Genomic DNA, 144179 nt, shown 5'->3' on the forward strand with positions numbered 1-144179 from the left:
AGGTATGTATTTGCACTCTACAAATTTGCATTTGTACTCCTTCCAAATTGAGCATAATGCACAATGGTAGTGTGTTGTGGGTGATGTGTGTAAGGTTTCGGAGTCAAATATGATATATCTAAAATTCAAATAATTAATATGAAAAATTTCTCACGTGCAATGCATGTGCTTAATTATTAGTACCTTAAAAAGAGGTATTGGTACCCCAAATATACAAATGGGCAAATAGGCAAGAATAAAGCATGAAAAATAAAGTAAACTATTTCCTTACACCTTCTATATGTATTTTTGTTGGGGCCGTTCACAGGTCGGGTTGGGTCGGTTTACTAATGTTTTTTCAACCGACCCGACCTGGTCGGGTTACCTGGAATTGAAATTGAAACCGACCATGTGTTAAGCAAAACCGACCTGATCGGTTTGAGTCGGTTTGGGTCAGTTTCAGCTCTACTTAGTGGTGACTTAGTTGCTGTTCAAGTGTTCATTTTTGGCTCTACATTCTCAAAGGAAACCAACATTTCCTTAATGTCTTGTGGCCCATCCATGAATCCAATTGTGGAGGGAGTAGAGTTTGAGAGACAACTTAGTTAAGTAGGTTGTAACTAGGATAGAGACAACTTATTAAGTAGGAACTAAGGAGGTTGTAACTACTAACTAGGAACTAACTACTAAGTCGGTTCGGTTCGAGTCATTTTTGGTTTTCACACATGAAAACCGAAACCGAATGAATCATCGATTTATGATGTTTTCAACCCGAAATTGATCGGTGCTGAAGAAAACCTAGCCAACTCGGGTTGGGTCGGTCTGGGTTGGTCGGTTTGGTCAAGTTGGATCTTCTTATGAACAACCCTAATTTTTGTGTTATTTGTATGTTTATTTATTTGCTCATTACACCAATACATACAAAACAAGGCTTTTTTTTTGTCTTAAATTTATGTTTGCCCCTATATAAACCTTTATATTCCACATTAGCAAGTTGAATAGTTGAGGCCTAAGCCTTGCACATTTTGAGAACAAAGGCCCAAAGGTGTAAGCCTCAAATAACTCAAGGCCTAAGCCTTGTTGATAGGGTCTAAGACTATTGAGGCTAGGCCTTTTTCTCAACTTCAAGAGCCTTTTAAAACAATGCTTTGAGTTGCATTAACCGAGCCTTCTTAGATAAGGATTGTTACCATTATACAAACAAGAAGAAAGAAAAAAATTGAACATACTTGTGACATTTCAAAATCATTATAAAGTTGGGATATCTTTATAACATTCATTTGTACCAAACATCATTTGTTTAGATTCTCTCTCATCCTTGTTATGTGCCTTGTATAATTTTTATGACTTTTCTCTTTCGAACATTTTCCCTAATAAAGACCAACTCTCTCTCTCTCTCTCTCTCTCTCTCTGTGTCTCTCTCTATCTCTCTCTTATAGTGTTTCTCTTTCCTCTCTCCACTCTATCCTTTAGACACTTTCCTATTGGCTATGTGGCTTCTTGATCCTTTATGTCATTTTCTCTCTATTCTTTCTAATAATAAAGCCCAATTCCCGATTTGTATGTTCCTTTCTCCTCTCATCTCCTCTAATCTTTGCTATGTTATTATCTTCTTTGTGTCATTTCTTTCTCTAACTCTTTATAATGAAGTCTATTTTTTATGTGTCCTTTTCATCTTGCCACAAATCTCCTTTAGATTATCTCTTGTTTTAACTATCTTTTCTCTCTATTTTTTTTCTAATGATGCTCAATCTTTATGTTTCTCTCTCCTCTCTCTTTACTTGTTTATCTACTCTCTCTTTTAGATATTGTTTCCTCTTCATTATGTAGCTTCTCTATATTTTATGACTTTCTCTTTAACTTTTTTCCTATTAAAGCCTAATGTTTATTGGCACTTAAATCATTTCTTACTACTTATTTCCATGTCATTTTTTGGTCTACCCCTAACTCTTCTAGCCCCTTGCAACTTAACAAAATCACTTATTCTTGTAAGTGTTGTTTATGGTCTTCTATGCACATGATTAAACCATTTGAATCTATTTTTTATTACATACTGGAATTATTACTATGTTCCCAGAAATGATTTCTGTAATGATCCTATCTTTTCTACTTTCTTCCATTCATCCATCTCATCATAGGCATTTCTATCACACTCATTTTTTGGGCATGTTGTTTCTTGACTACCCAATGCTTTACTCTGCAGAGCATAATTGGCCTCACAACTATTTTATAAAACTTTCCTTTAATTTAAGTGGCATTTGCGTTACAACTTAATGTCATAATTAAATAATCATCATCATTATCATCCAAGCCTTATCCTAACCATATGGGGTTGGCAATGTGAATCTTGTTTTGCAGTTCCATTCTCTTTAATGTTACATTTATTGCCAAATTATGAGCACTTGAGTCATTTCAAACTACTTCAGTCCATGTCCTTTTAGGTGTACCCCAAGACCTTTCGGCCCTTTCAAATTGCAGTTACCACTTCTTCTTATGAATACTATTAGTTGTCTTATATGCACATGACCGAACCATCTTAATTTGTGTTCTCTCATTTTATCACCTATTGGAGTTACTCTTTGGTTCTTTTAAATGACTCAATATCCAAGTCTTTGACACTATACCTTCTAACAACTCATCCATCTCAAAGTGTGCACATTTGTCATGCTCTTTTTTTTTTGTCGTGTTTCTTTGACAACCTAACATTACGCTTCATATAACCATGGATCAGTAAATTGATATGATACATCTAGATCCAATGTCATGGAATCTTATGGATACACTAATACACACAAGTGGGGGTTTTGAAAGATTGGGATGATAGAAGGCATCCCCCTTAGGCTGATAAAATAAAAAATTAAAAAAGAAGAGTATTGGTCTTATTGATATGCATTGATACCCAATTTTTTGTATTGGATGTCTTGATGTTTTGATCCTTCCATTCACCATAATTGACCTTATAAATGTTTTACAAAATTTTCCTTTCAATCTAAGTGGTATTTGTCTATCATATAAGACTTGGGATGCATTGGTGGAGCTTGCTCATAAAATCATAGAATGTCTCATTTTAAGAAGACCGAGTCAACTTGGAACAAATGTTTACTAAATACAAAAAGGAACCCATGGATAATATTGATGTGAATACTATTTTCTCTAAATGATACTTTATTGTTTTTTGCATGCGTAAAGAAAACTAGGATAATCATGATTATCATCACCACCCATACCTTATCCCAACTATATGGGGTCAACTACATGAATCTTGTGCCACCAATCCGTTCTATTTAAAGCCATATCCACTATTAAATTATTAGTGCTTAAATCATTTCTTGCTACTTCTACCCCTAGCCCTAGCCCTTAAACTTATAACAAATCACTTCTTCTAAATGGTGCATAAAAAACTAGAATAATGCAAAATAGAAATTAAGTAAGAAATAAATTAACCTAATTAATATAAGGAGAGATATATTAAACTACCCCTAAGTTTTATCAAATTGACTAATCCTACCCCTTACTATTTAAAAAATCCCTTAAAGCACCCCTAGGTTTATGACAATTGACAATCATTGGTTACTATTAAAAAAAAGACAAAAAAAAAACTATTTTATCCTTCACTCTTCTTTAAATTTTCAAAATGTAAACATTTGAGTAAACATTGTTTTATCTTGTAATTTGGGATTGTCAAAGATAGTCTCTCTTGCTCCAATCCTAGAGTTCTTAAGGTTAATGAATGATGATATCGGGTTTACTCCTACTCTTATCAATATTAGGTTTGGATAGACTTGGCAATTGAGTTGGGTGGGTTGAGTTCAAGTTGGGTCAAGATACTTCGGGTTGATTTTGGGTAGGTTTGAATTTCGGGTTGTGTAAGAAAATGCTATACCCTAACCCTAAGTGTTCGGGTTAGGGTTGACATGGGTCACTTTGGGTCAACCCTAACAATAACTAGAATTAAAAAAAAATACATAAAATGCCAAAAGTAAATGAATTGACCTTAAAATTATAAACATAAAATAGAAAACTTGAAAATTCAAAGAGTAAACGATAAATTAAAGAGTGAAAACTCCTAACAATACATAAATAGTCCTAATTAGACCTGACAATTGGGTCAACCCAACCCAATTTTTTTTTTGGGTTGGGCCGGGCCACTCAAATTCATGTAACTATATATGAGACCCTAACCCTGCTTTTTTTGAGTTCGGTCAGGTCGAGTTTGTGGGTTGGATCAACATTTTTCTAGGTCTAGGTTTGGATGAAGAATTTTTTCAACAATGGTTTGAATCAAAAAATGAATAAATGTTGACAATGGTTTGGGAAGAAGAAAGTTAAACGTGAAAAAAGAAATTGAAGGGGTTATGTGCAATTGAGGGAAATTTGAATGAGATCAAAAAGAATTTTAGCGATATAAATCTCTCTCTCTCTCTCTCTCTCACTACATAGCTCGTGCGTGCCTCCTCCTCATCTCCCTTTCTCACACATGTGCATATTTATTTTTTAAATGAAACCATTAAAAATATAACAAGGCAAAATTAAAGTTAACCCTCATGGGTCTTCATTGTCTCTCGTAAAATCCATATTTACTCTCTAATAAGACCACTCTCTCTCTCTCTCTCTCTCTCACACACACACACACAAACACACCCTTAATAGTCAATGTTTGTAGCATCTTCCCTCCCCATTATATCCTTCATTTCCTCTTAAAGCAAATATATAAAAACTATGATAGATCACTCTTCCTTAATCTATTCCCTTAAAAATGCATTTTAAATAAGTGGCTCAGTGCATCGCATAGTTCAATGCTAGTCAAATCTTACGTCGACAAGTTCTGCCATCTATTTTCTTACTTCCCCTTTTTGCTTTTGTTTTTATAAAGCTTTGATGATTCTTGTTATCATTAATTTCCAAGTGAGTTTCCTTCAAAACTCAAAAGATGTCATTAAGGCTCAACTTGGTTTATGGGATGGGGATGAGAAAAAAGAGAATATTCCAAGAATATTTTTTTTCTCTCATTTGTTTCAAGGGAAATAGGGGATGGGATAAGAAAAAAGCGGGATGCGAGATCCCAAAATTGTGGAATTGGGGTCACACCAAAACCGTATGACCTCGATGGAAAAACTCAAGAAAACTCGAGTTTCTTCATCTTCATCCTCTGCCCAGCCACTACTACAGCACCGCTGCTACTACACCACCTCCGCTACTAGTAACCACCGCCACTGCTGCTGCACCACCACCGTTGTTGCACCATCACCGTTGCTAGTAACCATTGTCGTTGCTAGTAACCACCGCTGCTACTGGTAACCATCGTTGAAGATGTTTCTGCCATGGTAGAACTCAGATCAACTCAAACACAGATCGAAGGTTTCCTGCCATGGTAGAACTTATATCTGGGTTCACAGACACAGATCGGAGCTTCAATTATGGAGTTCTCTGTCTCTCCCTCCATCTTCCTCTTCTCTCCTCTCCCTCATAACAGTGTTTTCCTATTATTTTCCCATATATAAAACCAAACAATGAAAATGTAATTTTTTACACTTTCCCATCCCATCTTTTCCCATTCCACCCAAATCTCCCACAAACCAAACGGAGCTTAAAAGGTAGTGATTGATTTGTGGACAGTTAAAGTAGGTAATTTGCAATGGAAAAGCAAGCAAATAATATTAATTGTTGTTTTGGGACTACGAAAGGAGTTAAAAAGAGAAGCCTTGGAAGCAAGTTTGGCTTCGATGAGTGCAACGCCTATTAGAACAGCCTTTACAACCTTGCATTGGGAATACCCTTCATAAGGTTGTCATCGGCATTCGAAAATCCCATCTCGAATTTGATATTTGACATAATCAAATCGAATTCGGATAATTCGAATATCTAATTGGTTGATTTTGGATATTACCTTATTTGATTCGATAAATATCAGAATTCAATCAATTATTTAATTCTTATATATAATATATAAAATATTTAAATGTTTTATATAATTTATATATATAATAATTAAATTATATAAATAAAATATCATTTTATATATTTATTAATTAATTAAAATAATTAATTAGTTGAATTCGAATTCGAGTCGAATTGAATATTTAATCAAATTCAAACTCAAATGTTAATTTTCAATATCTATCAGATATCGAATTGTCTAATCGGATTCGAATTCGAACATTGCTAGATCTTATTTTAATTCGATCCATTTACACCCCTGCACGGATCAAAGCCGCTCCCCTTGGAAGCTTGGCCAATAAGTTGAGGCTTCAACTTACAAAAGCTCACCAACTTGGAACTTCCCTTTTTTGATCAATCATTCTAGAGATTGGGATTTACAACATTACCCTACACTATTAGTGTGAGAAAAAGCAAAAAATAGAGTAGCCGGGAGAACAAAGATTGCTATAGTAGTTAAATGAGGAGAAATTGGGAAATTTGTGTAAAAAGGTGTTTTGAAATTTTGAAAAATATTAAAGGGTAAAGCAGCTTTCCTTTCTCTTCTTCTAAACTTCCAAGTGTGTACCTCAGTTTATTATTTTTTACCAAAAAAAGGATAAATTAGGTTTAAAAAAATTATACATCAATTAGTGTCGCATGCAAATGGAGGTGATGGCACACTAATATTAGGGGAATATCAGAACACTTAGGGATACTTTAGGAAAGTTTTAGTTCATTTCCAAAAACTTAGGGGTAGTTTAAGAGATTTTCCCATAATATAAAACTAGAATGTTCTTTTTTTTTTTGTACAGGGAATTGTGGGTGGGAAGAGTAATGAGGCCCATTCTTGTTTTTTTTTTTTTTTTTTTTTTTTTTTTTTTTTTGGGGGGGGGGGGGGGGTTGGGGTTATAACAATAAAGCATCTTAGGCTATGTTTCATTCACTGTTTTGGGTGTCATTCTTTCAATTCTTACTCATTTTGTTCAAGAATGGAAAAGAATGAATAACAATAAAGCATTTGATTACAAAATTCTTACCATGGGTAGTATAACAATAAAGCATTTGATTAAAAAATTCTTACCATGGGTAGTATAACAATTATTACCTCAATTTTTGGGTGTCATTCTTTCCAAAAACTTAGGGGTAGTATAACAATAAAGCATCTTAGGCTATGTTTGATTCACTGTTTTTGGTGTCATTCTTTCAATTCTTACTCATTTTGTTCAAGAATGGAAAAGAATGAATAACAATAAAGCATTTGATTACAAAATTCTTACCATGGGTAGTATAACAATAAAGCATTTGATTAAAAAATTCTTACCATGGGTAGTATAACAATTATTACCTCAATTTTTGGGTGTCATTCTTTCCAAAAACTTAGGGGTAGTATAACAATAAAGCATCTTAGGGGTAGTATAAGAATTTGATTACAAAATTCTTACCATGGGTCTCATTCTTTTTACAATAAAAAATCAGCATTGGCGCAAAATTTGAGGTAATACATAGCATAAAAATTACCATGCCCCATGTTGCTAATTTTCAATCTTCAAAGAATCATTGTGCCCGCAGTCATGAACTACAAGCATCCATTTGCATTTAACTAAGATTGGCAGATTGTCATAAGAATTAGATCTGTTCATGGGCCAAATCCATTAAAATTTTGGCAAAAGTCAAGCCCGAACCTCACCCACGATCAGGACTAGTGAAAATTGATTGTTAACCATCCATTGATAAACATCTATGCCAACGGTTTTACAGACCTGACTGTTGGCATAGAGATTTTTTGAATAATGAAAATAAGCAACATGAAACACAATTATATGATGTTTTATATTGTAACTTATGGCTTTCTTACACTATGTTTATTGAATATGCCAACTTAATGAAGTTGTTAGAGCTAGACATTTATTGCTTCTCCATGTTATTATTTTAATTTAAAAATTTTACAGTTTTTAAATTCCATTTATATTTAGAATCTCCAAGCTCCTTTCTTCGTTTGTACAGTTGCCTACTCAATTCGGCAAATTGTTTCTTTTACCTCCAGTTGTTAATTTAAGTAACTAATTAGATCTGCTCTTAAGTTCAGCTCCTCTTGTCTAGAAACCAAATCATATAATTCCCAATTAAGTTGCACTTGTTTTAACTTCTCTTCAATTATTTTAAATTTTCCTTTTCGATTTGCCCCAACTAGCAGCAACTTGTGATTTGCATTGAAAACACCGTTGCAACGAAGATCCACGCACCTGTTTGCCTCCAAAGATATAATTTCCTACCTGATTAAAACCTTCCTCCAAAGACCTGATTAAAACCTTCCTCCAGGGACTATTGTCTGCCATTGTACGTATTTTTTCACAAGGAAGCAGAATTCTCGCCGCATCTCCTGCCCAATCTGAATTGTGGGTTCTGATCGAGGGATTCAAGCTCATTGACGTTCTTCTAATCAGTTGTCGCTGGTGATCTTTCCCGTCACTGTTGTTGCTCTGCTAACCGCCATTGCTGCTATCCCACATACGAACGATAAGAACGTTTTTGTTTGGTATTCGGGTGTTATGCATCATTAATAACTTCCCCCTGACCTCTTTTTCTTCATTGCGGGATTTGATTCCTCGCAACGCTGGAACAAACCTATTAATTAATACACCAACGAACCAGCCTTCGGTTGGTTAACGGTAAGAACTTAAACCTTAACATTTTTGCTTGGATTTAACATGATAACAAAAAAAAAAAAAATGATGTTTCAAATAGAATACAAAATCTGTGATGAAAATAAGAACTTCTAATGTTCCAAACCCTAGAAATCGAAAATAAAAGTTACGATAGAACCAAAGGAAAGAACCGAAAGAAAAAACCATTTAGACAACAAGAATAGGAGAAGAATTAGTTTATTAGCAAAACAAGGTAAAACCTTGAGAAAATGTGAAAAATAGAACAACTGAAATAAGAACCGCTAGAAAGCATGAGTGGCCCATTATTATTCCTATCGGCCTTCTAGCAAATTGGTTGTTGTTCTTTGATGTCAAAATATTGGCTGGTAATGATAAGTCCTAATTAGAAAACCATTTCTTCTCTGAAAACCACCTTGGATTCAGACATGGGTGTATGTAATTCCTTTTTTAGTTTACATGAATGGATAGGAATTGTTGCTCTGCTCATGGAAGTGTCGTTATACGAAACCATTGTTTTCTAATTTGGAATCCATGGCTGATAACAACCCAACAAAAACAAGACTCCCTCTCACCGAATAAAAAACCAACTAGGGAAGTCGTGAACAGAGGTTTAAACAACTGTTCTCCTTGCCTTCCCTACTCAAAACATTGATTGGTGATTATTCTGGCGTAAACACGTTTGTTTCCTCATTCTATATTAGTTTTGATGGAATCATACAAGTTGTCATTCAAAAACAGCACCACGTAAGTAAACTTCATGAGCGCCTCAGACACCTCGCATCCACCTTGATGACCTCGGCAGACTGAACTACTAGCGACCCGGCAAGACATTAAATCAGCGCAAGAGGCGACCTGCTTCCGACCTGACCTGAGTTTAGTTAAAAACCTGCCTGATGTGCCGAACGACCTCCTCCACAAGTGGGTTATCATCTCTGACTTCCCCGGGATCACGACGCCACGTCAGAAGAGACGGTTATCACCCCGCCCATTTCGGGCGCGGTTGGATATACACTACCCACTTATGCAGAGTCCATCTCTGGGCGTGAAACCATCTCCAAACTAAACGGGCCAAAGATCTCAAATGTGCTTCGTGAGCCTCATGGCAACTAACCTATATAAAGGCATCCCAATTCATAGAAAAGGTACTTGCGATTTAGGTCTTGCAATTCACTATCTCTCTTGTTTTCTTGCAATCAAATACTAGTTCGTTATCTTAAGCATCAGAGTGCCCATCACGGGTAAAGCAACCCGAACACTTTGGTTACTTCTCTCTTGCAGCTCGACTAGCTGACCTACTCAGTCCAACGTCCGAGTTGTCCGCCAGTAGGGAGCACTAGATCACGCTACATCAATTGGCATTGTATGTGGGAACCGCTACACAAAAATCTTGTTCTCATACTTTTTCTCTCTCTAACTACATTTTCGATGGCATCTTCTAGTAACACCCCCGTCAACAACGTCAACAACAACGCACATGTTGACGGAGCAACCACAGGAGCTAGGACCAACATGCCATGTGCACTGAGGCCCCCCTTTGTCATTATCGGGCAATTCATTGTGCCCCTAAACTTACTAGGCATCCCTATTATGCAGAACCCTAACCGCCCTCTACCCATCATGAATGCGCCTCTTCCACCGATCGAGCCCTCCATGGTTCCCGCTGGAATTGATGGTCGCCAATTCAACGAGCTGGTGTAGTTTGCCTGCGGGATTGACCTATAGATGAGAATGTGGGAAGGACATTTTGCCGCATTGGCAGGGATACAACAACAATGACAACACCAACAATAGTAGGCCTCCAACCAAAACGTCTCAAAACATTGATTGGTGATTATTCTGGCGTAAACACGTTTGTTTCCTCCCTATGTTAGCTTTGATGGGATCATACAAGTTTTCATCCAAAAACAACTACCACATCTGCAACTTGAGCTTCGAAATCAGCAATCACACTTTAAGTCATTACATTCTCAGCCAAAACCTCCACGGGCTTTGGAATCATCTCATAGAAACATGGCATGAGATGAGATGCTTAAATTTGTATTTGGGTACTACCAAATTGATTAAAATTGGGTAACAATTGCAAAATCAAGAATGTGTGAAGCATAAAACTACAATAGAGAGAGAAGTGAAGCATAAAACTACATTAGAGAGAAAATGCGTGAAACTCTAGAACTTCTTGTAGAGATAAAAGAATACAAAGTGATGAGGGGCGATTTGGCTCTCTAGTAACGTGATGACACATGGTACCTCAAAACAGCCAAACGACATCTCAGCACCATATAAGTAAACTTCAAGAGCGCCTTGGACACCTTGCATCTACCTTGCTAACCTTGGTACCACCTCAATAGACCGAACTATGAATGGCCCGACAAGACATTAAGTCGGCACAAGAGGCGACCTGCTTCTACCGACATAACCTGAGTTTAGTTAATGACCTGCTTAATGTGCCAAGCGGCCTCCTCCACGAGAGGGTTGTCATCTCTGACTTCCTCGAGATCACGATGCCACGTCGGAAGAACCGGTTATCACCCCGCCCATCTTTGGGCGTGAAACCACCTCTGAACTAGACGGATCAAAGATCTTGGACGTGCTTCATGAGCCTCATGGAAGCTAACCTATATAAAGGCATCCTCATTCACAGAAAAGGTACACACAATTTAGCTCTTGCAATTCTCTAGTTCTCTTGCTTTCTTGCAATCAAATACCAGTTCACTAACTTAAGCTTCAGAGTGCCCACCATGGGTAAAGCAACCTAGGCACTCTGATTACTCCTCTCTTGCAGCTCGACCAATCGACCTACTCAGTCCGGTGTCCAAGCTGTCTGCCAGAAGGGGGCACCAGATCATGTTACATCAATTGGCGTCATCTATGGGAACCACTACTCAAAAGCCTTGTTCTCATACTCTCTCTCTAACTACATCTTCGATGGCATCTTCCAGCAACACCCCAATCAACAACATCAACAACAATGCACATGTTGACAAAGCACCCACATGGGCCAGGACCAACACGCCATGTGCACCGAGGTCCCCTCTGTCATTATCGAGTAGTTCATTGTGCCCCTAACTTTACCAAGTATCCCTGTCACGTAGAACCCTAACTGCCCTGTGCCCACCGTGAATGCACCTCTTCCACTGGTCGAGCCCTCCGTGGTTCCCATCGCCAATTCAATGAGCTGGCCCAGTTCGTCCGCAGGATTGACCTATAGATGAGCCCACAATGAAGGTGAACACAATGGAGTTAGTTCGAAAGTGTGACAAGTGTCATCGGTACGCTAACATACCACATCAATTCGTCGCTGACTTGAGGTACCTTCCCAACCCATGGCTACATCAGTCCATTGCCTAAGTGGGTAGAAGTCGAGCTGCTGGTATCCATCACAACTTGCAATGTCTAGAGTTTCTTTTGAAGGAAAATCATTTGTAGATTCGAACTCCCCAAGGTGATGATATTGGACAATGGGAAGCAATTCAAAGACAAAAATCCAGAAGCGGTGTGCTGAAATGGGAATCCAGCAAAACTTCACCTCGGTGGCCCACCCCCAAGTGAACAGTTAGGCCAAAGTGACAAATAGGGTGATCCTCTGCAAACTAAAAGCTTATCTTTCCCGAGCTAAGTGTTTGTGGGTGGACGAGTTGCCTAGTGTTTTCTAGGCCTACTAAACTACCATCAAGATGACATCCGATAAGACTCCTTTCAACCTAGCATATAGGATGAAGGTTGTCATCCCAGCTGAGATGAAAGTGCCAAGCTTGCAACTTGAGACATACGACGAGGGGGCTAATGAGGACAAGATGCGGACTAACCTTGACCTAGTGGAGGAAGTTTGCAACTTAGCCTACATTCAGACCACCACATACCAACAATGAGTAGCTCGATACTATAACGCCTGAGTTAAGAGATGTCAATTTCGATTTGGCGACCTGGTACTCAGGAAGGTTTTGGTACCTAAGCTCTGCATGATAAAGTTAGGTCCAAACTAGGAAGACCCCAACAAAGTACTCAAGGTGATCGACAAAGGCACATACAAGCTTGAAACATTGAAGGGGAGGCAGATACCCCTTGCGTGGAATATTGATATCTTAAGGAGATACTACTTATGAAGAGTTCATAAATTTTTTAAGTTGCATCTGCAAAAGCAAACATATAAACCACTCACTACGGTGGCCTGGTCAAACCGCTAAATGAAGGGGGAAGCCAAACCACTTTTAGTTCTAAGGCCCCCAATGTCAACCTGAAAGATGCCAATAGTTCAATAATGCTTTGACTTAGCTGAGAAGATATATTGTTCAGCAGCATTGTGACTGAACCAAAATTATAAGACTAGTCACTTTGAGATCTAGGCATAGGTGCACCTTGGAAACCTCGGATCGTGTTTTAACACTTAGCCTATTTTCTAGTGATAGAAAATAAATGGCGAGAAAGTGGACACAATATATGCAAAAAGTCATTTCTATTAAGCAATGAAAAAAGTACATCGCTACTAAAAAAAAAAGGAAAAATGGTAGTTCACTCAATAGAAAACCGAGCTTGGAGGCTCATAGTACAATATATAAAAGGGGGGGGGTCCAAGAAAAGAGGCAATTTAGTCATCAGTTTCTCCCATGCCCTCCTCGATCTCGTCCTTGCCTTCCTCCATGTCGTCCAAAGTGCCCAGCTTAAGATCCATGCGGATGCTTACGTCATTTGGGACCGATCTAAACAAGACATGCCCAAAGTTGAAGTTCAGATGCAGCTATCAAAGGTAGCAACGACATAAGTGAAATCCCCTCTTGAGATAAGGCACAACAGCCTCTATCTTTATCTGCTCAAACTCGAACGACCTGTGAAACTCCTCGGCATTGAGCTGCTTTTCCCACTAGATGTCCTCGGCGTACTTAGTCTACCTCTCTTCGAGCTCCTGAGCTTGCTCAGCGATGTTGCTCTTCACCTCCTTTAGTTGGCGAATCAGCTGTCATTTGCGTGTTGTCGCACTCCATAGTGATGGCATGGTCATATAAAGCCTGAGTTATATAGCTCACCTGCAAAAAAGAAAGAGTTAGCGAGGTGAACCTACACGAAGGCCAAGTGTTGAAGGACCAATAGTACCAACAATGCATCCTAGAATATCGAATTGCCGGGGTTGGTGACACTCCGTTGACTAAAGTCCCCCCCATCCTCTGGAAGAAGTATATTGGTGCCCACCTCGAAGGCAATGCAAGGGTCTCAAATCCTATCCATGACGGTGACATCCTAGTTCAGGAGGTAGACCTGGCCGCACAAATTCATGCAAATTGGATCCCTCTTAGGCAATGTCAGGAAACGTGTATGTCGGTGGTGGAGCGAACTAATTAGGCATGCTTGCAGGGTCAATGGAGGTCAAACCAATGTGATCCTCGTCGATGTTCACCAAGTCGGTCTCCCTAGCTGGCAACCTCTCCACGGATTCTTGCTTCATATCCAAAGCATGAACAAACTCAGTTGCCCCCCTCTTCTTCCGGGGAGCCCTCTTCATCGCAACCAAAATAGAAGTTGTGTTTGAAATACCTGCTAAAAAGAGAAAGTGATCTGGTTAGATTAGGGTATCAAAAGAGTAGCCTAATAAAGTAACATTCTAGCGACCTACCCACGGGACTCAGTCTGGCCCCAATGAGCATCAATTCAGCTAAGAACTCATCAGCCAAGAAGTGTCGCTCTACGAGGAACAAAACTTGGTCTGCTACCTCGGCGGCAAAATTCAAAATTTGAACTCACGCGCCCAAAAAAATAATTCGGACGTGGCGCATGTTGCAACTAGCTCTCTAGGTCGGGTAGGCAAGTCAGGCCAAGCTTATGAGGAACCAACCAAACCCGTCACTCTCGGCCAAAGGCTTTGCAATGAGTTACTCCCTTCACCGAACTGGCCTCGACTCAAGAGTAGGGGGCAATTGATGAGGGGCCATTTGGCCCTCTAGTGACGTGATGACACGTGACATTTCAAAACAGCAGACGACATCTCAACACTATGTAAGTAAATCTTAGGAGTGCCTCGAAGACCTCGCACCTGCCTTGATGACCTCGGCAAATCGAACTTTGACAAGCCCAACAAGACATCAGGTTGATGTAGCATAAGAGGCGACCTGCTTCTGCCGACCTGACTCGAGTTCAATTAACGACTTGCCTAACGTGTTAAGCAACCTCCTCTACGAGTGGATTATCATCTTCGATTTCCTCAGGATCATGACACCACATTGGAAGAGCCAATTATCACCTAGCCCACTTCAGATGAGAGTAAATAGACATTGCCCGCTTATGTGGAGTCCATCTTTGGGCGTGAAACCACCTCTGAACCAAACAAGCTGGAGTTCTCGGATGTGCTTCGTGAGCCTCATGGCAGCTAGCCTATATAAAGGCATCCCCACTCACAGAAAAGGTACACACGATTTAGCTCTCGCAATTCTCTAGCTTTCTTGCTTTTTTGCAATCAAATACTATTTTGCTAACTTAAACGTCGGAGTGCCCAACCCGGATACTCTAATTACTTCTGTCTTGCAGCTCAACCAATCAACCTAATCAGTTTGGCACCCGAACTGTTTGCCAACAGGGAGCACCAGATCGCACTACATCACAAAGGATTAAACAAGCCCTTTGTCAAGTTTTATTTAAAATAGGCCCATATTCTTTTATAAAATAATATAGTCGAAAAAACAATGACTTGGGCCCAAGGGTAAAACTGGCAAAAGATAAAAAAATTAACCACTTACCTCAAAAAGTGAGTGAGGCAAAAGAACATAAAAAGGTTGAGAGGCCACATTTACCTAAACAAATTTAACAAAAAAGAACATGAACAAATGCACTTAGCTAGTTAAATGGCTTGTTGATAAACGAACAAGGATACTACGAGTCTTCTCAATTCTTTTGATTATATATGTATTAATTATATTAACAAAATGACAAACTCAGCTGCCCATAACCTAGTGTACAATCCCTGTAAATATAACCTAATATCTACAACTACCGAAGGAACCTGAAACTGAAGGCGACTAGAAACTCTTTGTAATCCTGCTTTTACTACTTGATATATACTGCTTTATTTATTTATTTATTTTTAAATCGCCCATCCCTTTTCCAATTAGGTTAAGTGGGCCAATGATCAGTATTGGACGAGTAGGTTAGACTGGTAATGTTATCAAAGGCCATTGGATTGGTATAGTTTTTGCTATGGCTTGGACCTTTTGAGAACGGAAAATCTGTGATGCCCAAAGACATGCTATTGAAAAGGATTCGATCAATCAAAACTTCATTGAATTTTGATAAAAATTCATCCATTGGTCATGCGGGTTGGTTGATGATAAGTTTTTCTAGTCATAAATCAAACCCGATGACATAAAAGTCAAATTTATATTTCTTATTTTATTTTTTCGGACTCCATACCACTAACAAGAGAATAACCTATAACTCAAGCCTAGTGCAAGCTTTCATTACAACCAAGCGGAAAATTTTACCACCTACCGATTAGCGAGAAATTGAAGATCAAACCGATCCCAGTATTGCTCCGTAAATAGGGATAGTCTGATTCACAGTCGAAAAGATGGACTAAAATGCAAATACACGTGGCCAATTTAGACGAGATGGGGTCAATATCAATCGGGTGGGAATTGATAAGAAATACAATACAGACTACAGAAAAAGAGGAAGAATCAAAAATTGATTTGAACAAGGATATCCGAGTTCACATCCGCGCCCCACAGCACATCCCCATCTTATATCGAAAACATCTTAACATTTTAACAATTACAATAGATGATGAAACAATACGGGAATACGCTGACCGGGCCATGGGTGGGCCGGGTTTTTAGGGATACATGATTTAAACAAGACGAATGATGTACCAGAAAACGGGTTTACGCCACTAAAGATATTTTTGTCTTGAAAGGAACCAGCGGAGCAGGGAGGGCCTAGTGCGTTGGTTTTGGCGTGTCGGGCGCGGCTGATTCACTCTTTCTCCGATGCAGGTTTATTTATGCTTTCATAACATGGTTAGGTGGGGGAGACGGGGAAAGCTGGCACCGGAGGTAGTTGAATTTTCACGGCATTTCCTCATCTACCATACTGCGCTCTTTCTTCACATTTATTTTCATATATGACTATAAATAGTTGTAGCCCTAAATTCTCTCATATTCTTCTCGTGCATCTCTGTTATTTATGAATTATGATGGTAGTTCGGATCTCCTGCCCACGTCTACCCACAATATACTACCTCTAATGAATTGGGAACATCTCCTATTTGGGAATATCTCCTCCTATGTGGATGACGAGATGTTCTTTATGTATGGCTGCCATAAACGTGAACAAATTCTCATGTATAGGAAATCCGACCTCTATGATGGATGTGTGGTCCAACCCACACAAAATACAAAATTACTCCAGCGGTCCAACCCCAACTTTAAAACTTCAACTTAAAAGGACAATCAAGCTTTTCTCTCCATCACGGTCACGGCCCACTTCATTTGGTTTGGACGGAGTACAAAAACAAATAGGTAAACTACAAAACCTTGTATTTTATATTATTTTATGTATATTTGTAATATTCATATTTATATCTATACTCTTTCTAATTTTTTTCGGTGAACCTTCAATTCTTTTAAACCACCAAACAAGACCACTAAGAAGAGAACACAAAAATTAAAGAAGACGAAAAGAAGAAAAGAAGGATAAATTTCTTATACTACTCTTATGGTTTAGTTAATTGAATAACTCTATGCTTATTGTTTGCATATTGTCTTAAAATATTCCTAAGTTTTTTGACAATTGACATTGCCAATTTTGCATTAAGTACTAATAGAAAATACGAAAGATCAATTTTGCCCTTTACTATTTGATGGTGCACAATCTGGTTGCTTCTAGCTAGATGGTAGTTGAGATGTCAGTTTGCTTAGTTGTCCGGTCAAATTGCAAGGAAAATATGCTCAGAAAACCCAGGGTGGCTTACCCGTTGTGGGCACTCCAATGCTTTAGTTAGCAATTGTTGTTTGTGAGCTGAAAAGTTTTTGTAAACAAGAGAGCTAATGAGCAATAATTGCACGTACCTTGTAGTGCTGGGGTTGGAGCCCTTATATAGGCGAGTTGCCATAGGTCTCACGAAACACTTCTGAGATCCCCGACCCACATTACTAGGAGTCCGTTTCACACCCGGAGATGGATTTCGCGTGAGCTGATAAGCCTTATCAAGTCCGTCCGATCCGGGTGGGATGAGGATGAGGCTTTGTAGACGTGCGTCGTGATCTCAAAAAGGTCAGAGACAACTGGCTAGCTTCTAGAAGTGGGCTATGTGTCACATCGGCAGGTCGGGCCATAACAAGCTGCTGGGACCTCAATCTTGGCCAAGGTGCCTAAGGTAACCGAACTGACTTGGCTGGCTGAGGTGGCAGGAAATGCCAAGTCATCATCTAATCAGCAGGTCATTCCACGTGCCCGCATGCTAACAGGCCGGGCCAAATTACCCCTCGTCACTATTTTTTAAATTTTCAAAATAAAATCCAAGTGATAAAAATTTTCAATAACGGTAAGATAACCTGGGTCCAAAGAGAAACTACCGAAAATGGATTACAAGTGAAACACAGAGCTTCATTCATCGTCTGCAAGAAACCTAGGTCAGAAAATGGGTTATTAGAGCTAGAAGCAAGGAACCCAGATCTGAGCTTCATTCATCATGTGTAGTCTTTTATGATCGTTCAGCCAAACCCCTCTGCAACTCAATACCATCGTTTTCAATTGGTGACGGTGTCGTGAGAGTCAACAAAAAAACCCCTAGATCTGCAACTTAATACCATGAGGCATGAGCAACTCAATACCATCGTTTTCATCAGTTGGTCACTGTGTTTTGAGACTCATGAAAGAAACCCGTCTGCAACTCAATACCATCGTTTTCAGTTGATCACTGTGTCGTGAGAGTCAACAAAGAAACCCATCTGCAACTCAATACCATCATTTTCAGTTGGTCACCATGTCGTGAGATTCAACAAATAAAAAAAACCCTCTGCAACTCAATACCATGAATAGGTAAGAAAACTCATAAAATTTCCTGCACTGAAATCACACAAAAACCACTCAAACTTGCCAAATTCGATGGGAGACTTACACCATATCTCCATATATGTAAGGGGAGAAGAGTTAATATATACGATGAACATAAATTAAAGCTATAGCTCTCTACTTAGTTATTTCCCTTTTTACACTCAGAGAAATGACGAGAGGGGTCCTGTTAAAGGCCCAAGCCAACCTCGGCCACCGATCATGTCTTGGCTTTGGTGAGAAAGGGTGCGGCTTTCTGCGTCTGAGAGGTTGCATGACCAGCCAACTCTTCCTGATATATATTGGCACCATGGGGTCCTTAGCACTCTATGTTTTTGCTCTAACCTACATGTCAAATGTGATAAATACTGTTGCTGTCTTGGATGGATTGAGGGCAATAAGATAATTTCACTTTCGAGTCAAGGGTTGATTGATGAATCCGAGGTCTGCTGTGGCCAGGGCCTTTAGGTTGGTCCTGTAAAGAGAGAGAAGACATTAGAAACCTTCTTGCTAATTCGAGACAGATACTCCGACAGTCAAATTCGTAAAGGGATGATGAGAGGTGGACAAAGCCTGAGTTGAGACAGTTCAGAGGCGAAATCACAATGGAGGTAACTGAGTATCTGGTAGTAGAGAGTCTACATTCCTCATCTGTAGGGGGGTGTATACTTAAAGATTGCCTAGGAATAGGTGGGCGCAGACAGCAAGGATGCGATCCGGCCTTATCGTACAATCATCTGACATCGCCGCATGCAATCGTGCCATTGGGCCTGCACTGCATGCCAGCTTCTGACATCTCTAATGGGCCCGTGCTGTACGCCGCCCTCTACCACGTGCTGACTTGCCATTTGCTTGAGGGATGGGAATAATGGGATGACTAGGGTGACCCAACCAAGCAGATCTGATATATCTCATATGATGCCACAAGCCCATCAACCCAAATAATTTTATTAATCGGATGATAAGAAAATTTACAGTCTTAACAAAGTTTCTTGTTTGGTATGTCAGCAGTGCCTGTATTATGGGCAATACAAGTGCTATGGGCAGTTCCCCTATTTTTAACTTCTCATTCAGTGTTGAATGGTGGGTGGCAATTGTTCTTGTCAACTAAACAAAACCAACAAAAATCTTCTGCACAGCACCGACTGCGCACGTTAGCGACAATACTACGAGAAAGAATTTCATTCCTAATCCTTTGTGTATGCCTGTGCAGCTGTGCGGGTGTATGGGTGGTGAACTGCTCTCAACTCTCCACCATTTTTCTTCTTCATCATCTCCTTCTCCACGAAAAGAAGAGAATTAGGAGCTTTTCTTTGATTTTTGATCTTGAAAGGGGCAATTCTGTCATATTCTCCAATTAGTTCTCCTTTTCCAACATTTTCAATCATCTGCTTTTCTCTTCCGGTCGTATTTCGATACACATTGTCTATTCTGCTCTCGCCTCTGAGCTGTAGCCTGTAGGTTCCATGGATGAAACGAACCGAACCTTCCAAATGTGAAAGAAAAATTAATAAAAAAACTCAAATTCAAAGGTGTCATCTTTTCCTTCAGTCCTTACTGTAGAGCAAAAAAATCGACGAAGAAAAGAATATTCAAATTATTAACTAGAAAAAAAGAACAAGAAGAAAAAATGGAAAACAATCAAACAAAAGGAATAACCACTATTTAAACTCTACATTTTCGGATCCATCCCCTTTGCATCTTATAATTTGATTCCATACCAACAATTTATTTTCTTTTTTTCCTCGGTTTCCCTTCACCAAAACTTTCTGTGCAATTTCTTCATATTATTACAAACCATATCTAGAAAAAGAAAACACAACATATAATAAGTTGGAATTGCAGTTATTATAGATTTCATGAGGACTTATTTTCTAGATCAAGAGAGAATAGAATCCCTCTACCCCCAAGATTTTGAAGCCACTCTTTAAAGATGGCATTTCTTTCTACCTATAAACGGGAAAGTCCCTAAGGCTGCGTTTGAAAATGATGCAAATGTAGCGTAAATCTCGGTTCAGGGTAAATTTGCACTCTGATTCACTTTTGCCTCTATTTGACAACATTACATTTATGCATTGACAAATGACAGATCAATATATATTTACATTAATAATAAGATGTAAGAGTATATCAATAAAAAATAAGTAAATTTGCATTCAAGTGGGCTTTTGATTAAAAAAAAAAAAGCATATGCTTTACTAGAATTCATGTTTGCATCCATTACAACTAAAAGTCTGTTTGATAAGAAGGTAAATTTGTCAATGCAAAACTAACCAATTTTGCAATTTGGGCTGCATTTGGAAATGATAATATGTAGGGTGTAAAGCGCGGTTCATATAAATTGCAAGTTGGGTTAGTTTTGCATTGACAAATGTACCTTCTTACCATGTAAATATGCATTGGTTTGTCATTTGTCAATGCAAAAATGTAATGTTTTCAAATACAGGCAAAAATGAATCCGAGTGCAAATTTACCCTGAACCGGGATTTACACTCCATTTGCATCATTTCCAAACACAACCTTAGATGAACCGTTTTACACTCTACATATTTGCATTCACACTTATTTGCATCTTTTCCAAACATAGCCTAAATAAATAGAAGGATTATCCACCTTTCTAATATGAAGTTTATTTGCTAGAATTTTCTTCAAATTTAGGTGTAAATTCTTATTGAACCATACCTATGGTTTTCTATAGTTAACTTGCTGCCCCAAAGCCTTCTCATAAATGGATATTGCCTCATACAGAGCTCCTACCACTTTGAAGTTTTCTAAGGTGAATAGGAAGCTACCATCTCCATAAAACAAATAAGAGATCGCTGGCACTTATTTATAGATTTTTACATTGAACAAAGCTTGGTTGTTCACAAAACTCTTTAAGATGGAATATAAAATATCAGAGCAAATAAGAAAGAAGTAGGGGATAGAGGATCTCCTTGCCTAAGACCCCTTTTGGGATATATCCTTTTGGGTGGGGAGCCATTAATATGAATCTCATAAGAAACTGATATGACACACTTCATGACCCAACCAATCAATTTTTCTCTGAAACCTAATTTTTTCATGGTTTCCTCCTAAAATCTCCAATCAACTCTATTATAGGCTTTGTTTATGTCTAATTTGACTACCGTGACCCTTCATCTAGCCTTTATGTGTTGTACGAAATGCATTACTTCACGAATCCGGGGGATATTATCGGTAATAGTCCTATTAGAGACGAAAGCACTCTGGTTAACTAAAATAATTCTTTGAAGAAGGTGCTTAATCCTATTTGCTAGAATCTTGCTAATAATATTATAAACTGTTGCAAAGACTAATTGGTTGAACTGAGAAGGGCTTTTGGGATACTTGGTTTTTAAGATTAGAGCAATGAAGGTCTAATTCAATTTCCATGACAAATATCCTTCATTAAAGAAATTGAAAACCACCGAGCAAATAACACCCTTGACTATCTCCCAATATTCTTGGAAGAAAAAAAAAGGAAGTCCATCATGAACAGGAGTTTTTCTAGACTCTATTTGAAATAAAGTTTCTTTAATTTCAACCTCCAAACAGACCTTTGCAAATCAACACTACCATCCTCACTAGCCATCTTTTAAACAAACTCCGAAGCTTTATTCACCTCTACCTGATTGGATGAGAAGAAAATGCCCTCAAAGCGCTGGACAATAGCCTCTTCAACATGATCCTTACCCTCAACCCACTCTCCATTCTCTTCTCTAATCTTCAGAATTCCAAACGGAGCCTTGGTATTTAGACTTCAACGATTAAAAAAAAATGGTATAACCTATTAAAGATGAAAGGTACAAAACAGATCCATTTGAGAAAGTCACTTTTTAAACTTCTTCAAAAAACCATGCATTTGAGTAGCTATCTGACATTATGAGAATGGCAATGTTTGGCTTTCAGGAACCCTACTAGCTTGACTCTACTACCTACGGGATGAAACCCTAGCCTCCTTTTGTGGGCAGAAACAACTTGTATGACCTTCTAAAACTATAGGAGTTGTGTGAAATCACATCGACCGGCTGTATGTGTACTGCATGTAGGAGTGAGCAAACGGTTTATTGGGTTAAAAACCGAACCGAATAAACTGAAATTTTAAATAAAAAATCAAAACCAAAACCAAAATAACTGAAATAAAATTTTTTTGTTATTTCAGTTAAAACCGAATTTCAACATTATATATATTTTAATATATATTGTAGTGTATATTTTAATATATATTATATATTAAATATATATATATTATACAATGTATATAATACATTATATATTTTAATACATAATATAATATAATATATTTTATACATATTATATATGCATTATATGTTAATTTAATTTATATATATAATAGATAATAAAGTTTGGCTAATTCAGTTTTTTCAATTAATCTAATTTCTAAACCTAAAAACCGAAACCAAAATTTTACAAAATCAAAATAACCAAAAACCAAAAAAAACTGAAACTAAAATTTTTTATTCGGTTTTTCGGTTTTAACCAAATAATGATCACCCCTACTGACATGTCTTTTTTTTAATTTTTTATAATTGAGGAAAACAATTAAAAACCACGAGGGGGGAATCTCCCCCATTCTTCAGTAAAACAAATATAGCCAAAACTCCTACTCACAAGAGGAGATATTCCACCTCTATTAGCTAACCAGACCGCAACATGTTTATCCTCCATGGGACATGGTTGTAGTCTATAGTGTTCTTTACTCTGGCACACTTCATAACAGTCTTCCATTGGCACTTTGATGTTCTATATAGGTTCCATTTCTCCTTGTAACTATTTATGATGATATTGTAATCACCTTCAATTGTGCATTTCTAATTCCTAAACTTTGTAGCCATTGTATGAACTTCAATTGCTGCCCACAGTTCTATTTCATTAATAGTAGAAACACCTTGTATCAATAAACACAATCCTGCTTAAAACGATTGTTTAATGCTTAATCATCATAAATACCAATCAAACAAATTTCATTTAGTGTTTTGACAAAATGTCATTGCCTATTTTAAACATTTAGGCTGCATTTGGTTGCAGTGCAAATCTGAATCAGATTTGTAACTATGATTTTGAATCCAGTTCAATTTTGCATCTATTTGTTTGTAATTATGATTTACATTTCTACCTGATGAAAAATTTATGCTTTTATCACATTTGCACTCACTAGCAGTATAAATTTTGCATCTCAAAAATTCGTACAAAAATTTCACCACCTTCCTCCTACCTTAATTCTCTCTAATATTATTTTTTGTGACCACATATCTTTTCCTACGAGTTCAGCTTCAGTCAGTGCAAGACCCCTTCAAACACCTTTTACAGTCTTGCATTGGGAATATCTCTGTACTTATGTGCTTTTTTTCATGGGGAGATATTCCCAATGCAAAGTTGGGAGAGACTGTTTGAACGGTGTGAGCACTGACTTGCACTGACTGAAATCGAGTTCACATCTAAGCCCAATGATGACATCATCAATTCCGGTACTATTATTAGGAGATATTTACACTCTCATACATTTATATCAACGCAAATAAAATTTACACCGCAACCAAATACAGCATTAACATCTAAGAATACAACCTTGGAATTTTTATTTTTTATAGACTATCATAACATGCCGTTTAATTTGGATCATTGTGATTTGTGACTATTTTTATTCCATATTTATCCATAATTAAGTGTTGATTGCCAACTGATGGTGGCTCAGTTGGTAGGTTCTTTGACTCATCGAAATAAAGACCTGGGATCAAATCCCGCTGCCACCAGGAGTTGGAGAGGGGGTTAAGGGAAAGGAGATGGGCTACCCTCTGTTGTGTAGCCCATGAAGCGAAAAATAATAATTAAGTGTTGATTTACCCAAAAATAATTAAGGGGAAAGAGGACACTGTTTCTAGGTCAAGGCTGACGCATTCAACTATCTCTAGTCCCTGTTGGATTATATATTTTATCCCAGAATTCTTGTAGACAGATCAGTTGCATATGCAATGTCCAACGTTCCATTATTAGGCTGTGTTTGGTTTGATAAAAAATAAATTAAATGAGAGACCTCAAGGGTCCTTAAGAATTTCTACCTAAAAATAAGGTTGTGTTTGGAAACGGTGCAAGTAGAGTGTAAATGCCTGTTTAGTTGTTAGTATTTGACAAAATCACATTTATAAATTGGCAATGACAGAAAACAAAGTGGGCTTTTGTTAAAAAAGGTATATTATTTTATCGGGATTCATGTTTGCATTCATTACAATTAAAATGCATTTGGTAAGAAAGTAAATTTGTTAATGTAAAATTAACCCAACTTTGCATTTGCATGGACCGAAATGCACTCTATTTGAATCGTTTCCAAACCCAGCCTAAGGTTCAATTTAAAAAGGGTACAAATACAAATATGTACAATATAAATACATACAAAATATAAGATTTTGTATTTTACATATTTGTATTTGTACCCCTTCAAAACTGGGCCTTAGTCTTTATTTTAAAAGAGCATAAATGCTGGTTTAGTGCATATATGTGCTTTGGTTCAATTTTACTAGTGTTTGGCAAGAATTCTAGTGTTTGGAATGTCTTTATTCCAATATATGTTTGCATTCAAAATAAGAGCCAAAAAAAAGGTAAATCAGGATTTACTCTTCACATAGCACCTCACACAAGCTCACATCACATCCCACTTCGTATTGGGAACATCTCCCAAGAATAAAAAACAGACGTGGATTTATGTTAGTATCTATAACAACTAAAAATCATTTGGTAAGGATACAAAATTATCATTACAAAACTCAATTAACTTGCATTTTCGGTTCAATTTGAAAAGAGTATAAATACCAATATTTTAAAAACCGACCCAGAGGTCAAACTGTTTTCACCTTTAGGTCGTGGGTCACCAATTCGACCATCTGGACCAAGTGGGTCAAACTATGAATTATGTTTTAGATAGGTTATATGTATTGTTTTATATTTAATTTATGTTTTTTATTTTTTTTATTTATAAAAATATTAAAAATTACAATTTTGACGCCAAAAGGGTTTTTTTTTTTGCAAAAATAGTGGGATAAATGCCTTGGGTCGCATATATACCAAAAAGTTACCCAAAATATTTTGTGCAAAGTTATAGCCTCCAAAAGTTTGCATGCGTTGAATGTGATTAGGTTGAACGAGTCAATTGTTGAACCAGTTGTGTCAAATGATTTTTGACCAAATCAACATTTTTGATTGACTGATTGACGGATTTTAATAGAACTGGACCTGGATCCCTAATCGAATGACGATTCAAATGGTTTAACCGATTGGATCAACAACAGGTTGAAAACACCTAATAAATACAAATATGTAGGGGTGAGCATTCAATTTATTTGATTCAAAAACTGAAATTTTAAAAATCGAATTGAAAAAATAAAAAGCAAACCGAAACGAAATTTTAGAAAAACCGAAATAACCTAAACCAAATTTTTTGGTTGAGTTTTTTGTTATTTTAGTCAAAACCAAATTTTAATAATATATTCTATATTATAAAATATATATCATGAAATCAAATTTCATTATATTAATATATAAATATATAATATATTATATATTATATGTGACATATTATATAGTGTATATTATATACTAAAGTTTGATTTATTCAATTAATCGAACAAACGGAATAGAAATTTTCCGTTAGATTTTTCGATTTTAACCAAATAATGCTCACCCTTACGGATAATGCAAATACATCTAAAATAATACAAACCCAAAGTGGAGCCGAAAGAGTTTTTTGGCGGAGCACGAGAGCAGCAGATCCCGAGTAAGGCCTCTATGACTGCAGCTAAAGACAATTTAGGGCATTTTGGTGCTTCTTTCTGCGCGATCTTTTTAGTTATTTACAAGTCGGACAGACTGATTTTCGGTCTATTTCCATTTGGCTTGTGGAAGATCTAATCGGCAAAAATTGAAGTACCGAAAAGACGCAAAAAGCCCATTTTGAAAAGCTCCAAATGAAGCTTTTCATATTTTTCGCATTTTATTCTCATGCAAAAAGACATGAAAAAATGCACGAAAAGACGTACTTCAAAGTGCTTAGATCTTCATCTAAAAGCTCAATGTATATTTTGACTATCGGAAGATATTCCCAAAAAGACACTTCAAAACGGGGCTATTCTTTTGAGGCTGCTAAATACAATTTAGTGTTTTTTTTTTTTCTTCTAGAAAACAATTTAGTTGTTTTTAATAAATTCAGATGAAAAATTATTCAAAAATGTTTAAATGGTCCAGCGTTCCGTGGTCTTTTAGTAAATTCAGATGAAAAGTAGGGCTAATTTAACTTCCAAGTCGAAAAATCCATCAAATAGTCAAGAAGCCAGTCAACAACCGGCACCTGCCCGTCGCTTTTGCACTCGTAACAGTCCGTCAATTTCTATAAGAAGGACATTTTTCTTTCTTGCTAGCGGATTTCGGACCAACCTCTTTCTTCCTTCCTTTCTCCGACTGCTATCAGATCAATCTATCGGCGGAGGAACGACAGTGTCAGATCTCCGGCTCTCCACCTCCCGGGTCTCTTAAAGTTCCCCTAGATCGACCGTTCACGGAGAAATGGCGTTCGAGAAGATCAAGGTCGCCAATCCCATCGTTGAGATGGATGGTGAGCTCCTTTTCCTTTTGTTCTTTCATTTTTTCCTTCTGTTCTTTACCATTTTAGTTTCATTTTACACGGATCTGTTCCCTGTTCACTCCTCAAGAGTATACATAGGGGATGAAACAAAAAAATAAAAGAGAATCTCCTTGAGTTTTGCTCTGGTTATGATTCAGTAACGAAAGATCCAACAGCGGAATCAAATGAGACTAACGAGTGGCTGATGCTTGTAAATGTTGTCTATTTATAGACAAATTTATTTTATTTTTTCGATCACATGATTTTGTTGTCTTTCTTATACAGTGTTTAGTCCAATGATGTATAACGTGTCTGATTACCAGAGTGATTCTCACTACGCCTTTGATTCATTCCACTTCGGAAAGGAAAATGATAAAGAAATAATTGTTCCGCAAGTAGTTGAACGTTAAATCCTGTAGTTTAAAATATAACTATCTGTTAGGACGTCGAACTTGCGGATCAAGGCTGCCTATGTGTCTTCTAGCTCATGCCTGGACCTCGGATTGTCGAAGTTGCTTCTTTCACGTGTAAATACCTTAGCTTAAATATCAGTTTTATTGTAACTTGCTTTGCCTAGTTGTCAGACATTTAGCAGTGTTGAGATTATACAATATATGAACACGTCTTCCCACCTTTTTTTGGTGAGGAAGATGCATCATTCTGTTATTATTCAGTACAGAGACTCCAATTGGTTATGGGGATGAGCAAATTTTAAGATAAGACCATGTGAAATATTTTGGTTTGTCAGATGATCACCTGTCTTTGGTGGAGTGGGATGATATTATGAGAAAAACGACCGTCTTAGAAACCACAAGGAAGTTTGGCAGAATCTGTTTGTATCTATTTCAAATAATTAGGCTTTTGATTAGATGTTGCACTATGTCAACCACTTGCCACTTTACCTCCTTGCTTTTATCTTATTTTGTGCTGCCCCAATTTCTATGATGCAGGGGATGAAATGACTCGCGTCTTTTGGAAGTCTATTAAGGAAAAGGTAATTGAGTTCCATTTAACTCAATTATGATGTTCATTTCATCCTAAGTTCCAGTGCATTAGTTCTTATTTATATATTGTTCTTATTTGAGTGAATTTGCATTGAATTATTGCAGCTTATTTTCCCCTTCCTGGAGTTGGATATAAAGTACTTTGACCTTGGACTCCCTAATCGTGATGCTACAGATGATAAAGTTACAATTGAGAGTGCAGAAGCTACACTTAAGTATGCATCATCTTTTTCATTTCTCTTTTTCCTTATGAGTTAGATTCTCTAGAAAAGAAAGTGGCCCCTTTCCGTGGGTGTTGGTGGGTTTATTTAGGAGAAATGCCTTTTAACTTCTTATTATCATTCTTTTTATGTTTCTTTTGCTCAATATTTTGAGTTTAGTATGTCTGTATGACTACATACCAACCAAAGTTTCCATTTATTGTTGGATGTGTTTTCTGTTCACTCTTTTTACTGAATGGCTAAGCTTTATCACCCTTTCCCTTTGATGCTAGTTCCTTCTTGGAGGATGCATCAAGACTAGTCATTGCATTATCATACATGGATCCATTGTTGCTGGACGCTCAGATGTCTAATGTCGTTAATTAGGTCCATATAACAATGTTACTTCTCTCATTATCATGCTAATATGATATTATTGTAGGTACAACGTAGCAATCAAGTGTGCAACCATAACTCCAGGTATACTTATCTAAACTTCTGAAACATATACTTCCATTTGGCCATATTTGTATTTGTTTTTATATAGGTTGCAAATGGATCTAGTTTGACAAATTTGGTCGTATGATTCACAGATGAAGCTCGTGTCAAAGAATTCAACTTAAAATATATGTGGAAGAGCCCAAATGGGACAATTAGGAACATATTGAATGGTTAGTGAAATTTAATAATATTTTGGTGCTCCAAATGCTACTTGGTTGGTAATGATGTCTAATTCCTTCCTGGCTATCTCTAATCTCCACTTATTTCAGGTACGGTGTTTAGAGAACCAATTATTTGCAAAAACATCCCAAGACTTGTCCCAGGTATAAATACTCTTCAATTATGACATCCACTTCTCAGTTGTAGCAAATAAGAAAATTTCCTTTGTTGGTTCATTCTTTCATTCTTTGGTAATAACTTAACCACATTAACTTTTGTTATTAGGTTGGACCAAGGCCATATGCATCGGAAGGCATGCATTTGGTGACCAATACCGTGCTACTGATACTGTTGTTAAGGGACCTGGCAAACTTAAATTGGTCTTTGGTATGAGGTTTTCTTTAGCAAAGAGTTTCCTAGGCCTTCTTCTATATGCTTCTGCTGTTTGGTTAAAATATATTTTGCACAAAAATTTACTTTAGTGTGAATGGCTCAATGCACCTGTTATGTCTTTATTACTTACAGGAAAATTTTGATACTGTTGACAGTTCCAGAAGGACAGGATGAGAAGACAGAATTAGAGGTTTATGATTTTAAGGGTGCAGGAGTAGCTCTATCCATGTACAACACTGATGAGGTTTGTGTTCTGTAGCATCATAGTTTCTTTATTGAGTGGGTAACAATACAGACCCAGTTAACCTTTTTAATAAATCTGTAAAACCCTTATTTTTTTCTTTCCTGCATTTGTATGCAGTCAATTGATGCCTTCGCTGAGGCTTCAATGGCCACAGCTTACCAGAAAAAGTGGCCACTTTATCTTAGCACAAAAAATACAATTCTTAAGAAATACGATGGACGGTATGCCACTTGCTTTGACATGCCTCTGTATTTTCCTTTTCCATTTTGCATCTAGTTTTCCATTCCAACGAAATTGTCTTTATTTGCTGAAGGTTCAAGGACATATTCCAAGAAGTTTATGAAAGTAAATGGGAATCAAAGTTTAAGGCTGCTGGAATATGGTGAGATCATGCCCCATGCTGCTGTTTTTTGTGGTTCTGAATTCTTGCCATAGCTAATGGGTTTATTCAATTGCACCGTCAGGTATGAGCATCGACTTATTGATGATATGGTTGCTTATGCACTTAAGAGTGAAGGTGGTTATGTCTGGGCATGCAAGAATTATGATGGAGATGTGCAGAGTGACTTTTTAGCTCAAGGTTGGTATAGATTCTAGTTGTTACCTTTCTAGAGCTTCTTGTAAGTTTATGTAGTTGGTGCTTCTGTTATTATGATCAGTAAACTGGAAGCTTTGCTACTGGAGTTATTTTAGTAAGATTATAACTAAGGCATTTGTTGCTCTATTTAATGTAAAACTTTATTTCTTTGGTTTCAGGTTTTGGGTCTCTTGGGTTAATGACATCAGTATTGGTAGGTCTGCTGTTCACAGTTTGCATGAATATGTACATATTTTATATTTACGAGTTTGTTCATGTGCATTTTTGTGAGAAAGTCTTTGGCTTACTTAATATGTTGAGAACTCTTGATTATGAGAATGTAGATTACAATATCCTGAATCTCTGACTTTCTATTAATTTGTCTATTTTGTTTTTTTATTCTGTTTGCTTGTTTTGGGGAGGGTCATTTTTTTTTTTTGTATCAACTTCCAAAGCTTATAGAATTATTACAAATCATGGTTTTTGAACCGTCGTTGACCTGGGCAGTCAGATTGTTTGGCCCAGAAATCATCCAGTCAACCGGTTCTGTTTCACCCCTGAACCGGAATCTTGCCAAAAAACTGTTGACTTGGTCAACAACCCACTGACCTGGGTGGTCAAACTGTTGACCTATTCGACCTGGACAACGGTTTCGGACCGGATGGTCAATTGCTGGCCCAGAAACCAGTGGCCAAAGCAGTTCTAGTTCCAGTTCCGGTTCCGGGTCAGTTTTTAAAACATTGTTACAAATTTATACAAGGTCAACCAATTTTGGCTGAATCTAGGAAATGTATCAGTACTTGGAATACAGTTTCAGAATGTATTTCCAAATTCATATTTATTTATAAAAAAAAAGTGCATATATTTCCAAATTCATGAAATGCTAGTCCAAATAAGCCCCTCATGCCCTGTATCAGGTATGCCCAGATGGAAAAACCATTGAAGCTGAAGCAGCCCATGGCACAGTGACACGCCATTACCGAGTTCATCAGAAAGGAGGTGAAACCAGTACAAATAGCATTGCTTCAATCTTTGCTTGGTCCCGAGGGCTTGCACACAGGTATGGAATTATCAGATTGCTAGATTCATTAACTTGTAGGATATATGATAATACATAACAGTAGGAATGACATCATCAATTTCATGGAGAATGTTAAGCAAATGGGTTGATCTTGACAGGGCAAAGTTGGATGAAAATTCTCGATTGCTAGATTTTACTGAGAAATTGGAAGCTGCTTCTGTTGGAGCTGTGGAATCAGGAAAAATGACCAAGGATCTTGCGCTTCTCATCCATGGATCCAAGTAAATATTTTCAGAATGGTTCCATTTCTGTATTTGTGCTGCTGTTTTTAATGTTTATGTTAAGAGTTTCTTTTTCTTGTACAGGGTCACCAGGGACCATTATCTGAATACTGAAGAATTCATTGATGCTGTGGCTGAGGATCTTAGAGCTAGACTGTTGGGCAAAGCAAAGTTGTAATACCCTACCCCCTAACTATGCCTTGTGAAACAAATGATGCATAGAAAGCAGTCCTTTGCTTAAAACATTATAGTGCATAAAACTTATCAGGAAAAGTAACATTATGGTGCATCAGTAGTTCTGGAATTGATTTTTCTGCTCTCTCTCTCTCTCTCTCTCTCTCTCTCTCCCCTACTTGTACTGCACAGTGCTGCATCTCCTGTGGCAAGCTTTGTGTAGAATTGAAGTGGCTTCGTGCTAAAAGAGTTCACTATGGTGGATGATGAACAATTTAGCTTGCATGGGATTGCAGTTTCACATGTTATTGAAAAGGAATATTTCTTTGTGATATCTTGAAAATATTTGAATGTTTTGTTTTCTTCTAATAGCTTTCATTCATGGTTTACATTTAAACATTCCCTTTCCCATGGCAAGCTTTGTGTAGAATTGAAGTGGCTTGGTGATTAAAGAACTGACTATGGTGGACACTTGTCTTTTTCATGCATGGATGAAGGAACAACTTAGCTTGCATGGGATTGCAGTTTAACATGTTACTGAAAGGGAATGTTTCTTTGTGATCTGTTGAAACTATTTGAATATTTTGTTTTCTTTTAATAGTTTTCATTCATAGTTTACATTTAAACATAACTTTTTATAAATGTGCTTAATAAAAAATATATGCTGATCAAGCATTTGAAGTTTATTTATTGTTAAAAATTTTGTTGCAATCAGAATGGGACAATTCTGAGAACTAACCTTTCCATTTCCCATGAGCCAAATTGTAAAATTCATTGCAGCCTTCAATCTGCCCCCACAGAATTCCAGAATAAGTTGTGTAGGCATAAAAATGCTTTATGTGGCAACTTTCAATGCAAAGGCAGATAAACTCCAGAATACCAAACACCCTCTTAATTTGTTTGGAAGAATGGAAAGAATGTAGGCCCTATGATCAGGCGAGACCAGGTGGTCTACAAACAGGATTTATTCAAGTCACTATTTTTTGGCTTCCGGTATATAGGTTGAATGGTAAAATTGGAGATGGAATCACATCCATTTTCAGCTATAAAAATAAATGAACAAGGGTTACATATAATTTTTTGGGTAGGTAGGAAGTTAGGTTCAAGAATCACGGATTATTCTACTTTTTATCTGTCTTTTTAACCTTTCTGTCATCATCCTTTGTTCTCGTTGATGGTCGTTGCCCTTTTTTCTTGTTCCTTTTTTTTTTTTTATCCACATCCTGTTCCTTTTCTTTTCACTCTGAAAGTTGATTGGATTTTTTTATGTTGCTTTCATGTCATTTGATTGCAGGTCGGAGTAGGGAGTGGAAGAGTTATCTATTTTTCTTTTGGGTGATCCGGCGATTTTTGAAGAAATAAAGAGGGGAATTAGCTTATTAGTAAAGAGGTTAGTGCTGTTCTATGGGGACTTGCCCCAAACAATTTTACTTACTATTTGCACTTGCCTTTTGGCAATTTGCTCTTCCTTTAACAATTTAAATTACCAAGTACCAATTGAACTGCTACTGCCTTAAATATATTTGGCAGCATTCTCATTTTAGGAATTTCAATAGTTTAGACTGCTTTTAACAAAATCCAATATTTTAGGATTCAAATGTTACCACGTATTTCCTCAAGGGTAAATTCCATACCTGGGGATGTCAAATGGACCAGGTTTGGGTTGGACCCTTCTGAATCAAAATCAATTTGGGACATTGAATTGGGCCAGACCAGACATTGAATTTGCCCATGTATTTATTGGATTGGACCTGGTCTATTTGTAATGTATTTATACTGGACTGGGTTGGATTGAACCAATGCCCTTGCCCAGGTTTGGGTTGGACTCAATCTAAATTAAAACCAATTTGAACAGTTTGGACAGACCAGACATTAAATTGGATCAGTAAAGTACTCGTCGGATTGGATCTATAATAGACTCGAACCAATATCCGGTCCATAGACAGCCCTACGTATATACCTCTCCCGGTTCCCTTTGAAATGCCAATAAACCTATCCATTAGCATTCTGTTAGGCAAATGGACGAAAATGCCTGTGCCTCATGTAATATCGAGATTATCCATCTACGTGATGTTGCCTGGTCTCCACTTTCAAAAACTAATGGAATAAGACGAGGCAAACTTGTCCCAAAAAGAAATTTGGGTATGTACAAATGTCTAGTGCATCATGTGATAGGGACATTTTTCATCTTTACTGGCTGGATGCTAACAGAGGCGGAAAATTGCATAAATCTCACATATGCATCAACTCCAATGATAAAATGACAAAACATATATGAAATACAATGTTTAATCTTTTGTCGAATGAACCGGTTCCACACAAATGCATGTGGCTGGGAGGTTTTTTTTTTTTAAGATTTGTGTATTCTCGTACACGAGGATTTTGCTATAGAAAAGTTAAAAAAATGCTTTACTGTCACACTTACAAAGATGTGGTATCTCATTTTTTTTTCTTCGACAACGCAATGTTGACCATTTTGCTGAAATGAAGCATGAAATTTACGCTTGATAAACAGGTAGCAAAAAAATGCACTGATTTCTCATGTTCCAAATTAATATTGAAACCAAAATCGTCACTCTATCTCTATGGTGACAATACATTACAAACAATAGGTGGACAATAGGTGGTTAAGGTGGGTGCTTGATGTCGTGGTGTAGAGATGGCAATTTTTTCCATTAAACCAGGGCTCTATCCTGAATTGGGTGGATTTTTCCCGATCTGAAACAGGATGGGGTGGGAGATGGGGAAAACTTTTTCGATCCAAAACTAGGATGGGTGAGGATGGGGTTTGTATATAATTCCTGGAATCTGATCTGAACTTGGGGATAAATTATTAAAATACCCTTAAATTATTAATTTTTAAAATTCCTTTAAGTTTTCCTTAAATTTTCAAAATCTTAGGATTCTATAATCTCATTTTTTAAATACCCCCAAATTTTCATAATTTATTTCTAAAATACTCCTAAATTCTTAAAATTCTATTCCTAAATTACCCCCCTGAAGTTGATATATTTTTGGTGATGTCTTGTGATGGGAAAATTTGGGAATTCCCCGTGCCTGACAAGAAAAAGGTGCTCATCCTCAACCCATCTTGCTACCAGAAGAGTGGAGACAGGGAACAAGATAGGGGATTTTGTTTGTGTATGGATATTGCCATTGAACTTGAAAAAAATAAAAAAAGGAAGAATGAAGGTTCAGCGCATGGTCAGAATTTGTAGGCTTAAAGTATTGTTAGGGAAGGTGTTAGCTTAGAATTGATGCCAATTTATGGGTGGTCATTGATGCATAAAGTGTGAATTGTTGACATTTTGAATGTTTATAACTCTGCATTAGAAATCAGAAATCTACATTGAACCTGTCTACTTTTCCGCGGTATAAAATATTTGTATCTAATCAACCCAATCAAACAATATTGTGGTTTGGTAAAATCCAATCACCTATATGGTGCAGAGTGCAGACATGATGAAAAAACGAGCATACAACGCAATTATACTAAACACGATCGGGCAACTGGAATGTAGGCCTGCTCTTCGTCTTCGTCAGTAGTTTGATTTAATGTCATATCAAATAGGATTCAAACTTCCAAGTTCCAACTTGCACACAGTAATTACTTGGCAACGAGCCATCCATTTTCAATTTTGTTCTTTTTTAATCTTATTTGAGCTCCTACCACCACAGCTCTGTTGATAACTTGGAGATTGCTCGACCCGCAATTTCATTATGTCCTCTTGTGTATAAAATTAAGATAAAGCGTTATTTGGCCTCGTTCGTTTTAATTCATTTACATAAGTGAGTTTATTCAGGTGTTTTATAGGCAAACATTGTATGGATTCTGAACCTTTTTTTTTCTTGTTTGGGAGGTGGGGGGAGGAGATTAGTGCTATCGACTAAACAACTTGCCCACCCTTTTGTAACTAGTACTTTCTAGAAAATTTACTGTGGGACCTATTATATTTATAATGGCATATAAATGTGAGAATCATGATCAATTATCTGATTAATGTATAGGGCTGGATTCGAACCTAGTTGAATCGATTACTGTTAATTACTTCAGCTTACCAAAATAGTGTTAGGCTCAAGTTCAAATTCGATTCGGCTCAAAAGTTTGTAAGTCTAAGTTCAGTTCAATTCAAGCTAGAACTACAATTCAAGCTTGAACTATAAGTCAAGCTTCCTATAAAAAATGAAAATTATATTATTTTTATTTTTTTATACAAAATATTAAGAATTATAAAATTATTTATTATCATACATATAAAATATAAAAGTATTATAAATAATATTTATTATTATATATAAAATATATGCATATATAAATATTATTATACATATAATAAAAATTATATATGTATGTATGCATTAGTCTTGTGAGTCAAACTTTTTATGAGTTAAACTTGAATAATTCATGAAAAACTCAATTTATTTATACTTACGAACAAGAGAAAATCTATAATACAAGAATTAAAACCCACCTATAAATTTTGATAAATAACACTGATTCGCTACCACGTTTATGATTGCAGTTAATTAGTCAATAAATTTTTTCGAATAGATGCCATTATCATAGTTGAAGTTATGAACCCAATTGGACCAGGCTATGCCCCATTGTCATAGGCGTTAAGCCCGGTTCAGACCAAAGATGCAAAGACCATGAACACAGACACCCGCCGACTGCTGCACCCACCTTCCACCGTATTCGAAAGAAAAAAAACATACCCGTCGGTTTTGTAGAGCATGGCTGACACGTACTGGGAAAAAAAACTAACGTGTCGGTGAAATGAAGATGAGAAGCCTGCAGTTGGGAAAGACCAATCGGAATAACGACACATGGGGTGAAGCCAGAGAGTCAAGAGGTAAGGAGAAGTGGATACTGGGGCTTACTGCTCAGTAGCTGCAGTATAGCTATAAATTTGGGAGGAAGGGGGTGGTTGGAAGAAGGAAAAACAAGGAAACAAAGGGAGAGAGAGAGAGATGTCAGGAGCTCAGGGAGCACAGCCAAAGGAGTCATTCACTGCAACGATTTACGAGTCCGTGCAAGGAGGAGATAACAAGACGAGGACTGACATCCGCTCCAAAGAAGACGTGGGGGGGATTCAGGTGGACAGTCTTCAAGAAAAGGTCAAAGATGCCGCCGGCAAAGGTGGTCCCGTCTTCGGCGCCGGAAATGAAGATAACAAACAAGACCTGGGTGTCACCGGCGCCGGAAATGAAGATAACAAACAAGACCTGGGTGTCACCGGCACCGGACCTTCTTAAAAGTAGGATAATAGAGGGACTTGGAAGAGCTGCTGCAGCCGCCTGAAGTGATAAGTCATCGATGATGATGTAGTCTCTATGGAGCGTGTCTTGTATTTTCCTTTTGTTTTGTTTTGTTTTGTGTATTATTATTATTATTATTATTATTAATTTTATTATAATATACGCATGAATGGGGGAGGTGCGGTAGAACGGAGTTTTGTGGGGGTGGTCATGTGTAAAAATACATGCTTAAAATAACGGCAATACATAGTACATGTATGAATTATAATGGTTATGGCCTTAACTACTCTTATGGGTAGGCCCTATTCCTATTTTATTATTTAATGCACCTTTCTCCCAGTTTTATTTTATCACGCATATAGACACACATGACACATCCATGCACCATGATCTGAGGCTATGGACCTTATAGTGGTAATTGGGCCAGGCCCAACTAAAAGAACTAAGTAGCCGTTCAGCCGTTCAACCGTTCAAGTTCAAATGATCTGACTTCTGAGGAGGCTATAAGCAAAAGATTGTTTGTATTTTAGCAAAATACTTGGTTGCTACATGGAGTAGGAGTGTTTGTATTTTACCATAATATTTTATGGTTTATTATATGATTTAGAGTTTAATAAGAATTTAAGATTTAGATCTAAAAATGAGGAGAACAAAAGGCTAATGCAAAATGGGCCGGGCCCAAGCCCAACTCAACTCAACGAATTAGTTCACTGCTTCCAACCAAGTAACCCTCAAATCAATCCAGCCATTATCTATATTCCATCTTTTTTAAAGTGTTTTTTGGCTCTTCTCCTCCTGCTTCTCAACTTGCAGCAAAGCCGATGCAACTTCACTCCTCCCTAATAAAGAAGAGAAGCAGAAGCTCTCTTGCTCTTATTCCTTGCATCATCTTCTCCGTCAATCCATCTGCATTCTTATCCTTTGCAACATCTCCTCAGCCTTACGAACCCAAGAGATTTGTTAGAATCATACATCCTCTGTATGATCTCCACCACCACCGTGGCCCACTTTCACCATCATCGTCTTCTGCTACTGCTAGCCACCACTACGCTTCACTCCTCCAGTCTCTTATTGAGGGAAAAGCAATCGAGCCCGGGAAACAGATCCACGCTCACCTCCTCGTTACGGGCATCGGTTTGAGCACCATTGTAGCCACCAAACTCGTTAATCTCTACTCGGTTTGCAACCATTTACCCCATGCCCACTGCTTGTTCGACAGAATTCCTAAAGACAACGTCTTCCTTTGGAACGTTCTCATTCAGGGCTATGCTTGGAATGGACCCCATCAAGCCGCTCTCTCCCTTTACCACCAAATGTTTGAGTATGGTCTCCACCCTGACAACTTCACTTTCCCCTTCGTCCTCAAGGCATGCTCCGCCCTCCCTGCGCTGCAACAAGGGAGAGAGATCCATTGTCACGTCATACGGGCGGGGTGGGAATCGGACGTCTTTGTAGGGGCTGCGCTTATTGACATGTATGCCAAGTGTGGATGTGTAGCGACTGCTCGTCGAGTCTTTGACAACATTCTGGTAAGAGATGTGGTTTTCTGGAATTCCATGCTCGCTGCTTACTCCCAGAATGGGCACCCCGATGAGGCCCTTTGTCTGTGCCGTGAGATGGCTTTTGCCGGTTTGAGGCCCACTGTTGCAACTCTCGTCGCCGTCATCTCGGCGTCGGCTGACATTGCGGCTCTCCCTCAAGGGAGGGAACTCCATGGGTTTAGTTGGAGGCATGGTTTTGATTGTCAAGACAAAGTGAAAACGGCGCTTGTCAACATGTATGCCAAAAGCGGTTGGGTCCGAGTTGGTCGGAGACTGTTCGAGCGACTTGCAGAGAAGAGGGTTGTGTGCTGGAATTCCATGATTGCCGGTTATGCAATGCATGGTCATACCACGGAGGCCCTCGCCCTGTTCGAGGAGATGAAAAAGGAGGGTGCTCCACCCGATCACATAACTTTCGTGGGTGTTTTATCAGCTTGCAGCCGTGGAGGTTTGATGGATGAAGGGTGGAAGCTTTTCGAGTCGATGGTGAAGGAACACCTGATAGAGCCCACGGTTCAACACTATACGTGCATGGTTGATCTGCTTGGTCATTCTGGGCGGTTGGATGAGGCATACGATCTTATCATGCAGATGAAAGTAAGGCCGGACTCTGGTGTCTGGGGTGCTTTGCTGCACGCATCCAAAATCCACCGGAATGTCATGGTTGGGGAAAAGGCATTGGAGAGATTAATCGACCTTGAACCCAATGACGCAGGCAATTATGTGATCCTGTCAAACATCTACGCACAAGCTGGGAACTGGGAAGGAGTTGCAAGGGTGAGAGGGCTGATGAAGGAGAGAGGACTCAAGAAGAGCATCGCACTTAGCTGGATAGAAGTGAAGAACAAAACTCACGCATTTCTGGTTGGAGATACCTCCCATCCGCAATCAAACGAGATATATGCGGAGCTGGAGAGGGTGGGAGGACTGATGGAAGAAGCTGGGTACGTGCCGGATACCGCACCGGTTTTGCATGATGTAGAAGAGGATGAGAAAGGTAGAATGATTACTAGTCACAGTGAAAGGCTTGCAATTGCTTTTGGACTCATCAATACGCCACCAGGGACGAGGCTTCTGGTGAATAAGAACCTCCGAGTCTGTGATGACTGTCATGTGGCAATAAAGTTCATCTCAAAAATTACAGCCAGGGAAATCATCGTTAGAGACGTCAATCGCTACCATCATTTTAAAGATGGTGTTTGTTCTTGTGGAGATTATTGGTGACAAGCACAAGAAGGACTGAAGGAGATTATATAATTTGTTGCCACTTACAACGTAGAAGCCAATGCGCAATGTGCTATACAAGCACATCAGCTTGATTTGTCAAATATTGGAGTTTATGGGCATCTCACCAAGAGACTTTTCATATTCCAAACCACGTCAGCTTGCTATAGAGTGAAGGAACCATTCACAAGCGAGAGGTTTTATCTTCCACCTCTGACATTCCAAAGGTTTCTATGATTTTTCTTTTTGAAAATATCCAACAAACTACCATTGGTATTCTGGCATTTTTTCAATCTCCGCCTCTGGCAAGAAGTCATGTTAATGTGTATCGTGTTCTTGAAAAAATTGAATAAAATTATTGTTAAATGATTCCCTTTTTTTTTTCTGAATCTTGTGACAATTATAGCTAAAGAATGACAGTCCCAATAATGAAAGGAGAAGCACCGTTAATTTTTCTTCAATCTCCTTTTTCATTTATGATGTAACCGTTTCCGTTTCTGGCCACGTACCAATGTTTTGTGATGTAAAATTTTTTTGGCTAAGTGCCTCGTTATTTGACCTGGTGGTGACGTGCCTTAGTGATGAGCTACTTGGTGGCGAACTGCCTGGTGGAGCTGCTTAGGGGTGAACTGCCTGGTGGCGAGCTCCCTGGTGGCAAACTGCCTGGTGGCGAGCTCCCTGGTAGCGAACTGCCTGGTGGAGAGCTACCTGGTGGCAAACTCCCTACTAGGCGGCCTGTGCCTTAGAGAATGGTGGAGCTCTCTGGTGCAGCGCAACCCGACTGCCCTTAGCATGAGGTGGTCTTCTTTCCTTTGCAGGCAGTGGGAGCTGAGGGACCTGCGAGAATTCCATCTTTTCCTCCCCTTTGTAAGTGGCGGGAGCTGAGGGACCTGCGAGAACTCCATCTTTTCATCCTCTTTGTAGGCAGCGGGAGCTAAGGGACCTACGAGAACTAAATCAGAGGACCCAGGGGTATTTTCCCGACAGGGGTTCTCCGACGCTTAAGTTAGCACTCTGATTGTAGAGAGCTTTGAAGATAATATTGGAGAAACGAGAGAGCTAGAGAGCAGGGATTACCTCCATTTTTTCCATCCCCCTCCCCTTTGGGGGGTGAGGTCTTTATATACCGGAGTCCTCGCGGGTTAGGTGGGTGAAAAGCCTCCAAACGGTAAGACTCGTCACATCCCATCAGAACCGGGGTACGGTGATAAACTCCTCGAGGTCGTCAGGCTGGCGCTTGTGTCAGGTGGCCAGGTCGGCGCCTAGGCCAGGTTGTCAGGGCAACACCTGCGTCAGTCGGCGGGTCGGTGTCTGGGCCAGGTTGTCAGGTCGGCGCCTGTGTCATTCAGTGGGTCAATGTCTAGGCCAGGTCGTCAGGTCAGCGCCCGTGTCAATCGGCGGGTCGGTGTCTAGGCCAGGTCGTCAGGCAGGAGATCTTCCTGCGATACGCCAAACTACTCCTATACCGAGCTTCTCTACAAGTGACGAGCTGCCTATGGCGAGCTGTGGCAAGCTACTTATGGCGAGCTGCCTGTGGCGAGCTGTCTATGGCAAGCTTTGGCAGCTGCCTATGGCGAGCTACCCATGGCGAGCTGCCTATGGCGAGCTGCCAAGAGGCCATAGTTGGCATGAGGTGCCACGTGTCACAATTCCACTAGAGGGCCAAATCTGCCCTCATCAATTTACAATGAAAGCTAAAATTGGTTAATTGAAATTTGCCAACCTCTAAGAGCAGAGGGGCAATCACATCAGAGAGCCAAGTGGGCAACCGAGACCCATAAACAAAAACAACAGAATTTTGAAGGGCCCGTTGGGCTATAGAATGAGCAGCTTTGTTCTGCTTACAGAAGACATAGGCAAAAGGAGGAGAGAGTCCACCTCTACCGGTAGCTTAGAGGCTTCAAAATCTTTTGCTACTTCGAGGCCCATCCTCAGGGCAAGAGCTTTGGCAGTAAGGATAGGGTTGCTGGATGAGAAGGAGTGGCGAATGAGCATCAAATCTCTTATGCAATTTTGAATGATAGTACCCAAAACCAGCTTTTCCCAGAAACAAGGCAAATGGCAGCATCAAAGTTCAACTTGAGGAACCCATCTACAAAGGGGGACCAGGAGGCTGATTCTCTAGCCGATCGTCCAGGAGGGGAATGAATGAAGTTGCTTTTCTTCCAACTTGACCATTCTCTTTGAATTCATCGGGAGCTTTTCGTGGGAAATGTCTTTTCCAAGAGAAGACCAGGGAGTTTTGAATTCTTCAAATGGTCTAGCAAGCTATGGCTATGATAGAACTTTTCATCATAGTCTTCAAACTTTGGGAGGAGGGACCAGGATTTTATTCATTCGATGAGTTTGGTGCTGCTGACAGATCTAATTGCAATGGGGGAGATCGGCTTCAGTCAGTGCAATTCCATGCTCACACCATTTGAAGATCGATTTCAGTCGATGCATGTTGTGCTCACACCATTCGAACAGCCTCTTGCAACGGGAATATCACCCATGAAATAAAGTACAGTAAAGGATGTTTGAACAAGCTTAGCAGTTAGCAACTGACCAAAGTCGAACTCGCAATGGGGAAGCCAAACAATGCCTTTGGATGAAGGATAATTGAGGAAACCATGATCAATCGATTCAATCCTATCAGGGATAAGGGGTCCGGATATAAGGCTGAGTTCAAAGTGATGGTATCCCCACAACATCTCCAAAGAAATGAGTTATCTTCGAATGAGGCCTAATTGATTGGGCAAAGAAACTACCGGACTCAAAAGAACTAGTTGGAGAAATTGAGATGGCTATTCTATAAGCACTTTCATCGAGAATCTGCCCATTACGTCAAATCAGCTTCTCGGGGGAGGAGGATGCTTTGGATTGCTTGGATTTCCACGGGAGTGAGGGCTAAATTTATGTTTAGAAATTTACGTTTGTAACATATTAAGAAACATAAATTTATCTTCGCAATCTCAAAGTTTTGTGCTGATTCTTGAAACATTTAGTGTGGCTCCCTTTCCAGTCTTTTGTCCACTATTATTCCATCTTTAAAGGTAATATCTGGTTTAAATTCTTGATTTCTAAATGTCATGATCCCTTGTCTCTTTTTCTTGATCATCGTGCTCGTCAAACGAGTGATACATCACGCAGGATATATTCAATCGGCTCTATATCCATGTTTCTAGGGTTGCAAGGGAGTGCTACGACTTGTAGCAGATGTTAAATATTTTTTATAAGCTATACTATCTATAAAAGTGCGAATGGGGCGTGCTAAACATAAAGAACATTCAAGATAGAAGAAATGAGCAGAGAGCTCTAGGCGAACATATGGCGGGAGAATTCATTTCATTACTTTTCTGAGAGAGATGTCACTATATTTATATATACAAGTACAGCTGGATGTAACTAGCTTATGGAGGGAATCTTGTAACTAACTCTTAACAGACTTCTATCTTAACTAATTCTGTTAATATGCCCTAGTAATTTGGACCTCCATCGTTCTCCCTCGTTCAGCACATTTCTGCAAATCTTGAACTCCTAATCTGTTTTTCAGCAACTCAAACCGAAGGCTAGAAACTGGTTTAGTCAAGCCATTAGCTACTTGTTCGGTAGAATTAACATGCTCAACCTCCAACTCTTTCCTAATAACCTTCTCTCTAACAAAATGAATATCGAGCTCCATATGCTTTGTCTGAGAATGCAAGATGGGATTCGTAGACAACAAAACAAAACTGAGGTTATCACATAACAACAATGGCACTTTCCTTAGAGTCACATTCAGCTCCCTAAGGAGTGATTGTATCCAAGCAACTTCAGCTACTGCATGTGCCATCCCACGATACTCAGCTTTTGTACTCGAGCGAATGACAGTGTGCTACTTCTTAGAAGACCAAGACACCAAGTTCTCACCTAGATAATAACACGAAGCCAGTAGTACTTCGTCTATCATCAATATCCAATGCCCAATCTGCATCAGAAAATGCATACAAGCGCAAATTTTGTGTAGCCTTCAAGTGCAGCCCATGACTAACTGTCCCAGCCAAGTACCTCAAAATATGCTTGACTAACTTCCAATGAGGCTCCAGAGGCTACTGCATAAACTGGCAACATTTATTGACTGCATATGAAATCTCAGGTCTGGTTACGGTAGCATATTGGAGAGCTCCAACAATCAACCTATAGGTTGTGGCATCAGCAACTGGTTCACCCTCCACTTTAGACAACCTAAGACTAGTTGGCATAGGTGTATCCACTCCTTTAGCTTGAGACATATGAACTCTCTACAGTAAGTCTGTAAGTCTTTAACATACTTACTCTGTGAAAGATGCAGGGAACCATCTTGAAGATTATTCACTTTAATACCAAGGAAATAATTCAGCTCACCAAGATCTTTAACAGAGAATTCCTTATTCTAAGCTTGGATTAAACTAGTCACAACTGATTGAGAGCTCCCTGTAATAATTCAGTTCACAAAGTCTGTAAGTCTTTAACATACACTAGAACAAAGGTGGTATGCTGGGAGGTGACTCTTAAAAACAATGAATGATCACACTTGCTAGACACAAACCCAAACTTTGACAGAGTTGTTGTTAACTTCTCAAACCAAGCTCAGGGAGCTTGTTTGAGACCATAAAGGTCTTTCCTCAACCTGTAAACCAGCCTCCTATCTTCATCTTCAAAACCTTGAGGTTGATCCATATACACCTCTTCCTCTAGAACGCCATTTAGAAAAACATTATTCACATCAATTTGATGAATTTTCCTTTTTCAGCAGAGAGTAAGAGTCAATATAATTTGAATTGTTGTTGGTTTAACTACAAGGCTAAAAGTCTCATTGAAATCACAGCCCTCTTGTTGAAGAAATCCTTTAGCCACAAACCTTGCTTTCAATCTTTGCACTAAACCATCTAAATTATGTTTAACTTTGAACACCCATTTGCAGCCAATTGATTTTCTATCAGCAGGAAAATGTACCAAGTCCTAAGTATGATTCTTCAAAAGAGCAAAATATTCTTCTGCCATAGCTTGTTTCCAATCAGGGGACTGCAAAGCCTCTATGACAGTGGAAGGCTCTTTATAAGAAGCCAAGGCTTTAGGCTTGAACACACCATTCTTTGATCTGGTAATCATAGGATGAAGTGACTGGGAACTAGTCTGAACAGGTGCTGTAGGTAATTTTGTAGAGCTAGATAAAACAAAACCAACAACTCTCATTGCATGAGCATAAGTGGGCTCAGCTGCAGAACAACAATCTGAACTACCAGGCAAAGTATTAGTAGCAAAATCAGTAGGAATAACACTCTCAACATTAGTAGATGATTCAGGTGGCAAAGATCTATGAACACCCTGTAATTCAGCTAGGGGAGGAGATGCTGAAGAAAATGGAGAAGGCGAAGGAGAAGAGGTTGCAGCAGAACTGGAAGATGAAGAAAAGATAATAGAATAGGGAAAAAGACGTTCATCAAAGATGACATCTCTAGAAATGTAAATTCTGCCAAAAAGGTGCCAAACACTTGTAGCCTTTGTGTTGGAGACTATAGCCAAGGAAAATGCATTGAGTAGACTTGAAATCAAGCTTGTGTTTATTATAAGGAGTAGTGAGAGGATAACGGATAACAAGCACAACCAAAAGTTCTAAGAGCTGAATAATCAGGTGGAGAATGAGATAAGAGAGAATATGGTGAAGAACCATCCAGAACTGGAGTAGGTAAGCAATTAATAAGGAAGGTGGCAGTTTTGAAGGCTTCATCCCAGAATTTGAGAGGAAGAGTAGATTGAGCCAGCAGAGTTAAACCAACTTCTGTTATATGTTTATGTCTGCGTGCGGCCAAACCATTCTGCTGGTGGTAATGAGGATAACTCAAGCGATGAAGGATACCATTATCAAAGAGGAACCGAGAAAATGCTCTAAACTCCCCTCCCCAGTCACTCTGAATGGCTTTAATCTTATGATCAAATTGCAACTCAGCCATAGTCTTGAATTGAAGGAAAACAGAAAAAGCATCAGACTTATTCTTAAGGAGATATATCCAAGAATAGCGAGAGAAGGCATTAGTGAAATGTATATAATAGGTATATCCACTGTATGATTTAAGAGGTATTGGCCCCCATAAATTTGTGTGGATTAACTATAGAGATTGTGTGTATACAGAAGAAGAAGCATGATAAGGAAACTGATGAGATTTACCATACACACAAGCCTTGCAAACAACCAGATCCTTTTTATTGACAATAGGAACATTACAAGCATTCAGTACATTATTCAGAACAAGTAATGAAGGGTGGCCTAATCTGTTGTGCCACAAACGAAATACAGAAACAGAAGAGGATGTTGTTGCAGAAGAAGATGCTGAAGCAGTGTGAGCAGTATGAGCAGACATAGGTGTAGCAAAAGGAGATGATGGTTGTTGAGAGAACTGGATGCTGAAGAAGAAACAGATCTGGTCACATTAGATCTTCAAAAGAGTAGAGACTTGCTCTAAGCTTGTTTTGCAAAAGAATTCTCTTGGAAACTTGATCCTTCACCACACAAAAATCAGGATGGAATTCAAAGAAAACATCATTATCTCTAGCAAATTGAGAGACATTAAGAAGATTCTTAGTGATAAGAGGAACATGAAGCAGATTTTTCAAAACCAAAGGTGAAGAAAAGGAAGAAGAGTGAATTAAAGAGTGTCCAACATTAGAAATTTGCAAACCTGATCCATCACTATTATGAAGAGCATCAATTCCTGTGTAGGGAGTCTTGCTAGCAATATTGGCTGCATCATAGGTAATGTGATTCGGTGCACCTGAATCAGGATACCATGAATAGTTAGAGACTAATTCAGGAGTAGCAAAATAAGCCTACAAATTTGGAGAGGAGACTTGTTGTTGCTATTGTTGTTGTTGTTGCTGCTTCTGTGCATTAAGAAAATCTGCAACTGATAGCTGATAATTCTGGTCATACCTATGGTAACAATTGGATGCAAGATGACCAAATTTACCACACACTTTAAAAGTAACAAATGGTTTGTTGAAACCACCTCTGCCTGATCTTCCTCCTCGCCTACCAGAGTTCATACCTCCTCTGGCACCTCGAATATTCATACCTCCTCTTCCTGCAAATGGAGGTCTGCTGCTAAGATTATTTGAATTATTCTTGACTTGCAATTGTGCAACATTAGCTGTGAGAGTCTCCACTGATTTGTGTTTCTCAATTCTAAATTCTTGTGCAAGAAGAAGTGATTCAATATTACTTACAGTGTATGGATCCAACCTAAATGTAACTGATGTTATGAAAATATCAAAATCCTCTGAGAGTCCATTGAATATAGCTTCAATATGATCACTCAGAGAGATCGGATTCCCGATCGCAGCCAAAGCATCAACAGTACCTTTAATTTTCAACAAGTACTCATTAACAGACAATGAACATTTCTTTGTGTTCCGTAATTGCGTCTTCAACTGCTTGATTTTAGCGCGAGTCTAAGACGCAAAAAACATTTGAATTTGCTCCCAAGCTTCCCAAGATGTCTCACAGCCAACAACTCTGGTCAACATGTTCTCGGACATTGACGAAAGCATCCAAGACAATAGCAATTAATCTTGTTGATCCCATTCTATAAATCTTCACTGACTCTACCTTGATCTTCATCTTTCTGCATCTTAAGCTTCTTTGGAACTGAAGAACTATCCAAGAAATGTTGTAATTTGTATCCTATGATCACATATATAATTTGCTGCTTCCATAGAAGAAAATTGCTCCCTGTTAATCGAACAGAAATCGCATGAGTAAAAGTCTTCACCTCAACCTTTTGATTGCTCGTTGTTGAAGCAAGTGCGGTGCTCGACGACACCATATCTCCACTAACAGAAGAAGAGTTGCTCTGATACCATGCTAAACTTAAAGAGCATTCAAGATAGAAGAAATGAGCAGAGAGCTCTAGGCGAACATATGGCGGGAGAATTCATTTCATTACTTTTCTAAGAGAGAGGTCACTATATTTATAGATACAAGTACTGCTGGATGTAACTAGCTTATGGAGGGAATCTTGTAACTAACTTTTAACAGACTTCTATCTTAACTAATTCTGTTAACAGGGCGTAATGGCTTATGAAACTTTCATTGGACGTAGAGTACTCCCATTCTAAACTTTGAATGGGAAAAGCATAAATGGTAAAGATATCTTCTTCACATCTTCCATGCTAAACATGTTTCTTATGGAAACAGGGTTGGTTCTTGCATTCTTACAATTCCGATGGTTTCTTTTGATGACTTTTTTTTTTGTTGTTGTTGTATTCAAATCAAATTTGTGGTAACCAAATTAAATTATTGTTATAGTAATTGCTTTCGAGATCAAACCATCAAAGGGAGGATTTTGCAGACTTGCAGCACTTGGCACTCCAAAGAGAGCAATCTGTGCATTCTTGCAATTTTGATCATCTCATTTTGGTAAGTGAAAATTTTTTGTTTTATTCAAATCAAATCCTGATAATTATTTTGTGGTAACCGAATTAAATTATTGTTGTAGTAAATGCTTGGAGGCCAAACCGTAAAAGAGAGGACTTTGCATACTTGCATCATTAGGCAATCAGCTCCATCTGTAACGTTTCAGCTTGCAGAACTATGAAAGTTTAATCTATTGCTCGGATGCCAAACCATAGAAAGGAGGATTTTGTAGAGTTGTAGCATTTGGCACTAACGTTTCAATAATTGCATTGTTGCAAAGCTATCAAAGTGTACTTTATTATGGAAGAACGGTTGCAAAAGTCTTCATGCAAGCATACGGAAATTTGCTATCGAATTCAGGAAGAAGTCGAGATGTTTTCGTGCTTGGCCATTTGACTGAAATGGTTTCGGAAGACTTGTCTATGATTGAAAATACTATTTGTGCTAGCAAATGGCACTATAAATCATTGGTCGAGTGCAAATTTGAGTTTACAACAACGAGTGGAAAAAGAAAGGGAGTTGGCGTTTTTCATACTTTATGATTGCATGCTTTTGCATCTGTATATGTGGTTTTGTTTCATGTAAAGACTTATGTGATTTATTTTACCTTTTAGGAATGCATTCTTGGCTGAAATGTGCTGAACTTCATTCAAAAACGTTTGTGCTTTCTTTTTAAGATAGATTAAGAAGCAAATAAGAAGTGTAACCCATATTATACATATACCAATGAAAATTTTATACATGAAAAAAAACTCATTGCATTCCTTTGTTTTGATCATTTAGAAAAGTTCTACTTGGATTATTTATTTATTTCTAGGAAATATTACAACAAGGAATGAATATTCAATTTCCTTCAAAAATGTAATGAATGAATTGAGTTTGAGAATGGGCTTGCCGTTGAGATTGTCTAATAGGAATTTAGAGTCGTAATTACTCTTAATATTGGTGGAGATTGATGAGGGATAATTTGGCATGTCCAATTATGAGATGCCACGTGGAGCGACGAAATGATATGGTGACATTTCAGTGACCTCAGACACCTCAGCAATCCTAGTCACCTTGGGCACCTCGGGTCATTCAGCTAAGACCGAGGCCCGAGCAGCTCATTACATCTACCGACCCACCGAGGTGACACGTAGCCTCTTTCTAGAAGCAAGCCCGTTGTCTCCGACCTCCTTGGGGTCACGATGCATGTCAACGAATCTTATCTTCACCCCACCCGATTCGGACGGACCTGGATAAGCCTTATCAGCTTACTCAGAGTCCATCTTTGGGTGTGAAGCTAACTCTGGGTTAGACGGGTCGATGATGCATCGTGAGGCCTACGACAACTTGCCTATATAAAGGCTTCACCTCCACCCTCACAAGGTACGTGCGCTTTAGCTCCCACATATTCTTGCTTTCAAGCTATCAGCACTCTCAAAATCTCCATCGCTAGCTTAAGCATCGGACTGCCCACACTAGGTAAAGCACCCCGAAACACTCTGATACTGTCTCTTTGCTATTGACTCAGCGAATTAACCAATTCGACATCCAAGTCGCCTTCCAACAGGGAGCTGCCAGATTGCACATAATCAGAGACAATTGGAAGTTTTTTGGAAAATTAGCAAGGACAAACAAAGAGACAGAACAAGATGCCTCCCATAAAACAATTAAAAAAACTGCAAAGCATTTCAAGATAATAATAAAGGATCTCAACTCTAACGACTTAGAATATTGTCATTGGAAATGTAAAAGATTTAAAGCCATATTCAAGTTTTACATACTAAAATTTCTAAACTAGAGAAGAAGCTTAGTAAGGCTGTCCCAACAAATGTCATCAATGAAGATGAAGATCCCGAAGAAGAAGAATTTTCAGTTGGAGAAAATTAGATTTCCTGTCTCAAGACCATGAAAAATAAATATACTCAGTTGGATGGCTTTGCAATTTTTTTTCTCCTTTTCCTTTTCTTCTAATTCTTGTTCCATAAATATGTGATCAATAAGATGAGCAATGATTTGGTCTTTGTGCAGTGATTACTCACTGCTTTCTTTGATTTTAGTAGTCCTTTTGTTTCTAGGAGCACAATATAATCAATACACAAAAGATTGGATGTTGGCCCCCGTATATAGGGGTGTCAATTGGACCGGATTTGGTCCAATCCGATTCAGTCTAATGTGAGTCTATTATAAACGGACCAAGTCCAATCCAATCCAATGAATGTTTTGGGAACTAATCCAGTTCAATATTTAGACCATCCAATCTGTTCAAATTCATTTTGATTTAGATTGGTTTCAACCCAAACCCGGTCCATTGACATATATATTCTTATCTTACATCAATGGACCAAATATTGGCTTAATCCAACCCAATCCAGTATAAATTTGTTATAAACAAACCAGGTCCAATCTAATCTAATAAATATTTTGGACTGGATTGTCCAATCCAATATGTCTTGTTGGTCCGTTCAATCCATCCAAATTGGTTGTCCAAATCCAATCCAAAACCGGTCCATTGACACCCTTACCCTTAACGCCTTATTAGACAAGTATCACTATGAGCTTCCTAAGGTCAATTGTAGAACTTTGGAGTGTTGAAAACTTTCAGCCTCTCTCTCTCTCTCTCTCTCTCTCACTAACAGTCCAACAAAATAAATAAAAGACAATTGTCAAAGTTGACTTCTGACTACCATCTAGGCATTAATTTGTACGAATACATCAGATCTCTTGGAGGGTAGAAGTTCAGTGTGCTCAACTTACTGCAATAATATCGATTAAACTATCGGATTGACATCTTGAAATACTTAAATTACTCCATTGAAAATAGATATAAACAGGACAATTATTTTTTTATACGATAAAAGTTCAGGTAATTATGCTCCACATTTAGAGGAAATTTGAATGATTGGGAGATAGAGGAATGGATGGAGTTGATACAAATAATCAACACACTGCAAGATCAAATGAAGAAATTCGGGTAGGGAGGAAAATCAATAGTCTTCACAATTAAATTGTTTTAAATCAGGATGAACTGTAAAGAGATGGAGAGATCTCTAGAGTTTACACCACAATTCCTGTATAATTTTATGCATTGTTTACACTGTTATTGAATTAGGCTTAACTTGGGCATAGGCACAATGTACACAAAAGATTAGATATTGGTCCCCATGTAGTACCCATATTGAACATGTATCGCTATGAGCTTCCTAATGTCAATTGAAATTTGCTGTAGAACTTTGGATTGTCCTACCATTGATTTGCATTTTGCTTAAAAACACCAAAAAATATTACGCTTGGTCGAATACGTGTGCTGTGGTTTAGACTACTAAATTTTAACTTTCTCCACATGCCATAATGAATTCCACAAGAAAAATGAATGCATAATTTGTTGTCTCTAGGTGTTGCAAGTTGAAGGGGTAAAAGGAGTAGGGGTAGAGCAAAAATGACATGGGTCCAAGCAGTAAAAAATGATTTGAGAGTAAATAATTCATCAATGGACATGGCATTAAACAGAATAGAATGGCCAAATAGCCAACTCCATATGGTTGGAATAATATGGATGAAGATGATGATGCAATACTTACAAAATCAGCTAGTGAAAATCAGATTGCGTTCAATGGTTGTTTTGACTGCAATGAAATGATGGATACAATGTAGAATCTAGAATGAGGACCTCTTCCGGCAGTAAAATAGTTCCGCCCATTGCTCTTACACCCACCTACCACTAAATGAGAAAAACACGCGCACAAATCCATTCCGAGACTGCAAACCCTGAAAATTCCATCTTCCGTCCTAGCAGTTCTGAAACCCTCAAAAGCATGCAAATGCCACCCTACGAATTTGAATTACCACGCGATTCCCCAAGTGTCTGCAGGCAAAAAAATGTATTAGATGACCTATGCATGATTGTTATCATCCAAATAATTTTTACAAAAATGGAAACATTTCAAAACAAAATGCAGTTTTCCCGTCTCAAACCAGTTTTTTGAAGGCTTTGATTCTTGTGCTTTTCTTTGACTTATCCATGTCTGGTTTTGCACGATCCAGGGCCTGGGCCAGAATGCATAATGTTATCAAAGAGCATCGACACCAAGAAAATTCTACAACCATATTAAAACATTGAAAATTAAAGTTGACACTACTCACTGGTAATTTTCTCTTTTTCTATTTTTGGGGATAAAGACACTGTTAAAAATTAAATGCCGGATAGAAAATGATTAAGCAGGAAAAAGGGGAGGGAAAATGAACAATCAATAGCAATTCCATTTGGTATATTCGGTTATCCCATGGTAACTTTCTACTCTGAGAGACGAGGAAGCAGGGTATTGGCATTATGGGTGGAACCATACATCACCTTGGTAACCACAAAAATCTCATTGTTTGGTACAAGCCCTTGGGCCAGAGGTAAAAAATAGCTTTGACAGCAGCTGTAAACCAATTCTGACAGAGTTTGGGGGGAACTTTACCTACAAGATGAAGACTTAATTCAGATTTCAGGTGCTTTTCTGGCTTTGATGGAATAACTAATTCCAAAAGGCCAAAGTTTTCGTTTCTCTTTTGGATTGAACATTGCACAAAGAAAATAAGCCTGGCCCTCTAATAAGGGTGACAGTTAAAAGAATACTATAAGGTGGGCTAAAAGAGAGGCCACCGAGCCATGGATTAGGTAGAAACTAGTTAAGGGTTGTACAATGACAGTTTTGCCTCTAAAGATTTATACTAAACCCCCTCCCCATCTATATTTGTACTGGAGATCTTATCTTTATTACAATACAGCTGATACAGTTATTGACATGTCAAAGAAAAAAGAAACAGCAAAGCCATAACGGAAATATAAAGCAAGATCCCCAAATGCAAGAGGAACTAGAGTGTAAATGGCTTGGCTGATTCAGTGGCTAAGGGGTTATGAGGCAGCAATTGTTTCAGGCTTCTATGAAATCTAGGGCTTAGTCTTTTGGGCTGGCAGTCCTGCCTTTATGTGCACTACTCTCCTTTCCCCTTTATCATAATAAATTCTTCTATTTGCTGATCAATAAAAAACTAGAGTGGTAGGCTGGTCCTGATCATAAAGTGTTACAGAAAATGTAGAAAACATGTAAACACAAGTGTTGCTACTGGGAATAGAAACCAAAAGGACAAAGAAAAAAAGAACTTCTAAGCAGATTGATCAGTACCCTTGTGCCTGATGAAATCAAAGGATATTCCTATGTATTTTATTTTAGTTAACACCTTATAGTTGGGGTAAAGATTTATTAAGTTTGAAGCCCACAATTTATTAAAGCAAAGCATCTGTCAGAGAGAGAGAGAGAGAGAGAGAGAGAGAGATTACAAGAATCAATGACTCCACTCGACGTCTCATTCGGGTATGCATGAAACCTTCAGAACACTGCATGGGAATGTACAGGAGAATAATTGCATTACAAGAAACAATTAAATCACCATATGCACAATAACTAAAGCAATATTCATGTATGCATATAGATAGGTGTGCACAAAAGCATAATAGTCCAAATTATAAAGAATGGTAAGGGGTCATGGAAATACAGGTACATCATGAAGAAAGTAAAGAAAGTGGCTGCAGAGTTGATAAATAGTTTTTAATTGGGCAAGGGTCGGTTAACAAAACTCAGCTGTATTAGGGTTTTAATTCCCCAAGAACAATCTGACATAATGCGAACATAGTGAGGCTGCTAACATGGGCGAAGTCAATTTAGGCGTGCTTTGCACTTGTATTGTGCATACAATATTCATTATTCATATCAGTAAAATTTCAATTGTCACTGATCACAAAAAGCTTGGATAATGACACAAAGCTTGAGGGAGGGCATGGAAAATCTTCAATCAGCATGAATGCAAATAAACTAGTTCAGCAGTTGAAAGAGGCAGTCCTCTATCTATCCAATACAGTAAAAACCCTTTAAAAAGGGGAAAGTGGTTCAACTGCTGTGCTTGCACAGCAACCAATTAATAACCACATTAGAAACCACTACAATAAATGCCAAGTCCAGCAACTTAAATAAGGCTTACAGCAGTAAACAAGTAACATCAAATCAATAAAAGAAAAAACATAAAATTCAATGAAAGGATGACCCAAGCTTTTTTTTTTCTGCTCAAAGAGATTTTTGAACATGGGCTGCAATACCACTAATCCAGAATATTTATATGAAAACCACAGACAAGTAGTGAGATGATGCCAATAATCATCACAGACAGGTGAATTTCAGCACTAGACGCCAACATCGTGTGGTTAGGAACCTATATAAATGGACGTTCCTATTTAGATTGTTATGAACATCCAATCAATTACGTTTGCAGCTAAGCCAATAGATACCCAACATTTTGAAGACATTAGTTAAGAACAACTGTACATTTCTTGTTCCAGGGATCGAGGAATGCAGGTATAACCTTGTACTTACTTTGTATTATGTGTTTGGTCAGCCATTAGTGCTGTCCATCCTTCTTTGCATACGTTATTTGAGGCTATGTATTCTCTTTTTATATATTATTATCAATACAGATTTTATTTCATTACCATTATTAGAAAACTTCTTCCTTTGTATAGCCTTGGTATTTTGAACTATTCTGCTTATCTTCCAAAAGCTGACAAGCAAATCTATGGGCTTAATGTTCAGTTAATTGCCCACAACTCCACCCAAGCTCGTCCCAACACATGGAAAGTCAAAATAGACCATTTGTAAATACATCACATGAATGTGTGAGAGAGATAAAGGTGATAAAGAAAATTCTTACCTTTACATGATAACTAACATATGCATGAAATGTTGACAAGTTCCAAACAGTTTTGTCCAACTTTTTGCCTTCAACATGGCGGGGGGAAATAACTGCAGAAAGATACTTTGTACTAAGAGATAAGAGGATGAATATAAAACTGGCTCAGTATTCTGAAACTACCAAAAGTAACAAATCCAGCATTAGCAGATAATTCTTGAGCTGAAGCTGCTTGCAGTTCTGAAGGAGGAGTTGGAGACCACAAACAAGAAGGGGCATAATTGAGTCCAGCTGTGCGTCTTGCCTCCACAAATTCCTGCACAGACACGATTATCTCCCCAGTCAAACTTCAATGTGCAAATGTACGGAACTACAGAGTATAGGCACAACACAAGGAGCCAAAAAGATATATTTGAATTTTTATTTGAAGATTGCACCAATCCAAGGACACAAGTATCATTCCACTATTTTGCACATATATGTCCATAAATGAATTTATATCCATATCAATTACTCTGAAGCTGAACCTCAGCAGACAGCAGACTTGAAGAAACCAGACCAATAGTGGCCAAGGAATTGGCAGCCAATCATATTTACTGAAGCTGAACCCCAAAAGTTCTATAAAACCTGATGGAGGGAGGGGAAAGGAAGGGAAGAAAGGTTTTCCCCTGCATGCATGCCAAGCTACTTTCTATTTCCTATTTTAATATCTAATAATTTTATGCACAATGTTAAGTGGTATTATAGATCAACAGATTCAAACTGCACCATCCTTGGTCGCTTCAGTCCCAATTCAACAAAGTCTTCCTACACAATATGAGGTTAGCTAAATGAATCCTGTTCCACCATTCCACTAAGTGCCATACTGCCATATGCATTTGGGCTCTTAAGTCATTTCTCACTAATTTAACTCGTGTTCTTTTTGGCAAGCTCCTAGCTCTTCTAGACCCTTCAACTTGCTTGGTCTCTGGTATAGTTTTTAAACATTAATTTTAAGAACAATGCATTCTTTTTTAGCAGCAGAAACTATATTGCATTTCACTATGGATGACAGTGGGAGTGTGTAGTAGGTACCCATTAACTTGACTGCTCCATCACCATCAGAGTAGCATAATAGATTCACATGGTGAACTAATTCAGAGATTTTTCTTCTTTTACATGAAAAAGAAAAAAGAAGGGAAAGTATACAAGGAGTATACTTGCTTTGTGGCCCATAATAAAAGAACACTTTTAAATTCCATTAAAAAAACTATAACAAAAAAAGCATCTAAAAATTCTTCTATATACCCCCTAAACATCTCACCAACCAGCCAGGCAGCCACTCTCATATTCTTACAACTCCCCCAAAAGACAGCTTAAAGAAAATCTTCCTTACTAGAACTAAAAAGAACAAAGAGATAACTCCTAAGCATGCGGACTAGTGTAATTTTCTACCCCCATCATCCAAATGACCAAATAACCTTAGTCTCTCTCTCCAAGCCATACATTAGCCTACCAAACAGCTTTAAGAAACTTAAAACCATACAGCACCTTCCTACTCATCCAACTCATTATTAGGAGAATTTTCAGAAGGAAGACAGATGACCTCACCCAAGAATATAGAATTTTTAAAATGCTCTCCTGTTCTAATTCCAAAAATACCCTTATGGCAAATTCCTCACCACCCAGGAAAAAAAAACAATCCTGATGAAATAATATATTTTTCCATGGATGACACTTAGAAGGGATGGCTGGTAGTGGCAGGTAAAAAGAGTTATTCCCCTCAAACTTAAATTCGAAAGTTATTCCTTGTAACCTGAGTAATGGAGGATACTTCAAAAAGTTCAGAGAGGAAATTATTAGGCATAGATAAGTTTATAGAACCAGCTGGATCTTCAAACTAAATTTTGAAAGCTATTCCTTGGAAAACTTGGGACATCAGGTATTGCCAGAGACTTCAGAAAGTCCACAATTGAGATCATCATTGTATGCTCCAATGCACTAAAAAAGCAATAAGAACAATGAAGTGCAAGGGGTTCCTAAAGCTTGAGGTAAATTTTCTAAGGTGAGACATCACTTTTACAAAAAAAAAAAAAAACAAAAAAAAAAACAAAAAAACAAAAAATCAACAACAAAAAAGAAAAAGTTATACATGAATATGAAAATCTAAAATCTGAAAGAAAAAGTATTCCAAAAAGCCTCATTACCCCAACTGCTTAGAGTAATCATATTATTAACACAGCATTAAAATCCTACATAGGCTAAACTGTTTAAACTCTAAGTATTATAGCTACAACCTAAAATATTAAACTATCTGTATGTGCAGGGATAAGGCTCAAACATCTTCCCTTCCCAGACCCTGCATTGGCAGGAGTCTTGTGCACTGGGTTGCCCTTTATTCAACATCAAATGCAAGGTCAACTTATCAAAACCAACAAACAAGCAAGTAATGTGTACCTGACTTCACGCAAGGCACACCCCACAAAATGAGCCTTGCCCATGAACCTAAGCCACCTGGGACATGCCTTTTAAAATGCCGATATATCAAAGGTTGTCTGGCTGATGGATTTTGGCTAAAGAAGAGATTATGTTCTTATTACAGGGTTCTACATTTATTTCTTTGTTGGAATTTGACAGGACTTAGGCCAGGAGCAAGGTTTGAAGTATCAATACGATATGCCCACTAAATTTTGAGATCTGATAGATTTTATTTGTTTTAGATAATATAACATGGCATGACAGTTCTACTGACAAGAGATCAGGAGGAAAAATAATAATAAAAATGAGTTTTGGTTGAATGAAACTCTCAATACACAAATTTTGCATATTGAGAGTATTGATACTCCAGTTCTATGGACTAGTCTCAAGCCCAGATAAAGGAGGGCCGTGTCAGGTTGGCAGCTGCGACTAAAACTTTTGCCGAACCCTTATAGATGATGAGAGTATCAATACTTCAAACTATGTTGAGGAGTGACTCACATATTGTGATTGGATGGATGCAACAAGGAGATCTAGTCCATAGACCCTTTGCCATGCTTCAATCAGGGAGGCCATCTCATTGAAATCCATTGTTAACATCTCGTTCAGATTGATTCTTCAATCAGCCAACTTAAGTAGATTGTATTGCTAGGGAATAATGAGACTTGAGCTGTACTTTTTTTCTCTTTTTTAAGAGAGGGGAGTTGGTCCCCCTAGGGTAATGCGGTGATAATGCCATTTATTTCCCATGGTAATTGTGCTGATCGGCAAAGGTTTCTTGGGTCTTGTCCCCTGAACCAGGGGACTTGGTGATGGTACCTTCTTTTATTCTCTTCATTTCTAGTTTAAAAAAAAAATGTTTTGTTTCTGTCAATAAAAAAATATAAACACAAGTACAAGATGTACTTATTCCTTTTTACCTGCAAAAAGGAGGTTGCCAGAACAGTATCTATGGGGTCCTTGAATCTCATAGGAAATACCACTGTCACCTTATCTGCCTGCCAAAACACAGCATGTTATTTACCATCACGTCCACAAGCACAAAAATACTTTCTGCATGTACTTATTATTAAGAAAAGGGATTCATCAAGCTAAACATTCTTCCAGAATCAGATACTTCAGGCTCAACCATATAACAATGGAGGAATGTGCAATTGAAGAATAAAATTGATAATATGAACAACTTTCACTTTGTAAAAGGCATATTAGAAAGCACCAAGACATTTTCGTGAAGCAGGTGAAGAGAAAATTCATGAAACCAACCAAAGGAATAACTTTCCTCAGTCGGATACCAACTTATACCACAGCAGTCAAATTTTTTAGGTAAACATTACACTATTCATGCATACAATTAAATAGAAGTAATCAAACTTCAAAAAGTAACTAAAAAATAACTTCAAAAAAGATATTAAGCTTTCAAGAGAAGAATCCAAAACAAATAAGAGAAGTATTTTGAACCTGAGGTACAAGAAAAAAGGACTCCTTAGGCCGATGTACAAGAGCAACAAGCTGATCTACATCAGGAGCAACTGTCCTTGAAGAAAGATGTTTTAAAATCAATCTTAAGGGTGCTCCAAGGACCACTTCTCTAACAGATGCTATCTTTACCAAAAGAGCATGTTGTTGATCTGCATAAATGGCAAAAAATCAATTATCACTATGGAAAATAATGTGAATACAGAAGTAAAAAATCACAAGTTCTAAAATAGACAACCATGAAGAAATGGTTGTGATAATATAATAGAGTGGCAAACAAGTTCACAAAATTAGAGAAAGAAACCCAACACAGAGTAGTCTGCATCTGAGTTATGCAAATTCAGTGTTTTCATGAACCAGGCTTCTTTAGTGCAATAAAAATGCTACGAATTCAGTATTTATACATATATGAGATTATGTACACATGGGCTTGATTTTTTTGGCCTTTTATTTATCATTACAAGATTAAAAGAACTCTATTAAATCAAACAAAGCTTTTATAATACAATATCCTAGCCTGACAACACGCCAGACAAAAACCATCCCAAAAGAAAAAGGTTAACAACTGATACAACAAAATCACTCAATTAAGGGAGTTAACTGATACAAATCCGTCCTTTCCAACACCTTGCCTGGTTAGGTCATCAGCAAGGGAGTTAACAAATCTCAATAGAAAATAACTAAAGCCCTTGGAGTAGAAAATAACTTATCCTCAATAGAACCACCCTACTCAACAATCTGAAGTAAACTTGAGGATTTTTTTTAATCTCATGTTGCCCAAAGTGCCTGGCAGTCCTAGGTTTCTCAATTAAGACTAATTCAGATTTAATTTAATGGAGCCTTAAGAAGGGAAGCCAAAATCTGTTAAGGATCTCTTTATATGCATGAAAGAATGCAACATGAGCCAACCTCTCATAATGTCATCAATACCGGTCTTGTCACTTTTCTATCCTTGTTAATGGAGTGGCAAAAAACTTCTTCCCAGCTTGCAGAGGGTTAAAGCAAGGTGATCCTTTCTCACCCTTTTTACTTTAGTGGCAGATGTTTTTAGTACACTCCTCTATAATGCTGATAAGGAAGATGAGATTAGCAAGAAAAGCATTGCTCTTTTAAGTGGTTGTGGCGCTTCCCCTTGGAGAATGATAGGTTGTGGCACAAAGTGGTTTCAAGTATTCAAGGGCTGTCAAGAAATGGATGGGATGCTTGTGTTCTGCAAAGGGACTAATCAAGCAACACCTTGGAAAGCAGTGCACGGTATCCTCCCTCAATTCTTGAGCATATCAGGTATGATTTGGCTTCTGGTAATAGGATTAGATTCTAGAAAGATGTGTGGGTCGGGGAGCTTCCCTTAACAGATGTATTCCCTTCTTTGTATGCTCTCTCAAGCCTTAAAGAGAAACCTGTGTCTAATTTCATTGGGGTTCCTTCTTCTTCTAGGGTGGGATGGAATTTGGGGTTATTGAGAAGCTTTAGAGTCCGAAATTGTATCAGTATCAAGCCTACTAAATATATTGGATAACCTAGTCTTTGATGATTCTGTGGATGATAACCAGGTGTGGTCCCCCAATCCGTCAGGGTTGTTTACTTGCAAATCCTTCTTTTCTTCCCCTGTGACTTCCTCTCCGTCCTTGCCCTTTCCTGTGAAAGAAGTATGGTGTGCCCCTATCCCCCCAAAAATTGGTGCCTTTTGTTGGGAAGCATATCATGGGTGCATCAAAACACGTAACCTGTTGCAAAAGAAGAGACCAAAGTGGTCCTTGTCTCCAAACTGGTGCATTTTCTGTAAAGTGACTGCTTACCACATATTAATCTCCTGCCCTTCTGTTTGCTGTATTTGGGAACGGGTTTGCTCTCTTTTTGGTTGCAGATGGATCCCTCCTATTTGTTTGGAAAGGCTCTTTAGCCCATCCTTTCTCAGAGGCACAGAGAAGAGAGGTAGAATATGGTGGAAGTGTGCAAGGGCAGCAAGTGTGGACATTTTGGGAGGAGAGGAACTTAAGAATATTTGAGGATGGAGAAAGAAATAAGGGGAAGTTATTGATATTGTTACTATAAGAGTAGCACACTTGGTGTGCTACTAGCACACTGAGAACCTTTTCAGCAGTGAAGGAGTGTATATTAACAAGAGCTATACATTGGCTGAGAACCCTAGACTCATTTAATCCTTTTTCCTTTGATGACTTTTGGAGAAGCTGGGCTGTAATAGCTAATATATCCTTGAAGAAAAATAGATCTGTAACAATTTGGCTACCCCCCTCGAAAGGCTTTACTAAGCTGAATTTTGATGGGAGCAGACAAGGCAATCCAGGATCATCAGGGATTGGAGGAATTTTGAGAACTGAGAAGTGCAATATCCTATCACAGTTTTCAGGCCCAGTGGGAGTAGGTGACTAAACAAGGGCTGAGTTGTTGACTCATATACAACGAATTCAGATTGCCAACCAACTTGGGATAGAGAAATTACTGATTGAAGGGGACTCTAAGGTGATTCTGAGTTGGTTGTTGAACCCTGATTCAATTACTTGGAGCTATAGGGGTCTTACGAAAAAAATAAAATTAAATGCTTAACAAGTCACATACCAATTAGAGTCCAATGGGTGGATAGGTCGGCAAATTCTTTCACTGACTTCCTTGCCAAACAAGGGGTATCCAGAAAAGAGCCATTTTGGGCAACCTTGTAATTTTTCTCGTCTTTTTTTTTTTTTTTTGGGGGGGGGGTCTCTCTGTAATGTCTAGGAGGGGCTGCACCCTGTGCCTCTCCATGGGATGCTCGTAACAGCTTATTCTATTTGATTAATGAAATTACCTTTCAATTATCAAAAAAAAAAAAAGAGTAGCACACTAGGTGAAGACTTTGAAACTGTTTTCAGATTTTTCAGTGGATGACTTCTTCAAAAATTGAAGGTCGATAGCTCTTTCTTCTTCTAGAAAACAAAATCTCATTGAAGCAATGGTCTCCCCCAGTTGATGGGTGGATGAAACTTAATTTTGATGGAAGCAGGTTGGGTAATTTGGGTCCATCCAGAATTGGAGGAGTGATTCGAGATGAAGGTGGGAATATTTGTGGTTTGCTTTCGGGACCAATTGATCAAGGTGATTCATTGAGAGCAGAATTCATGGCTGCTATTGTTGGGATGCAAAAGGCAAAGGAAATGGGAATCACAAGGCTGATTGTAGAAGGGGACTCAGATAATCATTGGTTGGTTGAAAAGCGGAGAAGGGGTGTTGTGGCAATTTAGAAATGAGTTCAAGCGGTTCAACTTGCTAATCAAGACAGATGCACATTCATGTAAGATGGGCTAGAAGGTCTGCTAATGGCTTGGTGGATGGATTAGCTAAGCAAGGATTACATAGTCATCATTTGTTTTGGGCCCAATGTTAATAGGGTAGTGGAATGTTTTGTTGTAAAAGGTTGTGGCTCTAACAACCTCTTGTTGTAATCCCTATTTCATTAAATTTTAATAAAATTCTGTGTTTCTGATAAAAAAGGATGAGATTAGGGGTTGGAGAGTGGGCAGAAACAATTCTCCAATTACTCACCTACAGTTTGCAAACGATATCATAGTTTTTTTGTGAAGGGGGAGATACTAGGAGGGTGAAAAGATTAAAAGAACTGATCAAGAAGTTTGAAAGGATGTCAAATTTGAAAATCAATTTAGACAAGGGTTGCCCAGAGTGTTCTATCACCCCTTGGCCTTTGACCTAAGTGGATCTTCCATTAGGTGCCAACCCTAAGGAGAGCAGATTTTGGAACCCAGATACAAAAAGATATGAAAGGAGATTGCCCGCTTGGGAGAGGAACTATATTTCACTAGGATGTAGGATTACCCTAATAAAATCAACCTTGGCTAACCTAGCAATCTACTTCCTCTTTGTTTTTGGGATTCCACCAAGGAAGAAAAGAAATTAGAAAAAATCACAAGGGGTTTCTTTTGAGAGCCAAGAGGGGCTAGAAAAGACCACCTAATCAAGTGGGAGGTTGTGTGTAAAAATAAGAAAAAGGTGGTAGGTATTGAGAATGTGAGAAAGAAGAATATGATTCTCTTAGGGAAGTGGTTATGGAGATGGCCATTAGAGAGGGAGAACTTGTGGCACGAGGTAGTGGACAATATTCATAGGAGGTTGGAGAATGGTTGGGATGTTGGTGTACCACGTTGGGCTACTTTGGTAGCAACTTAGAAAGCAATCCATAGTTCACCATCAATTCCTTAGGTTTATCAGGTATGGTGTTTGCTTAGGGAAATTTAATTCGGTTTAGTAGAAAGCCTTATGTGCTGATTCGGCCAAGCTTCTTGTGAAAGGAAGAGGAGAAAGTTGGGGGTTTCAGCAATAGACAGAGGAAAGGGAAGAAAAGGAGAAGAAGGTCAACTAGGATAGTGATTCATAACCCTAGCCGCCAGCCCCTCATTCTATTTATAATTAACTTAAATATGAGATATTACAAAGATGCCCCTAGTAGGGCGGCAACTCACTAAGTACTTACAATTCTTTTAAAAATAAAAAACTAATGGGCCCAAGGCCCAACAACTTCTTAATTTAAAAGAAAACAAACTAAACATAAATCGGCCCACTCAACACTCCCCCTCAAGTTGGGAATAGATGTCACACATTCCCAACTTGCGTAGATCATGCTCCAGCTTATTCTTCGCAACACCTTTTGTGAGAACATCAGCAAGCTGAAGATCAGTAGAAATGTATGGAAGACAAACTTCTCCAGAAGTTACCCTTTCTCTGATAAAATGTCTATCTACTTCAATGTGCTTAGTTCGGTCATGTTGGACTGGATTATGGGCAATATTGATTGCTGCCTGGTTATTGCAGTATAGCATCATAAGTTCTTCTGCTTGTACACCGATTTCTTCTAACAGATAACGAACCTACAGAAGTTCTGAAACTTCATGTGCCATGGCCCTATATTCTACTTCTGCACTTGATCTTGCCACAACTGTTTGTTTTTTACTCTTCCATGAAACTAGGTTACCCCCAACTAGGGTGCACACTCCTGAAGTTGATCTTCTGTCATCAAGGCATCCTGCCCAATCCGCATCTGTATAGGTCTCTAGCTTCAACTGTCCATGATCAGTAAACAATATGCCTTTGCCTGGATGTCCCTTCAAATAAGCAAGGATCCTGTCAACTGCTTTCCAGTGCTGGTCTCGTGGAGCATGCATGTATTGACTCACTACACTTACTGCATAGGAGATGTCCGGTCTTGTCATACACAAGTATAGTAGCCGACCCACAAGTCTTTGGTATCTCCCAAGGTCCTTCACTGGTTCACCTTCTGATGCACTGATTCTATGGTTCTGATCAATGGGGGTGCTAGCTGCCTTTGTTCAAAGCTTCCCTATCTCTTGGAGAAGGTCCAAGACATACTTCCTTTGAGAGATAAAAATTCCATGTTTCGATCTTGCAACTTCGATGCCTAAGAAGTATCTTAGTTCTCCAAAATCCTTAATCTCAAATTCCTTATGCAGGTTCCTCCTCAGACTATCAATCTCACTCAGATCACTCCCAATGACAACAATGCCATCCACATAAACAATTAGGATTGACACCAAAGATCCCCTGCGCTTCACAAAAAAGTGTGATCAGATTGAGTTTGAATATAGCCAAAAACAATCAAGGCCTTTCTGAATCTGTCAAACCATGCTTTGGGAGATTGTTTCAAGCCATATAGTGACTTCTTCAGCTTGCATACCTTTCCCTTTTCGGCATTATCATAAAAACCAGCTAGAAGATCCATATACACCTCTTCTTGCAGATCCCCATTTAGGAAAGTTCTTTACATCCAGTTGAAACAAGGGCCAAGAGTATGAGGCAGCAAGAGAAAGGAGTATTCGAACAGAGGTCATCTTTGCAACTGGCGCAAATGTCTCTAGATAATCAATGCCATAGGTCTGTGTGTACCCTTTTGCAACAAGTCTTGCCTTGTACCTCTATATACTTCCATCTGCCTTATACTTTACTGTGTAAACCCATCTGCATCCAACTGTCTCCTTTCCTTCTGGTAGGTCCACAATCTCCCATGTCTGATTCTTAATCAAAGCCTCCATCTCTTCCTGCATAGTTGTCTTCCACTCAGGTTTGAAGAGAGGCTCACTAACACCCTTGGGTATAGACACTAAATCAAGAGAAGAGAGAAAAGTACGGTAGAAACGAGAAAGTCCACTGTAGGATAAGTATTCTGAGATACAATGAGCAGTGCACTTTCTCTTCCCTTTTCTAAGAGCAATAAGGAGATCAAGGTTATCTGTAACAGTGTCAGTAGGATCAATGGGAACTGAAATAGTAGTGGGATCAAGAGGAATACCTGAATCCGTATCAATCGAATCTGGAGTCTCCAAGGGATCGACAGAAAGTGGTGTGAGTTCTGCTGTAGTGGAATCAACCGCCTTATAGAGTCTCTACCGTGAGTAATGCTGTGAAATGGAACGCAAAGGAGGTGGCAAGGTGGGTGACATCGGGTGGTGGTCAAGCATAGGAATAGACACAAGAATGGAACTGGGAGAGAGATAGACTGCTAACTTACTTCCCCAAAACACTCCCCCTAAGAATGATCCTTTGAGAAGAAGTACGTAGATTCAAAAAATGTAACATCCATAGTAACATACTAGTTCCCAGAGACTGGATCATAGCAGCGGTACCCTTTCTGATTCTCTGCATATCCAAGGAAAACACATTTCTTTGCCTTGGGATCAAGCTTCAAACTGTAAGGGCCAAGAATATGCGCAAAGCAGACACATCCAAACACCCTTAGAGGAATATGAAACATCTCCCCCTGAGGAAAAAGAATGCTGAATGGGGTGTTGAATCCGAGTACACGAGAGGGCACCCTGTTAATCAGATATACTGCCGTGAGAACTGCATCACCCCAAAAACGAATCGGAATTGTGGCTGTGATCATCATGCTTGCCATCTCAACGATGTGTTTGTTCTTCCTCTCTACAACACCATTCGGCTGTGGACTATAGGAGCAACTGCTCTGATGGACAACACCATACTCCAACAGATATGAGGCAAGATGTCTCTCAAAATATTCCCTAGCATTGTCAGATCTGAACATCTTTACTCTCGTCCCAAACTGTGTTAGTACCATCTTGTGGAATTGCCTCACCAAGGATGGTACTTCATCGCATGATTTCATCAGGTAAATCCAGGAATATCGAGAAAAATCATCCACAAAAAGAAGAAAATAGCGATAACCGCCCATAGAGGGAACATGATAAGGGCCCCACATATCCAAATGAATAACATCAAAGGGAGAAGAACATCTTTTATTACTAGGTTTAAAAGAATGTCTACAATGCTTTCCAAGTTCACAACCCTCACACTTCAAACTTGACAGACTCACAGACTCAAACAGTTTTGGAAACAAACAACTCAAAGAAGAAAAGGATAAATGACCCAGACGGTTGTGCCAAAGCATAATCTGACCCACAGATTTTGACTCAATGTCTCTGCAAACATGATGACTTTGGTGAAGAGGAGGAGCATCCAGGAGGTAGATTCCATTCACTTCACGACCACTCCCAATCGTCCTCTTTGAATCCAGATCCTACAAAATACAGCGTCTAGGAGAAAAAATTACTGAGCAATTTAGATTCTTAGTCAAACTACTAACAGATAACAAATTAGTGCTCAATCTAGGAACATGGAGGACAGAGGGTAAACAAATAGAATCATTAATCTTGACAGACCCCTTCCCAGCAATAGGAACATGGGATCCATCAGCTGTGGAGACCCTATCTCTGCCAGAACAGAGCTGATAAGAGGAGAAAATAGTGGAGCAATGGGTCATATGCTCTGAGGCTCCAGAGTCTATAATCCAAGGAGATCTCTTCTTACCTGAAGCAGAAACATAGTTTGCAGTGACATGTGAACTACCTGTGTGGGCAAAGGATGTAAAGTGAGCTCCACCTGTGCTACCTATACCTTGTTGTCCGCTTATGGCTGAACTAGAACTAGCCGTATCCCTCTGATTTAAAAGTAACCCAAACCTCTCAAGCTCGGCCCTTACTGCAGCAGCTACAACAGACTCCAAAGCAGTTGTACTAAGGGGGGCCGGAGTATCACCAGTAACTGCCATGTGCGCATTTCCTTTCTTATTCTTCAATCTAGTCGGCACAAGATGTGGGTGAAGCTTCCAACAAGTATCTCCTGTATGCTTAGGCTTTTTACAGTAGTCACAGACCAAGTCCCTTTTGTCTTCCTTTTTGTTTTCATTGCCATTCTGTTTAGATTTCACAGCACTTACCATAGCAGACTTATCAGAACTGAGATTTTTCATCATTACATCCCTCCTACACTCCTCTCCTGACACAAAGGCATATGCTTGGGAAAGAGTGACATTGTCCCTAGAAAGAAGATGTTGTTGTGCAATGTCATACTCAGGGTTAAGGCCAACAAGGAATTCAAACACCCTATACTTCTTTAAATGTCTTTGATAGGTAGCTGCATCCTTGGTGGTTTCCCTAGCAAAGGTCTCTAGATGGTCGATCTCCTGCCACAAGGTCTTAAGGACTGAAAAATAGGTTGCAAAAGATCTATCTCCCTGCCTTGTGGCAATAATTTGATTTCTTAGTTGATAAGCCCTAGCAACATTCTCCCTTTGTGAATAGGTTTCTGCAACCCCATCCCATATCTCCTTAGCAGTGTTTGCCCAAAAAAAAAATTTTACTTATATGTGGCAATATAGAATTACACAACCATGTCATATAATTTTCCTGCACCCACTTATATTCAACTCTGTGCCCCTCCATGTTTCTTAAAAGAGGTACAGAAAACAACCAAAAAATGCAGCAAGAACAAATAGAATACCTTCTGGAACCAACGACACTCCTTTGGTGTCCTAAACTTTCTTCCTACGAAAGATTCCTTTTCTGTAGGATGGGAGAAGAGAGAAAAAAAACAATTGCCCTCTCTAGAAGCCTCCAAACCACATGGAACTTGAATCGCCCCTTACAAAAATCCCAAAGGAACCCTAAAAAATTAGGGAGCCACTACCTAGGTCAAAATTGAAGAGTCCAACAAAACCAGGACTCTTCCCCTTTCTCCAGTTTTTCCTGATTCTAATGAGAACCCCTAGACCAGCTACAAGGCATACAGATCCATCAAGAAAATCCAAAAACTAGGCTTACCTGAGAGCTTCGATCAGCCTCTAAAATCTCCATGCAGTCGGCCGATCTAGGGTTGTAGGAGTGAATCTCTTCAAGAACCTTCAACCTGCTCTGGTACCAGGTAGAAAGCCTTATGTGCTGATTCGGCCAAGCTTCTTGTGAAAGGAAGAGGAGAAAGTTGGGGGTTTCAGCAATAGACAGAGGAAAGGGAAGAAAAGGAGAAGAAGGTCAACTAGGATAGAGATTCATAACCCTAGCCGCCAGCCCCTCATTCTATTTATAATTAACTTAAATATGAGATATTACAAAGATGCCCCTAGTAGGGCAGCAACTCAAACTAAGTACTTACAATTCTTTTAAAAATAAAAAACTAATGGGCCCAAGGCCCAACAACTTCTTAATTTAAAAGAAACAAACTAAACATAAATCGACCCACTCAACAGGTTTTGGGAAGACATTTGGGTTGGTGACTGGCCTTTAAGGGACTTATTCCCTTCTTTGTAATCTATTTCCTCATACAAAAATGAGGTAATCTCAAAATTTTTTATTCCCCCTATCTTACCTTTGGGTCATAATTGGGATTTTGGGTATCAAAGGGGTTTGGGGGATGAGGAAGTCACCTGCTTGTCAAAGCTCTTCTTCTTGATAGAATCTGCCTAAAACCTTCTATACCTTATAAAAGAGTTTGGTGCCCAAGTTCTAAAGGTTTCTTTTATTGTATTTTTTTTATGCTCTTTGCCAGTACCCTATCCCTCATTCTTTTTTTTTTTTTTGATGAATTCTATCCCTCATTCTTTTCTTGTTAAGGAAGTTTGTGTCAACATATTCCCCCTAAAATTAAGGCTTTCTATCGGGAAGTGGTCTATGGGAAAGTTAACACTTCGGACTACTTGCAAAAGAAGAGGCCTTTCTTGTATATTTCCCCGAACTGGTGCACTCTTTGCAAATCCGATGGTGAATCTTGTTACTACTCACTAATTTCATGTCCTTTGCTACAAATATTTGGGATTGGTTTTTCTCTTGGTTTAGGTACAAGTGGGACGTGTCGAAGGAGATTAAGATGTTTTTTGACCCTACTATTTTTGCTTGGCAAAAGAGAAGGGGAAAATAATGTGGAAATGCACTAGAAGAGAAGTGATTTGGACCTTATGGGAAGAAAGAAATGCTAGAATCTTCCAAGAGAATGAGAGAAGCAAACAACAAATAAAGGATTGTGTAATGACCAGGGTTATACATTAGCTACTAACTTTGGATATGTTTAGACAGTTCTCTTTTAATGATATTTGGAGGAACTGGTTTTCAATGGCTTCTAGTTTAGTACAGAAGACCAAAACAAGGTTGCTTTGGGCACCTCCCATTAAGGCTTTCTGAAATTAAACTTTGATGGGAGCAATCAAGGCAACCCAAGTCCATCATGAATTGGAAATGTCATAAGAAATAAGGGACTATAGTAGCACTTTGTTAGTGTCAAATATGTAGGGGTATTTCTGTCTTTATACTTACGCTTTATGTGTTGATGTGTAAGATTATGTTAGATTTAGTGTCCCTTACTTAAGCAGGGGCACATGTGTCTTTTCCACAATATAAGTAATATAAATCAATTCTGACCGAATGTGAGAGTGATCTTTTTCTCTCATTCAAACCAGATCTTTCTCTCCCTTTCTTCTCTTCTCTTCTTCCTCTTCTTCTTCTTCTTCTTCTTCTTCTTCTTCTTCTTCTTCTTCTCTCTCTCTCTCTCTCTCTCTCTCTCTCTCTCTCTCTCTCTCTCTCTCTCTCTCTCTCCCCCTTCTTCTTGACTGTTATCAGCTTAATAGGATTCAAGGGCAGGCCGAATCGTAAATATGGTATCAGAGCCAAACTGAGCAAATCAGACCTGCCCAGAATTCTGTTCTCTACGCACCCAATCTAGGGTTTTCTCTTGGTTTCTTCGCCATCTGTTGGAGATAAGGGAAAGGGCTGAAAAGGAGTGGTCGCCCTCTTCCGTTGGAGGTTTCTATGCCTCCAGTTGTGCTGTTTGTGGTTGGTTGCTGTGGTTTCTAAGAAGCCCTCCTCTAATCGATGAAGAGAAGAAGGCTGATTCGTGTGGTGCAGTGGATGTCTTGTGTGGTTTGATTTTCGGGTGATTAGATAAGAGATTCCTATGCAATTTCGTGTTGTGAATCAAATCATAAGTCCATTTCAGATTGTATGGTGGGATTTCAGATTGTAGTGTGTTAGGGTTTATGTTTTCTTTCAGTATGATTCGAGAGGGTAGTCGTGGGGTAGGGTTTGTGGTGTAAAGAGTGCAATTTTCAGCAGTACTAAGTGCTGAAACCAATGTGTTCAGTGTGTGGTGTGGTCTAGTGTGCAGTGTGCCGAATTCAGCAATATCAGAATTCAGCTATGGGAAATAGCAGTGATAGCAAGACTAATGTGATGGCCCCTACTGACTACCTGATTGTTCAAATGACTTCCATTAAACTGAATGGAGAAAACTATGTACCCTGGGTTAAATCAGTAGAAGTTTTTCTAAAGGCAAAGAAGAAGGTGAAACACATAAGGGAAGAAAAACCCTCCACCGATTCTCATGAGTATGATGACTGAGAACAAGAAGATGCACAAATTATCACATGATTATGAAACATTTTGGAACCCAAGATTAGTGTAAATTTCATGTTTCTTTACACTGCCAAAGAAGTGTAGGATCATGCTAAGAAGTTGTATTCGGGTCAAGACAATACAACCAGAGTATATCAATTGTATAAGGAATACTTTAATCTACAACAGGGTAATCAGAGTCTTGAAGAGTACTATGCTAGTATGAGAAACATCCGTAATGAGTTGAATGTTTATCACCCCCTCACTTCTAATGTCAAAATTCAGCAATAGCAAAGAGAACAACTTGATGTAACTCGATTTTTTGTGGGGCTGAAATCTTAGTATGAACCAGTGCAGGCCCAAATACTAGGAGGATCAACTCTCCCTTCCTTAGAAGAAGTGTTTGCTCAACTTAGGAGGATTTCCATTGGATCTACCGAGAACACTAGTGTTTCAGATAGATCGGCCTTTGCAGTATTAAGGGGTTGTGATGCTAGAGGTGGAGCTCGAGGAGCTCAGTCTGGCTGTAGTGGTAGCAGTGGACCGGTATATGGCCGGAATGGTGGTGGTGGACCTACCTATAACCGTGGTGGTGGTCGTACTAGAGGTAGAGATTCAGGGAGCACGTGGCCAAGGACGTAGTTCGGGTCCGATGAGGTGTACACATTGTAGTATGGATGGACATACCATTAATTATTGCTATGACTTGCATGGTCCACCTTCAACTTGGATCAATCATGCCAAGACTAGTGACAGTAGCTTCAGATAGGAGAGTTGTTCAGCTTATCAAATGCTTCCTACATCCACAGATGTTCCCGGGAAGGAGATGATGAGTGTTCCCCGTGATGAGTATAAGAGGTTTGTTCAGGCCACATCTCAGCAGAACACGACCACTCTCGCACACTCAGGTATGTCTTGTCTGGCATCCACACCCAATCCCTAGATTATTGACTCTAGAGCCTCCGATCACATGGCTGGAACTCCAAGTGTGTTTTCTTCCCTCTCTCATTGCTCAACATCACAATCCGTCACCCTTGCTAATGGCTCCACATCCTCCATTTGTGGTATTGGCAATGTTAACATGACCCCCTTACCTTTATCCTCAGTTCTTTATGTCCATAAGTTTCCATTTAACCTTATGTCAGTTAGTAAGTTGACCAAGTCTCTTAATTGCTCTATTACTTTTTACCCTTCTTCATGTGTTTTTCAGGATCTCAAGACAGGGATGAAAATTGGTGGAGGGCATGAAGCCGGTGGATTGTATTATCTTGACGGTGGTGGAAGAACGTCAACAGCCCTCCAGTCATCTCTCTCTCCTCTCCAGTTGCACTATCGATTTGGTCATCCTTCACTAAAAGTTTTGAATTCTTTGGTTCCTTCATTGAGCCATCTTTCTGTTTTGGATTGTGAGTCGTGTTAGTTGGGGAAACATCATCGTGTTCCCTTTAGTCCTAGGGTTGATAACTACATGTCGAGTCATTTTTCTTTGGTTCATTCAGATGTTTGGAGTCCTTATAAAGTAACGTCATGCAATGGATATAGAGATGATGTGACTCTATTTAATGAAAGAAATGAGTGAATTATTTACCATTTTCTAAAAATTTTATGTTGAGATTCGCAACCAATTTGGGGTTCACATTAAAATTTTTCGTTCCGAAATGGTCATGAATATTTCTCTTCATCATTTCAAAAATACTTGGACCAACATGGCATTATCCATCAGACTTCATGTACTTACATCCCACAACAAAATGGAGTGGCTGAAAGAAAGAATCGTCATCTTTTGGAAACAACTCAATCTCTCATGCATCACATGAATGTCCCCAAACCCTTCTGGAGTGATGCGGTGCTTACTTCTTGCTTCTTGATTAACCGGATGCCCACGTCTTTCCTTGATGGTCATTCTCCATTCATCACTTTGTTTCCTACCTTGTCTCAATTTCCTCTTTCTCCTCGGGTTTTTGGGTGTATCTATTTTGTCCATAATCTGGGGCCAAGTAGGGACAAGTTAGATGCACGATCCATTAAGTGCATCTTCCTTGGCTATTCTCGGACTCAAAAAGGGTATAAATGTTATCATCATAGCTCTCAATGTTCCTTTATGTGTGTTGATGTTACCTTCATTGAGTCTACTCCTCATCACCCCCCCCATTCCTCTTCTAGTTGCGGATTTCGTTCCTCTTGTTCCAATTGTAACCAAGTCCTTGCCTCCGGTGCCACCACCTGTTGAACGGCCACCTATCCATCAGGTGTATACACATCGCCCACATGTACCAACTCCTCCTCCAGCTCTATCATCGTCAACAGATCCGACAGTTGTCCCCACACCAACCCCACCCCCAGTATCTAACCTTGATCTTCCCATTGTTGAGCGGAAAGGTAAACGCAGTTGTACCCTTCACCCTATTTCTAATTATGTTTCTCTCACTCGCCTTTTTTGCTTCCCATCGCTAGTTTACCTCCTTGTTATCCTCTGTTGTTATCCCTAAGGATGTCCAGGAAGCCCTTGCCTCTCCAGGATGGTGCCGTGCAATGGAAGAACTCTAGCTTTAACTCATAATCATACATGGGACCTCACTCATCTTCCTCCTGGCAAGCAGGCTGTCGGTTGTAAGTGGGTTTATACTGTTAAGTACTTACCTTATGGTAGTGTAGAGCAGTTGAAAACTAGACTGATTGCCAAAGGGTACTCCCAAACCTATGGTATTGATTACATAGAGACCTCCACGGTTGCTAAGATTGGTTCAGTTCGTGTTGTGATCTCTCTTGCTGCTATGTATGATTAGCCCTTCTATCAACTTGATATCAAGAATGCTTTCTTGCATGGTGATCTGCTCGATGAGGTCTATATAGAGCAACCACCAGGGTTTGTTGCTCAGGGGGGGGACGGTAAGGTGTGCAGCCTAAAGAAGGCCATTTATGGGCTTAAACAATCTCCCCAAGCATGTTTTGGTAGGTTCAGTGAGGTGGTAAAGTTTGGTATGAAACAGTGCCAAGTTGACCATTCAGTCTTCAGTCATGACACTCAGGCAAGAAAAATCCTATCGGTGGTATATGTAGATGATATTGTTATTACCGGAAATGATGAAATGGGCATTGATAGGTTGAAGGCTTTTCTGCAGGAACATTTTCAGACAAAGGACCTTGGTAAATTGAAATATTTCTTGGGGATAGAAGTAACAATGTCTAAGCATGGTATTAACTTGTGTTAGAGAAAATATGTCATTGATTTGCTGGAAGAAACAGGTTCGTTAGGTTTTGAAACACCTATGGAAACAAACACTAAGCTAAGCAGCGATATGGGTGAAGTGTTTGAAGACCCTAGCAGATACCGGCGGCTTGTAGGTAAGTTGAACTACCTAACCATTACTCGGCCAGATATTTCATTTGCGGTTAGTGTGGTAAGTCAGTTCATGCAGAATCCTCTGGTTCCACATTGGGATGCGGTTATAAGGATTGTAAGGTATTTAAAGGGGGCTCCTGGTCATGGTTTGATATACAAGAGTTGTGGAAAACTTGAAATATAAGGATATATTGATGCTGATTGGGCCAGTTCTATGTCTGATAGGAGATCTACCACAAGCTATTGCACTTTTCTTGGGGGTAATCTGGTGACTTGGAAAAGTAAGAAGCAAACAGTTGTGGCAAGAAGCAGTGCAGAAACAGAATATAGAGCTATGGCACATACTACTTGTGAATTAGTGTGGTTGAAGAACCTTCTACAAGAGATGGGATACACTATTGACACTCCAATGAAACTCTACTGTGACAATCAGGTTGCAGTTCATATTTCTTCTAATCCAGTGTTTCATGAGAAAACCAAGCACATAGAGGTTGATTGTCATTTTATGAGAGAGAAGGTGATGAATGGAGTGATAGATACTGCATATGTTAACACAAGGAACCAGTGGGCAAACTTGTTTACTAAAGGGTTGAGTCGGGGAAGAGTGGACTACATATGTAACAAGTTGGGATTATATGATAAATATTCTCCGACTTGAGGGAGAGTGTTAGTGTCGAATGTGTAGGGGTATTTCTGTCTTTATACTTATGTTTATGTGTTGATGTGTAAGATTATGTTAGATTTAGTGTCCCTTACTTACGTAGGGGCACATGTGTCTTTTCCACAATATAAGTAATATAAATCAATTCTAGCCGAATGTGAGAGTGGTCTTTTTCTCTCATTCGAACCAGATCTTTCTCTCCCTTTCTTCTCTTCTCTTCTTCTTCTTTCTCTCTCTCTTTCTCTTCCCTCTTCTTGACTATTATCAGCTTAATAGGATTCAAGGGCAGGCCGAATCCTAATACACTTTAATGGGGTGAGGTGGAAAGCACCACATCCCTAAAGCCTGTGGTGCAGGAAAATGTGGGCCCCACCAACTTCCCAAAACACAAAGTTGAACTTTTATGGCAGCTCTATAGGTAATCTGGGCCTGCTAGGTATAGGAGGAGTATTTAGAGATGGGGAAGGCAGAATTAATGCCATGTATTCAGGGCCAATAGGAGAAGGAGGTTCCTTATGAGCAGAGGTGGTGGCTTTACTTCAAGGCGTAAGATATGCCAAACATTTGGGACTACATCAAATAGAGATTTAAGGAGACTCTAAGCTGTTAATGGGGTGGATGCAATCGGGTTGTTTGGGAGCATGGAAATATAGACAGATGATAAGGGAAATAATGAATATAACAAAGGAGATTGGTGTGTGCTTTAAGTGGACAAGAAGGTCAGCTAACGGACTAGCAGATACCTTAGCAAAACAAGGGACTGTAAGGGAGAACATGTTTGGGGAAGTGCTGTAATGAGTATGTAACTTGGGTCAACTTCTTCTTTGGAGTTGACAGATGTACCTTATCATAGTTTTAATTTTAATGAAGTTACCGTTTCCAATCAATATATATATATATATATATATATATATATATATATATATAGTAGCACTTTATTCAGGCATGGTGGGGAATGGAGACTCATTAAAGGCTGAATTGTATGCAGTCTTACACGGTGTGCAAAAGAGATGAGCTTGGAGAGCCTGGTGATTGAATGGGGCTCCAAGGTGGTTATAGGTTGGCTAAATTATCCAGATTCAGTGATTTGGTGTTATTGAGATGAAATGAAGTTCAAGTAGCTACACAACAGATGAATTTGGTTATAAATGGGTGGTGGGGAGGGAGGCTAATGCATTGGCTGATTCTTTATCTAAGCAAGGGGTAATTAGGGATCAGTTGTATTGGGTGCAATTGTAATTTTTGTGCTGTTTTTGATTTATGAGTGAGGCAGCACCTTGCACCTCCTCCTTGGGATGCTTGTAATAGTTGCTTATCCTTATTGATTTCAATGAAATTTTAATGAACTTTTACTTATCAAAAAAATAATGGCATCAATACCGAAATTACTACACTCATCTCTTGTATGCTCCCAATGAATCACCTTGATGGTGATTGGCTCTACTAAAAGTTCTGGCTTTTTCGATTTGTCAGCAAATGTTCATGGATCTCTTTCCTCCCAATCAACAATAGAGTCTGGCATCTGACTCCATCACTCGGGTCATTATTAATGAATAATGAGAGAAAGAGGGGGGCATACAATTTATGCTCTTCATCTATCTGAAGTATGTAAGTTTATTTTTATTAGAAACAATTTAGATTTTATTGATTATATTAAAAAAATGAATTTTACAAGATGCCAAGCATCTCCCTAGAAGCAAATGTCAATTACTTTACCGATGCATTTCCTCACATTATAATTAATTTCTTACAAAAAACTGCCCCAGAACGTCTGGGCCCTGTTCACATCTAACCATTGCATTGGGTAACACGTTTGCTGATCTATCAATCCAAGTGATGTTTGGATTCACCAATAATGGCCCATCCTCTGAAAATTGCATCTATACTCCAATGTATAAACCAAATAAACAACTCAAATAAAGGACATCTTCTGTAATTTGACTAGCTATTCTGGTTGGGGAGACTTGATAGTGGACAGGATATTGAGTGACATCAGCTGGATGCTATCGAGTAAAGAGGTGCCCTGGTTATTTAGGTTCCTAGTTAGAGAAGTCAAAGCCTAAAGCACTTGCTAACCATTTGAATTGCACATTCAGGTAGATTCCTGGAGTTGAAAATTGCATGGCAGACACTTTATCCAGGGAAGGGTTCACAAAAAGAAAACTTAGTATATGATGTGTTCCACACACAGGGGAAATGCCGTAATAGTTTTATGAATTTTATTAAGAACCAAAAGAAATGTAATCAGTATGCTAATGGATATTCTTCACTTCCTACGGTTCTATTTTTTGAAATGCATGGAGTTTTTCTGTTTCAATAAAATATGAGTTTTTGTAAATAAATAGGCAGCTCATTGCCTCTTCTTCTGGCAATAATTTTAAGCATTAATCTCCCCTTCAATTCCAAAGAGGAAAAAAAATGGCCACATGAAGTAGTGGCCTCTACACCACCTTTACCTCTAAAGGGACAGCTCACAGCTGTGTCATGTCCCAGCATTTTTGTATAACAAAAAGAAAGATTTTATTCAATAACAAAAGAAAATTACAATACAGAAACTACAGGTGATGAGATATCACCCAAAAAAAGCAAAAACAGCAAAACCAACAATTCCAAAACAGGAACATAATACAATCAACTTCAGCCCCCCCCCCCATCAATAATCATTACATTCCACGAACTAGAACCAAAGGATTCTTTACTATCCCCCACAAACTCTGGAAGAATCATGATCCATTCCATAATCCTACTACATATTCTAGAGGCAAGACGATCATGAGATTTGTGTTTGTCTTCAAAGATTATTCAATTTCTTTCTTTCTAGAACTCCCAACCATGGTTTTGAAAACTGGATTGGACCAAACAGTCAGACCGGTTGACCTAGAAATCGGTCGGGTAACTGGTTCCGTTTCACCCTAAAACAGCTCATGGGCCAAAAACCATTGATTTGGTCAGCAACCCGCTGACCCAAGCGATCGAACTGTCGATCTGTTGACCCGGGCAATGGTTTTTGGCCGTTTTTTTATTTATTTTTTTTTTTTTAAATCATAACGGACCATCCATTCGAACCGGATGGTCAGACCATTCGACCCAAGAACCGGTGACCAGAACGGTTCCATGTCAGGTCTGGTTTTTAAAACCTTGCTCCCAACAGACTGCAAAAAAAGCACACAACTCTAGATAATCGTTCTTTCCTATTTCCATTCAAGGCTGGCCAGCATGCAAAATTTTTACTTGAAGATCTTGGAGACCACTATCCTGTTATCCTTCTTTTATAGATAGACCACATATCCATTTTGAAGACTGAGAAAAAGATGCGCCCCCCCCCCCCCCCCGCCCAAATAATATTGCATAACAGCAACCAAATCACAGGTGAATCACATTATCATCTTATAGAAAATAAAGGTAGCACCTTCCAGCCAAATAGAAGCCTCTGCTCTTGATGTGATCTTATGCATGCTGTCAAATAAAACTAGCCAAGCAAAAGCAGACTGACCCTAGGCAGAACAGTATTGCCCCAAGCACCTTTCACAACATCCTTTTCTACATGATTTCTTGTCAGGGCATTGTAAAAAGACTTCACTATTAACACTCCCCTACTACTTTCATTCCACCATCTAGAATCAACTCTTTACAAATTCAACTATGCTCCTTGGATCATTGAAAGAAGATCAATACATTCCTCCATTTCCCAGTCAAGAAGAGGCCTTCTGAACTTTGGGCACCACGCCTCTCCACCTTGAGAAACTCCATAGCATTGGGCAATTGAGATTTTTTTTATTTTTTCACAAGGATAAAGATCATTAAATTTCATTGAAAACGATAATGATAGGCACGGTTACAAGCATCCCAAAAGGAGGCGCTAGATGCAGCCTCCCTATTAATTCAAAGCTAGCACTGTACAACTGCACCCAATACAACTGATCCCTAATTATCCCTTGCTTTGCTAACGTATCAGCCAATGCATTTGCCTCTTTTCCCACCCATTGTATACTTAGATTCATCTGCTGTGATAAACAGTGGAACTTCTTCACTTCATTTCTATAACACCAAATCACTGAGTCTGGATTTCTTAGCCAACCTACAACCACCTTGGAGTCCCCTTCAATCACCAAGTTCTCCAAATTCATGTCTTTTGAAATCTGAACACCTTGTAAAACTGCAAACAGTTCGGCCTTTAAGGAGTCTCCAACCCCCACCGGTCCTGAGTAAAATGCTAGTATAAAGTATAAACCCTTCCTTATCTCTTATGACTCCTCCAATTCCCGAAGGACCTGGGTTGCCTTGACTGCTCCCATCAAAATTTAATTTTAGAAAACCTTCAAGAGGAGGTGTCCACACCGACCTTGTTTTAATCTTTTGCACCGAGCCAGATGCCACTAAAACCCAGTTCCTCCAAATATCATCAAAGGAAAACTGTTTAAATAAATCCAGAGTTAATAAATTGCCCAATTGAGATGTTTTTCTACTCCATCTACACATTCTTGGACAGAGATCACAAAGCTTCCCAATCCCCAACCAATCATCCTTCCAAAACTTAATGTGTCCACCATTCCCAACATTGAAAGAAGCAAAATTCAAAAAAGTCAAATGGAAATTCATTATCCCCTTCCACACACAAACTCCAAAATGAAGACTTAACCTCCCTTGAATCCCAATTCCATATTTGCAAGTGATTACCCTTCTGAAAATAAAATATAAAACAAAGAATTCAAAATAGATATAAATTATAAATCGATATATATATACAGGAATTAGATATAGAATTCTATTTTGAATTTTATTTATTCATATTCATACATATATATCCTATATTCTATAGAACATTTTTTCTATTCTAGTTTCGTTTTTAGATTTTTTATGTTTCAATTTCAATATAAATATGAAAACAAAATAAAAGTATGAAATGAATATTCATAAACAAATGAATATAATAAAATCAAAGAGGAGGTCTGTCTTTTTTTTTTCTTAGTGATTTAGAATATAGTCAGTAATCAGGCAAGGTGCCAACCAGCTGGTTGGTAAGGTCTCCTGCTAGTCGTAGCGGAGACTTGGGGTCGAATCCCGCATGCTCCTAGGTTGGGGGGTTATGGGTTGGGGAATGGGCTACTTACCCCCCATTGTGTAGACCTTCAAATAGAAATAAAAAAAAAATGTTATGAATTTATCAAAAATATATAGTCAATAATCAGATTCAGATATAGTAGAATGTCTCGGGATTTCTATCTCATTAAGTTACATTATACTTGGTTGGTGTTGGTCTATTCTTTCTATTAAGGTCCAGGTAGAGGATTATTGCTTCTATTGATTGGATACGGAAATAGAATCCATTGGCCAATTTGACTCTCTCTTCATGTCCTATACTTATATTTAATGTTTAATGTATTTGACTCAAGGCATTGAATTGCGAGGACCCCTTACATACAACATATAACAATTCATAAGTTCCTATATCCAATTTAGAAACTTTTGGCCTGTACTACCTCTCTCTCCCAAATCTCCATAGCCACTTACCTAATAGTGCTTTATTAAAAGCCCTTATTCTCCTAATACCAAGGCCCCCATCCTCCTTATCCCTACAAACCTTTTCCCACTTTACCAAATGAAATTTCTTTTCATGAATTGTGACCCCTAACATTCCAAAGGAACTCCCTTTCAATTTCTCCATTGCCTCAACAACTAAAGCCAGCACCTTAAGCAATGACAAGTAGTAAACTAGAAGATTAGATAAAACACTCTTAATTTAAGTAATCTTTCCACCCAATGACTAATACCTCCCTTCACAACTCACCAGTATTTGATCAGTTCCATCAAGAATGGGCTACAAAATACAATGCACTGAAAATCTGCTCCAATAGGAAGTCCCAAATAAGTAAAAGAGAACTCCCCCACCAAACATCCCATTGATCTAACCAGTGTTTTAAAAGTGCAAGGTGCAAAAAAGGCATAGGTGCCAATTTGCACACGAGGTGCACGCCATTTTGAAGCAAGGCACAAGAATAAAAATAAAAAAAATAAAAATAAAATAAAAAATTCAAAAAAAAAACAAAAAATATTAAGCATAATATTAATAAAAAATAAAAAATAAAACTTAAATTTTAAAATAATTTTTTTAAAATTATTAAAATTAAAATACATAAACATCCATGTACAGTGTATTCAATGAAAATTTAAAAATAAAATCAAGCATGTAAAACCCACAATCTCTTTTTTTTCCCTCAATCGCATTACTTCAAGTAGCTAATGTGATGTAAAACATATTACATTCCTAATTTTACGAGTCGCCTTTGTGCCATGCCCCTCAAGGCAAGCCCAAACAAGTCCATGTTAGGATCTTAAATTCTTAGTTTTCACACAAAAAATAATGATTTTATAATTTTGAAAGGGGGTTCTCAATGTGCCTTCTGAAAGGGTTGCGCCTAGAACCTAGGCAAGGCGCATACCCTAAAATGTGCCTCGCCTATGTGCCTAAGGCACACCTTTTAAATCATTGGATCTAACACAAGCCTCCAAGTTGGCATGTGATCCAAAAAAATCAATGTATCCTTTGCAAATTACAAGTGTAAAATCATCACCTCTCCATTTCCAACTGCAAAGCCTTCAAACAGCCACTCTTCCACCCCTCGTACCAACAGTCTTCTCATCACCTCTGCCACCAAGACAAAAAGTAACAAGGAAAGTGGATCACCTTGTCTATCCAGGACTTCTTCTAAAAAACCCCCCATTGACCAAAATGGCAAAACCAAGAGTGAAGTTGAGGAAATGCAAGCAAAAACCCAACTCCTCCATTTCTCCCCAAATCCCATTCTATCCAAGACTTCTTCTAAAAAACCCCATTTGACATGGTCATAAGCCTTATCAATTTACATTTCACATTTGCTTGTCCACTTCCAATTCTTGGATCAACACATTCACTTGCAATCAAAACCCCATCCAAATTTTTTTTTCCCTTCAACAAAAGCCATTTGAGTAGGACCTACCACTACATGGCCTGAAATCTTTCACCCCGGAAGCATTCTCACCTTAGGAACCAAGGAAATGAAAGTAGCATTTGCACTCTTCTTTTTTTTTTTTTTTTGATCAATAGCATTTGCACTCTTCTCAATAACCTTTTCAGCCCATAGTTCCTTAAACATCTCCATAACATCCCTCTTGACAGTTTCCAAAAAAGACTTGTAAAAAGAAATGTTGATGCCCCCAATGGACCTCAAAGATCTCAAATAAGTGGCCAACTCAGTTGCAGATTCATTGACTAGGGAAGAGATTAATAAGGATTCTCTCCAATGATCTTGTGCAAAGGGGTAGGGTCTACCATGTACCTTCTTTTATTAGGATTAATTACTTAAATATACCATATGGTTTAATTAAACTACTTAAATATACCCTGTAATTTTCAAAACTACTATGTCCTATTGGATAGCCTCACTTGACACAAATAGGCCCTCCATTAGTTAAACATCTATTGTGGTGGGTTACTACCCAACATAGGAGTTGCTTCGAAGACAACTTAACCTATAGAGAAGAGAAGAAGAAGGTTCTAAAAATTGTTGCTATGATTATTCTCTTCAGCCTTTCCCATATATATAACTATCAGTTCATGTTTACGTGAATGTTCCAACTAACTACTGATGTGGCTCCCTTACACAAACAAATCTGACAGGTGGTCCAAGTTTGTCGTTGGAAGGAGGCTTCACAGCTGGAACTTGAACATCTGGGCTAGACTCAGCAAGTTGGCTCTGGGCTTGGGTCGGCAATGGCTGCTGCATGGGCTATGGGATCCTAACAGTTCCTCCCCCCTTGAGATCATCCTTGTCCTCAAGATTGGTGTGATGGAATTGTTGCTGGAAGCTCAAATAATTTTCCCAGCTGGCATGTTCAACAGGAAGGTGTGCCCAAACCACCAGGGCTTCTTGAAATACCATCTTACCAATCTTGACCCATTGAAAGTCTACAATCTTGAGAGGCTCTGTTATCAACTCCCCTTCACCTGTGAAGGCAGATAATGAGGACTGTGTGATGGCTCCCTACCCCAAGTGTTTCTTCAATAAGGAGACATGAAAGATGGAGTGAAGTCAATACGTGGCTGGAAGGTCAAGGCAATAAGAACTTCCCCTATCCTTTCTAGTATGGAAAGGGCTGAAAACTTCTACCATGCTCAACAGGCTACTGAAGTTTTTTTCTGTAAGGTTGCAGCTTTAAGTAGACTAGATCGCCCACCTGATGAGTGATATATCGATGTTTCTTGTCATAGTAAACCTTCATAGTCTGTCTAGCTCTTCCTAAGATGCTTGAGGGATTGTATGATAGCATCCTGAGTTAGCAGTTGTTCATTCTCGCAGGGAAGTAAAGTTGGTGGATCCCTTCCATAGAAGCCTTGAAGGGAGTCTTTCCAGTAGAGATATGGTAAGTGCTGTTGTACCAATATTCAGCTCACGGCAACCATTTAACCCACTGATTTGCTTTTTTTTCCTGCAAAGCACCTTAAATAAGTGTTCAAGCATCCATTTACCACTTCCAACTTCCCGTCGTTTTGGGGGTGATAGTGCTGTGGTGTAGAAGAGACCCCTTACACAGAAGTATCCAGAGTAGAATCTACTCACAAAAGGCCAGGTCCCTATTAGTAGTAATTGACTTTGGAGTGCCATAAATAAAGCTTGGCCATGTCCTGGACAAATATTCTGGCAACTTGAGTTGCAAGATGTAGCAATCAATCTTTTTTGACAACTAACGGCAGCAGTGAAATTTGTGAAGCAATCATCCAGTAATTACAGCATTCTAACTCCTCTTTTAATTATCTGCTAAACCAAAACCTCTACACCTCATATAGAAGTTTACAACTTTAGTTCCAATAAGCAATGCAGAAATAAGAAAAACCCCTACATGCCTACATGGTATTAAAGGAATAGCACAATCTAGAAAGAATTAGAGATGTTCTAGTTCAAATGCATGATCGGCTCAAACAAAAATCTTCTCAGAAGATATGTTTATTTCATCACACAATCAAATTTTGGCAACTAATGGGCCCATCGAGATATGAAAAACTGATCCCTTGTGATGAAGAAAGATTTCCAAGCAAGTAGGAAAGAAGATGAAAGTTGAAGATGGTGGTGTATTATGGACAGGTCCCATGTGCTTATATACAGCAAGTTCATAATGACCTTGGAAAAGAAACTCGTTAAACCTTCTTCTGGTGGAAGTTTTGACAAATTGAATTTCATTGTCAAATTAAACCCATCTTTTGGAGGGTCATGAATCTGCACCAGTTGACCAAATGCTGCTTTAACAGCTTCTATAGCTCCAAGGGGAAGCCCATCAAAGAAAACAGTTTCTGGCGGTGGAGTAGGTAATGACATTGATAAAAGCACAAATTGAGGAGACTTCGTAGACACCTGCAATCCAAAACAACTTGCGAATTAAACTGTAAGTGTCGTTGGTTCTACAAGAATCATTCAATACAAAAATACCAAAGGTAATAGCATAAATAAGGTTCTTCTATCCAAATATTTACAAATTATCCTTCCAATTGCAATGCAGAATGGACCAGAGGGAGGGACTAGCATATCACCTGAATATGGTAGCGAACATCATCAAATTCAACAGAATGAAAATCCAGATCAACTCCTTTCTCTATACTGCATAATCAGCATTTCAAAATTGCCGAAGCATTAGCATACAGTGCCAGATCATGATAATGACAGAGCCAAGTTTAAATTCGTTACTATATATTTCCCAGTTAGATACTCAAAATGGAAAAAACAATCACTATAAGGCCTGAGAACTCGATGAGCCCCAACTACCTCAATCAATTAATGCAAGCACTGAAATTTTTTATTGTATAATGGCGCTACCTATTACAAGTGCCTATTTTGAGATTCCGCTTGTTCTTTCATTTACTCTACATTCTCCTTGACACCTATTGCTTTCATTTACTCTTAAATCATATCACCGGGGTAGGAAAACAGTAAGCTTCCAAGCACAAAAATTCGTGGAACAAATTGAAACTTATTAATTCCTTAGAGGAATATCAGAGCAACTAAATGCATAAGGCTGACTTCGAGAATTGCATGGAGAACAGCCAACAAATAGATAGAACTTTCCTAGTACGTTATCCTGTACCGTTGAAAAGGACAGTAGAGGATGTAGATAACAAGAAGGTAAGCTTCTTTCTTCAACTGCTAAAAGCATGGTTGTTCGATTATATTTCCTTTTACAAAACCCTAAATCATTAAAACCAATCTAGAAGAAAGCTAATCAGCCGGCAACTGACCAACAATAACCTATAAATACAAAGAAAGAAAAAAATGGCCTTGGTGAAGTGAAATGGTGAATGAAAGAGAGAAGAACGTCTTTCTGGAGTCATCTCTAATTACTCATTTTTGGTGTAGTCAGAATTAAATTTCCTGCAAAGGAGAGGTGGGGAAAAGGGAGAGCAGCCGGGCTTACTTTTGCACTTGATCTGTCAAGATCTGCAGGAGAAATCTGGACGGAGACTGTAACAGCATCATCTCTGATGATTTCTCGTGGGATATAATGGAGTCCCAATACTATGCTTCTCCTCTGTCTTTGTCCTCGTCACTGTCTTCCCTCTCTCTCTCTGAAATCTTGGGTTGCAATTAATCGTGGCATTTTCCTGTTTTTATGGTTATTTTTGAGAATCACTTATGCTTTTTGGTTATTTTTTATAAGCATTTATTTTTGGGTAAATTATGCGCCCCGTATTATGGGGTCATTGATAAAGACCCTTGATACTTTTTCTGCGACAAACATCCCCGAACTTTGGATAATTACACAAAAACCCCGCTCCGTTAATATTTCATCAATTAGCTTCAAAAAAGATTCTCATCTAAGTAAATGTTTAAAGTTTTCTAAATATCCAAACTATTCTTTTTTATTTATTTTACCTTTTTCTCCCTTTCTACTATGATCTTCCAAAGCTTTATTATATTGAAGATGGCTTCAAGATTTTGATCCTATGTGCACGTCCCTTTGAGGAGGATTTGTGGATCAGGTCAAGTCTGAATGTCTCTTTCCCAGCTCCGGTACTATTGGTAGTCAATGGTGAACCGAAGAACTCGATAAAGCAATTGTACTCCTACATACAAGAATTCCAAGAAAAATAGATAAATTTAGATATGAATTACTGAGGTTCTCCCATAAAATAAAGAAAATAACGTATGTTAGTTCCTAACTAACAACTTAATGTGAATATAATGATGAATGAGTAGAATCCTTGGGTCTTGAGTATCGTCCTAAAACCTTAAAAACTCCGCTTGTGTTCATCAAAAACTCTCTTAATGCACACACAAGGGACTGCCACTTGTTACGATTCAAGGAATCACCAACAAAATCAAGCCTTTTCCCTCTCAACTAGCAAGGAAGCCCGTGCTTCACTAGTTCGGCTTCAGTCGAGGCAAAGCAGGTTTGAGCAGCTTTTACCGTATTGCATTGAGAATATCTTCATACTTATGTACTTTATTTCATGGGGAAATATTCCCAATGCATGGTTGGGAAAGGCTGTTAGAATGGTGTGGGAACAAGTTTGCCTTGATGGAAGCCAATCTCCTGCTTCGTAAGGGCAAAATAGGAAAATGCCATTAGAAAATACAATGGCATTATAATTGAAAGTTCATGGTACCAATCTGTCACTACTCCAAAGTATAGGGTACCTATCTCTAATTTACTCTAATAAATTATATTATTATTTTCTCATTAAATAAAATAACAATAACTATATTATTTAACAATAATAAGTAACTATAGTGGGTAAGCTCTAGTCTAGTTACGATTGTCAATGGGTTGGGTCTAGGTAAGACTAATCTCAAACTGATTATTTAATCGGAACAAAATTATAGACCAGATTATACCATAAACAATAGTTGTTTATTCAAATAATAACTTAAATTTAAAATTTTGATAATATAATCTTAATACAAATAATAGAAAAATACTAAATTATTTATATGTTAATAAGTCAAACATTTTTAACTAATATTACCTTATTTATTATCTATCAAATTTACTATTTCAAACATAAACATATGATAAAAATTATATATATATGGACAAGCAAGAACTGAAACCAACCCACTCATTAATCGAGACAAAATCATAGAACTAGAACTGTTATAATTGGTTCAGTCGGTTTGGATCCATTATGTAGACCCAACCCATTGGTAATCCTAATCTAGTTACCCTTTCGCTAGTAATAATAGTTTGTTAGTAAAATATTCATAACTAAATAAATAATTTAAAAATAAAATAAAAAGGAATAAATAAAAATAATAATATATTTTAATTTTATTAAATAAATAAATGTTTCAATAACATTTTATTAAATTGAATAAAATAAATAAAAATTTATTGTATCGTCGAAGTGTCTCACGTCTCAAGCTTTTTGGGCATGAACAATCCTAGGATCAACATCTTCTTTGTCTTGTTTCTTTGGATATATTTAAATAAGCATCATTTACTTGGACAATTAGATACCCCCTCTAATTTTATATAATTACTAAAGAAACCCCTACAATATGTGTATTACTAAGACACCCTCATAGTTTGGATTTTCATTAGGGGCACTTTTGAGTTTTTATACTTTTTTCATGAGGTTACAGATCTCGAAATACCAAAGAGAGAGGGTAAAGAGAGAATGGAGAGATATCAATTGCTTTTCAGAGAGAAGAATATGAGGAGCCACTTATGCATCCTAGTTATTTTCCATGACAACATTAATGCTTCCAATGACCTTGTGCCATAGCCTATCTCTTTCTGGGGGAACTTTTCATAGCCATTTACTTGGTAGAGCTATGCCTCTTTGAACTAGATTCCCAATACCTAGACCATCCTATTCCTTAGATCTACTCAGGTGCTCCCTCTTCACCAAATGATCATTCCTCTTGTCCCTTGGTTCTCACAAAAAGTCCCTTGTGTACTTTTCTAATTATGTAGCCACTTTAATCGGTATATGAAAAGGTGACAAGAAGTAAATGCCTAGGTTGGTCAATGTAGATTTAATTAGGGGTGTTTGCCCTCCAATTGAGATGTAATTCATTTTCTAGATAGTCAGCTTCTTTGCAAATCTCTCCAAACAAAGGTTTTCAAACGCCATTTGCTTTCGGGTCGCTCCCTAGTGGAAGACCAAAGTACTCTTGTAGCCAATTTTTAACCTCATATCCTAAAATCCCTACCAACATTTTTTTTTTTTTGTCAATAATCCTTGCCAGCACTTGAACCTCTTTCTCATGTTTACCCCTACAAGACATCTTTTCCTCCAATTCACCCTCAAATAGAAACCCTCTTAAAGATGTTGACAAGTTTCTTTTAAATTTTCAAGGCAATTTCATACACCCATCACAAAATACAATTGCGTCATCTTCATATTATAGATAGGTAACAATTATTTCATGTTTACCTACCCTCCAACCCCTAATAAGTTATCCAAATCAGTATTGATAATCATTATGCTGAGTACTTTAGCAATTATTGTGAAAAGGAATGGTGAAATGGGGTCTCCCTACCTTAATCCTCTTTTTGATGGAAAGAAGTCTCTAGCAACACCATTGATCAGAACCGAAATGCCAAGGAGGAATGGCCAATCCACCAATAGCTTATCTTCTTTGGTTAATTGAATTATCTCTCAATTATCGAAAAAAATAGTGTAGCCAGTGATAATAGTAGAATTAATGATGGTTTTTATGATGGCATTTTATCAAGATTGTTGGGAGATATTGAAAGATAATTTAATGCTGGTTTTTTATGAATTCCATAGAAGATGAGTGATTAACCTAGGGTTGAATTCCACCTTCATTGCTTTGGTTCCCAAGAAGAGAGAAGCAACCCACCCAAAATACTATAGACCAACCAATCTAATAAATAGTAAGTATAAGATTATTGTGAAGGTGTTGTCCCTTAGGATTAGGCATGTTCTCCATACCATTGTATCAAATAACCAATGAGCTTTTGTGAGGGGGAGGCAGATAACTGATCAAATACTTATAGCAAATGAGAGTGTGGAGGATTTCAAGAAATCAATGAAAAAGGGTGTGGTTTGCAAGTTAGATTTGGAAAAAGCTTATGATTTGATAAATTGGTCATTTCTACTGGAGGTGATGATCAACTTTAGGTTTAGAGAAAGATGGTACAGGCAAGGTTCAAATATCGATACGCTCGATACGCCGGTATGGGCATATCAGGCAAATCGATACAACTTTTCATGTTTTTTTTTATTTTTTTCGCAATCGGTTCAGGGGGCGGTTTAAGGCTCCTCCACTCCCTAAACTGGTCAGAACCCTGATACACCCACTATAGAGGCATATCGGAGGGGTCCCATAATGATATATATCGGTTGATATGGGCCAATACATGTCGATTCTTTGAACCTTGGGTGTAGGTGGGTGTTGGGGTATATTAGGACTTGCCACTACTCAATTTTGGTGAATGGAATGGTGGTGGATTTCTTTCTAGCATTAAGGGGAATTAGGCAAGGAGACCCCCTTTCTCCTTTCTTATTCACCTTGGTTGCTAAAGTCTTAGGGAGACTAATCTCTAGAGAATATTCTAGGAGTCTAATCAAAGGGTGGAGAGTTGGTAGGGAGAACATACCACTTACACATTTGCAATTTGTAGATGATACGATTCTTTTCTATGAGGGAGGGGACTTGAATTGGATTATGAATTTGAAACTCGCAATACAACTTTTTGAGAAAATGTCATATCTGAAAGTGAACTTTGAAAAAAATTGTGTTGTAGGTGCGAATATGGGGAAGTGAGATGCTTACGTGTGCAAACATTTTGGAATGTGTAGTGTCGACTTGGCCTCTAAATTACCTTGGTCTTCCTCTAAGAGATAATCCTCAAAAATGATTTTTTTGGACTCCTGTTGTGGAGAGGCTTGAAAAGAGACTTGCATCTTTGAAGAAAAATTATCTATCTCTTGGGAGAAGAATCACCCTAATTAGGTTTATTTTAGCTAACCTTTCCATTTATTACCTCTCGGTCTTTAAGGTGAATGCAGGGGTGGATAGCAAATTGAAAAACTAATGAGAGATTTCCTTTGGGAAACAAGGGAGGAGAAAAAGGACCATAGGTTAGGTGGGAGGTGGTGTGTAGGAGCAAGCATGATGGAAGTCTAGGCATTAGGAATATAAGGAAAAAAAACTTGGCTCTACTAGGAAAATGGTTGTGGAGATTTTCATTAGAATAGGAAATGGTTGTGGAGATTTTCACGGGCTTGCAAATAATGGATGGGACTCAAGGATTCTGGGTAGGACTACAAGAGCATCACCTTGGAAAGCAATCCAAGCTATTCTACCTTTATTTTCTCATTGGATCAAGTATGACTTGCACTTGGGTAATCTCATTAAATTTTGGGAACATGTTTGGGTTGGGGATTCTCCTTTGAAGACCAATTTCTGACCCTCTTTGCTATCTCCACCTTAAAAAATGAACCAGTTGCCACTTTCCTTGTTCACTCGATCTCAACTTCTAGGTTTGGTTGGAACTTGGGTTTGAGAAGATCTCTCAGGGGTACATAATTGGATAGTACCTTAACTTTCATGTCCATTCTTGATGGAGTTTTCTTAAGCCTACAAAAACAAATAGCAGGATCTAGACTTTATCTCCTTTAGGTTCCTTTACTTGTGCCTCCTTCTTTAAAGCCCTAATATGACCAAAAATTCCTATTGGCTTGTCATTCCCCACCAAAGAAATGTGGTGTCAAGTGTAAACCTATACCTTCGAAGGTTAGGTGTTTCTGTTTGAAAGCTTTATTGGAAAGAATCAACACAGGTGATGTGCTTCAAAGAAAAAGATCAAATAGTTGTTTATCTCCTCACGGGTGTGTTCTTTGTAAAGCTGCTAGTGAGTTTGGTTACCACTTACTAATATCCTGATTTGGCAAAAAATATTTGGGAATGGTTTGCTTCTTTGTTTGGGTTCAAGTGGATTTCCCCAATGAACGTGCAAAGCTTGCTTAATTCTTCTTCTTTCAAATGTCCAACAAAAAGGTCAAGGATTACGTGGAGGTGTGCGAGGGCTACTATTTGTTGGTCTATATGGTAATAAAGAAACTCAAGGATTTTTTCAGAAAATGAGAGAGGGTTGGAAACTATGTTAGAAGTGATCCACATAAGGATAATACATTGGTCGAAAACAATGGCCTTATCCATAGATTATTCAACGGATGATATGTTAAGAAAATGGAAAGAAATTGCAAGTCCAGCCTCTTAGTTAAGAAGACCTTGAATCCCACTTGGAACCCTCCACCTCTTGGTTTTATCAAACTAAATTTTGATAGCAGCAACATGGGGAATCCAAGGCCTTCAAGTATTGAGGGTGCTAAGAGATGAGAAGAGGAATGTAATAACCAAATTCTCTAGCCCAATTGGAGTCGGAGACTCTTTGAGGGCTGAGGTGTTACCTACTTTGGTAGGGGTACAAAGGGCTAAATACATAAATGTCAAGAAACTAATTATAGAAAAAGATTCTAAGGTTGTAGTGAACTGGCTAAAAGAAGACACCTCTAAGCTTTGGAGCTACAACAATGAGAAGAGAAAATTCAAATGGTTGATCAAGAACATGGAAGTTCAATGTACTTGGGTAAAGAGAAATACAAACTCCTTTGTTGATGGATTAGCTAGGCAAGGGATGAATAGGGATTCTAGTTTCTCGGCTCAGTTGTAATTGTTTTTTCATTTTTGGGTTCCTGTCCACTTTCTTGGGGAGTTAAGAGACTTTAGCTCCTCTACCTTATAATCTTATTCCTATTTAATGAAATCTGTTGTTATTGATAAAAATAAAATAAAAAAGATAATTGTAGAATTAAGGTGGTTTGCCTTGTGTGATTTTTTGTTGCTTAGGCAGGCATGTGGAGCCAAGGTGTTTGGATGAGGAACCCAGGTAGGCACCTACCAAAGGCATGGGGGTATGGGGGCACCTCACAAATTCATCACCTTAAGGCCCTCTAGAGAGCTACTTATCCAAATATTATGTTTCTTTTAGAAATGTAGTGCTCATTGATACTTCTTTTAAAATTTAGAATATGTGTTTCAAGCCAAGAGCATGCTATGTGTTGACTTCTATATATCAATCATACATGTTCCCAATGATTCAAGTATATAGTTATAGTTATCTCTAGCGTTTCTTTCCCATCTAACCTAAAGTTCAACACATCATAGTAATAACATAAGTGTGTGATATTAGAAACCCAAAAGTTAGATTGATGAAAGCCCATAAATAAAAGTAAAAAAAACAAATGAAAGCCCATATGTTCATCATATACTCTGACAAGACGAGAACAAATGAGTCAAACGCATAATTTTCAGACCTTATCCCCACTCGAATCCAACTATAATCTAAACATTTTCGGTCTACCTTTCCTTTCCTCTTTCTTTTTTTCCCTTGCCGTCTCATTGATTTTCTAACATTTGGGTCATTGGCCAATCCCCTACCCTTATTTACTTTGCTAGTTGAACATAAGTAACCATAGTAGCGACCGCTTGTGATCTCATCGTTAACCAGCTAACAAAAACTCACATCTAGACATTGCTTCCACGAAGGTTCGCCCTATTTGATCATTAATTAACCGATCAAGTAAATTATAGTTCTATTAGGCTGAAATACATGTAAGCCTTCATTCTCTCTCCAAGTTAAAAATAAGTGCTTATTCTATCATTAACTTGATAATGCAGTACAAGTGGAAAAACATAAATGAGGAAATATTTAAGAACAAGAACCTTTCCCCCATATGTATTAAATAAATAGTTCCAAACTTGTAGTGATTATGTAGAGGCCCAAAAAAAAGATAGGGCTTACTAATGACATTGAGAAAAAAATCTATGAATAATGTAGTAACTGAGACGAGGCCACCTCTCAAATCCCACAAATTGATTGAGGATTTAAGAATAAATAAAATCATAATCAAAAGAGACCCTAAGACAACAATTAATGCACCCAGAGGTGAATGGAAGATTATTTAGAGATGCCAGGTGATGCTCGAGGAGTGTACAGGGCTTATTGTCGAGTCAATATCAAGCATGTTACATTGCCACTTTTGTCAAGATTGGAACAAAGTTGGTTATTAATTGGCTAATGAAGGACATTCATGAGTTATTTTGGGAGACTATATTCATTGAAGATATTTTAATTTTATTCTTTTTGTTGATATTCTAGCATTTTTGTTTACCTCGTTGCTTAAACTTCCTTCCTAATATACATCATACATATAACATTATAAATATTTTTATAACTTGCATATTAATATTATAATTGGTCATGATTGGATCAAATTAGGCCATATTAAAATTAAATCTAATAATTTGTATATATGAATATGATATTCAACTTCAACTTGTCACAATATTTGGGTAATTTGAGTTTGATTCATTTATTTGAATATCAAATTCGAAAATTGAATTTCAAAATACCATTTGCACCGTTAGTTTAGAGCAACTTTATAAATAGAACAAATATTAATTTTAGGTTACGTTTGGAAGGAGTACAATTGCAAATTTGTAGAGTACAAAACCTTGTATTTTGTATGCATTTGCATTGTACATATTTGTATTTGTACTCCTTCCAAACTGAGTCTTAAGGGAGAATTCAAATTAGTACCCTACACTCTAGGCCTAGTCCCACTTTGGTCCCCGAACTTTAAAGCATACAAAGTGGCATGTGAAAATGCACAAATGCCCTTTGGGTGTCATCTAATTGCCTTTATCAACCATCAAGATGACTTCTCCTATGAAGTCTGAACCAATCCTAAGCCTATTATTAATCAGTTGTAATGAAAATACCTATCTTGATTAACTATCATCTTTATTGTTAAATCATGCATGGTAAGATTAGTTAATGGTAGGTATTAAGTTGGCACATTTTGGAATTTAGGTACTAAATTGTCACGTTTTGAAATTCGGGGACCAAAGTGAGGCTAGGCCCAAAGTACATGATACTAATATGCAATTTCCCTAATTTGCAAAATATACAAGCATGTGTATTTAAATTTGATTGATTTGGTTTTTATCATAAGATATGAGTGGGTATGTATATTTGATCCAACTATAAATGGACCAAATTCAAATCACATTTAGGTTGCGTTTGGAAGAGGTGTAAAACCTCACTATTTGTTTAGTTTTATTGGTGTTTGTTTGGAGTGTAAATCAAGATCGATGTAAAATTCCACTCCGCTTCAGATTTGTCGATGTAATACTACACCAATAAGCATGTTTTTCTATGTTTAGTGGTTTAGTGTGAAACATCATCGATGACACTTTACACCACTTCCAAATGCAGCCTTAACAGGGTTGAACTTGAGTTTGGACAAGTTTATAACTTTTGTTGCCTTTGGGTATATGGTGAAACAAACATAGGAGGTATTGAGAAGATGGTGGGTGTGATGGAAATCCATTTTTGATAATTATTGTGTGGGATGGATTGCACCACATTCCACCATCTCATCATCTTCATGTTGAAGTCGTTAATGGGCCATTTTTACCCAGTTAAAGAAATTTGAGAATGACTCTTATAGAGAAAGAAACTTGAGAGGGGAAGAGAGAACCAAAAAAAAAAAAAAGGAAAATAGGCCATGAAACGATAATGACTAGAGAAAAAAGTTAAGATTAATCTACCTTTGCTGCATGTGATTAAGTAGGTACCGGCTTATAACAAGGTGATTAAGGATCTATGTACCATGAAAAAAAAGACACAATGTCAAGGAAACTACATTTTTAACAGAACATGTAAGTGTGGTGATTAAGCAGAGAACACTGCCGAAGTACAAAGATCCAGGGTGCCCCACAATTGCTTGCTATATTGGGACACAAGAGTTCGGTCAAGCTCTCTTAGACTTAGGAGCAAGTGTAAATTTAATGTCTTACTCAGTTTACTTGCAGTTAGGTATTGGAGAGATAAAGCCCACACCCGTGGTGTTACAGATGGCTGATCGCTCTATTCGGAAATCGAGGGGGATAGTAGAAGACGTTTTGTTTCAGATTGATAAATTCTATTATTCTGTTGATTTTCTGGTTTTAGATACTCAATCAGTGGTTGACAGTGAGTCAAAGATTCCACTTATTTTATGAAGGTCATTCATTGCTACAATCAATGCTCTTATTAATTGTAGGAATAGTTTGATGAACCTTTCATTTGGGAATATGACTCTTTAAATGAATATTTTTCACGTTGGGAAGCAGCCTCGAGACACGAACGAGTGCTATCATACCTACATGATAGACTCTCTCATTGTAGAGGAAGTAGATGAAGGGGGAAATTCTGAATCTTTAGAATATATCCTCTGTAATTATGACTTGAATTCTGAATTTTTATTTTATCCTATTTCTGATGTTTCCTCTATTTCTCTGATGTTTCCTTTATTTCTAATGACATGAGTGATAAGCAGAATAAGTTTTAGAAACCGCGTTTTGGGGAGTTGCTACGTGAAAGAGAACAGTCGAAGCCATCTTCTATGGAGACACCAAAAATAGAGTTATTCCAACTTTTTGAATGATTGAAACATGCATTTTTTGGACCAGGTATTGTTTTGAGACATATCGGGTCTAAAAGGGGAGAGTTCTTCGATTTAATGAACAACAGTTGAAACATTATGTAGAGAGGGTAGACCAAACTGAGAAGATCACTCTTATAGCTCCGATCTACGATGCTTAATCAGTTTCTATCTTTCTGCACTACCATTTTTATCTTTATTTTATTTTATTTTATTTGTTTTTGTTTTATTAGTTTTTATGTTTCCTTCTTCTAGTTGATGAATTTGTAGGTCTAGTCTCAATCCATCGCTCAGGTGTCCCCTACCCTTTGCTTTGTTATTTCTTTTATTTTTATGCCAGTGAGGACACTGTCTCGTTCAGGTTGGGGTGGTAGCATTGCATGCACATAATATGCACATTTTTTATATACATTCATTTTGTGTGAAAGAGAGACAACCAACACTTATTGTTTTTATTTTGGTAGTATTTGTGTGAATAAGTTTGCATTGCATGTTTGAGAAGCTTAGATTAGATTTTTTGCTCTTCTATCTAGGTATGATTTCAAAATTGTTTGGTTTAAGTCAGTTTTTCTATCTTGAACTTCTAAAAAATTTTTACGCACAATACTAAGTACATTAAAAAAAATTGAAGAAGAAGACTCGGTACAATAAAATATTCCATCAATTTAAAAGACAAACTTCTTTTCTTGGGGAACAGTCTTTCTCACTAGGCTCAATTTCTATTTGTATTGCTCTCATATTTGACTGATCGAAATCCTGAGGTTGGTTTGTGGTAAGAACGGTGGAGTTCTAAACAACTAACTTTCATATCTTCTGATCAATGATCATTTGTTTGTTTGTCCGTAAATTTGGCATTTTCCTTGAGTGATTATCTGATTTATAACTTCATGAGTGAAATCCCTTACCTTGAAACAACTTACCTGTGAGGATATCGAGTTGAGGCTTTTACTTTGATTAATTCTCAAGGCTATATGCGTTGCGGTTTGTGGTATGAAGGTTTTGCTTAGTTCACACACATTCACTTTTGGAAACTATAATTGAAATAATTTTGATAGCATTTGTGATCTTTTTTCGACATTTTTGTTTGAAATGCCTGGGTGGTTTTGCTATATTTCTGTTTAAGCTAATCATTATGCTTTGTCTTTTTATTTGTGCTTAAATTGCTAGGGACTAGCAATAAGTTGGTTGGGGTTGTGACAAAAGCATGAAAATGCATATTTAAAATGTGCTCAACAATTGACATTTGTAAAATAAAGAGCTTAAAAGTAATATTTTTCCATAATAATTTTATAAATTTCAATGTTATTATTTGTGCAAATTTTATACTGAAAGAATTAATAATTGAATGGAGGAAAGCTCAAATATAGGTCCAAGAAACCCAAACCCAAGTTCCATGGCCCAAGTATGAATGTTGATTCATTTCCCGCTTTACTCTGAATAGGGTACAGTATTATGGGTATATCTTTCTTTACAGATGTCGAAATTCGGTGATTCTTTAGGCTATGGACAAATAAGAGATAGAGCTACAATTCATCTGTTGATAGTTGTCTCTAAATAAATATCTATTTAGGCAAAAACTGGGGGATAAGATGTGAATCCGGACTAAGCAGATTGAAGAGTCTGGCTGCACAATAAAAAGGAAAAATCTAACCAAAAAGGGGGACAACTTTCAGAGGTTATTTTGGCATTATTTTATAAGTTTTTCACATAAGATAAGAGGGGAGAATGACGTCGAAGCACGACTAAAGCTTCAACAAGGCTAGGGAGTATCTTGATCGATGAGTTTTACTTGTTATTTTACTTTGATTCCTTGAGAGATTTTAATGTTTAATTTTGTTCTTGAGAGATTTATTTTATTATTTTGATAAACCCTGAAATTATATTATTCAATTTCCATATAAGATTATTCATGCTCTTTTTATGTGCAATTTGTTAGAAAATAATCGACTGGGTAGATTTATTTTATGGGTTGATCCTTAATTGCAATACTATCATTCTGTTCTTCATAAAAAATTAATTATCTCAGAACAAATACTTTTATTCTTATCGTTGGTTTCAAAATTATATTTTCCAATTATTTGTTTGGGATGTGAAACTTGCAATTGAGTAATAAATAAGAATCAAAGTCGATAACAGTTAAGCAAATTGATCAAGTAAATCTCAAAGCCTTTTTCATCATAATACTACTTTTCATCATTTAATCATCGTTACTTTTGTTCAAATATTTTTGTTCTTCTTTTTATTTTTTGAAAATCATTTTTCTAGGTTATTCACTCTTAACGATAACTCATTTTGTTGGTTTAATCAGCTTCTCTATGGATTCGACACCTAAAGCTACGCTTCAATAATCGCTTAGCCGAGGGTAATAATTTTGGATGAGACAATGTACCACTCGCATCGTTCATCGCCCCGGAAACTAGCTTTCCTCTTGAAATGCTGGCAGCGATGGCATCTTTCAATGTGAGACCCTGTCTATCATATCCATAAGTCAATGAATGATTCATTTTTTGCTGCCATGACTTGTGGAAGTCAACCAAGCTCTTCGTTCCCTCGGGCAATCCCTCTAATTCCTGAATGTAATTAAGAGCAAAATCAGTTTTGTTCTCGTTCTGTGGAATCGAGCGTCCGAAATTGGGCTAATGAATAAACGGTTTGACCACGTGACAAGAAGAGTAGACGGTTGAATAAGCCAATGATTTCAAAATTGAGCTGATGAATGGACATGATAACGATGCTTCTGCTTGCGATGATGCGCTTCAAGACGTTCACCACCATGAAAGCACTCGTGGAGTCAAGTTCCAACATCGGCTCGTCAAGAAACAATAGGATCGAGTCATGAATGATGTCGATTCCAATGGAAACACGATGTTGTTCTCCACTGAAAATACCTTTGTGGCCCTCATCACTGATCAGTGTATTGTCAGCATTTGTTAGACCCAAATGTTCGATCAAAGCTTGAACTCTAGCTTTCTTCTTCAATTTAGAGTGGTCATGTAGAAGCCTTAACTCATCATAGAATAAAAGGAAATCTTACAGCGAAAACATGCAAGAAACGAGTGACAGTGTGGAATTGGACTTACGAAATATAAATGTTTTGAAGTGCTTCTTCATTGTAACTTGTTTTTTGATTGTTGGATTATGTGGTTATTGTCTTTAAGTGGGTTGCTTGTATCATTAATTTTTTGCCTTGAACGCATAGGTATTTCAGGGATGTGAGAATTGATTTGGTTTCTCATGGCTAGAGAAGTCGAAGAATCCATTAGCTTTAAGGTTTGGTATTGGACTCATAAAGTAGAGGTCCAATAAGCATTTATCTAACATTTTTCTTAAATTGGTAGATTTATTATTTATAGAGTCTAGATGATGACGAACATATCATTTATCAATAGAAAGAACTACCTTGCAATACAATCTTGTTGAAACCTTACAAATTTGATCTTATATAATCTTCACTAAGAGGTTTCATGATTACACTCAAGTTTTTATAGGTTGAAATATGTTTATGAATTAGTGTTACACAATTATGTCTCTTATTGTATTCTCTCTGAACATAATTTGCTTAAAAGTCCAAATAGTCACATGCAATATGAAGTTACATTACTTTTCTTTCAAAACTGTCAGGCATAATCTTTACATCCTGGTTTTGTATCACTTTGAAGATTTGAAGGTGAATCCTTAGCATGGGATCCTCCTTCTCACATAATAGATACCTTGAAGAGGTGACGAAATGCTTAAAAGTTGGTTCTATCACTCTGAAGAAAGCCTATTTTGAAGCACATTTTAAGAAGAATGGTCTTCTGCAACAGACTTCATCTGTATCCCAAAATGGAATGGAACATCAAATTAATGAAAATGATGTTTTGGACCACATGAGTTACTTGGAAGAATTAGAGTAGGGTAATGAAGGAAGTCATTTTGCTAATTATGATGAAATCCCACATGATTCAGATCAGTATGAAAAAATATGATATTATGGGTTGTGAAAGGGAGGTTGAGGACTTTTCACCTAATTTTGACATGGAACCCCCTCTCACTAATTCCCATGCAATGTTGGATGATGATGACCAACTCATAGAACTTGATATAACATAGCAAAATCAATCTCTTAGTAATGCTGATGAACTGTTGGATGGTGATCAACAACAACATGTTGGAACACACCAGAGTGAATATGAGGTCATTGTGCTACCATTGGTTAAGGAAGAACCATAAATGGAAGTAAAACATAATATTGCTGATGAAACAGAAGATATGGATGGTATAAGCACCAAACTATCCACAAGTAGTTGTATGGCAGGGAAAGTCGATACTTCCGGATTGAAAAAAAAAACACAAAGAGCTTCTCCAAATGTGGGAATTCTTCGATGTAATGATTCATAAATGGACTGTTGTTGATGTACATATATCTTTCTTGTATGCTCACTTAGTTTGTTATATGTGCTCTGTAGAAATTTTGCTATAGTATTATAATCTCTATTATAGACTATTATGTCTATCTTTCGGCTTACTCTTCTTGATCTCTTGACTATCGTTAAAGGCAGTAATAGAAACAAAATATGCCAAACCCAAAAGGACTCATGTACAAATTACTCAGCTTCCAAGAAAGATTTCAAATGAATCATACAAGGATCCTGCAAAGAACTCAAAGATAGTTGAAAGAAAGGCCCCAGTGAAAACTAAAACAGAGAAACAGTCTCCTAAAAAAGTTTCACCAGCTATTGGTTCTAAAATCAAAATGACAATGTGAGAGGTAAGCATCTCAGAGTATGGCATTCCTTAACTTATTTTGTTTATAGTATGTTGTGTAGGAATATATTTAATTAGAGAGAAAGTCAAAGTTTTATGTAGCCATCCCAAGCTTTCAACATTATTGAAAAGTGACTATTCATGTTTCATACTTCAAATAAATTTAATAAAGTATCTATACATAAACTCTAGGCATATATTAATACATTTAATAAGGGAATGTCATTCACTCAAAAAAGATGGAGAAGTTAAGAGATTCTTCAATTTATTGTAAGCATTTCAATAAATGAGATATTTAGCATTTCTTTGGAATTAAAACAAACAAAAAAAAAGAAAAGATTTTGATCTCATCTTTGCACAAATTTTTCATATTTTAGACATGGTAGAATTTCGATCCTCTGCTGATATTTGGATGATTTTGTTTAGACCCCACAATCAGTCCTTGCTTTCTTCAAGGGCCCATGCATCCGAGTAACCGTAGAAGTATCAAAGGTATGAATGGAACTAGCAAATAGCATTAGGATTCATAGTCATTGCTCTCCAAAGGTGTTGTCTGATCATCTCCATGAAGCTTTACAAGACCTTAACAATGCCATAAATTCTCAGCCTATACTCTTCCTCAGCTCCAACCATAGGAAGTCCAGGAACATGATTATTGCAGCTGTTGCAGTTGCCAATCAAAAGTCTTCGAAGGACTCTAGGGTTACTTATCTTCTGTCAAGATTGACACATCAGCATTGCTAGAATGGAGAACAAAACGGGTCAGTGATCATTCAAGGGAATCAGAGAGCAAATCCTTAAGGCCTACTTTGAGTAAGATTGCCATTACTAGCCTTGAATTCTCTGAAGCACTTGCTACCTTTGCTTTTTTGTTGGTAGAGACTGTGACAAGGCTCGATCTTGTTATTGAAGAAGTTGAATAACAAGGGAGGAAATCAAGCTTCAGAGAATTAAAACCTAGTGAAGAACAGATTAATGTGTCTTGTGAGAAATTGCGAGCAGGAGGGAATACTGTGGAATTGCAAACAAATTTGGGTACCGAGGGAACAATTTGATATGATGCTTAGTAATGCACCATAGGCTCCAGAGCCTTAATTAGCATTTGGGGTGACTAATTTGTCCTTGTCCCTACCAAAATAATATGTAGTAAAGAAGGATATCTATGATTCCTCTTGGAAATAATTGTCATTGAGAGGATATCTATGATTCCTCTTAGAAATATCTATGATTTATGTTTCTCTCTTATTTTTCTATCAAACCAAACATAGCATAGGATTCCCTGGCTCTCCATAAAAAGCAGGGCTAAGAAAAGAAAAAGTAAGAGAAAGTACAATAATGGTGGATGGATCCCAAATAGTAGGAAGAAGAATATCAACATGATGAGATAATTTTCAACCATCATACATTTAACATTCTACATGGAGATGAACCATATATAGTAGATAGATGGTTGAAATGATCAGATCATTCTTTTTTTTCTGTTGGTATGATCCATTAGTTTGGGCCCATGCATCAGCTCACAAACTCTAAAGGTAAGAGAAGAAGGAATTGCTATATAATCGAGCATGCCCAGGACAAAAAAACCATATGTATATGAACATGAAAAAGATTATTCTTCATATGAAGAGTTACAAAGATGATGTCTCAAAGAAGGTTGAAAAGAAAATGAAAATAAGCATTATCATTTGAGCAATATCGAGGGAAGTGACCGAGTTTACAAAATAGAAGTTCATAAATCAGGGAAAAAGGTTGATAGGAAAAGCTGAGCTGGTGCTTATGGTTCTAATTACGAGGAAAATGAGAAGAACTGCAATTGTTTCAATGTCATAGGGGTGAGGATGAGACCTACACAAATGGAAGTATTATGATGTAGTTCTTTCTTTTTCCAATAAATAATCTTCTTTATCCTTTAAAAAATTGTATTGATCTTATTAAAGGAACACCTCTTTATATATAAACTATTTTTTCTTTATTCCATATTGTTTTTATTATGAAAAATCAAGAAATGGGACTGACTATATAATTGATATCAATTTTCTTAATTTTTAACTCCCAATTATTCAGTATTATTCATGCATGCTTAGCACGGGTGCCCCTTGCTAGTTCTCTTTCTTATTTCTCTACCACCCTTTACTCTCTCTCCCCTCTAATAATAATATGCATATATGATTCTTTTTAATATATGGTTAGATGAAAAATACAAGCACTCCAATAATAATATGCATGTATATTTACATATGATCAGATGCAAAATGCAAGCGTGGACTACTCAACTGCTTTGGCCTGCTTGAACCGGATGGATGAACCGTTGGCAGAAAGGCAGAAACAAGTTCGATTTACGGTTACAACCCTAACTGCAAACAAACGATCAAGCCTGGATCTACCAACTGCACATCCAAACGCTTCCAACGTTCCTCCAACAGGCCACTACAGCCGCAAATCGGGAACATCTTCCAAGGTTTGTTGGGACTTGGGAGCAGATCCGAACTCGGGTCTCGGGTAAATGACGCGTGTGGAGTGTACGATTCGGAGTAGGTTGAGCCAATTTTCATCAGAGACACGGCGGTGGCAAGCAAGACTCGAGCCAGGACACCGGCAAGTGGTTTTAGCCTTAGGGTTTCACTGATACCTAACAGAAAATACAAAACGTCCACATAGGTGATAGGCCACATAGCTCCCTCCGTCATTCCATTTTACGTCCCGCCTTTTTCTCCAGCTACCCTTCCATATCTAGGGTTTCTTTTATGGCGAACCAGATTTACGGTTACAACCCTAGCTACGGAGGAACTGGTCTTTCTACCGTTTATCCTTCAAGATTAACTCCAGGATCTGTTACAGATCCTTATCTATCCGATTCTTCTTTGGTTGGTTCCTCGAGATACCTCAGTTCAGATCATCTATCTACCACTGATTCTTCCAAGTATTCTGTTATTGATCGAGGTTCATCAATGTTCTTGAACCAGAACGACGCGTTGAGATTCTCGGGCAGCGACATTGGCGGGGCGGGAGGCTTCTCTACGAGCAGGATTTCCGGCGGAATCGGTACAGCGGCGGCGGCGTCGACGCCTCCTTTGTTGTCCCAGGCGACGTGGCCTGGTGTTGATGTCGGGGCTGCTGTTGACCCGGTTGTTGCTAGCGTGAAGCGATCGACTGAAGGTTAGAATGTTTCTCTCACTCACTCACTTTCGTGCAGGTCTTTGTCTGTTTATGTGAATGCCATAGTTACAGTCACTAGCGGGTTTGTTGCGTAAGTTCATTCTACCGGTTGGTCTTGGTCATTCTATTTCATTCGTTCTTTCTTTCTAATGTTGTTTTGGAACTCAAGCATTTTTAAGGGAGTATGCTTGGAGGAGTATACTTCACTGTTCTGTAAAGGAGTAAGTCATAATAAAACACAGTGCCATTGTTTCACACTCTGTTTAAAAGAATGCAGAGTTAATTTATTTATTTATTTATTTGTTTTTCTTTCGTTATCACCTTTCGTGCCTGATGCAGAATTTGGGGAAGCTGCACCGATCCAATTTCACTAGTTGCATATGTGGTATTGGTGGGGTTCAGCCAAGAGAAGAACACATTATATCGCAAGGAAGTAAAGATTACCAAAAGAGAATTCATAAAAAAAATCCATAAGAGTTCATATGTGGATATGCCCTTTGTTTTGGAGTATATTTAATTAGAATTTAGGCTAAACTATCCTATATCAGGGGAGAAATCTATAAATGACTGAGATGTCCTCTGTTTTGAGGAGCTAGTCTGCACTCAAGGGAGAGTGGATGCCAGCTTCCTATTTGAAACAATACTGGTATTACGATTTGCACAGTAGGGATTTGTGAATTTCATTTTGATTTTTGAACATTGTTTCAATTTTTCTAGGTCTACAACTTCAAAACTAGCATTTAGGGGCTGAAACATTGTTTGTGATATCCCTGAAAGATTTTCCATTTCCCACAAAAGTTCTCATCTTTGGAGGTTATTGGAATATTTATTACTGGGAATTTAGTATTTAAAAGGTTGTATCTCCTCTTGTCACTATCCTGTCTTGGTTAATGGTATGACTAAGGATTTCTTAATGGAAAATACGGGTCTTAGTAGCAGATGTTCGAATTTGCTTGACAACACAAGCAGATTCAAGTAGTCTAATCAAAGGATGGAGAGTGGGGAGGGAGGACACACTGGAGTGATTCTTCAACCTCAGCTTTGTCTTCAACCTTACTTCTGTGTCTCTAGAGTGATTCTTCACATTTCGTCACAATCCACACCTTGTACCAAGTCTTGTCAAAGGACACTGATTGAACAAGGAGTATGCTCTGGGTTTAGACCATCTGCTTTCATCTTCACCATTCTAGGGTTATTCACTTCGGCTTCAAGCACAATGACATCTAGGGATTCAACTATCTTCTCAAGACTAGAGGTTTTCCACAGATTGAAAGGAAGGCCAAAGTGCCTGCTTTCAGAAACTCCTACATCCAAGTCTATGCTGTTGTAGAGGGAGGGGCCCAATTTTCAATCAGGACTAGTACCAACTCGGTCCTAACAGTATAGAACTCTATCTCCTTATGACCAGCAGGGCTCTTCTTTCATTGAAGGGGAGAATGGAAACTCCATCTTGAACTCCCATTTTTATTTGGATGTTTCTACTATACTTTCCCCTTTTTTCACCTCAACTGGGGCCTTAACCACCCATCTCGCTACCCAGCCTTGTCTATCACATTTGAGCAACATTTTTTGCAGGTTAAAGGAAATGTTGATTGTGACGTTCGGTTGTTCCTCCTATTTTGATTCAATCCCAGTCCCCCTTGTGTTCCTTTTTCCTTGTCCTTGGACTCCAAATAGGCCTCCTTTGTTTGGCCATTGTTTCCTCACCTCCAGACCCCTTTATTCTGGTCGAATCCTTTTCTTTCTTCACTAAGAGCTTCTGTAAACTCTGTGCCATCAGCTTCCAACCTCCACCATGTTTACCTTCTGGAATACAGACCATTTGTTTTTTGTTGTCCCCAAAGAGCTGTTGCCAAGGACCAAGCCTTCTGGTTCTGTCTAAGTTCTAACAACCTGCAAGAACATAGAACAAGAAAGGTTAAAAGAGAGTACAAAAAGCATTTAAATAAGAAAAAACTTAGCATTAATTCTTTAAATGAAAGGGGGAAACAATGTAGGGCCTACAGTGATGATGTATATGTGTAGAATCAGAGTGGAAACAGCAAAAAAAAGTCTGAAGAAGAAAAAGTAAAAAAGGGAACTTCAACTATACTGTAGTGACCATTATGGCCCCTGGCAGAGGAGAAATCCCAAACTGATTCCGCTTAACAGGAAAGAAATGAAATGAAAATAAATTGGCAATGCCAATGAGTGCAATTGAAATAGGGGGAAAAACAGTGGAAAAAGTCACTTGGACCAACTAGTGTCATGGATGTGTGCAACTGTTGTCAGAGAAGAGACATAGTAGTGAGAGCTTGAGGCAAGAGTCGATGGTTTAGGGCTTGAATGAAAAAGAGGAAAATAAGACTTTAGAGAGGGCATATGTTGTCAGCTTGAAAAATAGCAGGGATGTTTTCGACATTGACCTTCTAAAATGTGTCTGAATGTGGTAAGCAATTGAGGCCACATCTTACCGAGACAGGGAAAAACGCGTCTGAACCTAATTTGGTTTGAGCGGTGTCTCAAATGGGGCTGAGGACTGAAAAGCAAGTTTTTCAGATCTCAGACGCCAAATAACGCTATGAAATGCCAATTTAGTAAGAGAAACAAATGAGTTCAGTCTAATAGTGCTGGCAGTGTGAGGTAAGGCTTGTTACAATCTAATTCTGCAGGTGTGATGAAGTATTCGAAGTTTGTCTAGCATGGTCGTTGTTGGAGTTTTGTTGTTCTCAGTTTTTAGTTTTTTTGGCCTTAGATGTCTACTGTGCGTGGTTGGTTGTTGTTATTGTTGTAGGTATGTTATTTCTTTCTTATGGGGTTGTTTTTTGAGTCTAGTGTTAATTTCCTTTTTCTTATCTTTGGTCACTGCTGCTCATCTTTGTCATATCTTGTATCTTCTTTTGTATTTTAATCAATTTTATTTTATTACCCCAAAAAACTTCTTTTATCCATTTGCACCTTGTGAGGAGAGATGTATTTTTCTCTAAGCAAACTTTAGGGAGGATATGACTCTCTAGCCGATAGCTTGGCACATGGTGCCTAGAGAGGGGTTCTTCAGGGGTATATCAAATAGGGTTAGATATAATGCTTGTACTTTTTTTTTTCTAATATAGAGTAAGTCAGGTGAACCCTGTTTGGGGTTCTCTTCTCCCATTCTTGAGAAGTAAAGAAGTGTCATGTCAATCTGGGTAATGTTTAACATATATTTTTGATCAATAACACATTTTTATTGTTTATAGAGAATATAGTATACAAAGTACAAAAATGTGTTTAGCACCCCTTAGGTGGACTGTGGACATAGGCTAGCACTGGCCACATAACCTTCTTTACCCTAATAATTTACATTTTCATCAGTTTTGTTGGGGATTATTTCGTACAAGTTCATTCCTTTGTACTCCTTGTGTGGTAAAAGCTTTTGCTAGACTATTTGTTGATTTCTGAACCCAAGTAAATCTTGTCCTTAGCAAACCTGCTGAGCTTCCTGCTTGTCTCAAAATATGCCGGTATTGCCAAGACTCTAAATTGTTGTTTTTAAGCTGCCTGACAACCACCTTGGAGTCAACTACCACACCGTTGCCATGATAAAGACTGAACAGAGCTTCCTTGACTTGGTTCTTGCAATAAATCTTACTTTTCTGACCTTGTAGAGTCTCCATAATTAATGAGTCCTGAGAAAATGATCATTATTTGCCCATGATTATTCCTGAAAACTCTGCTATTCTTGACTTCCTTAGATTACCCATGCTATACGCCTATACCCGTCAAAATTTTACTTGGATAAGTTAGGTGACAAGAGAGACCCATCAAAGGAGGATCTTTTTATAGCATAATTTGTTAAAACATATTATTTACTTATTTTAAAAGTGTTAATGCCATGAAGTACATTTATTTGCATATATGGAGTATCTAATATTGTATCTGACACCAGTATGCTAGGCATGTACAGGCATCTGACTATCTGCACATGATAACCAATCAATAACGATGATATTCCTTGCCACAGATGAGGCTGCTATATTTTGCCATCCTTCAATGATGCCAACTGTTGGGAATGGGTCAATGCTATCCAGAGATTTTACACATTTAGCCACTTTGATTAATATATGCTTGATTGCATCCTCTTTGTTTATTTTGTTCTTTTTAAACTTGCTTTTCTATCCATCCAATCAGTTGTGCATTTCCATAGGATCTTCTCTCCTCTTCTTTTGTGGGAAGAAAACTTCTTAAAGAGATTACTCAGTTCACCAGAAGAAAAATTTCTTGATGCCATGGACAAAGGAACAGGAGATTAGTAAGTGACTTGCTTCACACAAAAGGCTCGTATTAGGTGACATGTGCCGTTTAGATTTTCTTTCCTTGCAAAACTTTGGTAGTGTCTACCTTCATTTGATAGACCCAACAAAAAACCCTTATCTTTGGTGGAACCAGCTATTGCCTTGTGTTTGTGTGCTGTAACTGCTGTTTGTATTAATTATCAATAGAATTCTTTGTTTATATTACTGATTAAAGATGGAGAAAAACAATTTCCTGTGAAGAGAGGTGATGAATTGATGATGCAATTATTACAAGGAGATTTCCAGCTCAAAGATTGACAAGAATGCTTACAGGAGATGTTTCCCTAGCTATATATTGGGATGTCCAAGGGACCCTCTGGAAGTTTTTAAAAGAGTTTGCTAATTGCTATTAAGAATTTTCTTTTTGTAAATTTTTCTCTCAATTGAATTTAGTATCACACTTACTATTTTACTAAGTTAACTGCATGTGTGTAATGCTTTCTGTCCATTCCTATTTTTTTTTTGTGACAAGTGTATTCATTCCTATGTTCTTACCATGGTTTATCATTTAAAATTGGTGAATTTTTAAATATCTAATTTTATAAATATGTTATCTGTTCTTTCAAATATGCTAGCTACAACTCCTATCATATATTGAGTATTCTGCCTTATCGCTACTCTAACGTTTTGGTTTATTATTTCCTTATTTTTTAAGTTGTATTTATAGACTATCATCTATGTATGCTGCTGTTTTCTTATTTTATTTTCTCTATTATCTACATCTAGCTCTCTACCATCAGAATGTTCTGGGAACCCATAACACTATTGGACAAAGTGAGGCTTTATTTTCCATGAACTCTTTTGTCAAGCGCCCTAGGTTCGAAAGTGCAAGCAATTTGCCTATTTATCCACAGAGACCAGGAGAGAAGGATTGTGCCCACTATATGCTTACAAGAACCTGTAAGTTTGGAGATAGCTGCAAGTTCGATCATCCTCTTTGGGTTCCTGAAGGTGGAATCCCGGATTGGAAAGAGGTGACCACTTATTGTTTTTCTTAACTTATAAAATAAGACCATTTGCTTAATTTATTTAATTACATTATTAATATAAGCCCCTATGTTTTATAGTTTCCTCGGTATATATGTCTGCTAATTAATTACTTTTTTTATGGATATATCTGATCTTATGGTATAACTTTACTATGTATTCCCTTTGGATTTATATATTAGATGAGTACATCAAAATGGTATCTTATGTGGGATTAGAATGCTTGGGCTTTGGGAATTTATCTTAATTTTTTAACCCTAGGATTTCATGCTAATTAAACATATATTTTCATGTCATTGATAAATTTTTGGTGTCAGCATCGGATGGTTTCTTTGTTTTGCAAGGCATTGGCCATAAAAAAACTGTTGGCATCTTGTATCCAACTATTGATTTTCCGTGTTTTCCCATTCAGTTTTCATCTTTAGATTGTAAAGGGACTTTGGCTTTAACATTTCATCATCTAATTCACATTCTTTCTTTTACCAAAGATTCAGAAGCATATTTATTTTAATCATAGGATATATGTTTTTTTTTGGGTGCCAATGAAATGGATTTATTTTGCTATGGTATGTTGGTTGTCCTTTGTTTCCTTCTCTGAAAGTTCATGGTGGATAACATCTAACTTCTTAGTGAAGAAAACTTAGTTTCTTACATGATAGGTGGGAATTTATTCATATTCTTGTATTTATTTTATATTATATTTTAAAATGCATTATAGCAAAATGCATTTAAATCTTTGTTCCTATGTTTGGTTATATTTTTCATTTTTTTTGCTTATCAATTATCTATTTAACTTCGAAAGCTAAGGTTATTTGTCATACTTATTTGTTAGTTATTTTCAAGCTCTTTCTTCTCTATTTACTCTTTGGTCGTAAATCTCTCCGTCTGTCTGTCTGTGTCTCTCCCTCCCCTCCCTTCCCCTTCTCTCTCAAGTCTCAGTGTGTTAAGAAGTTTGAAAATGTGGCAATGGGGAATTACAGTCTGATGACTCTGATGAGGAATTTGAAGAGGAATAAGTTGCATAATTTGGAGTTGTGTGATTTATCTTTGCAGTCATGGGTTTGGTGGGGGATTGCTTTGGATGGTCATTGTTCGAGGTTGTATTATGACTTGGATTTGTCATTTGTAATTATTTTGTTGACATTTTGCAGATCTTTTTGGTGGCACTTGAATTACAATGGCATCTATTCGCCTAGGAAATGGTATTTAAAAAGTGGAGTGCACTAGACTGTTGGATTGAGTCTAACCTGAATTGGAGTTGATTTTGGTTCATTTCACAATCCTCTTTTAGAACTAGAATGGTATAAACTGGACAGAACTTTTCAAGTAAACTGGTCTTAAAAAATTTAGCAACATGGATTGCAAATACCTTTTTTGCTTATTTTCTAATTATTATTAACCTAATATCTGATCAGTAAATAGATTACCTTGTTTTCAGTAGAAATCAAAAGATAAGGTTTCAATGAATTTCTAAGGGGAAACAAGCTATTGGTTAGGTATAAATGAGGTTATAAGGCTGGAATTACTAATTTACTACAGTATGGCACTGGGGCTTGGTTGTCGACCTTCTAATGAAGCAAAAAGTAATGATGAAACAAAAGGAAAAATAGACCACAAGGGCCTCAGCTTGCTTGCTTTGACCCTCGACTTAAATGGAGTGAATGTTCAAGGGCTATAAAAATTCATTTACTTCCAGAAAAAAAAATATGAGGAGATATAAACAATAGGAGCATAGAAGGGATTTGAATTGATTTTTTAGGTTGATTGAGTAAATAGAATGTAGAAAGGCTGGTCAAAGGTTTAGGGTAGGTTTTAGTGGTTTGAATCAACAAGATTCACCGTTTTACTATCATAATGATTCACAAATGCATGACAAGAGCTTGATGATAAAAAAATAGCAATGGGAAAGGATGGGATAATAAGAGAAATGAAGAGGAGGTGGTGATGCAAAAATGCCCAGAAAAAGTAAAAAAATAAGGAAAGTGAATCGTAGATAATTAGACATATGAGCCTTCAAACTAGTACTCATCCAAGGAACAAAATGCCCTGAGTCAGTGCCACTAGGTTTCTCTAGGAATAAGCAGTTGGAGATGAAGTTAACACCTTTATGTGTTTGGTCTCGGCACCAATGACATCAGTAGGGAAAACTGTCATTCATTGTCTCTTGACTCTCTTCCATTCAAATGAATCAAATGAGGTAATGCATGGAATATTATTAGAGAAACCCAATGGAGCAAATATGTTTGCTAATATAGAAAGAACTAAAAATACTTGCAAATTGAAATATGTTGAAATATCTTTATGATTTGTAGTAAACTATGAGGGTCTACCCATTATTAAGCATATAGATGGGGTTCTTTGTCTTGGTGAACTGAAATGGTTTTGAAATGTGCCACTGTTGCTGCTGATTCATTGCTTGATTTGTGTTTCTTGAACAGAGTTCTTTTGATCTTGTCTTCCCTTGAAAATGTAGCACTGCTGCTTCTTCATAGCTCCATTGCTTGATTTGATCTCTGAACTAAATTGATTTTAATTGTCTTTTATTGGATGAATTTGTTATATAATGAAATATTTAGGGTTATGGTAATCACAACATGCTGTTAAACAATCATGAAGCTCTCTCCCTTACTTATTCACTGAAAGACAAATCAGTTATTTAGTTCAGCTTATTTAGCCATGATCAAGCAGTGCATTATATGCATCTATTATATTCTTAAAACTTCATTTTTTTGTGTTATGTTAGCTCTTCTAATGTTTTTGATACTTGCTTTCTCAGGGTGATGGGGTTATCGTTTTTGTAACGTTGGTAATGGATTTTAGTAGTATTTATTCATTCTCATTTTCTTTGGGCTAGTACATGGTTCATGAGTGTTATCTGACAACACCTTAGAATCCACTCATTTTATTATCTTTGAGATTTTATTTTATATATATCCTCAAATTCTTCTTAATTTCCATTATGCTTCTTTTTATTTTTCAAGATTGACTTGCTATATAGTCTAAGACACTGTCTTTTGATTTTTTGATGCCATCTATGTGTGATGGATTTTATTAGACAGTATATTTCTGTTTCTGTTAATATGTATGCCTACCTTATTCCCTCTATTGCTCTATTGGCAGGTATATGTTTTATCCTTGTATTTAGAGATTGGAAAATGTTTGTAGCTATTCTAAACATTGATAGATTCATAATAATTGTTTATTTACTGATAAAGAATTACTTGTTTATTTATTACTCTGTACAGGTTCCACTTATTGCTACTAGTGAATCTCTTCCTGAGAGACCTGGGGAGCCAGATTGTCCTGTAAGTGCCATCTTCTTTATTAATTTTTTCCCTCTAAGTGGTCTGCCAAATTTTTCCATTTTCCTAAAATACTTGTATTTTCATGTTTTGTTTATTTGTCCTTTTAACCTGTTTCAGTATTTTCTGAAGACTCAAAAATGCAAGTTTGGTTTTAGGTGCAAATTTAACCATCCTAAAGATAAAATAGACTCTTTGGTAGGTAATTTGGTCCAGGTGAATCATTAGGATGTATTTTGTATTTTCATCTTGTTTTGTAAATTGTTGTTTTGATACTCACCTGATGATTTATTCAATTGCAGGTTGGTTCTGAAGCTGTTGAGTTACCTGAAAGGCCATCAGAACCAACATGTGCTGTAAGATATTTTTCCTGTTCTCTGTGGTGGGTGTTAACTAACTTCTTTTATTGCCCTAATGTAATAATACCTGCTAGGCTTAACTTTGAAACAGTTCTACATGAAGACCGGAAAATGTAAGTTTGGTGCAAGCTGCAAGTTCCATCATCCAAAGGATATCCAAATACCGGTGTCTGGACAAGAAAATGGTAATGGAGAACAAACTGAAACTGTGACCAATAATGATGAAATAATGGCAGCAGATGTGATGCTCAAGCCATTTGTTCCATTCACTCCAGCACTTTTACATAATTCCAAAGGACTACCAATTAGACCGGTAATTTTTTAAATGATTACAAGACTGGTAATTCATTTGAACAATTTTGTTGTAGTTTCACTGAGGATAATTACAGGACTTCATTAAAACTCTTATTTCATTTCAGTCTGATAGTTTTGCTATGGTGGTTATTTTGAGACCATGACCTCATGATCCTTGAAATTCCAGTTATGTTCTTTTGCTTCTTTGTGATGATTAATTTTATAGTTTCTTGAAGCCGCTCCTATTTGTATCTCAATAATGTCTTCCTCTTACAGGGTGAAGTGGATTGTCCATTTTACCTCAAGACTGGAAGGTGAATATCATCACATCTGCAGATAATTAGTAATTATTTTATGGTCATCTATTCTAAATATTTAGTTGTACAACTGCAGAGATTCAATTAACTTTTGTTTTTTTATTCAGTTGCAAGTATGGTGCCACTTGCCGCTACAATCACCCTGACAGAAATGGTATGCCTCTTTCTAGATTTAGCAACTTGTATACTATTGGATATCTTAAATTCTTGATTGTGATTCATTCAAATATTTTTCTGCTTCAAAAAATTCTGCAACTTGCATGCAGCTATTAATCCACCAGTAGCAGCAGCACTGAGCCATGCACTAATCAGCTCTGCAGCGGCTAATCTGAATATTGGAGTCATTAATCCTGCTGCCTCTCTTCTCCCAACTATAGACCCCAGGATTGCTCAGACAGCAGTAAGTTCAAATATCTGTTAGAGATGGTGTGCAACTGTGTGTTCTTTATCCCATGAGCTTGTGTGTCTGATTGTGGGCTGTTACTGCTCTCTTATTCTGGAGTGTAAGGTTTTATATTTCTTACTTAAAATCTTTAGTTCAATATTGATCTTATTACTGATAAAAAATTCTGTTCTACAAATTTCTTGCTATCTGATGATGAGCATGGACAGTTCATGTGTAGAGGTGGTATTTTAATGTGCACCTATTGTTTAGGCAAGGCTAGTATTTCTTGTTCTTTTTTTTTTTTTGTGCAAGTAAGCTGTTTTAACGTACCAATATTAAAAGCTGAAATGACCTTATGGCCTCACGATTAAATATGATCTCTTGAGTTTTGATTGCTGTGAAGTTCCAATCAACTTTGCATAATGAAAACAAGCGTCTTTTAGTTGTGGAAAACAACATTTAGAGATGAGTTGTTTGCACTTTGCACTTTACATTGGGCTTGGGCCTCTTTTTCCACAAATAGGAAAGAAATATCTCTGAATCTAGTTTCACTTTTGGTGAAGTGCATTACCATATGCGATTAAGGGATGGCAATGTCTCATCACTGTAGATAGTAATCAATCTTCAGTTCTTCACCAGTTACATCAAAGTTAAAAGAAGGAATGGTGAACTGATTTAGTGCATATAGCTCTTTAAATATTAAAGAGCGGCTGAAGTGAGGATGTTCCATTCTCTATTTTTGTGCAATAGAAGCATGTGACTTCCCTCTTGAAAAGAAACCACAATAAACCAAACTTATTTTGTGGGCTTATTTTTAATATTCTTGGGTGTAGGCTTGTTTGCAAAAATCCTTGCACCACATGTGGAAGGGGACATTTAATTTGATTTATGTGTTTGATTATGGGAAATTTTTACTGTATGCTATATTAAACATTCAAAACCATGCCTAAGGAGCCTTCTTAAGATGTATGAGCCTTCTTTTTTACATTTTGATGGCAAAGTGTACTCACATATACATTCTCAAAAAAAACATACTCACATGTACTGGGGTGGTACATTGGATCAAGTCATTGGGCATTTTTCCCCTTTCTCAAAAGAAGATTTAATTGGGAAATGGGGAGAGGTGGTTGGAACTTTATCAAAAAGGACGTAGATTCATAAAAGACACCACTATGAAGCTTAACTTTGATGGTTGCAGCCTTGGGAACCAAGGACCTTCATGTGTGGGAGGAGTGGTTGGAATGAAGGTCAGGTTTCTGTGGGTCAGTTCTAGTAGGAAACTCTAAAAGGGCAGTACTTGTGGCTGAAACTAAATGAGTGCAGTGGGCGGAGGAGTTGGGACAGGATACACTAATCATTTGAAGGAGATTTAACGGTGGTAATCAGGTCTATGCAAAGTAAGAAAAGAACCTATGGTCATATGGAAATGAGTTAAAGAAATTCAGGTGGCTGACTAAGAACTTGCTTGTGAAAGTTGGATGGGTGCAAAGGTCAGCTAACTGTATGACTGATACTTGAGCAAAACATGGGGCAACCGGGAATCAGTGTTTTGGTCCCAATTGTAGAGCGAACTGAATAGGGAGAGAGAGTGAATATCTATGCTCTGCGTTATATTTATAACTTTGTATATTTTCTGTTTATACTAATGCAAGATTTCGTTACACATGAAAGTATTCACATTTACAAGTGAAATAAATAGTTTGATTATTTTCTAAGTATTATCAACTGTTAAGTTTGTTTAATCTTATAAAAAAAGTTTAGTTTGTTCCTTGGATATTTGTTTATTGAACCTACTTTGGCATATTGACCTTGAATCTATGATTTATTCATTTTATGTATTTCCGTTGCAGCTTGGACTAGGCCCGACTATCTATCCTCAACGTCCTGGACAGATTGAATGTGATGTACGTACGCACCGATAAGCTTGCGTTCACTAGTCTAATCTCATGCATCATGCACTGTTCTTAAGCTGCAGTTTATATATGCATCATTTCTAAGGGTTGCTTACTGCTTATAAGCACTAGAAGGCTAACATTTTTTAGCATAAATGACAATATTGGGGATGGAGTTTGGTAGCTTTTTTTTTCTTATCTAGATCAATTTTAGGTCCCGATCCTGGCTAATTCCACTGTTGGGTGTCATTAATCTTTACTTGGATGGATGCTTCTTGTGGCACCCTGGCCCTCATTGATAAGGGGGCTTTCAGAAATCGGGAAACCGAAACATTGCTAATTTATTGAAGTCAAATATGTGAACACCAACCTGCTCTGAACCATTTTCTCTTATTTGAGGGCCAAGGTTGGCATTTTTTTATGGTTATATTTGACATAGAGATTACTTAGTGTAATGATTAAATCTTGGGTTATCAAATGTGGGAACATGGGACCAACATTGGTTGATATTTGGACTTTATGCGGACCATATGCGATTGCTGGGACCAACATTGGCTAATGACCTTTTTTTTTTATATATAGAGATTTAAGGTGACTTGCAAGTAGATATGTGATGGGTGAGGGAGGATGCCTCTTTGTTTTTGATCATTTCTTCATGCTATCGTAGTGATGCTATCATTGACAATCGGATTAAAACCATTCAGATGGGCCCAAGGATATGTGGACTCCATAGCGGGTTAACTGGCTAGGGAAGGGGTGTTGCTGGCTATTTTCTGCCTCACTATTATTGCTAACTGTTGTCTGCTCAACTATAGTCTGTTGTCTGCTCTGATTCTTAATTTATTCTCTTTGATTGGTTACTGATAAAAAGGAGACATCACCTGTGGATTCTCAACATTCACTTCTTTCATGAAAGTAACATTTATTTTCAGCTGGTAACTCTTTGTGTCTGAGGAAAAAAACTAAAGTCTGCTCTGTTAAGATTTTCATTTGACATGTTCTGAAAGAATATCTAGTTTTGGTCATTTGTTAAGAACTTAAATCAGATTTGGGTATTTGTTTTGCTTTTTTATCGAGGAGTCCAAGAATAGTTTATTCTCCTTTCATGAATATTAGGTTTCTTGGTTTCTTTGGATCAGTAATGATGTTCTTGCAATTTGCATTTTTGTTCTTTATTTGTAAAAGTACTACATGAAAACTGGGGAATGTAAGTTTGGAGAGAGATGCAAATTTCACCATCCCATTGATCGATCAGCACCAATGACAAAACAGGCCCAACAACAAAATGTGAAGCTTACTCTTGCCGGTTTACCTAGGAGGGAGGTATGCATTCCACACTTAATGGCAATCATTTTTGTATTTCAGTTCCCCTGGAATATGCCTGAAGGACCGGCTTTTATTTAGTTTTTTATTTTTAATTTTCACCTTGATTATGAAGTAGTCTATGACATTCTTAGATGATATTTTGATCTTTGCTTGTTAGAATCATATGTTATTGATATAGCTGTCTGTATCAGAATCTATTATTGGTACTGACCATAATATTTGTCCTGATAATTTTATAATCATTATTTGATTATGTAGCATAATATCTGTTTATTTCTACTAATAACTTTAAGGGCAAAATTATTATTAAAGTTTAGTAATGCTCGGTTTATAGAAAATTTCTATAGGAAGATACAGCTCTTTGTTTTTTATAGATGTTAATTGCATTCTGCATATAATTGTATTATATGCTGCCTTGTTGAATATGTGGCTGCCTAGATGTTGTCTTGATGCATGGCAAAAACTGGGAAAAATAGAATATAGTTACCTTCTTTGAACTTAGGGGTAGCCCCCATAGGTAACAAATTGGCCATTGTCTGGGATATTTGGTCAAGTGCATATTTCTATATGTACTATATAATGTAGGAATGGTGGGGTAACCTATTCAAACTGTGAAACCTGGTATTGAAACAAGATTTGGAAAGGTCATTGGGCCATTGGCTCATAATCTGGTTTTGTCCGAGTTCGAGTGGACAAGTAAACCCACATTGACCTGATCCTATTGGCATAGGTTTGGTTCAGCCTTAATCAGGTTTGAGGTCAGTTCAGGTTGAGTCGGTCCTGTCCAAACCCGTATTGACCCAATCTGTTGCGCGTAGGTTGAAATGTGGCACTGAAACATTTATAGAATTAGCCTTGTTTGAGAATAGGTGTATTATTTGTGGGGTGGTCGGGTGGGTTGGATTGGGATCAGGTTTCTATTTTCATTAGTCAGGTTTGGTTTGGATTGAGCTAAACCAGTACCAAACTCAACATGCTGACAACCCTAAAAAAGCTAAAAACCTATTCAAAGTTTTTTGATCATCAAAATTAATCTTCAAAAGCCACATATTATTCAGCATATACCCAATATCCAATCAAATATTTGATTGGAAGGGTCAAATCCAAACTGTGGCATCCCTTTGGGCTGGCAACTAATTTATTGGTATTCCATATTTTAGAAAGTATCATTTTTTTTTTTTTACCATTTACATCACTTTCTTTGAGTCAAAATCTTTCTATTCTATTTGACATCTCTTCATGGGGAGAGTCTACTGCAGAAGAAAGGTGCTTTTTGTTACTGTTTTCATGATGGACGATGGTACCTTAGATGTCTCTCCCAGTCCCAAACTGTGTACTATTGATACATCACTTGATAAACAATTGATGTATCAGGGAAGACAGAGAGTAGCTCCTATTAAGGATCAAAATACTGATATGATACTCCTCGTAATGGGATATCGTATCCATATCAGTGGACACCTAAACACATGGATACACCAGTACAAATAAGTTATAAAGGTTTTAAAATATAGGGAATCAGGGATATCAATATGCACTGATACTCAACTTTGAGGTTTATCGATATTTTGATCCCTGGCTCCTAATGCTGATCTGCCACAACTGCAAGAACCTTTGGAGCTGGTAAACTCAATTCCTTCTACATCATTTATCCCTAGTAACTTTGATGTTTTTAATTCTATTCTTCCTAATGCTACTTAAGAATTATTACTTACAAGGAGTTTAGTGAGTTACTCCCCATGCTAACTGAGTAGCTGACTCTACCTTTTTTTTCCCTTTGTTTACATCACTTGTGTATCCCTTTAGATGGTTCCCCAATCCAATGGAAGTTTTGTACCCTGTTTACCCCTTGTCTTGCTAAATTATCCTTGGTTGATCTGTGTGCCCATGTAAATCTATTTCATTATGTCCCTTGGTTGATCTGTGTCTCCATCCCCTAATTTTCTTCTCAGTTTTCCTCCTTCCATGATGAGGCCAGTGTAGCTAAGAGCTCTCCCCACTTCAGTTCTTGCAATAGTACTTGTAATTATGCCTTTACTTTGTTCCCTTGGCCTATATGACTGGAGTGGATGGCCATATTGTTCCCATACGAGTCACGATTCTTGATTACTTCCACACACCTGATAATCCTTGGTTGCCCAATCATCAAAAATCAACTTTATCCAATGTAAAGGTGGTTGGGACCAACAGCATTGCACTGTATTACTTGATAAAGATTAATCTACGGTATGTTTCGGTCCCCTGTTTATGTCCTCCACTGGAAATTGCTTGGAAGTTGGAGAGGGGAGTTTTTTTGACTCAATTGGCCATCCTCAGCATTATGTTTTTTGCTCTATGCTTCTTTTGATTAATTTTCCTCTTTGAATATGCAATAATTTCTTTCTTTTTTATTATTCTAAAACGACCATGTTATAATAGCCCTAGTGCACCTGCATAACATTTCACCTGTCCTATTCTTGGGACTATATAAATTATGAACCTCTGTATATCCCCAGAGAAGGCACCTACATCCAAAGAGGTCAAAGAAAAGCTCCCAAATGTGTAACGCTAGGAAATTAGTAAGTGAATAGTAGCTTCACCATTTTCCATGCATAAGAGAAATGTAAGGTGACAATCACCAGTTAGATTGCTTCTTTAATCTATAGGGTGTCACTTGTTTATCATCTATTGGAAAACCTTCCTGCAGAAAGCCTTGATCTTTTTAGAGTAGGTCCAAGCCATGAAAGCTTTCGCTGGGAAAGCGAGGTTGAGAGACAATATTAAGCAGAGTGTAAGAAAGAATACAAGCACTTCCATAAAGCTTGTTTATATGCACAGATAATACGATAGCCTGGTTATAATTAGATTGACGAAATTGATTTTATTTCTCAAGTTTGTCTTTTAAATTATGCTTGTTGGCATAATTTTTCCTCCTTTTGAGCCATATAAAGATGCCATGGCCATGTATGCACTAAGACTTTGATATATGCAGGGTGCAATAATCTGCCCTTTCTACATGAAGACTGGTACTTGCAAGTATGGTGTCACATGCAGGTTTGACCACCCGCCACCAGGTGAGGCCATAGCCATGGCAACAGTGCAAGGAGCCTCCACAACTGTTGAAGAGGAACAAAAAGATGCGCAAATGGTCCAGGAACAACAGTAAGGGTTCTCTTGCCTTGTTGGGAAAGAGTTGAGCTTATGGTTTAACGTTTCATTTGATGCTCACTATGATCTGGAATGTGTTCTCTCTCCAACACTTTTTAAGTATTTATTAATTGGCAGCAATGCTCAGGATGTACTAGATTTACATGAAAAAAAGGAGAATGATGGAGATGGTTCTCTCGTGTATTAACTATTCAATTTTCCTAGTAATAGTACATGCGAACCATCTGCTAAACATTACGCTCGGAGTGAAACGGATAATGTTAGCAAGAGCATTCACTATTTCTTTTGTTTGGGTCTTGTAATTGAAACTCAATATCTTGATTTGATTTTTGGATATAGGAGTGTCTACGTAGTAATGTGATGCTCATGTTTATACATGCTGCATGTGCAGCGCAGTTGGGTCATGTAACATGTTTTACACATTAGAGGTGGATTAAAGGGTAGAAGTAGACCGGGGTGCACGTTAGGTCCCCTGATCATTGAGTGCCTTTATTTAATTTATTTATTTCTGTAGCACTAAGGCGAGATTCATTGATCAAAATCTCATGTTACATCACTTGCCAGGGATTCATATTAAGAAATCGGAGCATTTAGAAGGACTGCATTTTCAGTATTCTATGATCTGTTCTACTGGTAGTATGCAGTGGAGTTTCTGGTGTCATTATTGACGAAAGATTGCAAAACTCAATGTAAGAGTAAGAATAAGAAACCAAATGGGAAGGACTCAAAATATGGTCCCTATTTTTCTAATATACAATCCAAAAATACTATGGTGTATGCTTACAAAATGGCTGAGAAGAATTTCAAAAGGAATGGGCTTAGGTGGTGTTTGATGAATCTGAAATCTGAAGTCTGAAAAGTTAAAAGATAATAAGTGTCTGAAATCTCAGTGAGGCATAGATGTTTTTCTACTTTTTAGAGGCTTTGAAATTGATAAGGTTATTTATTTACCAAATGAAGAATATGGTGAGAAATAACATGTGTGACAATGAAGAAGCAAAAAGGAGGGAAAAGAAAGACTTGGAAGCCAATAAAACATACCTGGAGCAATCTTTAGGTGACAATCTTTTTTCTTGTTCGAGAGATAACACAAATGAATTAGGTTTTTAGGTTTGGGGTTAAACATGGGAAAAATCACGTCATTTCAAAATTATTGGGAGGTATTTTTGACTTTGTGCTAGTTTCAAAACATGTCTGAGCGCATTAAGCCAGGTTGTGAACTTACAATTTTACTTCTGAAAACAAAAATTCGGACCAATTTTCAAAAATGACACCAAATGGGTCCAGTGTCTGAAATGCAAGTTTTTTCAGACACCAAAACCTCTAAAAAGTGTTAACAAACACTACCTTGAAACATCGAGCCTGGGAGCAGAGGAAAGAAATAACTGAGCTTTTTTCATTCTTTGAGCAATCTCAGACAGACATCTTCTGCGTCGGGTCCAGGCTAGATTTGTTGAATACAGATCTACCAACAGTGCACTACAGCTGTATATTGGCAATATTTCCTCATGAAAGGTAGCATATAAATGCAGAAGATAATCCCAATGTACAACTCTATTGTCCTGTGGGTAGGGGATCCAAGCTCGGGTTATCACCTATGATAACGATTATAGCTTATGCCCGAGTGTTTTTTGCCATTAATTGAGCTACGAGAATTTAATTACACAATATTTCATATTACATAAAAATACAATATTTTATATGCATAAACATCGGTGAAGCAGGCCAGGCCGGGACTTATAGATGAATGTAAAGCTCATCTTGTATATCCACGCAAGTTGCACTCATGTGTTTGGAGATAGATGCAAAACTCTAGTTTTCGTAACTAGGCAATGTGAGGCTTTATGGGCACTCAACTTGCATTGATCTATATTCTATAAACAAGACTTGTGGTTACATATATTAGTCATTATGTGTGTTAAGGGAGGAAAGAGAGAGCCTGGTTTTGACAACAAACCAGAATTTCTGGGTTGATTGGACAGAGCAATTACATCAGAATTCCTGGGACCGACAAACAAATAACACCACCGGCTGACGCTTCATAGATTGTTTTCACTGCTATAGGCTTGGTAGTTGTGATTTGTGATGAATCCTGAGTTAAGGCAGTTGAAGCCAGTAATCTAGGGATGAACCAAAAGCCATATCGGAATCGCAATTTAAGCAAGATAAATGCTTACATGTCTCTGCTTGACCAATAAGGTGGGATGCGACCAGATAATCCAGAGTGACCTAATCGACGAGCCTCGATTCAATATAGTAAACTAAATAGGGTTTGTATTGCCACTTGCGTGGTTAGTGGCAGACTTTACCAGTCTGTTTTCTTGCTAGCAAGTCTTTCCCATGTACTGAAAATCATGTTTCTTAGCTGCGTTTATGCTCATATTTAGTATATGCGTATTCGTGTCTATGCTAAGTGATCACGGATAATTTAGCCCGTTCAATAATGTAATGACACGTGTAGTAATGGAATGATATGGCGATACTTTAGCAACCTTGGACATCTCAGCGATCCTAGTCACCTTGGGCGCCTCGAGTCATCCAGCTAGATCGAGGCCCAAGCAGCTCACTACATCCATCGACCTGCCGATGTACCTCCTAGAAGCAAGCTAGCTGTCTCTGATTTCATCGGGATCATGGCATATGTCAGCAGATTTTATCTTCTCGCCGCCTGAATCGAACGAACCTGGATAAGCCTTATCAGCTTACTCGGTATCTATCTTTGGGTGCAAAGCTAACTCCGGGTTACATAAGCCAGTGATCTTACACACGATTTAGCTTTTGCATCTTCTTACATTCAAAGCTATCAGCTCTCTCAAATCTCCATCGCTAAGTTAAGCATCGAAGTGCCCACACCGGGTAAAGCACCCTGGAACACTCTAATACTATATTCCTACAGCTCGACCAGGCAACATCTCTAGCCTGACGTCCGAGCTATCCTCTTGTAGGGAGCAACTAGATCGCACATCATTAATTGGTATCGTTTGTGGGAACAAGCAACAAAAAGTCGTATTCTCACTACCTTCTACTACTACGATTTCAATGGCATCTTCAAGCAACAACCAACCCGGCAACAACAACTAGTTCATAGGGGGAAAGACCAGCCCGATGCATATCCTGAAGTCCCTTCCGTGACCATTGGGTAGTTCACAGTGTCCCTGACCCTGCTAGGCATGCTAGTAGTGCCAAACCTAGCTTCCCCCTACACCAACTGAACGGTCCTCTCCCTCCTGTTAAACCATTAGTGGTTCCTGTTGGGACCGACGTACATCGATTCATTGAATTGGTGCAGTATGTTCATGACTTGACCTCTAGATGCGGACATGGAAGGAAAGATTTGCTGCCTTGGTAGGAATGCAATAACAGCCACAACTACAACAACCCCAATAGCAATAGTAGCAGTACTAGCAACTCGACGATCAACAGCTCAGCAATAGGAACTAGGACTAGGCCCAGGACTCACCTCGTCGCATTGACGATTGAAACCAGGTCTCGGTTGAAGAACACGGTAGAGCCATGACACCCATAAGAACTAAAGGCAACAACTCAATTGAGGTGTCAAGGAGAAGGCGTTGTCGACGTACACGCCGCAACATTGGGAGAAGCCACCTTGCTCCCACCAATAACAAAGCGGTGGATAGAAAAGGAGAGGTGAGCCAGGTTGCCACCTAGCTAGCAGCAAAGCAAGTGACTTGCACCTCCCCTCTTGCACCTGAGATCCTTACGGCCCCATGGCCTAAGGACTTCAAAGCCCCAATCGTAGAGTTACGACGGCACAACAGACCTAGTCGACCACATCAGTAGTTTCCAGGCCCTGATGCAGCTTCACGGGGTGAATGACACAAGCCTTTGCATGGCCATCCCGATGAATTTCTAAGGTATAGCTCGGATGTGATAATCGGGACTGGCCGCGGGCTCAATAAAAAGTTGGAACTAGTTTGTAGATCTTTTTACAACGCACTTTGCCACTAGCAAGAGGTGCCCAAAATTAGTGACCTGCCTACTAAACGTGGTCCAGCGACTAGACGAGATGTTCCGTGACTACAACAAGAGGTTCAACTTGGAGCGCCTCCAGATTCCAAACCTCGATCCAACAATCCAACTCACTGCAGCGGTCAATGACGTTTTCCACCTTGGCTTGCATTGGGAAGTTGAGTTGAACCCTCCATCTTCTATTGAAGAGTTCCTCCATGAGGCCGACAAGTTCACCAAGGTGGAGGAGGCACTAGGATCCCGGTTAGAGCTGACTGGGAAGAGGAATCAAGCTGAAGAAGAGGTAGGAAGCAACAAACAACGACACAAGAGTATGTCACCGAAGAGAAGCCAGTAACCCCTCAACAGGTGAAGCAGGTCGCCAAGAAGGAGTAGGTCCACCCACCAGAGTTCTAGATCAGGTCAGCATTTAAGAACTCCTATAGTCGAGAGCTAGAGTTACACAACCCTCATTGCAAAGAGGGGTGAAATTCTGATGCAAATAAAGACAACCGAGTGTGTGAGATGGCCACCTAGGATGAGAAGCGACCCCGCCAACAGAAACTCGAATAAGTACTATCACTTCCACTATGATATAAGTCATGGTACAAAGAACTGCAGAAACATGAAGGATGAGATCGAGGAGTTGATCCGTCATGATTACCTGAAGTGGTTCATCAAGTGCGACGGTCAAAGCCAAGAAAAGTGCTACAGTCAAGCAGGAACCAGGACGGAGGTTAGTCACCTTGGGATCTACCACCACCAGAGCGACCTATTTGCGGGGTAATCAACATGATCATCGGAGGTTCGATTGTGGTAGGATGTACTAGTGCGATAGGGAGAAACTCAGTCCGGGAGCTCGAGCACGAGGACGAGAAGCCGCCGAAGCGCCCTTAAGTGGAGGAAGTTATATACTTCATTGAGGATGATGCTCGTGGGTTCTAGGATCCACACGACGACACCCTCGTTGTCAAGATGATAATCAATGACTTTGAGGTAAAGCGGATTCTGGTTGACATCGAAAGCTCAACCAACATCCTCTTTTTGGACGCCTTTGAGAAGAAGCAGTTGAAGAGGAAAGATTTATATCTAGTTGATGTCCACTTGTAGGATTCAGAGGATACGTGGTAAGGCCTCTAGGCCGTATCAATGTGTTGGTCACAGTAGGCTTGGACCCTAACTCAGTTTATTTTGAGCACAACTTCCTAGTGGTTGCAATTCTGTCCCCTTACAATGCCATCCTAGGTCAGCCCATCCTGCATGCACTTCACGTAGTGGTGTTGACCTACTACCTCTCGATGAAATTCTCGATGAGGTTCGGAGTAGGGGTAGTACGAGGTGACCAGCTCGAGTCGCACAAGTGCTATGTCGTGGCTCTAAAAGGCAAAGGAAATCTGGTAGACGACGTCAACTTGGAGCCACCCCTAGATAACACCGATGAGCGAGCCCACCCAATGGAGGACACCATCCTGGTCTTGGTCTTAGACACCGAGCTCAAGAAGACGGTCTAGATCAGAGCTCACATCGCAGAACCACTTTGGTTGCAATTGGTAAGTTTCTTACTTGCTAATTTAGATGTTTTTGCATGGTTGACAATAGAAATGCCTAGCATAGACCCCTCTGTCATTACTCGTAGACTTAACATGGACCCTTTAGTTAGACCAGTCAGGTAAAGGAAAAGGAACCTCGCCCTAGCGAGGTGGAGGATAGTTGATCCAGAGATCGGGAAGCTTCTCGCAATAGACTTTGTTAGAGAGGTCCAATATCCGAGTTGGATAGCCCAAGGTTCAAAGTATCAACATGTATTGGCCTGTATCGGTCGATACGTATCATGCCGGTGGCTTCCCGATAGTTGTATCAGGTCAACCACTGGTTTAAAGGTAGTCGGGCCTTAAACTGGCCCCTTTGAACCAATTTCGACAAAAAGTGAAACATAAAAAAAAAGCATTGACACAGGACTTGTGTCAATATTTAGAACCTTGGAATAACAAATTAGTGTTTGTGAAAAAAGCAAAAGGTAAGTGGCGCATGTGCATCGACTACATCGACCTCAACATAGCCTACCTAAAGGATAGTTTACCGTTCCTCATAATAGACTGCCTGGTAGACGCAAACTTGGGGCACGAGTTGCTGAGGTTCATGGATGCCTACTCCAGGTACAACTAGATTCAGATGAACCCAGAAGACCAAGAAATGACTGCCTTTGTAGCCAAATTAGGCTTGTATTATTATAAAGTAATGCCCTTCGGATTGAAAAACACTCGAGGAAATTTCTAATGACTTGTAGACAAAAATTTTGCACCATTGATTGGACTCAAGGGTTGGGCCCATTAATGACTGCCTTTGTAATCAAAGATCATTTAGTATAAATGTTGGGCCCATTAAGAGCCCATATTGATGGACTCAAGGGTTCACTGTACTTGACAGTGAATTCGGCCAGGCCTTTTCACAGAGGTTGGGCCGAGCCCATGTGAACTTATGTGAGGTAATTGTTGGGGTTTCACGCCATACAAAGTGAACCTAAATGGGCCAGCAACTACCTAGGGACGTAAGCTATTTACTTAATTGGCCTAAAGCCCATGATTAATATGATTAATTAGGAGTCATGTGACATGGGTGAATATGGGTTTGGATAAGGGTCTGGAGCATCCATTCTGATAAGAGGATAAATCTTATTTGCTAAGAGAGTCCAAATCCAAATAAAGATTTGGATTAGGAACCTCCTAATTCGATTAGAGGTGATGTTCCTTAAGGTTTAAGAAATGAGAGTTTGATATGCTCCAGATCATTCTGCTATCAGCTCTTTCTCTCAGCTCTTGTCGCCCCAGAAACCCTAACTGAAGAAGGTTGCCAAGAACCCAGCTCTGGAACACCCGGGTAACAGGGCTTTTGAAGCACGTAGGAAGGAATATCAGGAATAGGAGGAGAAGAACTCTCTTGCCTAGTGTTACGTTGTAGCATCTTTAGACAACTCGATCTAGAGACAATTCGATAAGATCAAAATCCGCAAAGACATTCTGGATAATCTAAAGACTATGTATGAAGAGCATAATCTTTCTGCCAGACAAAAGGTCCTCAAGCTGTTGATAACCACAAGGATGATTGAGAGCTAGCTAGTCCATGACCATCTCATGCAAATGATTGGATATATAAACGAACTGGAGGCTCTTGGATCCCAGTTAGATGATGACACCAAGACTGATGTCGTCCTAAACTCCCTGCCTCCCTCCTTCAATCAGTTTGTCATGAATTATAACATGAAGGTTAGCTTTTAAGAACTTATCAATATGTTGTAGAGGACTGAAGAACTAATTAAGAAGGATAAGTCAGTCGCCATGCTTGTTGAAGGTGGCAAATCTGGTAAAAGAAAGAGAAAGGGCAAGAAGATACCTCAGAAGAAAGCAGGAAAGCCGAAAAGGCAGAAAAAATACAAGTCATCAGATGAATGCCACTTCTGCAAAAAGACCGAACATTGGAAGAGGAACCGTCCTCAGTATTTGGATTCCCGCAAGAACAAAGAAGGTAATTTCGAATATCTTGTCATTGAGACCAATGTGTTGGTCACTTCTGCATCATAGTGTATTGACTTTGGGCCTTCTACTTATGCATGTAACACATTGTAGGGGTTCAAGGAAAGCAGAAGTCTGAATGATGATGATGTGGTGCTCTACTTCGGGACTTCTACAACAGTTGCAGCTACTGCTATAGGAACAACTGATTTAATTTTCAAAGAAGGAATTGTAATCCTTAAAAAATGTCTTTATGTATTGTTACTTAGAAGAAATCTGATTTCAATTACTAAATTGATGGTCATTCTATTTTATTCAGTGATAAGATTATTATTAAATTGAATAATAAATTTCTTATCTATGGAGAACTTGAGAATGGTCTCTATGTCCTTTGTCATTTTCTGAAAATTAACATAACCGAAAATACATCGGAAATTATCCCCAAGAAGAGATTATTTGATAAGGTTAATCTCCTTTGCTTGTGGCATTACCAAATTGGCCATATTAACATAGAACGTATCAAAAGATTGGTGAAGGACGGTCCTTTGGGTTTTCTAACTATAGCAGATTAATCAACTTGTGAGCCTTGCTTTCAGGGTAAGATGACAAAATGACTATTTACGGGTAAGTTTGAAAGATCTATAGGCATAGTTGACCTGATACATATTGATGTATGTGGTATCATGAATGTTAGGACACAAAACCAACACTATTACTTCATAACTTTCACCGATAATTATTCTCGGTATAGTTACATGTACCTAATGAGACATAAGTCTGAATCATTCGAAAAGTTCAAGGAGTTTAGACAAGAAGAGAAATAGTTGGGGAGATACATCAAAACCCTTTGATCAGATCAAGAAGGTGAATAAAAATACATAATTGTTTCATGTTATGGTTGGTGTGTTTATGTGTAATTACCCCTTAAACTGGACACTTATGAGACTCGTGTTTGTTTAGAATATTCTCAGCCGTTGGATAGACTTGGGGAGTTTATCCTCCCAAGGCTGACACTAATGTGTTGTCAAAGAAGTTGGGGTAATTTGTCTCAGTTACTAGGGTTGGAGACTGATGGGCAGTACTGAAAAGTTTCACCTAACCCCTAGACTTGATTTTGGTATTGCACTAGATGTCAGATTGGACTGTTTTTTATATGTCAATCAGTGAGATCCTTTGGGAGTCAAAACCTGGGTATGTTGGGACAGCCTAAGAAATCACTTTAGTGGGTGATTATAGTGATATGATCAACCCCTTTGTCGGGCAAAGTGAATGATTGAGACTACACTCTCTCTAATGGACAAAGTGGTGGGCAATTGGTTAGAGATAATTTGGCCCATCCAATGATGTGGTGACACGTGGAGTGACAGAATGATATGACAACACTTCAACAACATCAGACACCTCAACGATCCTAGTCACCTCGGGCACCTCAAGTTACCCCACTAGATCGAGGCACGAGTAGCTCATTACATCCACCAACTTGTCGAGGTGTCACGTGGCCTCCTAGAAGCAAGCCAACTGTCTCTGATCTCTCGGATCATATAGTACGTTGGCGGATTTTATCTTTTCACTGCTCGAATCGAATGGACCTAGATAAGCCTTATCATCTTACTTGGAGTCTATCTTCTGGTAAACGGGCTGGTAATTTATCTCTTGCATCCTCTTCTTGCAACTCAACCGGGCAACATCTCTAGCTTGAAATCCAAGTTATCTTAGGGAACAACCAGATCACACATCATCACTATGTTAAGGGATTTTTAAGCTGTTGAATTAGGATTTATACTAGGAATTAGAAAATGTATAACTTGGATTTGGAGAGAGAGAGAAAGAGAAGGGCCACCGGTGGCCGGCGAGGAGAGTAGAATATAGAGGCGGGAGAAAAAGAAAGAACAGGGGTTTAGGCCGTTAGGGAAGGAAGAGGAGATTGAAAATAAAAAGTTCCAAACCGTTGAGTTATTCGCACAGGGGATAGGGTATGAACATATAAAATTTACGTGGACATTTACAATTGGACACATAGCCCGTACAAAAGCGAGAGGCGTTCAGCTAATCCGCATTCTCGGCAAAGTTATTCCATGGCTCTGCATTGATTCAAATAAAGGGATTTTCAAGTATTTTGCAATTTCAGCAGCTGTCCTTCTCCTTGCTTGTGCAATGCGCTTTTTACTCTTCAACTACCCATACTATGCACATTAAAAAAAATGCCATACTGCTAGTTTCACCGACTCCAACTTGGTATAGGCAAGGGTTTCCGGACTTTTATCTTTCCAAGGGTTTCAAGTGGTAAGCTTTTTCTTCCTATTTTCTGGTTTCAGTCGGAGCCATCCAGATTGAGTTTTCCTATTTGTTTGTATTGAGATGAATTTCTTTGATACTTGTGCTTATTTTTAATTTCAATGATCAAGCTCAAGGGATATATTTTTTTTTTAATGTACAAACAAAAGAAAAAAGAATGCCGTTTTCTAATTTTCCTTTGTAATCTCGGGGCTTCAGCTATCTTGGGTTACGTATTAGATACTCAACTCTCATTCTACTGAGCTGTGTTCTTATGGATGAGTTTCTTTTTAGAGTAAATACCGGTTAATCATTCATCTATGAACCAATTGTGGTGCACTGGTTAATCATTTATCCAAAACTTCCTCATTTTCCTTTTGGTGCTTGACATGAAATGGTGCTAAGTTGATTTAAAGGGGAAAATGGAATTATGTCTCTTCAAGGTTTGGCCCTCTCTGGCGTAATTTGCTTGTGCTGCAGGTGTTGCCACTTGATCCTTTACTAGTACTACATTGGTGGCTCGTGTTCAAGGTGAACATCGTCAGTCGCTTGCTTTACCAACTTTGGATTAACTGTCAAAGCAGTCCTATACTCCTCCGGATCCTTGGCGCTTGGTCCGAGCTTAGAAACATTGAGGAACCTTCTCTTATTTTCATTCTCGGAGGCAGAAGAGAGCATGGTGATGGGTGGAAGGCGAGTGAGAAGGTCTGGAAGGGGACACAGTCTACTGCCTCTGAGCTCAAGGCATCATCGTTATCATAATCATCATAATCATCACCCCGCTAATACCATTTCCTGTTGGTACATCACTGGTTTTCATGTTTTGATCTCTTGCTTTAAGCCTTTCCAGTCTCCACTCCACTCCTCATTGTCATTTGTTATTCCAGGTACTGCGACTTCAAGTTCTCTTCCTTGAATGATCCTCTCTTTTATTTTGGGCAAAAGCATGCAAGGTTTAGTTAACTTTCTCTAACTCATTTACTGTGTAAGGAGATTTTATCTAGTAGCTTTTGAAGAAAATGCAAGGAAGTATTTTCTTATACTTTGTTACTCTTACCATAAAAAGAAAAGACAGTAACTTTCTTATTTGTCTGGTATCTGGCAGGTGCCTAAGAGCTTGGTTTACAATAGGGATTGGTTTTAGCTTGACAGCATTAGTTGTTGTATCTCTGGTAAAACCAAGAAAACAACATCCTTTTTCATATTCATGTCCTTCTAATTAATATAGTTAGGAACATTAATTCCATGTCAATGACAAAGGTCACTATAAATACAACTTACATAAATGGTTTTTTAATAAAAGAAAGGGATTGAAGTTTTTGCAACAAGATCATTGTGAAAAGAAAATGAAAAAAAAAATACATATATTAATTATATGAGAAAAGCAGGATAAGGATTAGTTCTGCTTATTCTTGCAGACATTTCACTATTCTTATCATTTGTTCACTTTTCATGGTTGCCAGATTCTACTTTGGGAATCAGCCAGACCATTAAAATTATATGGTGGAAGTTCTGAGCCTAAGAATCTTTTAAATAGACTATTATTTGGTTTCTCTCCTTCGGTAGGTGTTTGGTCTTGTCCTGGTTATACTGTGTTAGACTGTACATGATGTTGTTTGGTTTTAATTTTGCATTTATACATGCAGCTTCCTGGATTAAGCATATCAGTCATAGATGCTGGGCTTATGGTCTTCTCGACTTTGATATCTGTAGTGGTTCATGAATTTGGACATGCTGCTGCTGCTGCAAGGTCTGTTTCTGGGTGTATTTCTTTTTCTTCCAAGGATGGTAATGCTAAGCTGCCTAGGATCTGAGACAGCACTGGTTCATATTCTGACTCAATTCCATATAAAAAAATTTCCATGTAAAAATCCTTTTTCTGTTGTTCCATAAACCATAATGTCTGAGATAATGGACTGATAGATGTTTAGTTCCTCTCAAAGTCCTATGATTTGTGAGTGGTACTCCTCAAGATTTTTATCCTTTTGTAAATTAAAAAAATGACAAAACAATTGATTAATATGATTAATGTACCATCCGATGAAGGTCTCCATCTCCGATGAAGGGATCTGGTAACGTCGGTGTATGGTCAAGTGAGGTGTGTACCTTCGGTTTTCCCTAGTCTCTATGGCGTGCCACTACCCTTCCAGCAAATCTGTTGGAGAGAAGCGAAGATGGGAAGCTTCCAACTGGTACCGAAGAGTGGAGAAAGAAGGGTGGACAAGGACCAATCTCTCCTACAGTGATGCGGCGGCAGCAGGTGTCTGGCCTGCTTTTGGGTTGTTGGAGGTGAAGAGGGTCGGTGGTAAAAGAGTGGTAGTGATGGACTCTCAGGTGGTAAATGCGAGAAGGGAGTTTTTGTGGAATTGTTTGGTGGGGAGGTTCTGGTGGGGGAAGGGGACTAGGGAAGTGGAGATCTGGGCAAATAGGCAATGGAGGGAGGTAGGGGGAGTGAAAGTGAAGAAAATGGCAGATGGCCTCTTCCTTTTCATCTGTCCTTCGAGAGCTGGTGCAGATTGGGTGTTAAAAAATGGGCCTTCGCAGTTGGGGAGAAATCCCCTCTTGCTGGACTGGTGGTGTGCGAGTGTGGGCTGCTACTACCCAAACCCTTTTGCTGAAGGGGAGGATTTGGAGTCGGTTTGGATTAGGGTGTTTGGCCTCCCACTCCTTCTTTGGTGTCCAAGCGTAATAAGGGCAATAGGGGAGGATTTGAAGTCGATTTGGATTAGGGTGTTTGGCCTCCCTCTCCTTCTTTGGTGTCCAAGCGTAATAAGGGCAATAGGGGATGCTTGCGAGGGTTTCATAGAGACGGATGACTCTCCTCTGGAGATTGTGACTTGCGAATGGGTAAGAATGAAAGTTCATAGGGGGATCTAATTCCGAGAAAGATCGAAGTGGTGGCGGGGGAAGTGTTGTTCACTCTCCAGATATGGCAAGAGCTTCTGCTTTATGTTCGTAGATGGAGAGGGGGAGAAGAGAAGCCTAGCAATGTTCAGAGAGAAGAGAATGGGTTTTCAGATTGCACCAAGACATTGGTCTTGGAAGATTCTAGTGAAAGTGTTCTTCCTCGCACGTCTGAAGAAGCACGACTTCATAAGATTCGTACTCGGTCAAATTCTCCAGCGACCGGTGGTAGGGAAGATGGTGCAGACCTCAACTTTCTTCTGAGCTGTCCGATTTCAGTGACAGCGAAGGGTCTAGATGAACTTGATGAAACCAGTGGAAAGGGAGGTCGGATTTCAAATTTGGGAGACAAGGGGCAAACCTTGGGAGTAGAAGCTATTAAAGGCCTGATCAGGGAGTGTCTGGCCAAGCTACATCTGGCACCTAGGGAGGGCTGCTCGTTAAGTACTCAGAAAGTGGACCACCAGCCCCTTCTTTTCGAGTCCCATGTGGCCCAAGACAACTTAGAAGACGGGTCTGGGCCTGGCTCACCCCTTCCAGCCCAGTCGGGTTTTGCTCCCTGTAATTCGGTGGTTGGGCCTGGGCCCAAAGCAAATAGTGAGCCTAGGTCCCCTCCGGGTCGAAGGGTGCACGGTAGCTCAAATATCAGAACCCCTGGTTGGTTCATCCAACCACTGACGGGTTCAGGGGCCATTCGGGGTTCTCAGGACCAATTTTTGAACACTCTGCGGAGGGAGAAGAAGTGTGTGTGTGTGTGTGTGTATGGGGGGGGGGAGTTTTGGACCTCTGTTCGCCTGTTGTGAAGCCTATGCCCCCTCCGACTGCTTCTACTAGGGCTGGGTCTCAGCTGGAGACCAACCTGTTCGCTATTCTACACATGGAAGATGAGCTGATTGAGGTGGATCCGATCACAATGGTGGCTTCAGATTCTCAGGCCGAAGGTGGAGGAGATGATCAAGAGGGTGCTAGATCCCAGGCGGAATGTAGCAAGTTCTGTGCCACTGCTGTGGGTGCTGAATTGGAAGTGCAGACACAAGAGATCAGTAGTTTGAGGCTAGCTCAGCCAAGTCTAGTAGGTAAACAACCAGTGAATTCATGTGCTTCTTCCTGGGTCTCTTCAAAGATGTTGGGTTTGGGTAAGTTTCTAGGGATTTCTTTAGAAGGGTTGGAAGAGGAGACAATCAAATATTTGGAGGGAATTGAGCAAAGAGTGCTTGTGGCAAGGGAGAAATTTGAAGCAAAGAAGGGGGTAACAAATATAAGAAAAGCAGAGAATGATGCGACTGATTTGGGGCTTAAATGACAAAGCAGGTAGTAGTGAGGGGAGTGTGAGGGGGGGGGGGGAGAAAGGCTTGAGTGCCAAGCTCTCTTTTGCTTTAGTGGTCTATAATGGAGTTAAAGTTGCTATCTTGGAATGTGAGGGGTTTGGAGTCGGGTAGAAGGAGGCTTGTAGTGTGTGAGTCTTTGAAGAAGTTAGGGTAAAAAATTGTGTTGCTCCAAGAAACTAAGTTGGATAGTGTTGAGGTTGTGTGGTTAGAAGCATCTGGGGGGAGGGAGATGTTAGGTGGAGATCAAAGTTAGCAGTTGGGAGTGCAGGGGGGTTGTTGAGCATGTGGGATCCGATGGTTTGCAGTTTGGTTTCCTATCATATTGAAAATTTTTCAATTTCCCTAGTCTTGAAGTTTGTAGATGGCAATGTTTGTCAAATTACTAATGTGTATGGTCCTAACGATCGAAGTATGCGGGAGGAGTTGGCCGTGGTGAGGGGAAGTTTATCTTACCCTTGGGTTATTGGTGGTGATTTTAATGTCACCTTGTCTGCGGATGAGAGAAGCTCTAGAGGGAGAAGATCTAGGGATATGGCTCGGTTTGCCAATTTCATTTACAGATTTGAACTTCAAGACTTACCCCTTCACGGTAGCCGGTTTACTTGGACCAACAACCAAGACATCCCCACTCTTGTGAGGCTGGACAGGTTTCTAGTTACTTCTAATTGGGAAGATTTCTTTCCAGAATTCAAGCAGATTGCCCTTCCTAGGCCGGTTTCAGACCACATTCCTATTCAACTGGTTTGTGGTGTCAGAGATAGAGCAAAAGTCCCTTTCAAATTGGAGAATGCTTGGTTTGAGGATGCCACTCTTGTTCCTTTGTTGAAGTCTGTTTGGGATGATCTGCAGGTATTGGGTACCCGTTCTTTCATTCTGGCAAAAAAATTGGGGGCCACCAAAGCAATATTAAGGATTTGGAAATTGGAGAAAAATATGAGTTTAGATACTGAAAAGAAAGCCTTTCTGTGTACCATAAAGGAAATTGATTCAGTTGAAGAGTTGGGTTCTATTTTTGAGGAGCATAGACTAAAAAGAGCTTAGGCAAAGATGAAGTTTGATAAACTGGCAGTGTTGGAAGAAATCAAATGGAGGCAAAGAGCTAAAGTGGCTTGGCTGAAAGAGGGGGACATGAATACACACTTTTTTCACAAAATGGCAAATGCAAGAACTAGAGCCTCTGTAATAACCAGGTTGGAGGGAGAAGGCAGGGTGGGTGTCTCTGAGGCAGATATGAAGTTAGTGGCTACTAGTTTTTATAAAAAGTTGTACAAGGAGTCTTGGTCCTTTAGACCTTTTCCTAGGTCCCTTCCTTTCAATCAGTTGAGTGATGTGCAGTCATCTCTTATTGAAAGACCCTTCACGGAGGAGGAAATAAAAGCAGCAATCAAGTTGTTGGCTGATGAGAAGTCTCCAGGGCCTGATGGTCTTACAAACCTTTTCCATATTAAATGTTGTGATGTGGTGAGACATGATATTCTGAATGTTTTCCAGGACTTCTAAGAGAGGGGTTCCTTGCAGAGGAGTCTGAATACCACCTTTATAACCCTCATTCCAAAGATTGAAGGTGTTGTGAGTATTAAGGATTTCAGGCCGATTAGTCTTCTGCACAGCTTCTACAAAATCTTAGCTAAAGTTCTCGCCGAGAGAGTGAAAGGGGTTCTTGGAAGTGTCATTTCAAATAACCAAAGTGCATTTGTTCCAGGTAGGCAGATGCTGGACTCTGTACTCATTTCCAATGAGCTCATTCATTCCAGGAAAAAAGAAGGATCCCCCAGGGCTGATTTGCAAACTTGATATTAAAAAGGCCTATGGTCATGTCAATTGGAGATGTGTTGATCTTGTGTTACAACAGATGAATTTTGGGCAGAAATGGAGGAACTGGGTTAAAGTTTGTATCACCTCTCCAAAGTTCTCAGTTTTGGTTAATGGACAGTCCGCTGGCTTCTTTGATAGTTCCAGGGGTCTTAGACAGGGAGATCCCCCGTCTCCTCTACTCTTTATATGCGTAATGGAGATCCTCACTTTATTCTGTAAGAAGGCTGCAGTTTTTGGTGAGTGGGAAGGTTTTGCAATTGCTCCGGGGGGAGAAAAGGTGAGTATTCTCCAGTTTGCAGATGATTCGTTATGTTTTGTGGATGCCTCCCCCTCACAGGTGGAGTTAATTCTTGGTATCTTTTCGTGGTTTGAGGTGATTACTGGTCTAAAAGTCAATTGGAACAAGAGCAAAATTATCACGGTGGGTTAGGTTCCCAACTTAGCAGATTGTACTTGTATCTTGGCTAGTCAGATTGAGTCTCTTCCAGTCAAATATTTGGGGCTCCCTCTGGGAGTGAATGGTGGTTCTTCTGCAATTTGGGACCTAGTAATTGAGAGAATGGAAAGAAAGTTGGTTTCTTGGAAGGCAAAATACCTTTCTTTTGGGCCTAGGGTGACTTTGATAAAGAGTACTCTATCCAATTTACCCACCTATTTCCTATCTCTTTTCTCTATTCCAAACAATGTTGCAGATCAGCTTGAAAAGCTTCAAAGGAGCTTTCTTTGGAGAGGCTGGGAGGAGGAGAAAAAAGTGCATTTGGTGAGTTGGGAGCAAGTTTGCCTCCCCAAAGATGAAGGGGGGTTAGGCATAATGAGGTTGAAATCTTTTAATTCTGCCCTCCTTGGTAAGTGGATTTGGAGATTTGCAGTAGAAAATGATGCCTGGTGGAGATCTCTCATTGCTAGCAAATATGGTGTGGATTGGGGTAATTGGAGAACGAGGGACCCTCCTCCCAATTGGGGTAAATCTTTGTGGAAAGGGATAATGAAGAATTTTTCAGCTCTGGTTGCTGGGGTTTCAATTAAAGTTGGCAATGGTAGCAGGACCAAATTCTGGAAGGACTCTTGGTGCTCAGATAACCCCTTGTTGATTCCTTCCCTCTTCTCTTCCAGTGTGCTTCGGATCAAGAGGCTTCAGTTGCAGAGTGCTATAGTTTATCTGGCGGTTCAGTTCTTTGGTCTCCTACATTTAGAAGGAATCTTTTTGATTGGGAGGTGGATGAGGTTTTGAGTCTGTTGTCCTGTCTTTAGAATCATGAGCTGGATTACAGTTCAGAGGATAAGTGGCAGTGGAAGTGGAATTCAGATGGTGTGTTTTCTGTCAAGTCTCTGGTTTCTAATCTCTGTAGTAGGGGTATTCCTGATTTCCCTGACTGTCAAGAGTGGAATCCCACCACCCCAACTAAATCTAACTTCCTAGTTTGGACTATGGCTCTTAATAAATGTCTCACTAGAGCTAACCTAGAGAGAAGGGGCATTCGGATTTTGGACCTGTCTTGCAGTCTGTGTGGGAGTAATGCTGAATCCACTGATCATTTGTGCATCCACTGCTCGTTTTCTGCTCAGCTGTGGAGCCATTTCCTCAGCTCTATGAGTTTGAATTGGGTTATGCCGAGGTCGGTTAAGGAGCTGTTGTGTTGCTGGAAGCTTATGGGTCTGAGCAAGAAAAAGAAGACTGTTTGGAAGACGGTTCCAATTGCTGTGTTGTGGTCCATCTGGTCTGAGAGGAATAGAAGGATTTTCTGCAGCAAGACTTTAAGTCTGGAAGAGCTAATTCAGAAAACGGTGGGCAAACTGATGTTTTGGGTGTCTGTGTCCGAGGATTTCAGAAATTGTAATGTGTCTGCTGTTTTTCTTTCTAGTTCCTGGTGGAATGTGTAATTGCTGATTTGATCAGTCGGCCTGTTCTGGGACTGATCTCAGCCTCCTGTGTGTAATTTCTTCTCAATAAATATTACTTTACCTTTTCCAAAAAAAAAAGATTAATATTGTTGCTGCTAGAATATTAATCTTCTCACCTGCTCCAAATCTGTTTGAACTTTGAAAGTATCATTGGAAGATCAATTTGCTGCTTATTCTTGGTGTTGTTGAGTTCCATGACTGAAGAGCCAAAAAATAAAAAAATAAAAAAGGAACGATGATGTAATATATTTGTTTGTTTTTTTGTAGTATGGTTTCAAATGGTTGTCTTGGAGGGCATTTAGTGAGTTCAGGTCCAAGGGTATTTTTATCATTTCATAATTTAGATTTGGTCAAGGGCAGTTGGGTGGACCACTATTGCAGTTTCGTCCCTTAGGTGTTTTTGTAACTAAAGTTATATTTTAAGGGATTGTTTTGAAGTTATTTTTGTTCTTAAGGAGTTGTTTTGTGAAGGAGGGCATTCTAAGGGCTTATCAGTAAATATTCTAGTTGGATTCTCTTGCAAGCTATTGAGTCTTATAAAGGAGCTGGGGCTTGGGGGTTGTTTTCTATGGGACTTTTTTAGTTCTTTCTCTTGTGTTTGAGTTGTAGCTCACTCCGAGCTAAGGTTTTGAAACATTGGGAGCTTGGGTTTTGAGGCTTCAGCCCATCGATTGCCTTCCAATCCCTTTATCTCTTCGTGTCCACGCAAGAGGTCACATAGTTTTCAAGGCACCGAGGCGAGGCTAGGCGACAGGGGGGGGCGTCTTGTCATATGCCTAGGTGATGGATTTTTTTTTTTTAATGTAGAAAACATAGATCCTAGGGCAGTTCCCTATGTGCCATAACCATATTTCCTTTATAATTATTCATAATTTTCACATGAAAGTATAGAGTTCATGTTAAAGTATAGAAAATCAACATATTCATGAGAAGAAGGAAAAGAAAATTCAAAAAATATAGGGGCTGAACCCTTATTTTTGTTATAGGAAAAGAAGAAAAGATAAAGTAGTAGTAGTAGTAGTAGAAAATGTGTTGATTAGACAAAATTTTAAGTTCTTCCTTACTTATTGGTTCAGGTTTTAAAGTCTTTGAGGGTTCAATACAGCATTTAGAAATGTTTGTATCGATTAAACCTTAACAAATAAGAAAATAATAAAAGGAAATTAGTATATAACACACAAAATGAATATTTTAGTTTAATAGTGCCTATTTTATAATTATAATGTCAAAAAATAAAGAAATTGTTTTATAATACATAGTACAAGACTGCTTGGCGATTAGGCGAGGCAAACCTCAAAGGGGGCGCCTTGTAGCCTAGGCATTGCCTTGACAACTATGTGCTTGGTACCGTTTTTTATTATGGCAGAATAGTTCCAGGAGGAGTCATACTTCAGGTTCAGTTCTGAAATCTACAAAAACCCAGTTTGGTTTTGTTGTTTTGAGCTTTGAATTGTTGTTCTCTTAAAGTGCTGCATATATATTGCTTATCTGCCCACATCAATAACTAGGTCTTGATCTGAAGATCCTCTTGTATCCATGCTGAATATGTAGGGCTTCTCAATTTTGGTTTTTTATCAGTTAAATATTTCACTTTTCCTTTGGTGGTAAGAAAGACTTCAATAGACTTAAACCAAACATCATAATTACTTCCATTTAATTTTTTACAAGTCATTTGGTTAGACTAAAATCACTAGACAACATGATAGCAGACTTGGGTTCCCTTCTCTTTCACCTCACAAGACAATAGTTATGTAACTAGAAGTAATCAACCCATATCTGTCTTAAAATAGCCATTCACCAATCTATTCACCTCTTACTCTTTTTCACTCCACAAATCACATAATATATTTCACAGGAAAAGTTTTAGACACTATCAACCAGATCTCATATATTGTTCTCACTTCAGTTCAGCAAAAAAACTCCAATAATAGGAAGTCAGACCTCATGATCAAGTCTTCTTCACAAACAGCTTTGTAATCCCTCTCAATCTGTACCAATAAAGGGATTCCTTCTCACCTGAGTTCTAAGCAGATTTTTTCACACTTAAGCTGACCTCCATTGGCCATGTGGACCAGGAAGGATGAGGTAGTTGCACCTTGATTCCAGCTGTTTAACTAGAGTACATGTGATAAAATTCATAGTACTGCCACTATCTATCAGAATTGCCGTGTGGCAACCTTCAAGCAGGCTGTTTGTGCTCATGGTCCATGGAGAAGGCACTCCAATGAGAGCCTGGACTGAAATCTTGGTGTGTTGGCCTTAGGCCACTCTGGTCCATCTTAGGATCATCATCCATCTTTGCTAGGTCTCAGCTATCTGTTTGTAGCGAAAGGGCTTGTTGGGCCTTGCACCAATTACATAAACCCTTTTCCCTCCTTGCTTGCATTTCAGCTAGGCCAAACGATTGAAGGGAATAGTGGGCCTAGTTGGGCTTTCCTAGAAGCCCATTAGTCTTGTTTGGCCCTACTATCGGTTTATTAACTTAACCACTAGGTTTGTTCAACCGCTTAAGCTGGTTTATTCTCTTCTTGAAGCCGAGTTAGGCCAGCCATGGCCAACACTGTGATAGGTTGCATGGCTTTTACTTCCAATCTAATCTCCTCCTATAACCCTCCAATAAAACAACCCACCAGGGCTTTTTCTGGCCACCCTTGGACATGAATAGCCATTCATTCAAATTCAACCTAGTACTCCCTAACAGTGCTCTGTTGTTTGAACATATACAAGTCCTTATCATAACCTTTGAAATCAAAGGGTTCAAAGCGCACAGAGATTACTTCTGTGAAGTCAGCCCAAGTCATCCTGGGATGGGAACACGGTGCCATTGATACCAGAGAGCCACCTCACCATCAAGGTGTATAGAAGCTATAGGCACTTGGTCTGGTCTAGGGACTTCATTATATTCAAAGTAGTGCTTGGCGCAGAAGATCCATGAGCTTGAATCATCTCAAAAGAAAGGGGGGAAATCCAGTTTGATTGACTTACCAGACCAAGATCCAACTTGTTGGCCACTATTGGAGCTCAACCCTTCCTGTTCATTCTCTTGACTTCCTCCCTGAGAGATTGGTTGAATTTCATCACCACTTTGGACAGAGTCTCCTTAATGTCTTTAAGATCAGTGGTCACCTTGTGGAGCTCCAGCTCTAACTGATTCACCTTTGATTCCATTGGGGTGGGCTTCTTATTTGGCATGGGATCAGGCTCTGATACCAGATGATAGGAAGCTACTTATCATAGGGTTCCTTTGAGGGGAATCACCTCCAGAAGAGAAGAGTGAGGAGGAAAGAAGAGAAGGGGAAATTGGGGGGATAATTCTCTGCTTGTCTCTTTATTACATCATAACATGTATATAGTATCACACAGGTTACAATAGATCTATTAATTCCTGCTTCTGTGTAATTGCTAACTAACTGCTTATAGGTCTTTAGTTGCAGACTTGCTTGATGGTGGGTAAATCACATGCGAAATGTTGATGGGCCGAGGCTGTGATCTTGGGCCCTGGTTCCCTAGGTCTTCTGTCTATCTTAACACAAAATGTATATTTCTTGATAGACCTTGTTATGGTGAGAATTGCTCACTGAGCAATTTTGAACGGAGAATAAGGGGGTTAATATAGGTGAGATAGTGCAAGGTTTGCAGACAATTATGGGGTTTTCTCTAAGAAGATAGCAGATGGTTGCTAAATGGATGGCACCGAGGAAGGCAGAATAAATTTGAGTTTTGATGGCTTCTATTTAGGTAATCCTGGAGCATCTGGTATTGAAGGAGCTATCAGAGATAATGGTGGAAATATCCTACTGGCACAAGTGATGGAAGGTTATAAACTGGTTTATGTCAAGGGAAGTGCCTTTGACCTGTTGGTAAGAGAAACAAGAGCACTGATGACCAGCCAGAACTGATCTTTTGGGTGGATCCCTAGAGTAGAATACAGCACATCAGATTTTCTAGCTAGGGCAGGGATCACAAGGGAAAACCTAGGGGTGTCCATGAAAAACCGAAAAACCGAACTGCAAAATGTGGTTAACCGAACCGGTCGGTTCGGTTTCGGTTTGGAATTTTTGAAAAACCGAAGGACTGGTTCAGTTTTCGGTTAACCTACAAAAAAACCGGCATTAACCGAACCGACTGGTATATATTTATATGTATATTATATATATATTTTTAATATGTCACATTTTCTATATATTATATATAAATATATATTCATTATATATATAAAAATATATACTTATATTATATTTATAATAATCTATTTATAAATAATTATATATTATATATTTTTAGAGTATCTATAATATATTATATATCATTTATTATTTATAATATAATATTATACATATATTTATATAAGGGTAATTGTCCAAAACTCACCATGTCAATGAGATTTTATTTTCTAAAACTCACCATCCGTTAGAACACCGTTAAAGTTCATTGACCCAAGTTGTCCACATCAACCTAAATGCAAGTTTCATGACCAAACTGCCCTTGAATGATGAGTCAGCTTGTTAAATATTTTTTGACCAAAATGCCCTTAAGCGCCCAATCCTATTTTATATATAGTATTCCCGCTCACTATCTCCCTCACTCTATCAGTGATTTTTGTTTGTTTCCTGAAACAGTCCGCATCAAAATCCCTACACTTTCTAATGTCTTTCTCTATTCTTTTTTATTCAAGGTTTATAGGGAAACGGGAACCCAGGAAACGTAGAAAGATGCTGCTTAGAGCTATTCACTCATTGGCCACCACCTCTGCTAACTTACGCTCCTCTCTGTTGCTGCTGCTACTGCTCTCTCCCTCCCTCCCTCCCTCCCTCTCTCTCTCTCTCTCTTTCTCTCTCTCTCTTCAAGACTCTTTTTGACTGGACAATGGCCATGCCACCACCGTTACTACCACCCATGACGACCACTACGAGCACTTCTCTTTCTCCTCATGGTTTTCTCCCCCACCACTTTGTTATGTTGCGCCCATAGGAGTCCCGAAGCACTAGCTGAGATCCAGGCCTTGGTATCGTTCAAGCTCAATCTGCATGACCCGCTTGCCGCGTTGAACGACTGGAATGCTTCCACACCATCCGCTCCTTGCGATTGGCGAGGCATTGCTTGCTATAACTCGACCGTTATAGCTCATTGACCACCTTAGTAAACTCACTGACCACACCATCCGCTTCCTCCTCATGGTTTTCTCCACCATCGCCCTGTTATGTTGTGCCTAGAGGAGTCCTGAAGCACTAGTTGAGATCCAGGCCTTGATATCATTCAAGCTCAATCTGCATGACTGGGATGCTTCCACACCATCTTCTCCCTGTGATTGGCGAGGCATTGCCTGCTATAACTCCACCATCTGCTCACCGACCATCTTGGTAAACTCACCGAGCTTTGCAAGCTTAGCCTTCATTCTAATGCCTTCAATGATAGCATCTCTTCTTCTCTTTCTAATTGCTCCCGTGCTCGCGTCCTCTTCTTGCAATACAACTCACGATGTGGAATATTTCATATATAATATTCCCGCTCAATGATGTGGCAGCCATGAGTGTTCTTGACACAAGAACGATACCAACACGTCTGTCCTGATATTTTAATATTCACACTCATGCGTGATGGATTGAACATTTAGGTTAAATAGTAAAATGAATCGAACTTAATAAAGGGTAAAATAGTAAATTAGCAATGTTTGTTAGTCAAGCTACCGTTATCTCACTAACATGGTGAGTTTTGGATGTTTTGAAAAGTTATGGTGAGTTTAAGAGAATTCATAAAAAGTGATGGTGGGTTTTGGACAATTACCCTTTATATAATATATATTATAAATATAAAAAACCGAAAAACTGAAGAACTGAAGAACCGAACCGGTCAAAAACCGAAACCGGCGGACCGGTTAACTCGTGGTACCGGTTTGGAGAAATGGAAAAACCGGTACCACCGGTTCAGTTTGCAAAATATGCCCACAGTTCGGTTAACCGAACTGTGGACACCCCTAGGAAAACCTATTTTGAGGTGTTACAGGCTGGGAGGAAACTTGTTAGTGCACAAATCAGTGTTGGTGCACAGAATATTAAAGGTGTAATCTGCAAGAATCTGTAGTACTTGTCTCCTGCATTCGATTTAAAGGAATGTATGAGGTTAACTATTTTATTAATGAAATAACAATATGCTGTTCTCTGTAAAAAAAAAGGGAATCCTAAGCAGGAAAAAATTTAGTTCAAAGCAAAGTGATGATTAACCCTGTCCTACACTTCATAACAGGTAAGCAAACATGAAATTCTAGTAAATTGGATTTAGCCAATGACTGTTGAGATTTAAGCAGGTTAATGATGATCTCAAGTGGGAGACTGTCAATAGGATCAAAGGAGACTTTGACAGAAACATGGTTAAATACATGGGTGGAAGAAATGGGTGGAGTTCTGTGTCAGAGTATTCAGAACGATTTATCAAATCATTAAATTTTGGCGTTTATCTCATTGTCAAAATCTGTTTCTCTTTGAATGCATTAAGATCCACTACTCAAATTTGGTCCCATCTATCTCACCAGGTTCTCGGGAGGGGTAGACTGGATAAGACTTGTAATCTTTGGCATTTTTGCCCAAAGTGGCCACTCTCAGATTTGAAGCTGTGCTATTGTGCTTGTATCTTTTGATGCATTCATTATAAAATTGGCTAACATGATGGAGTTTGAGTTTCCTGATTAGTGGAGTAAGACATGCTCCTGTTCTGACTGGTTATTTATGTGTTGGTAATAAAATTATAGGGCAAGATACAGAAATTGGTGCGTGGCATCTAACTATAAAAAATGGTGCATGTAAGCTTTTATTTTCTGAATATTTGTAAGAACAGGTTCTCATTGCTGTTACTGTAGGTACCACTTCAATTGAGAGCAGTGAGGGTATACGAGTAGAGTATATTGCCATATTTCTTGCTATTATATTTCCCGGAGCTCTGGTTGCTTTCAACTATGAAGTGGTACAGAGCTTGCCTCACTCTTCTCTACTTCGCATATATTGTGCTGGTATTTGGCATAATGCAGTTGTAAGCTCTATTCCATACTTGTTCAGTGTAATTCCCATTATATATACATGAATACAAAACTTAGGTATCAAATAAGCTCCTCCGCACTGCTGAGATTGTTGGTTTTGATGTCTAGGATATTCATGAGCATGTTGTCCTTTAATTTGTTGGAATTGAGTATTGATTTTCTTCAACTTTCTC

General features: G+C 38.5%; 5 protein-coding genes and 1 pseudogene across 15 annotated transcripts in view; 5 read left to right on the forward strand and 1 right to left on the reverse strand.

The window, feature by feature from the left end:
- Nucleotides 1-27018: 27018 nt before the first annotated feature.
- LOC148846683 (isocitrate dehydrogenase [NADP]) lies at nucleotides 27019-33359 on the forward strand. 2 transcript variants are annotated; one of them, XM_088954977.1, is made up of 16 exons: nucleotides 27019-27219; nucleotides 28179-28222; nucleotides 28338-28447; nucleotides 28875-28912; nucleotides 29026-29103; nucleotides 29203-29256; nucleotides 29378-29479; nucleotides 29641-29729; nucleotides 29847-29950; nucleotides 30043-30111; nucleotides 30194-30309; nucleotides 30486-30520; nucleotides 31224-31366; nucleotides 31486-31608; nucleotides 31693-31782; nucleotides 33077-33359. In XM_088954977.1, exons 1-16 carry the CDS (start codon nucleotides 27171-27173, stop codon nucleotides 33084-33086), a joined length of 1254 nt encoding a protein of 417 aa, XP_088811103.1. In that variant the 5' UTR covers nucleotides 27019-27170; the 3' UTR covers nucleotides 33087-33359. The 2 variants fall into 2 exon arrangements, with proteins under 2 accessions (XP_088811103.1, XP_088811104.1); XM_088954978.1 differs by lacking the exon at nucleotides 33077-33359 and having other exon boundaries at nucleotides 31693-31851.
- Nucleotides 33360-36343: 2984 nt separating this feature from the next.
- On the forward strand, nucleotides 36344-37038 carry LOC148846684 (seed maturation protein). The gene has a single exon (XM_088955991.1). The coding sequence runs from the start codon at nucleotides 36754-36756 to the stop codon at nucleotides 37036-37038; it is 285 nt and encodes a 94-aa protein (XP_088812117.1). The 5' UTR covers nucleotides 36344-36753.
- Nucleotides 37039-37162: 124 nt separating this feature from the next.
- LOC148846685 (pentatricopeptide repeat-containing protein At2g01510, mitochondrial pseudogene) lies at nucleotides 37163-40185 on the forward strand (annotated as a pseudogene). Its single transcript, XR_016102223.1, has one exon. The product of XR_016102223.1 is annotated as a pentatricopeptide repeat-containing protein At2g01510, mitochondrial pseudogene (transcript).
- An 11484-nt stretch (nucleotides 40186-51669) lies between these two features.
- DIS2 (Arp2/3 complex, 34 kD subunit p34-Arc) lies at nucleotides 51670-85218 on the reverse strand. Of its 3 annotated transcripts, XR_016102224.1 has the most exons (11): nucleotides 85001-85206; nucleotides 84123-84189; nucleotides 83739-83946; nucleotides 58843-59012; nucleotides 58305-58382; nucleotides 55111-55243; nucleotides 54949-55040; nucleotides 53528-53584; nucleotides 52553-52664; nucleotides 52177-52248; nucleotides 51670-52066 (listed from the first exon to the last, which is right to left on the reverse strand). XR_016102224.1 is itself a non-coding variant. In XM_088954979.1 (10 exons), the coding sequence occupies exons 1-10, from the start codon at nucleotides 85060-85062 to the stop codon at nucleotides 52031-52033; spliced, it is 975 nt and encodes a 324-aa protein (XP_088811105.1). In that variant the 5' UTR covers nucleotides 85063-85218; the 3' UTR covers nucleotides 51670-52030. The 3 variants fall into 3 exon arrangements, 2 of the variants coding, with proteins under 2 accessions (XP_088811105.1, XP_088811106.1); XM_088954979.1 differs by lacking the exon at nucleotides 52553-52664 and having other exon boundaries at nucleotides 85001-85218; XM_088954980.1 differs by lacking the exon at nucleotides 52553-52664 and having other exon boundaries at nucleotides 84123-84184; nucleotides 85001-85210.
- A 16935-nt stretch (nucleotides 85219-102153) lies between these two features.
- On the forward strand, nucleotides 102154-119611 carry HUA1 (floral homeotic protein (HUA1)). 4 transcript variants are annotated; one of them, XM_088954983.1, is made up of 13 exons: nucleotides 102331-102661; nucleotides 102761-102953; nucleotides 107993-108240; nucleotides 111499-111558; nucleotides 111676-111753; nucleotides 111858-111911; nucleotides 112006-112227; nucleotides 112485-112522; nucleotides 112633-112679; nucleotides 112792-112925; nucleotides 114761-114814; nucleotides 115988-116125; nucleotides 119100-119611. In XM_088954983.1, exons 1-13 carry the CDS (start codon nucleotides 102542-102544, stop codon nucleotides 119271-119273), a joined length of 1560 nt encoding a protein of 519 aa, XP_088811109.1. In that variant the 5' UTR covers nucleotides 102331-102541; the 3' UTR covers nucleotides 119274-119611. The 4 variants fall into 4 exon arrangements, with proteins under 4 accessions (XP_088811107.1, XP_088811110.1, XP_088811109.1 ...); XM_088954981.1 differs by having other exon boundaries at nucleotides 102154-102953; XM_088954984.1 differs by lacking the exon at nucleotides 111676-111753 and having other exon boundaries at nucleotides 102326-102661.
- An 8828-nt stretch (nucleotides 119612-128439) lies between these two features.
- LOC148846688 (Peptidase M50 family protein) overlaps nucleotides 128440-144179 on the forward strand; it is a 17987-nt gene continuing 2247 nt past the window's right edge. The window contains exons 1-7 of one of the 4 annotated variants that reach the window (XM_088955678.1): nucleotides 128440-129036; nucleotides 129508-129828; nucleotides 129915-129980; nucleotides 130133-130199; nucleotides 130491-130589; nucleotides 130674-130777; nucleotides 143852-143999. In XM_088955678.1, coding sequence (XP_088811804.1) covers nucleotides 129704-129828; nucleotides 129915-129980; nucleotides 130133-130199; nucleotides 130491-130589; nucleotides 130674-130777; nucleotides 143852-143999 — 609 coding nt within the window. In that variant the 5' untranslated portion in view covers nucleotides 128440-129036; nucleotides 129508-129703. Of the gene's footprint in view, nucleotides 129037-129507; nucleotides 129981-130132; nucleotides 130200-130490; nucleotides 130590-130673; nucleotides 130778-143829; nucleotides 144000-144179 lie in introns of all 4 variants that reach the window. The other 3 variants (XM_088955680.1, XM_088955681.1, XM_088955682.1) reach the window with 3 other exon arrangements.

Source organism: Nelumbo lutea, chromosome 7 (genome assembly GCF_056320005.1).
Source record: "Nelumbo lutea isolate HS-2025 chromosome 7, American lotus-T2T, whole genome shotgun sequence".
NCBI lineage: Eukaryota > Viridiplantae > Streptophyta > Magnoliopsida > Proteales > Nelumbonaceae > Nelumbo > Nelumbo lutea.

What these genes read in the sequence shown, in the direction of transcription:
- LOC148846683 (XM_088954977.1), top strand. Translation starts at nt 27,171, where the DNA reads ATGGCGTTCGAGAAGATCAAGGTCGCCAATCCCATCGTTGAGATGGAT. An exon ending in GGAAGTCTATTAAGGAAAAG is followed by an intron (nt 28,223 to 28,337) that starts GTAATTGAGTTC and finishes GAATTATTGCAG; the next exon opens with CTTATTTTCCCCTTCCTGGA. An exon ending in CTTAAGAAATACGATGGACG is followed by an intron (nt 29,951 to 30,042) that starts GTATGCCACTTG and finishes TATTTGCTGAAG; the next exon opens with GTTCAAGGACATATTCCAAG.
- DIS2 (XM_088954979.1), bottom strand. Translation starts at nt 85,062, where the DNA reads ATGATGCTGTTACAGTCTCCGTCCAGATTTCTCCTGCAGATCTTGACA. An exon ending in AAAACTTCCACCAGAAGAAG is followed by an intron (nt 59,013 to 83,738) that starts GTTTAACGAGTT and finishes CCATTTATGCAG; the next exon opens with ATCAACAACATGCTCTTTTG. An exon ending in ATGTTAGTTATCATGTAAAG is followed by an intron (nt 53,585 to 54,948) that starts GTAAGAATTTTC and finishes ATTCCCATGCAG; the next exon opens with TGTTCTGAAGGTTTCATGCA.
- HUA1 (XM_088954981.1), top strand. Translation starts at nt 102,542, where the DNA reads ATGGCGAACCAGATTTACGGTTACAACCCTAGCTACGGAGGAACTGGT. An exon ending in AAGGACTACCAATTAGACCG is followed by an intron (nt 112,228 to 112,484) that starts GTAATTTTTTAA and finishes TTCCTCTTACAG; the next exon opens with GGTGAAGTGGATTGTCCATT. An exon ending in TTTTACCTCAAGACTGGAAG is followed by an intron (nt 112,523 to 112,632) that starts GTGAATATCATC and finishes TTTTTTATTCAG; the next exon opens with TTGCAAGTATGGTGCCACTT.
- LOC148846684 (XM_088955991.1), top strand. Translation starts at nt 36,754, where the DNA reads ATGTCAGGAGCTCAGGGAGCACAGCCAAAGGAGTCATTCACTGCAACG.